The sequence below is a fragment of the Uranotaenia lowii genome, chromosome 2, assembly GCF_029784155.1.
Source record: "Uranotaenia lowii strain MFRU-FL chromosome 2, ASM2978415v1, whole genome shotgun sequence".
NCBI lineage: Eukaryota > Metazoa > Arthropoda > Insecta > Diptera > Culicidae > Uranotaenia > Uranotaenia lowii.
The window spans coordinates 436,954,338-437,078,759 of NC_073692.1; the positions used below are offsets into that span (position 1 = coordinate 436,954,338).

At 35.6% G+C, this 124,422-nt stretch overlaps 2 protein-coding genes and 1 non-coding gene across 6 annotated transcripts; 1 reads left to right on the plus strand and 2 right to left on the minus strand.

Annotated features, from left to right (window-relative positions):
• Positions 1-6,263: 6,263 nt before the first annotated feature.
• On the minus strand, positions 6,264-34,404 carry LOC129749366 (zinc finger protein 32-like). Of its 4 annotated transcripts, XM_055744328.1 has the most exons (6): positions 16,847-17,342; positions 12,265-16,627; positions 11,512-11,666; positions 10,718-11,448; positions 7,813-7,938; positions 6,264-6,587 (listed from the first exon to the last, which is right to left on the minus strand). In XM_055744328.1, the coding sequence occupies exons 3-6, from the start codon at positions 11,641-11,643 to the stop codon at positions 6,371-6,373; spliced, it is 1,206 nt and encodes a 401-aa protein (XP_055600303.1). In that variant the 5' UTR covers positions 11,644-11,666; positions 12,265-16,627; positions 16,847-17,342; the 3' UTR covers positions 6,264-6,370. The 4 variants fall into 4 exon arrangements, with proteins under 4 accessions (XP_055600303.1, XP_055600301.1, XP_055600302.1 ...); XM_055744326.1 differs by lacking the exons at positions 12,265-16,627; positions 16,847-17,342 and adding an exon at positions 34,218-34,404; XM_055744327.1 differs by having other exon boundaries at positions 12,265-17,342.
• Trnak-cuu (transfer RNA lysine (anticodon CUU)) lies at positions 14,112-14,184 on the plus strand. The gene has a single exon. It is a non-coding gene; the product is annotated as a tRNA-Lys (tRNA).
• An 11,251-nt stretch (positions 34,405-45,655) lies between the features above and the next one.
• Positions 45,656-121,680, minus strand: LOC129749367 (zinc finger protein 62-like). The gene is made up of 5 exons (XM_055744330.1): positions 121,549-121,680; positions 70,677-70,812; positions 69,836-70,608; positions 69,657-69,782; positions 45,656-47,035 (listed from the first exon to the last, which is right to left on the minus strand). Exons 2-5 carry the CDS (start codon positions 70,794-70,796, stop codon positions 46,855-46,857), a joined length of 1,200 nt encoding a protein of 399 aa, XP_055600305.1. The 5' UTR covers positions 70,797-70,812; positions 121,549-121,680; the 3' UTR covers positions 45,656-46,854.
• Positions 121,681-124,422: the final 2,742 nt, after the last annotated feature.

A 124,422-nucleotide genomic window follows, 5' to 3' on the forward strand; every position in this document is an offset into this window, starting at 1 on the left:
GGTCTATATTTGATCAAAAATCTGAAGTGCAATTGTAAAATTTCATTCACTTTTACCCACGTGATACGAATAAGGCAAATTCATAACTTTCGAAAGATTGAAAAAAAGTTTAAAACGAAATTATTATTTTAATTCTATATTCAACCTATTTATTTATTGTAAAGGAACAGTTTTTCCATAGAATGAGGAAAATTCTGCTATAATGTGATTGTTTTGTCATTCGAAAATTAGTGAAAATTACTTGATGATTGATATGGTTATGTTGCATTTTACATTCATTGTGTACGAGTCAGGGGGATGGCAATCTGGTTCTTCTTGCGAACACGAATCTTTTTTTTTCTATCCATCGGGAGAAACGTTTATGGTGTTTTCCTCTCAAAGCAATACAGAGTTGAAAAAGTCAAAATTTCAACCAATGAAGAAACAGAATGATTGTTGTGTTAGTGTGCAATCATTTATAATCACTCTAGAATTTGACATCTAGTCCAGATCCTTGACAGCAAAATGATAGGTTTGTTATGGGCCCACAAAATCGTGGGCCCGTAATTTTGATGGTTGTCAAAATCAATGACAAAGGATAGGGATGTCACCCCCTGCGTACGAGAGCCCTCAATAGCTTCGGTGAAAGAGGCAGTTGACCGAAAACACTGTCGGATATCAGTAAATTATCTTGAGCTGTTCAAAGTTCAAAAGGTTCAGACCTAATGAAGGACATACGAATTAACGTTCTATTCGTTTGCTTGGACTAAACATTTGAAAACAGATTCACTCTACATATAAATGAGCTAATAATTTCTTTTGTTTCAGTTATTGAATCAGGTAAAGAAGACATATTTTGCGCCCTTACGACATGTTAAGTAGCTTGATTTTCGATTTGACAGAACCAGAGAACCAGAAAAAACTGGCATACGCAATTGGTATGCGAAACATCAAGTTGCCAGGCGGTTGATATGTATGTACACTAGACTAGTTCACTTTTCGACTTTTTTCGCAGATCACAGCCGGACTCATATGGGTTGTTTCTCATGCATTTTCAAGTATTTCTGCCAAATTTGAGATCTATTGAACTAATCTCTGTTCTGCGCAATGAGTTGTAGTGAAAAAAGTCCATTTTTCTTTAAAATTTTCTTATGAGAGTTCTAGCAAGCCCCTGTTAATATAAAACAATAATTTTAAGATGCATGGTGGTTGATATTATTTGCATAGTAATGGATCTGTTTTAGATAATAGTTCAAAACAAACCGAAAATTTTTAAAAAATTAGAAAGTACCAACTTGTACAGAAATTTTACGTACAAGTTGAAGGTTTAAAATCTGCAGTAAATCCGAAAAAAATGTTTTTCGCAAAATCTTATCTTATTAAGATACCTCTGTTTATTACAATTAATTTGATGTTTAAAATGTAATTATCGCAACTTGATCAAAGCGCGCGCTTTTTTTAACTCCTGGCCCAGTCATAGTGTACTATATTGAATAAAATATCTTTGCTTATGCACAAGTTGGTGTGGAGAAAACGTGAATGAAAAATATTGTATCAATTCAAATTTGTTGCAAACATCTGTAAATAACTTGACTGCTATAAATCCAATTGGTATATTCATTACATCAAAAGAAAGGTAATAAAAAGGGCTAGCTTAGCAAAAAAAGCTTTTGTAAAAAATATTTTTTTCTGATTTACTGCAGATTTTTTACTTTCTACTTGGTGTCGGATTCGGTGATACCAAAAATCTTTAACACAACCGATAGCGTCTATAGTCTCGAGAATTCGTCAATAGACTCTAATCTACGCTGGTCGTTGCTCGTTTGATTTTTCCGTTAATTCTACTCTTTCACTCATACTTTCATATTCGACTCCAGTTCTTTTCCGTTAATCGTTTGCTTTCACTCATGGACTCATGCACGCTTAGGAAAGTATAGGCAATAATAAATAATAATAAAAATAGGCAATGAATACAATTTTCTAATTTAATTATTTAAGCTTGCTCATCTGTATCCTACACTTGGTAGTCAAATTTCTGTACAAGTTGATAGTTTACGATTTTTTAAATTTTTTCAGTTTGTTTTGAACGATTATCTAAAACAGATTCATAAATATGATAATAATATCAACCACCATGCATCTTAAAATTATCGTTTTATATTTACAGGGACTTGCTAGAACTCCCATAAAAAAAATTCAAGAAAAATGGACTTTTTTCACAAAAACTCATTAGTTCAATTGATCTCAAATTTGGCAGAAATACTTGAAAATGCATGAGAAACAATCCATATGAGTTCGGCTTTGATCTACGAAGAAAGCCGAAAAGTGAACTAGTCTAGTGTACATATGCCCAACCGACAAATGATTGAACGTTCTTATAGTTATATATTTTAAATTATACATGAAAGGATATGTAATGCAATAGCAAAGTTTCAAACTTACCTGTACGATGATGACGCATGCAACTCAACGATCGACACGAACACGAATCAAAAGACCAAACCTCAACAATGCCCAGGAGATCGTCTAGCCTAGCTGAGTTGAATTGGTCCACGATCTTCTCACACTACCAGCACAGTGTCCACCTCTGATGAGTACTTTAGTGCTCATAAGTAAACCCATCAGTTCGACTACATTTTACCGGATATTTTACCATTTTTATCAACTGTGTGACACTAAAACAATTATTTATACTAAAAAATATAACATAATAAAAAGAGAGAAATAAACGTTGGTCGGAGAAAAAAAAAGATAAGACAGAATCTAATATCTGTATGAATCGTTATGTTAATTTTGATTAGCTTATAGAAGAGGATTTAAATAAAGAACAATTATTCGATATTGAATTGTGTCACAAGCTGGCAACCAGAAAAAACAACAATAATTTGAAGTTATTCTCTTGAGTTATTTATCTAAAATGCATGGCGTCGTTACAGCTTATACTGAATCGTTATAGTTAATCCCTATAGTTTTAATTAGTATTTCGTTTTGATGCTACGTAAAAATTACGCAAACTAGTTGAATCTAACGACCCAAATGATAGAAGGTTATCAAGAAAACATGATTAATTACTCACAATGAAAATTGCCTCTCTGCGGCTGATAGGCATATACTTATGAACATATAAACAATCAAAAAGTTTGAAATATTCGGGTGTCTGGTTCGATTCTAATTACAGGTAGAACTCGGTTCCTCGTTCACTCCATTTTTTTTTCGGGCCGGAAAATCGAATCCAACGGATAATAGAGTTTTTACCTACGAAATTTTTTTGACTTTGCTGAATGTGAAAAAATGGGAATAAAATGCTATTTAAAAGTACACCTACAGCTGGGGGAGGAAGACTGAAATTCGCTGTATCGTTTTCTGTGTAGTTTTTTTACTGTTCGGTAAAAAGCCAGCAATTGTTGAAAGATTTTTTTTTTTTGACAGCAAAAAACAATTATCAACAACAACTTAACGCGAGTGAAATTTACTCATGCTGAGAACTTTAAAAAATATTTACATTATGCGGGGAAAGGGTGCGATACGAAAAACTAAATTTAGACATGAATCTCAGTGGAAAATGATTTCCTTTTAAGAGATCCATTTTATTTAACAAAACAACAAAAATCAAACAAGAAGCTATTAAACTAATGCTTTACAAAAGAAAAATTAAAAAAAGAATGTTTTACTACTAAATGTTTTACCACTAAATTAAAATTAACAAATTAAAAATAAAATTATTAACTAATACGCAAAAAAAAACTGGCAAGGTGATTTGTAATCGTTAAAAATTTAACTTGAGATGATCAGTTCCGTGTCGCGAGTCATGTAACTCAGTTGTTTAGGTACTAAATTCAAGTCTTCTATATTGCTGCAGATTCAAAAGTAAACATCGAAATTGAATATTGAATACACCAGCTAGATTATCCAATACCAGTCTGTCAACTCTGTAGTAAATATAAACTTTGAACTATATAAAAATGTTGTTCGGTCCATGGGATCTATTCAAAATCTAAAACTGTTATTTAAGCTATTATTAGAACAACCATTAATCAAACAGTTTTTATTTATCAGCTTCAAAAACTTCAACGAAATTTGTCTGATGGTGCAAGAATTTGCCAGAGCAAAATAAAACCTAATTAAATCATTGTCATCGAATGACATAAAGATGTTAATACGACTATAATCGAAACAAAAAAAGACCTCGTATGTCCAGTAATAACAAGGTCACGATCTACGGCGACGAGTTGAAGATAGTCGAAGAATTTATCTATCTCGGCTCACTGGTGACCGCAGACAATGATGCCAGCCGTGAGATCCGGCGGCGAGTTATCTGCGGAAGTCGTGCCTACTATGGACTCCACAAGCAACTGCGGTCGAGAAGACTTAGCCCTCGCACGAAGTGTAATCTGTATATGACGCTCATTAGACCGGTTGTTCTCTACGGGCACGAGACATGGGTATTGCTAGAGGAGGACCAGCTACACTCGCAGTATTCGAGCGACGAGTGTTAAAAACCATCCTTGACGACGTGCAGCAGAACGCAGTGTGGAGGCGAAGGATGAACCACAAGCTGACGCAACTCTATGTTGAACCCAGTATCCCAGTTGAACCCAGTAAGGTGATGAAGGCTGGACGGATACGCTGGGCAGGACATGTTGCGAGAATGCCGGACGACTGTCCTGCAAAACAGGTGTTCGCTACGAATCCTGTAGGAACAAGACGAGCAGGGGCGCAATGAGCGAGGTGGTTAGGTCAAGTGGAGCGTGATCTGGCGAATGAGGATTGTCCGAGAAATTAGAGAACGGTTGATATGGACCGAGTGAGCTTTAAGAATTATGTTCGTCAAGTTATGTCGTGAGACGGAACTCTATGAAAAAAGAGTTCTGGTGATGTATAAATTGTGCTTTAGTTTTTTATGAAGATTAATACTATAGCTCTAACAATATTGTGCTGACCATAATAAAGCTAAAATTGTAACTCGGGTAGGAAAATATGTATGAATATGCAATATACGATTGTAAAGGTGTCTACGAGACAAAACAGGTAATGAAGGACCAAATAAATCTACCGTAGAAAAAGAAAGGCATTAGTATAGCAGTCTTTTTTTTCGAACCATACTTACCCAAGTAACCATAAGCACTAAAACATAGCCTTAAGCAACACTATATTCCCATATATAACTTTGAATTAATGCTTATTTTTGCACTATATGCGTATATAATGCAGATTTAATGCTAAAAAAGCAAAATAGCGGGCTGAATAAATGCTATCACAACATAGCCTTTAATAAACATTATAAATGCTGAATTAGAGCACCATTAAAACGTCATTTTTCGCCAGCCGTATAAAAACATTAACAATGCATACTTAGAACACCTTTAAATTTTTTAATTGATTGATCATGATTGATGTGTGAATTCAAAAAATAAAATCATTATCTTCAACATCAATCAACCTGCTGAATGAAGGGTTCTATTAAAAGAGAAGTGATTAAATCACTTATAATTGAATAATGAATTACCTTTGATGAGTCTCGAACCGAGAGTCCCGCAGCAGCCTTTATCTTTCTTTACGCCTTTACCATTTCGACCACTCTTGATGCTGATAAAGTAGGTGAAAAAATACGGACTTCAAGTACTGTTCGGGTCACACCACTTTTTTTTATTGCTCCTATGCATTAATAATTCTGATTTAAACTAAACTAATTTAATTTAACTAAAAGCATTCTGAATGTTGATATAACGCTAACTTACATTAGAAATGTAGATACAATACTGATTAAGGGTTATGGCTTAATGCTTATGGTTACTTTGGTATAATACTAATCCGTATACATCCAAAAACCAAATTGCCCATTTTCCTTTGAAAAAAATTGTGCTTCTAAATTATGAATACTGAACATATGTGATAAACTTGGACTACATGTTCGAAATATACCATTTCCTAGAAACTATTGAACTTCGTCTATAAATCTTTTTGTTTTCATTTTCCCCTAATTTTATTCCTTTTTTCTCGGGGATTTTAAAACAAGTAGGTTTATTTATCTCGACTTAGAGCGTTTCATGTGTTCTTTTGCCGGTACCAACGTGTTTCGTATATTTCGCTATCTATTTTCTCCTGTTTAAAAAAAAAAGTGAAATAAATGTAAGCACAAAATTGTAATCAAACAAAACAAGTTTGGAACTAAATCCTAAAGGTATGAGTCGTTACAAATAAAGTAATTTAAAAAAAATGATAAAAGAAAACATCCTTGTAAATACCCAGTGAGACGAACACTTCAAAAATAAAAGAATTGCATGGAATGGATATGCGTAAGCATCTATTACAGGTTTTTATAAAACATATCGTTTATAACATCATTTGTTGTATTTGTATCATTCACGCATTAAGTTTACACTTGTCACAATCACATGTTCATATAATTTGTAAATGGATTCAATGGTAAAGGTGCCGCGGCAGCTCCTTCAACTTGTTGATTTTTTCTTTCCAATCTTTCTTGTTCATTTTGATGTGACTTTTTATGAATGACAACGTTATAGCTCTTGGCAAACGTTTTTCCACAAATGTCGCACTTGAACGGTTTCTCGCCTGTATGCGTTCGTACATGTAGTGTCAAATCGCCCCTGCAAGACAGATAACATCTTTTACTTATATATTCGTAACCATTCGTTCTGACGTATTAATAAGGGAGAATAAAGCTATTTTTATATAATAATTGGATTAGCCGAGTAGCCGTGAGCATTATATATGCATGCGACAGGTTAAATTTGCTCTTTTGAAGACGCTTTGGTATTGCATAAGCTTCATAAGTACTTAACACATTACGGACCGCGAAAAAATTGAATTCGAGAAACACCGAAATTCCGCACTCTATATCTCAGAAATCTTTGAAATAAATACCACGACTTAATGTTCAATTTTGTCCAAGATAGTTTCATAGACTATTTAAATATAGAACATGAGAGAATTTGAGTTTTGCTTCTAAGTGTAGCACACTTGCGACAAGCGAATAAACGAGTTATCTCGTATTTGATCCGTAATGTGTTGAAATGCTGTAGCATTATACATAACGCTATCGCATTTCTTAAACGTTAATTTATAATATTCATTTTTTCTGGCATAAGTAAGACATGAATTTTTCATAATAAATTTTAAGTGTATGTTTGAAGAATATGCCAATAGTACTGTTTGCCGCTAAAAGTATTGGCATAGCTCTTGTCTTTGGGAAAATGAACCTTAAAACGACCATGTTCGTCTGCTTGTTTCTTGTACTGAATTCAGTCAGAACAACTGTTTTTTTACACGCCAGATCTATTAGGGAGATCTACTGGATCTTTAGTCGATCCCAAGATGGATTTCAGTTGATTTGTCGTAAGTTAAGTGCGTTGACGTTGTTCAACTCCATGGATCGTAACACTTATTAGAGTTGAAAAAAGTCTTATTAACAGTATTATACGCAGCGCACTTAATTGTACTGTGCACTCATTTATGACTGCGATATTTATGCGAATTCGAACATTTGTGCGAACTGTCAAATCGGTGGAAAATCTGTCGGACTTCTACATACTAAGCACTTTTCTGCCAACCTTTGTACGGAACACTGCGACTGCAAAACATTACAACTTTCAATTAAAGAGATATAAACTTTTTTCAAAATTTGGATCCCCGTTGTACCTTACTGGTCGTTAATTGTAAAGTTAGATTTCTTATTTAGTGACGAAAAGCATACTGTGAACAAATTTAACATTTCTTTGGTCATGCTTATGGATTCTTGGCGTTTTTTATATTCCTACTTTTATTACTCTTCTGATATTAAACTTATCGTTCTTGAATGATAAAAATACTTACTTCACTTTGAACGTTCTGTCGCAGTATTCGCAAGCATGAGGACGAGCTTCAGAATGTCGCGTCTTATAGTGGTGCAATCGATGGCATGGGTGGCTGAATTTTACATCGCAAATTTTACAAGCGTACCTGCATAATATCATACAGTAGATGATAAAAGTTAGTTAAAAGTAAGAAAGTGTCATTTAGCTTCATTTGGCCAATGGATGTTTCATGAAATAATCTATAGGGGAGAGTGGGGATACTTGATCCCCTTTTCTTATTTTCACCATATCTTTTTGGAAAAAAATTAGCAACTCGCCGTCTTTGACATTTTCTGAAAGCATTAACTTCAAGTTTCTATGCTCCAAAAATTAGAACGATAATTGAACCCGTTGATGAACTAGAAGCATTTTCGTGGGAGTAAAAAAATTGCGATTTTTCTGAAGTTAGGGGAGACTTGATCCCCTATTGAAGGAGACTTGATCTTTTATTCAGGAAGCCCTAATCCTTGTATAAAAATCAAACAAAACCCCAAGATAGAATGTAAATTGACTATTTTGGTCATGTTTATTCCCACTTCACAATTTATAGCAGACATAAGAAGAAAATTCTATAACTTTGTCTCAATGCTAATAACATTGCATACTTTAAGGCGCTATTTTTTATAATTAAGAGAAAATAAATTATTTTTGCTCTATTCTTCAGACAATTGTTTGATAAATATTAGTTTTTGGATAAATATTAGTAATTTCGTAATCAGCAATCATAACGATCAATTCAGAAGAAGAATATGCCGTTTGGAAGGGGGATCAATTGTACCCAACTCCAGGGGATCAATTGTATCCATAATCAACATTTTAGAAAACTTTTCCTGAAAAAAGTTGAGAGTTTTCCATTACTTTGAAAATATGGCATTATGAAGTTTATTTTACGTTCGAACGATTGATACATTGGAACAAAAATTTTTTTCATAATTTTCCTATGTAAGGAACATTTTAAAGTGATGAAAAAAGATCTTCAAGTTACATTTTGTGAAATTTTTCAAACAAAGTTCAATTACTCAAACAATTATTTTGTTAAAATTTTTTAAACTACAAGCATTGTTATTTTGCTCATTTTGGCACATTTTTCTAGAACATTTGATCTTTGTAAGACATTCCAGTTTCGAGATATAGCTAAGGAATCAAGTATCCCCAGGGATCAAGTATCCTCATTCTCCCCTACTGACTGATCCTTTTTAGGTCCTTTAACACTAAACATACCGACACTTTACCTATTTATAACGCCGGGGGTCAAATGAATCCTAACCCTTTTTCCACTAAAACTCTCTTGTTTCTCAACCGATTTTATAATTTTGGAAAGCTTGTTGCGTGACCCAATTATGTTTCTTTGACAATATTCAGCTACAATCATTTATTTCAAAGTCGAAAAAAATGGTTTTTTTTTCGTTTCGTAAAGTAACAAATTTGTAACAATTAATGTATGGAAAAATTGGAAAAAAATTATTAAATTTTTATTTATTTTCTTGATGTACACACCATTTCCAACTATTTGAAATATTTTTTAAAGAAAAATAAAAAATCATGAAACGAAGGGTTAAACATGCTTCGAGAAAAGGCTGTAAGCCAGCTATTAAGTTTTTGAAAAAAGATTCACTTAGTGCCTAAGAGCAAGTTCACTGGTGTTGGGAAAAAGTGGTAGTAATTTTGACATTTTGAAAATTTTACCATGCAAACATGTTTTGAACATCTTTGGGAAAGTGCAAACGCAATACTTTTTCCAAACTAATTCATAGATGATTCAGTGTATCGGTCCTAAAATGAATTGAATACATATTCAGGTACGTTTTATCAATTTTTATTAATATATTAATATAGCAGTGTGGGTTGACAAGAGCAAATATTATTTTCACAACTTTTGGCTTGTACTGAAAATTTATCACAAATTTTCTGCTTTCACTTGATTATCTGTCTCAAACACTCACCTTTTAACGAAAATTCGGATTTGAATGCCCTTTTCTGTAGCCAAAATATGCAAAACAAAAACACACTGTTCATGTCTAGTACATACTTGAATTTGTGTGTGATCAAACAGTGCCGTGTTTTTAGTGAAAAATTTAAAGAAAGTTTAGGTTATCTGTGTCAGATTGTTTGTTTGGGTCTAAACAACAATTTCTAGAAGAAGAAATATTTTTTACTTTTTTTGTAACAGAGAAAAGTTGAACGTTTGCACTCTGTTGTGTTGTGAGCCTACTTGATTGGCCCCGGTGTACCTCACCACATTACCACATACTTGTTTCGAAATCTAAAACCTTTTAAAAAATTATTATAATGAAAAAGTACGTACATTTTTAAAATAAAAATAGACATGAAGAAAATTTGCGAAAAAACAACTATATAGGAGTTATAGTCATATGCAGTTCAAAAAATGTCATATGACCCCTCCGGTACGTTTAGATTTAAAAGCTACCGTGAAATTATTTTTCTGTGAAACTAAGTTCATACATGTGTTTTCGAATGCTTTTTTCATCATCGGAATTTAAAGGGACAAAAGTAGGGAAAAACAGCACAAAACGCACCAGTTAAACATAAACGCTGATCGTGGCCTAGAGGATAGCGTTCAAATCTTCTAAGCAAGAGTGTTTTTGTTGTTTGTTTGTTTTATTATAGAGGCTTGCTGGGTAGACATTGCTATCAATCGTTTTGAAATCAAATGGGGCGTTATAAATCGAATATTGGTGCACTTTTTTAACCTGAACAAGGACTAAGTTTGTTATAGTTATGCTTTCTTATTGTTTTGCACAGGTCTGGTTTTTGGGCTCATTTACGAAATGTATATGGCCCGTTTCCGAAATTTGATAATAAAATTTTTCCCAGACATCCATTGCCCTCTATATCATTGTTTCCTAGAAAGTGTTGCTACGTACCGTTTTTCTCCAGAATGTGTTGCTATTATATGCTGATGTAATGTATTTGGTCGCCAATACGATTTATCACATTGTTGGCATTCGTATTTTTGTGCACGTGTATGCACTGCATTAACATGATGTTTCAATTGCTTCTCGTGAGGAAAGGCTTTGTTACAGTAAGTGCATTCGAAAAGTTTTCGATTGGGGTCGTGTATTTCTCTATGCTTAGTAAACCAAGAATGCCGTACCATAACTCCGCATATATCGCATTGTCGTTTTGATTCATCTTTCTTGCACTTTGGACCAGGTAATGGTTTTCTGCCCCGCTTTTTATGAATTTTAACTTCCGTCTCTGGCAATTCTTTTTGCGGAGTTCCTTTCGGTTTCCGGCCCCGTTTTTTTGGAACTTTCAGCGGCGCTTCAAAGGAAAGTGTAGATCTTGTTTCTGGTTCTGAGTTAGAATTACATTCCGCAAGCACATCTTCAAACCCGATGTCCTCTGCACTGTCGGTTGATAGCGGTTCGGTTTTTGCTTCCGCGTATTCTAGTTCGGTCTCCACTTTGACTACTGGTATATAAAGCTGTTCTGGTTTGAGTTCCGTTTCTGCACATTCGGTAAACTCATTTGAATACAACTGATGAAATATAGTATCGTTATGAACGCAAGTTGTACGAAAATCAATGCATTGCTGCAAAACAGTTTGACAACTCGAGCACATATAGATACAGCAGTCCGTAATTGGGTTTACCTAAAATTAAAAGCAAGAACAAACATAAATGGATTATTGAGAGTAAATAAAGGTATTACTTACATTGATTCCAGTGATTTGTTTGATTTCTACAACATACTGCTGATTTTTATTAAGGATTATCATTTCCGGCACGATATAACGTGTCAAGCAAAGACGACAAACTCCAGATATTGGGCCCTTAGCACATTCCATTGATAAGGATGCGATTAATGTGGCTGTTTGAAACACGACAAAGCAAAAAAAAACTTTTTAGAGCTTTATTGTTCTAAACTAAATCATGCTTGTTTTAGCCTGAAATTAAACGTATTGACAAAATAAACTTAAATACATAAATTAGAAACTATCTATTCATAACTCCAAATTGATATTAATGAAATCTGGTAATTCAAATTGTATTTGTACACTCTAAAACATGTAGTTTCAATGTATAAAAGTAATGGTCCTTTTAAGTGAGAAGTGAGCAAATCACAATTATAGTTCTTGTTAACTTATCTAAGGTTATAAGAAAAGTAACAATGAACGAAACTTCAGCAATCGTATTGAACGTTTTGAACATACATGCATAATCATATCATTTCTCTGGGAAGATATTTCCGAACAATTACACATATTTGATATTCAATTATTTTTATTATATCCTTGAAATAACAAGCCACTATTTATTGAACTCAAATCTTAATGAAACAAAAATTGCGAGGAAATTTATAAATAACAACAGAAGAGTAACGATTAGTTCAATCAACATAAAATCAATTCATATATCATGGAGTCTATTATCGACTAATTTTTCGATGTTTCACGTGAACAAAATACCTTTAGACGATTATTCAAACACTTTTCACTTTAAAATATCGAGACCAGTACATGCAATAATGTAAATAAACAAGTGATTTAGAAAGATTTCATCACGCTTGTTTTTATTTGACCATTTGTGAATGCAACATAACCATTTTATTCCACACACAGCAAAAAATTTCTAAAAATACACGGGATCTAAAACACGAGTGATCTATTTTTTCTTGAGTGTAATTGAAAAAAGATGCAATTTTAAACTTTTTTCGATGTAATATTAGTCTTTTTTCCAAAATTTAATAGAAATAAACTGTTTTGATTCAATTTGGGAGTGTGCTACTTAAAGTGTCGAAGACATTTCATGTGAATGGGAAACAAAGTTTGGAGCTTCCAATAATGGCGATTTCGGGTCGAAAATTCACATTGAGTGATGCTAGGGTGTTGACGCCGGTTGTGGGGATGAGTTATAGGAAATAAATTTCAAAATTTGTTTGCAAAAGTCTGTGTAATCATTTTAAGGAGTATGAGACGGTTATAAAAACGCGATCGATTTCAAAGTGAAACTTGTGAAAATACTTAATGAAATTCACGAAAGTGTTCATTGATAGTCCCTTTCTTGCGGAATCTTCATTCATACATTGATGGTGTGAACATTGGATCCGAGACCGTGCCTAGAGCCTGATTTGTTATGTTGGCGAAATGATTGGATTTAGAAAAGTAGGCCGAGAGAAAAAAAAAACAAGACGTGAAGAGCTAAAGGGAGAATAAATAAGAATTTAGCTGGTGACTGGGAGAACAGAAAGGAGAAAGAATGGGGTAGGAGAAATTGTGTACAGCGGTTGATCGAAGTCCGATTCAATGAAGCGGTACGGTCAAGAATGATGATTTCGTGCGGGTAATGATAGTGAAGTGCTTACGACAATGAGAAGCAGATTCATATGGTCGAATAATGAAAATCAGGTGACTTCGTTCCTTACTTACTTTCACATAACTTTTGATTGCCCTTGTTAATTTTAATTTCATTATATGAATTTTAAAGTTTTAAGCTGTGTATGAATTTAATTAAATCGTAAAACAAGTCAAATGTGTTGATCCGTGTGTAGTATTTCATTTTCAGCTTCATTTTTATTCCCAGCTTCTGTGATTCAACTGTGTACTACATGTATTTGATTATCTTACTTTTTCAGGTTAAGCGGATTATTCAACAATTTTCATTATTTCAATAAATTACATTTCTATCGTTCTTTTACGTTATATATTTTAACATTTTAAGTATAATTTTCAGCAGTTACTGTAATTTGGATTCGCGTTGAGGATGTCACGCTTTACGTACTGGCTGATGTGCTCCCCCCGTGGTCGAAAAAAAAAACTTTGACAAGAATATCAAAAATAAAAATTTGTAACGGCCCGTAGTAGGCAAAGTGGGAATATCCGTAGTATCTCCAATGCATAATTTGACCATGTATCATGTCAGTCTTATTGGGAGTGGATCTTTGTGTGCTGAGAGGTGAAATTTCGGTAAAATGGAAATTCCACCCATAAGGACAGCAGAATAACTTATCGTTATTCTGACAGTCATCATGAGCTACCAAAGGTGGCTTTTCTATGGGAGGATGGAAAATGGAGTTTTCTTGGAGACCAAAAAGAAAACCTGGAGGTCTTAGCTTTTTGATCCTGGAGTTGTTCGGTCGGTTTTTGTAAAATAAGCTGCATTTTGGAGTAAATCGGAGTAAGGCGGTTATTATCCTACTGCCTTCAAGTATTTTCCCTCGTAAATTCGCCGTAGTAGTACGTGCCGCGCAAGTTGTGAATCGAGTCAACGACGATCTCGGGAGTTAACGGCCTATACGTTTTGGCATCCAAACCCAGCCCGGCTAGCTCAGTCGGTAGAGCATGAGACTCTTAATCTCAGGGTCGTGGGTTCGAGCCCCACGTTGGGCGCCAAATGTAGCGTCTCGATTTCCTTCGGAAGTCGAAGCTGAAACAAGACTAAGAGAATATTCTTGATATTCTGCAATCAAAATTGTGGGTTGGGAGTTTTAAGACCAAAAGTTTGAAGTGTTTAAGATATTTTCAGGATAATAAAGTGCTTGGATTGTTGCGGAAGTTTCACGGTGTTGTTAAAAGGTAACAAATTTCATTGGTGGTAAGTCATCTTCTTTTTTTTCTTTGAACTGTTTATTTCGAATCTGAATTTAGTTGCCTTACGATTCCACTAATACAGCTTAAATATGTCGATGGTGGTCACTGATTTATTTCCTGAACAATTCGATTACGAATGTTCAATAAGAAAAATTTCGAAATCGTTTAGTGATGGATTGAAAATAAAAATTTTAAATCAAACTATCTGCAAAGAACAGAGGGGGGATATCATTACTCCGAAAGCAGAGGTTGCTACTGATTTTGAGCAGGAGATCCGAATTTTGCATGAATATTTGGAAGAAATGATTCCTTCTCTGGCTGATGCTTTGATGTTTAAAGATTTTGTTAAAGTTAAACCCTATATTTCGCAACTTTACCATTTGCAGCAGCGCGCCTCTCGTATCTCATCAGATGATAATATTGTTGTAAGGGATAGGGAAACGATAGCTATCCAGATCAGTTGCCTTGCAGAGGACTTGCAACAAAACTTTCCCGATGAATTCGGTGCGAGTGCTTTAGACATCAGCGACGCAAATACAGTAACGGACGAAAAGTTAGACAGAACGGTTGGGGACTTAGAAAAACGCGTAAATCAAATCATGAATAAAATCAATGTTGAAGTTGCAATTGGAGACGGTGAGGAATTACCGCCTTACGATTCTGTTCTTAGAACACCGGGGTGTGATACAGGTGCAGTTCGTAAAACCCGTTTTTGTGCCAATTCTACAACTTACGATAGAACATGTGATAAACCAATACGAGATACTTTTCTTGATGATAGGTCGCGCAATAGTAATGCCACGCCTGCCGGAGGTGTGAATCGATCTTGTGAAATTGGTGAAGTCGATAGGAGCGAAATCGGTTCGCTCACTCAAAAATTGGAGCAATTAAGCAATTCTATCAATAACATTGAAAGTTTTCTGAATCGTGATGTTAACCGTTCATATCGCAATGATTTTTCGCAGCATAATAACTCCTTCTCGTCCCAAACCAGATCAAATGGTAAACCTGTTCACCAGTGGAAATTAACTTTTTCGGGTGAAGGAGGTCTAAGCGCAAACGATTTTCTTGATTCGGTTTCCATTTTGCAAAACGCGGAAAAAGTGTCGGATCAGGATATGTTGTCTTCGGTTTTCCATCTCCTTCAAGGATCTGCCTTAAGGTGGTACAGAGAAAAATATTATGGATTTGAATCATGGAGAGACTTCCAAAGAAAATTCAGGGAGCAATATTTACCCCCCCACTACGACGAATTGCTTCTTCAAGAAATTGATACTCGACTGCAAGGCGAAGACGAGTCTTTTGCATCATATAATTCGGCGATGGCCCTTATTCTGCGCCTCGAGTGACGTGACAATAGTAGAGTCACCCAAGTCACTCTATTCCAGCAGTCGGTTTAGGTGAGGAACGTCACTTCGGATGAACTTTGTGAGTTCTTACCCTATTCTCGTAGTCACCGTGGGTGAGAATCGTCGCATTCGGGTGACGATTTTAGGTGACAATTGTCGGTACCTTTTCAGGTGGCGACGAGAAAGGAATTCAATGAAAAATTTATGAAACAGGGAATAAATTGGCTCTAAAAGTTCAACAACATTAAAGTATGACCATTTTAAAAATAATTTTCACGAACAAATCTAGATTCGCTGAACTAATTCGGCAATCGATGAGGATTGTCGGTACTTTTTCAGATTGTGACGAAAAAGAAACTGAACAGAAAATTTATATACATGGGAATGAAAGGCTTTAAATAGTTAATTAAATGATAAAGAATAATAGTTTTGAAAAGATGGAAGCAAATATGTATTTTTTTTTATTTATTGATTTTTTGCAAAATGTGAAAACGTGAAAACACGAACACTTTGAAAATAAAATATTAGCAGTTAGTCCGTTTATTTTCACTGTTATTTTCCTCGAAACCTTTCCCGACATATGTAAAAAAAAATTACTTTTGTTGTTCCACCTCAACTGGTCCGCAAATCCAATGTTTTCCGGCTTATTTCCGTTCTTGGGTCATGGCGTTTTCGCATCGGAAAGTTTGGTTTGGTCGGTCGGTAGTTTGGGGATGTGGAGGGAAGTGATGCCTTCTAAGATACATACAACACAGGCCTCGATCAGTTTTTATAAAAAATCGGCTGAATGCTTTTTCGACGGAATACAACTTTCCTGTGGCGCAGCCTCGAAGATGGCGATGTCATGTTGTAAGTTCTTGTTCAGTTCTAAAATTGCGACCACTTTTCCAAATCTAAAAAATAACAATAAAATCAATTACTAAAGAATCAGTACGCCACAATCAACTAACTGTTCGGATCTGCAATTTCCGGCATGCCACGGTGGTAACCTCGGTTGGGGAAAATATATAAACCGGCACTATTCGGAGCCGTCGGCATCTGATTTTGGTTTTTTCGGCAATAATACTCATGCAGATCCGAACCCAGCTTTGATGAGCAAAATTTCTACTTACCTCGCACAAATCGTCCGTTTATTATCCTCAAGCAGCTTGCTGTGGCCGTACAATCCGATGATGGCCATTTTCGAACCAAAATTCTAACCCGTTACACAAAAACCGAATTCGGAAAATCCGAAGCGAGAGCAAATTCAAAACAGCACCAGCTAAATTCTACCATTTTGACAGGTGTGTTCATTTGACCACTCACTAAGAATGAACCTCTGTCACTTTACCCATATCGACTCCGGGAATAAGGTGACAAATCTCACGGTGACTACGAGGTGAGGTGACAATCATCACGTCACGCGCGGCGCAGAATAAGGGCCGATGTCTCTTTTGTTCCGGTGGATTTCGGTTCCATTCAGTGAAATGCAGCAATTATTCTACTTACGAAAAAACCTTAATCAATTTTACTTTGAAAAAGTTGTTACTCAAGATCCGAGGTCAGTTAAAGAGTTGGTCGACCTTTGCAGATAAATTGAGTCTGCAAAGTTCTTAATGGATAGGAGGAAGTTTGTCCGAAGAATGCCGTTTTCGTGCTTGCTTGAACCCTCGCTTTCAGCACCCAGTCGTGTGAGAGGGTTGAATGTAATTGATGAGCAAATTAAAGACAGTAGTGATGTGGGTGATGACCTAAATATTTATGAATTAAATTATTTGAAGCAGTCCAAGCACACGCCTCATAAAGTTGATAAAGCAACGTCTACTAACACCGGTGTCGAACAAAATTCAACTAAATTTAGAAATTGCTGGAACTGTGGCTCTACTGAGCACTTCCTGCAGCAGTGTCCCTTCCCTCGAGAAAGTCTGATCTGCTACAAGTGTGGACAAAAAGATACAACGGTGAGGAATTGTCCAAATAAAGATCAACATCGTCCCGATTCGGGAAACGAGCAAGCGAAATTGCAGTAACTGAGGAGCGCTGCAGTTTCGCGTGTGATTCAACCCCTCGACATTGCTGCGCGGAAGGTCATGCCCTTCCTGTAAGTTACGATCTTCAGTGTTCTTCTCCCAGTGCTTTTATATCAGAGTCGAAATTAATGCCATCGAATTCAGCTTGTAAAAGTACAGATTCAAATTCCGATTTGTTAAGCGAAGATTCTTGCAGTTCTGGTCCGGAATCCACTTTTGAGTTGCCCGATGCAGGAGTTTGTGTTATTTCGGTCGGGGTAGATGGAGATGAACGTCCCTATTTGTCAGTTAAAGTTTTTGGTAAACCATTTTATGGATTGCTGGATTCAGGTGCCAGTGTGACCATAGCAGGGTCCCATGAGGATTGGCGACTTAAGCAGCTTCAACTCCAGGAATTTCCCTCAAGTTTAGTGGTTGCGACAGCAGATGGTACTAAGCATCGCTCTTGTTCTTACTTGAATGTCCCTTTTGAAGTTGAAGGCGTTGTTAGAGTCCTCCCGGTCCACCTGGTTCCATCTATATCAAAGCCACTGATATTGGGCATCAATTTCTGGAACGCCTTCGGAATCAAGCCATGTTTCTGTGATACCCTCTCTGTGGAAGATCCCTTGCCTCACAAAATTAAACCAAAAGATTTGTCGACTACACAGCTGGAAATGTTAAAACAGGCCATCGAAATTTTTGCTTTCACTATTGAGGGTAAATTAGGACGTACCTCAGTAATTGAGCACGAGATAGACACCGGTGAGACCAAGCCCATAAAACAAAGGTATTATCCCGAGTTAGATAGAATGATCGGACTAGGAGTTGTCGAAGCTTCTACTAGTTCATGGAATAACCCGGTCGTTTGCGTGCCAAAGAAAAATGGGAAGGTTCGTCTTTGCCTTGACTCGCGGAAACTTAACGAAGTGACCAAGAAAGACGCGTATCCCCTGCCGTACATCGAGGATATTTTCAGCAAAATTGAAGGGACTAAATATCTGACAACTATTGATCTGAGTGATAGTTTCTGGCAAATTCCTCTAAAAGAGTCAGACCGTTGTAAGACTGCCTTTACCATCCCCGGTCGGGGTTTATTTCAATTTAAGGTTATGGCCTTTGGGTTGACCAACGCCCCCGCTTGTATGAGTCGCGCAGTTTCGAAAATTTTAGGCCATGATTTACAGCCAAGAGTATGGACCTTTTTGGATGACATTTTGATTGCAACAGAAACATTCGATGACCACATAAAGATGCTTGTAGAGGTCGGTAATCGACTGAAAGATTCAGGCATAACTGTGAACCAAGATAAATCCGCTTTTTGTGCTCCCAGTGTAAAATACCTCGGCTATGTTTTGGACGAAGAAGGAGTGCACACAGATCCTGATAAAGTGTCTACAGTCGTTAACTATCCCCATCCACGTTCTACGACAGAAGTCAGGCGATTCTTGGGCATGACAGGATACTATCGTCGATTTATTCCCCAGTACGCCACCATATGCACGCCGCTGACAAATTTGATTAAAAAAGGCCAAAAATTCTCATGGTCGTCTGAAGCGGATGACGCTTTTTCTCTTTTAAAGTCGGCTTTGGTATCGTCTGCAGTTTTGTCTATCCCGGATTACAGCAAGCCCTTTCGTATAGAATGCGATGCTAGTGGGTTTGCTATAGGTGCGGTTCTTTGCCAGGGTATCGGTGAAGAGGAAAAGGCGGTTGCATTTATGAGTAAAAAGTTAACAGGGGCTCAAAAAAATTATAGTGCTTCCGAAAAAGAATGCTTGGCGGTTATAAAAGCGATAGAGCACTTCCGCCACTATGTCGAGGGTTCACATTTTACTGTTTGTACCGACCACAAAGCTTTGACTTGTCTTAAAAATCTCAAGGATCCTTATGGAAGATTGGCTCGTTGGGCGCTACGTTTGGCCGCTTATGATTTTGATATCCAGTATCGGAAAGGTTCCCTCAATGTTGTCCCTGATGCCTTGTCGCGTATACCGGATCAACCGCGCGGTACTGATGAAAAACTAGCCGTGAATATTGTTGATATTGATAAAAACGATCCATGGTACGTAGATTTGAAAAAAAAAGTTCAGAATTCACCTAACGAGTTTCCTCAATATCGTGTACTTGACGGTCAGCTGCAACGTTACGAGCCTCTCAAGACACCTGATACTAGTCTTGCTTGGAAGATTGTCGTTCCGGAAACAAATAGATCGTTTCTTCTACGCCAGTTTCATGATACTACTACAGGTTGCCACCTAGGCATTCGAAAAACGGCTCAACGACTGTGGCAACATTATTACTGGCCAGGGCTCTCGCGTGATGTAAAAAAGTATGTTAAAAAGTGTGATGATTGCAAAAGTTCTAAACCTACCAACCGGAATGAAGTAGCTCCTATGGGCGCTCAGAAACCCTCAGATTACCCGTTCCAAGTGGTTTCGCTGGATTATATAACACATTTTCCACGCTCCAAAACAGGAAATTCGGTTTTACTCGTGGCTAGCGATTGGTTCACCAAATGGGTAATCGCCAAACCGTATCGTGCAGCAACCGCCGCGAACGTCGTGTCTTTTTTTCGTGAAGAGATATTATTCAAGTTTGGTACTCCGGAAATCACGATAACGGATAACGGTAAACAATTTATTTCACAATGTTTCCTCAATCTTTTAGCTCAGTATAAAATCAAACATTGGAAAAATTCATTTTATCACCCGCAGTTTAATCCTACAGAGCGCACAAATCAAATTATTGGAACCTCTATAAGAAGCCTGCTTCAATCTGACCAGCGAGAATGGGACAAATATTTACAAGAAATTGTTTGTGCCATAAACACCTCGACACATGAATCGACTAAGTTTACACCTTATTATTTAAACTTTGGCTGTGAAATGAGAACAGATAATTCTTTAAATAAATCAACAGATAATTCGGACCCCATCAAAGCATTAGAAAAATTGAATGAAATTAGAGAGATCGTTAAAACTAATATAGCTAAAGCCTACAATACAAATAAAAACCGATATGATCTCAGGGCTCGACCAACATCGTATGCTGAAGGTGACGTAGTTTGGCGTAAAAACTTTGCTTTATCGGATGCTGCTAAAGGATATTCATCAAAATTAGGCCCTTCGTTTATCAAATGTGTGGTAATTAAAAACTGGGGTCGAGCTCATATAAGCTCAAGGATCTAGACAGCCAGAAACTTGGAGTGTATAGTACCGAACATATGAAGCGTGATTGATTTGTGGTATTCATAATAGTTTTTTTCCTATTTAGCCTTGCAGAGTATTTTTCATTTTAAATGGTGCAGGGTAAATTTAAGAATTAGAAATAAGTTTAAATAGTTTTAGGAATAGTTTTTAGTTTCTTTTGAATATTTTTTTTTGCTGCAGATAAAATTTAAGTATTATTGGCTAGAATAAAGTAAGAAGAACAACGTAATCATAAAATCAAGTTTATTTTCTTAATCGCATTCTTAAATTTGTTACTGAACCCTTGAGCATCTCGCTGGAGACCTGAGTTTTTGAACGCTGACGGTCAGTAGCTTTTGAAGTGAAATTGAGTTGTAGCTTTCGGGCGATGATCAAATATGACCCCGAGTTGCATCATGGGTACGGGGGCATTCTGTTTCAGCCGATTGCTATTCGGAACGGGGCATGAAACAACACTCTTAGAAATCACAACCCGATTTAATTGCGGATTTGGTACCCGCGGGTTGCTTCTTGCACGAGGGAAGGGTTTTTTTTTTAGTAGAACAGTATAGCGCTTCTTAGTACTTGGTTTTCTGTCTCAGGTGTGGTTTTCCAACGATTTTTTTCAGAAAGTGGCAAGGCGCATACATTATAAAAACCTGGTTTTTATCTTGAATGAGGGGGTAGTGTAACGGCCCGTAGTAGGCAAAGTGGGAATATCCGTAGTATCTCCAATGCATAATTTGACCATGTATCATGTCAGTCTTATTGGGAGTGGATCTTTGTGTGCTGAGAGGTGAAATTTCGGTAAAATGGAAATTCCACCCATAAGGACAGCAGAATAACTTATCGTTATTCTGACAGTCATCATGAGCTACCAAAGGTGGCTTTTCTATGGGAGGATGGAAAATGGAGTTTTCTTGGAGACCAAAAAGAAAACCTGGAGGTCTTAGCTTTTTGATCCTGGAGTTGTTCGGTCGGTTTTTGTAAAATAAGCTGCATTTTGGAGTAAATCGGAGTAAGGCGGTTATTATCCTACTGCCTTCAAGTATTTTCCCTCGTAAATTCGCCGTAGTAGTACGTGCCGCGCAAGTTGTGAATCGAGTCAACGACGATCTCGGGAGTTAACGGCCTATACGTTTTGGCATCCAAACCCAGCCCGGGAAGTTCTCTGGCGGTAGCTTGTGTGCAGGTGCAAGGACGATTTTATCGGTAAGTTTGCCTTTTAGTTACCTTTGTGAACCTCTTTTTTAAGCATTGTGTTTGGTCATTTTATGCTGCGGAGAACTACGGATATTGTGCGGCGACTAAGTTCGTGAACCTACACAAACTTTCCTCATTTCGCCAACACCATTTTGGTTAGTTTTCTTTGGAAGCCCACCCCTGGGAAGAAAGTCCGGGTTTTAAGAGACTTCAGCACATCAACTTTTTTAGTTGTTGGCGCTTAAGTGCTGTTAAGTTGAGTTACGCAATTTTGCTAATAAAATTTTCACTTTCCTTTAGCACGAAGTGGGATTCAGTCCTGATTAGAATCAGTGGCTGTTGGTTTTTGAGAGTTTTGTCGTCTTGTTTCAGCTTCGACTTTGAAAAAAAAGTTAAGTGAAATTGAGAAAAGGGGGAGTTTTGTGATCCTATTTATATAAATTTTCTTGGAGAAGGTGTCAATAATTCGATACACAAAAGTTTAAAATGTAGGCAAATGAACAAGCAATTGAAAAAAAACAGGCTGTGTGAGGATAAACGGAGTTGGACCATGTGAAATGAAACAGTGGAATTGTTCCAGAAATACAGTGCAGAAGGGTGAGGGAACTATCCGACTAGTTTCTGAACTTCTAAAGATGAAGAAAATAAGTGGAATAGTGCTGTTGATAGTTGTGAAAATATACTGACCAGCGTTAGATGGTCATGCATCGATACAAGTTTACAGGTAGAACGGAGAGCGGCTTAAGGCGATCATAGGAAATCCTGGTGAGATTGTTTCTAAATATCATTTTAAAATTTATTTATAAAAAAAAAACATTTTATGTTTTATGCTTCAAACATTTGATATTTTGCGATAATTTGGATGAAGGCCAAAATAAAAGTGATTATAGCTATATTGTTTTTTTTTTCTCACAGCAACTGCTGACTTGGAAAATTTTATACAGGTACAGACGGCAGGTTTTTTTTTTACTGCTTTTCAGATTTCGTTTTCTTTTAGAATTTTTTACGTCTTAAGTTGATAGGACAGAATACATACGTTTCATTGCATGGACGGGCGGAAAACTACTAAACTAAACAAAATTTTAATGTTCTTTAACCTTGTACAAAAAAAATTGACGCTCTAGATACTTTGTTATTGAAACCTGAATCTCAATAAAATTATATGCATAATCGAACAGATTGATCACATGAAGCTTTTTTTTTAACATAGTCCTAACGTATTTCACTCACAATGCATTGTAAAAAATATCTTGGCCTTAATATTTTAACAATTCAAGTCCACATTGGGCTTTTCTAGATGCAATGGCAAATTTTGTTTGTTTTACATAAATAAAATATTTTTGGAACATCGATAAGGATCTTTATTTGCAAACAAACTGGGACGCCAATTTGAGTTCCCCCGATGTCAGTTCGAGCCGCTCATGCTTTTTTTTTTTTTTGTAAATTCTTTATTTGAAACGGCTCATACCTTTAGGCTTTAAGGAGCCAAACTCATTTTGTTTGATAACAATTGTGTGCTTATATCTAGTTCACTTTTTTAAGAAAAGATAGAAGATAGATAGGGAAATGTGAAAATAAAAAGAATTATAGACGAAGATCAATAGCTTTTAGGAAAAGATATATTTCGAACATGTAGTCCAAATCTATCACAGCCAGCACATCTCTCACTGGAACATAGGGTGGTTTTCCTCGGGCCCTTAGGGAGTCTATTAAATTCGTTCTAGCGACAAGATCAGGGCTGGTAGCGGTTTGACGATGAAATAGTAGGGACTTTAGTGACCAAAATTTGAAAAAAAGTGACCAAATAGTGACTTTGAGGACCGAAAAAAGTGACCAAATAGTGACTATGTAGAACGAAAAAATAACTTTGAAGTACAAAAAATGTGACCAGTCAGGCCCGTGCGATGGACCCTTCCGGGGGGGTTTTCAAAATTCAAATTCAGATAAAATTAATAACAATACCAAAAATAAACAATTGAAAAGGAAAGGGTTTTCTTACACCATTTGTCACTCATGTTCAACACAAAAACTAAAAAAATGACTGATAAACAAAATTTTGGAAACTTAGTACAATGAATGTTTCAAATTTTCGATAAGTCAAGAAAGTAAGAAATAAATTAGTTTCAAAAGAATTTCTTAGCAAATTTAAAATTAAAAAATATCTGAATTCTAAAATAAATGTCAAATCTTGTACAAAACTTAGCATGAATAGATGTTAGGAAAATGATAATAATTGTTAATTTTTATTCATCTAAATTTGGAATTCTTTTCCTCATTTTTAACTGGAAATTTAGTGAGAAATTCCGCTGGAATTTTTTAATTTGAACAAAAAATATTTAATCACGATTTAAAATGTAAATTACCGATTACTGAATAAGAAATGAATTTTGAACAGAATTTATTCAATGTTTGATGTTTTAATTAAATTTTATAAAAAGAAGAATATATTTATAATTATTTTAAAAGTGCCAGTTAAAGAAGCCAGACATAAAACCTTTAATGAAGTAAAATCCTCCATGTTTAACTACACTGACAAAGAAATGTTAGAAAATGAGTAATTATGTGAATGATAAAAACTGATAAAAAATTTAAAATAATGAGTTCAAAACTTTTGTTATTAATATTTAAAGCACAAATCAAAGTTGCTACTTAGAACAATTTTTCAAACTTTTTAGATAATTTTAAAAATTATGATTGATCCAAAAAACATGATTTCATATAAAAAATATTAATAAGAAGTGTTTAAATTTTCAATCGCAGGTTTTTATGCTTTTAATTACAAGCTCTGAGTATTTTGTTTCTTTTGATTAAAATATTGGGTCCTGAAAGAACAGAAGGTTGAAATTATGTTTTATTATTAAAAATTTGGAGTTAAAGGCTTATGGTTGAAGAACACGAAAATTCAGAATTTAAAAACAAGGAAACAATTGTTAAAAATATGTCTTAAAAATTTAAAAAGTTTGATTGAAAAAAATCCGGCAAGTTGATTAGAAAATTGAAAAAAAAAACGTACAATAAAATTCGGTAAATTAATTTGAAAATTGAAAAAACAATATGAAAATAAAAAATATTAGTTTTTAAAAACATTTCAGGAAGAGTTTTTTCAATAAACATGTTTCACCATAACCATTTTGGTGCTTATTTTTTTAATTATTGATTTGGTAAATAGTGTCCTCAAATAGAAATTTCGTCAAATTCGGCCGAACACATTTAGTTTTGGTGATAAAGAGTTTATTACTATTAAAATTGATAGATAACTGATTATGGAAAAATGTCATTACAAGTATTTTTGACATCACAGCAGAAAGTGTAAAAAAAACTTGATTCTATTTAAAGCTCATTAATTCATATAAAACTTTTATTTCTAAATAATATGTTTTTGATTTGAGTTTTTGTAAAAAGAAAGTGCAGAAACTTCTCTAAAGATTTTAAATTATTTTCAAAGTCATTTCAATAACAAGCCCACCGTACGAGGGAAGGTGTGCTCTGATATGTCTAACCTCACTCGAAAAGCGGCGCGTCGAACTGGTTTTATATACGACACATTGACCAACCGTATTGACTGTGCTTACATTCTACAACGTGTTAACAATTATGTACCAACGAGAACACTTCGACAACGTCAGTTTCTTTCAATTCCTCACCACCGTACTGCCTATGGCCAAAACCACCCTATTGACAAGTGTTGTGAACTTTTTAATTAAGTGTTTAATTTGTTTAATTTTAATATGTGCAAACGTCGTTTTAAAATAGGCTTAAGAAGAATTTCCTAGTTTTTAAGTCATCAGTCTGTACGGTAATTAAACCAAAGACGAAATAAATAATAATAAATATAAAAGCTGATAGAAATATTGCATACATATTTAGATTCGGGGAACCCAAATTAGTTGAAATTACCGTTTAAATTCATTGCACCTAAAAAAAATGTAATTTTTGTGGCCTTGTGTAAATTTTTACAACCCTTTTTTTAAGTATTTAGAAGAACAAAAAACACGAAATAAAATTGAGTCTGAAATTGTTTTTAAAGAATATTTCATATCATCATAACATTTGTTATGACATAAGAGATTTTTTTTCATAAAAAAATGGTTCGTTTCAATCTCAATCTTAGTTACACTTCTTAGAAAAAACCCATTCTAACTAAAGACGAGATAGGGTTTTTGTATATCAAGTTTTGAGTTCCAATACAAAAGGTTGATTGAACTAAAAACTAGAATCTACAATCAAAGTTAGTTTCAATTCACGAACGTCAAATAATGTCGTAGATCGAAATGTCTCAAGCCAAGGGTGATTCATGCCGAAGTTCCGCCGGAGGCGAAAAAAATTTCTGACTGACTGATCAAGTAATTTACCGTTACTACCGTCAATATTAACACGCGCAATTCAAATTACTCTTTCATTGGTTTATTATCGGTAAAAAAAAGTGACTTTTGGTGATAAAAGTGACCATTTTTCGGAAAATAGTGACTTTAGTGACCAAATGATGAAAAAAGTGACTTTTTAGTGACTGACCCAAAAAAAGTGACCAAGTCACTAAAAAGTGACTCGCTACCAGCCCTGCAAGATGGACCTCGCACGACCAAACAATATGCTCGATGTCATGGTAACCTTTCCCGCAACCACATAGATTGCTGCCAGCAATATCAAAACGATAGAGTACCGCGTCTAAGGAACAATGATTGGACATGAGACGGGAAAATATACGAATAAAATCCCGACTCAAGTTCAATCTATTGAACCATGGTTTAAGGCTTACCTTTGGGATAATCGAGTGGAACCACCGACCCTTGTCATCCTCGTCCCATTTGCGCTGCCAGTTGACAAGAGAGTTTCTTCGCACCAAATAGTAAAATTCGCTGAAGACGATTTCACGTTGATACGTGTCGCCTTCCATCGCTCCCACCTTTGCCAGAGAGTCTGCCTTCTCATTGCCCACTATCGAGCAATGAGAGGGAACCCAAACAAAGGTGATGGTAAAGCGACGTTTTGATAAAGCACTCAAATTATTTCGTATCTTCTCGAGGAAGTACGGCGAGTGCTTTCCCGGTTTTATAGAATGGATTGCTTCAACAGAGCTCAGACTATCCGTTACAATATAGAAGTGTCCATCTGGCCGTGATGCGATACTGTCCAAAGCCCAGTGAATAGCTGCTAACTCCGCTACATATACAGAGCATGGTGACTGAAGACTGTGAGAGGCGCTATATATTTCGTTGAACACTCCAAATCCTGTTGATTCCTCTATAAGTGATCCATCGGTAAAGTACATTTTATCAGCATCGACGTGTCTATATTTAGCTTCGAAAATTCTTGGAATCAGAAGAGGGCGATGCGAGACCGGGATTCCACGAATTTCCTGCTGCATAGACAAATCAAACTGGACAGAAGAACTGTCGTAGTCTGGGCTACAAACACGAGTTGGAGAATACGAAGAAGGGTTTACCTGCATTGACATGAGGACATAGTATATAGACATAAATCTAGTTCGAAGATTTTGCTCAAGTAACCTTTCAAAATTCACAATCACCAATGGGTTCATGACCTCACACCTGATGAGGAACCGAAGTGATAGTAGATTGTATCGATCTTTCAAAGGAAGTATTCCTGCCAAAACTTCAAGACTCATGTTGTGCGTTGTGGACATACAGCCCAAAGCGATGCGAAGACAACGGTATTGGATACGCTCGAGTTTGATGAGGTGAGTTTTGGCAGCCGACTGGAAACAAAAGCTACCATATTCCATCACTGAAAGAATTGTTGTTCGATACAATTTTAAAAAGATCTTCTGGATGGGCTCCCCACCAGGTGCCAGTGATTGATCGGAGAAAATTGATTCTTTGTTGGCATTTTCCTTTCAGATACTCAATATGGGCTCTCCAGGTACATTTGGAATTAAACCAAACCCCAAGATACTTAAAACACCTCGATTGAGTGATCGTCCTACCTAGGAGTTGAAGCTTAGGTTGAGCAGGTCTATGTTTCTTAGAGAAAACAACCATCTCCGTTTTCTGAGGGGAAAACTCAATCCCAAGCCCCAAAGCCCAGGAAGACAATCTGTCTAAAGTATCTTGTAAAGGTCTGTGCAGATGAGACTCGGAAGATCCTGTGACAGACACCACGCCGTCAGAGAGACAACTGTCGATGTCACTTACATAAAAGTTGTACAAAAGTGGACTCAAACATGAACCCTGTGGAAGGCCCATGTAGGAGATTCTTCTAACTGCAATATCTCCGTGAGCAAAGTTCAGATGTTTCTCACAAAGCAAGCTGTATAAGATGTTGTTCAATAGAGGAGGCAGACCCCGGGAGTGCAACTTGTCTGACAAAACCTCTATTGAGACTGCATCAAAAGCTCCCTTTATGTCTAGAAACACTGAAGCCATTTGCTCACGTTTTGCGTACGCCATTTGTATCTCTGAAGACAGCAAAGCAAGACAATCGTTTGTTCCTTTGCCCCTTCGAAACCCAAATTGAGTATCTGAAAGGAGACCATTTGTTTCCATCCATTTATCCAATCGGAACAAAATCATTTTCTCCATCAATTTCCGAATACAAGACAACATCGCTATTGGACGGTACGAGTTGGGGTCAGACGCTGGTTTTCCGGGCTTTTGGATAGCAATGACTCTCACTTGTCTCCACTCTTGGGGGACAATGTTGTGCTCCAAAAATTGATTAAATAAATTTAACAAGCGAAATTTTGCGGCATCCGGAAGGTTTTTCAACAAGTTAAACTTGATTTTATCAATTCCCGGAGCTGAATTGTTGCAAGAGAGGAGGGCAAGTGAGAATTCGACCATCGAAAAGCTGGAATCCAGATCGCATCTGTCTAGGGACACATTCCGAACAACTTTTCGGTTCGGTGTGGAATCGGGACAGACTTTTCGTGCAAAGTTGAATATCCATCTATGTGAATGTTCCTCGCTTTCATTTGTTGAAGATCGATTACGCATGTTTCGTGCTACTTTCCACAAGGTATTCAAGGACGTTTCTCGTGATAACCCTTCTACGAATGTACGCCAATGTGCTAGTTTTTTCCCTTTAATCAATTTTTTGAATTGATTTTCAAGGGACAGATATGCTTGGAAAAGATCGAGGGTTCCATGTTTTCTAAAATCTTTGAATGCTTTTGATTTGTCCTTATAAAGCTTGGAGCACTGGTTGTCCCACCATGGGTTAGGAGGTCTTCGACGTACAGATGAATTTGGGATGGGTTTCGTTTGAGCACAGACTGCGCTTTCATGTATCAAACAAGCTAGGAAGTTATACTCTTCCAAAGGAGGAAGAACATTCATAGAATTGATGGCTGTTGTAATCGTGTCCGCATATTTTTTCCAGTCGATGTGTCTTGTAAGGTCATATGCCATATTTGTTTGATTCGAAGTGCTGGCCCCATTGGTGATTGTAATTTTGATTGGTAAGTGGTCACTACCATTGGGATCAGAGATTACCTTCCACTGGCAATCCAATGATAGTGAATTTGAGCAGAGTGAGAGGTCAATTGCACTTGGTCTTGCAGGAGGTTTAGGTACTCGTGTTTTTTCACCCGTGTTCAAAATTGTTAAATTGAAAATGTCACAAATGTCATAAATAAGAGTAGAACGACTATCGTCAATTTGTTCTCCCCAGACAGTTCCATGTGAATTGAAGTCACCCAGGATCAACCTTGGCTCAGGAAGTACTGAGCACAGGTCCTCTAGGTGACTTCGATCCACTGCAACTCTATGAGGCCAGTACAAACTGACAACGCATAAGTCCTTACCTCTTATAGTTGTATGACATGCAACAGCTTCAATTCCTCCTGATAAAGGGAGGTGGATTCTAAAAAAGGAGTGGCGCTTATTGATCCCCAAAAGCACCCCTCCATAAGAATCGTTGCGATCCAGACGGATAATGTTAAAATCGTGGAAGGAGATGTTTGATTCGGAAGAAAGCCATGTTTCAGAAAGGGCAAAAATATCGCAACTAGTTTCATGAAGAAGAAATTTGAACGGATCCAGTTTAGGGATAATACTACGACAATTCCACTGTAACACAGTGATATCTCCGACCTCTCGGCGTAAATTAGCCATCGAGAGAGATAAACACTGAAATGAGGGGCCAAGTTTGCATCAATTGCTTTAAAAATGTCTTCACAATAGGAAGCATTGAGAGTACAATGCTTCTGATTGATTCTGATACGTTGAAGAACTTGAAAACTCCATCCAAGATATCCGACAACTTAAAAAGTCCCGTTTGGGAAGTTGATTCAGGTGAAACTACGTTGGGATTGAAGGTATTAGATGTTCCCGCTACTTCGGGTTTATTTTGAGGTGTAAAACACATTCGGAATCCAGGAGGAGATGGTTTTTCTTTCTGTACAGTTGGCGCTTTTTGTCTTTCGACGACTGGAGGGTTCAACGTGACTATTTTTTTGGGGATTCTGGTGTTCTTAGGAGCTGGTTTTGGACGTTTCCGGGAATTAGCAGTAAACACAACTGGAAGTTCTTCGTCGGCTGTGTCCGTGTCTACATTGTCAACTGGCAATACAGCAAAAATATTACTCGAATGAGTTTGGATCGGAGGCGCCGCGCCCTTTAAAATGGCGGCATAAGACCGGCTTGACCGTTCCTTTAAAGAGCGCTTTTGATTATCCCAGCGACTCTTAAATGCCTCACACGAAGAGATTTCATGGGGTGAGCCCCCACAATAGACACATTTCTGTTCTATTGCTGAGCACGCTCCATCCCCATGATTCTCCCCGCATTTGGGGCACCGCGGCTTGTTGCAGCAGTGCGACGCAGTGTGCCCCAACTTAATGAAATTTTTACAATCCATTGGGCGAGGCACAAAGAGTCGCACAGGTAATCTTAAAACTCCGTCAATCAAAACGTAGTGAGGGAGGGCGGTACCCGCAAAGGTCACACGGAATGAGGCCGAAGGGGAGTACTTTTTAACTCCATTCACGACGGTGGCAGTTTGGAGTTGGCGACAATCCAAGATATCGACCGAAGTCGAATCAAGGCTCCTAAACTTACCAACGCCGTTGGATTTAACGTACTCCGCCTGTAGGCTCATTTCAGTGATCACGCCCTCGATCTCTACGTTTCGAGACGGGATGTAGACGTGATATTCTAGGTTTATGAACTTGCTGGCCACAATCTCATTTGCGGCTTTCCAGTTAGCCACCACAACGCGCAGCTTGTTCGGACGCAATTTCGTAACACTGGTTACAGAGGGCCACCTCGCCAGATCTTTGGTGATCTGAACCACATTTAGATGTTTACCGTTCGCTTTGGGCCGGATGAAAACCACCCATGGCCCAGAGGAAGATGAGCCCTCTGTATATTGTCGGAGCCGGTTGACTCTCCTCTCAACAGGGGATGATGCAACATTGTCATCCATCCGAGAACGATTTGCATCTGAAGGACCGGCATCAACCGAATCCTCCAGATGCTCCTCATCTTCATAGGAGACATTTGCATCATCCCCAGTTGGAAGGTATAGTCCCCCGCCTTCGCTCATATTTCTCAACGGGAAAACGAATGTTCTCCGTGTTGAAAATATGAGCGAAGCTCAAAATGATCGAAATATATATATTTAAAGGGAAATAAGATAGAGGAAGTAAAAGTGAAAAAAGAATAAAAAAAAACTCACTATTTTTTGCACTTATTAGAGTGGTATTTTTTTCCAGTGTATATGGACTGCTCCAACCACGTGGTCCTCCGTTGATTCTCCAAAACAACGTCAGCCGAAGAACCCAACAAGACGAGCGCAGGCCCTTCCTCTTTGGTTCAAGATGGTTGCCACTTCTCGACTCGGTCTCGGGCGAGAACGACCAGTTTGATGATGATGAAGGTAATGATGAAACTCTTAGTTCGCCGAACAATGACGGCGGACCTCGTGGTGATCGATCAGCAAGGCAGAAAAAACCGCTTTATTCACCAACAATTGATGATTGTACCCCTTCTGTGAGCTGGGGTTAATCAATGTCGCCGCACAAAACACCAACCGTCCTGACGGCACGAATCCCCGGATTTTTGGACGAGATCTCTTACACTTTGAGTCGCGAAGATCGGGAAACTTGAAAACGCGACTTTATGGCTCGAGTGATGCGAGACGAATGAGCCGCTCATGCTTGTGGTGGGATATTTTTTTTTTAATTTTTCATGATAAAATAAGGTGATTTATTCGTTTTCCAGCTATCGACTTGGACATCGCCTGAAAAATTCACCTCAGCATCGGATTCTTTTATTTTCAGATATTCATGGAATTTACAGTTTCAGTTATTAGTATCTCTTTCCTCGAATCTCACTGTTTACTATTTATTTATATTGCAATTAACGTCTGAATTCCATGTAATTTAATTGTTTATTTGCTACAGCTTGTACATCGCCAACATAATGTAAACATTAATGATAACAATTTTTTTGTTCATTTATTTTAACAATACAATTCGCTTGAATTATTATTAGTAGGACGTGGTCATGTTAACTGTTCTTAGTTTTTTGTACTTAAAATGAATCTATCATTTTCGATATTTTGTTTCAAATATTTTGCTTCGCTATTTTTTAATACTTCAAAAATTGTTTATTTTAGATCAGATGGAAATAAATATGGCTATAAAACTGATTAAGGTCGGTTACAGATAAAGGTAAGCTTAGTGTGTCTTGAGGTAAGTTGGGTATAAAGGTGAGGATATTCTGTTGTATAACTATTTCATTTATTGATTATATGATATAAGAACGTTCAATGAGTTGCCAGCTGGGCAGGTATCTACACGCATGCGGAATACCTGTCGAAGATTCATAGCACTGAGAATGTTATGAATTTTATACGGTTGCGAAACTGTTTGCTCGTTCTACAAATAAGACATACACATACACGAAATTCATTCATAACATGACAGTTCACACGAAGCCATGGTGTCGGGTATGTGCTAATTTGCATTGAAGATTAGCCGAACTTATAATCTAAAGAATGCAATTTAGCGCATACGTTGGCGAAACTGCGGTGAATCCGTGCACCCATGGTGGATTATCTACATACATACATACATACATACATACATAAACTGTTTTGATTCAATTTTACATTGCATCCTGCAAAAATCAACCGATCAATGAAATTTATATCACAGTGTAAAATTATATGTTTCATTAAAAATTGAATGCAAATATTTCAATTGTGGATTAGTAAACTAAACAAGTCGGAAAATTATTCGGAAACGAGTCATCCAAAGGCGGAGCACTTTAAGAGTCTTTTAAAGTATTAAGTTTATTAGACATGAAATGAAGAATGTGGTTGAAACTGATTAGTTTTCTCTCCATTACAACAAGGTCATATTTTTCGCAGCGGCTGATATCCGGCCAGTGATTATCCGGATAAACTTTTGTCAGAACAATTCAAGTGTGCAGGTGATGCTGACCGAAAAATTATGATTTCCGGAACACGGAGAAAAATCTATAGATTTATCAGTTAAATTACACGTCTACACTTACAAAACATTCCACACATTAGTGTGTGAAATTTCACACATTATGGAAATAAGTAGACCAACACATTAAATGTGTAAAGGTACTGCTGCACATTACTGTGACACACCGCTTAAGGAAACGAAATGTGAGCGTTTCACACATTATGCAAAAAGCGATGAAAACGAGAAAATGTGTGAAATGTACATTAGATTCACGGACAAAATGTGTGAAATTAAGCAATATGAGCTCAGGGAGGTCGCAATTTCAATTTATGATTCAAAACTAAATGGAATATTCGAAAGACATGCTTTTAAAAGTATTTTTATTTGCTTTACGCTAAACTTAAGGATATGCTGCACATCTGCGTGGAGGAGAGTAATTTTTGAAGTCCATGATTTATTCCTCCGAGCGGCTGTTGTCAGCTGTCTCCAGAATCTGATAAAGTTTAATATGGATTACTGTTTATATGATGAACAAAATGTCGGGAACTTACCATAATTAACTCTAACAATGCAGTCGTCATAAACTTTCATCAACTGTTTTGTCACCTTGATGGTTTCCAAACTGCCGGATGGCCTCTTTCACACACTTTCTCCTTATCCGGCTAGTAGATATGTGATAAATTCAGAATACTATGTAACTTACGTGATATGATCTTGTTCATCGCTGTTTACTATTCCACCTTCCGGATAGGCCCTCGGGGCTCAAAATGCACCCACACATCTCTATATTTATCTGAAAACATTAAAAAAAATATGAAAAGAAAATCAACTGAAAAAATAAATCATATTTACCTTTCCGCTTCGTGTTGGTTAATTTCTTCCACGAGAAATAACTACTGGCTTTTTTTTCCTCTAAGCCAGACAATTTATTATCTTGTTCATGCGAAATTCAAGGTCTAGTCAAGCTTCAGTGATGTTGAAAAATAACTATCAGATATTATAATGTAGACTAGGAAAATATAGCCAAATCTTCTAGCTGTTAAATTATTTTTGCGATATGCGGTTAAGAAATCCTCTACAGCAAAATCAACTTTACATAAACGCTAGTTTGTTTTTCGTTATCGATGTTGATTAAGCAATATTATGGGTTCAACCAAAAATATGTGATATAGATGAGCCAACCATACGAATTTTGATAACAACCTATCGAGTTTTTTATCCATGAACCATTCGAGGATGTTGATCACGCTGATCCGAAAAACATCCCCGTGCTGGCAATCATCGGATGCAACAACAATTCCAGCCTGACGCTTTCCGAATAGTTTTTTTATGTTCAGTTTTGGAAATAAATGTGAATTAAAAATGATACAGGCGGCGTATTCATTCAAGACAAAAGCAAAAACCGGAATATTTAGCAAAAATATAAATATTTACGATAAGAAATTTTAAAATTTCCATCCCTGTGTATTTTTACACGACAGCTTTTGTGATCCGATCTCGTGCATTGATTTCGAGCTAAATTTACACGCCTCAAAAATTACATCTTCGAAAAAAATACATCGTGATAGAATTTTACATCAAAATCGATGTTCCGTTTTCGTGCATCAATTTCGATCTAAATTTACACGAATTTCTATTCTTGCTGTGTAATGTCAGCTGGGTTGCCAGGTGCCCAGATTTGTCTGTAAAACAAAGACTTTTGACCGATTGTCCAGACATTGCTCAGACACAGATTTTGCCTGATTTTTGCTGAGAGTACACACTTAATCTTTCCTCCTGTGGTCGGGACAATTTCTTCCTGTATTTTCAACCGCTGAAATCATAGGACAAAAAAACAGCTCAGGAAAACAACTGCCAAATTCACCTGCAGGTTCGAAACGGAGTTTCCCTGTAATTTTTTTGGGGTTTTTGCAGTATGCCTGTAGGTTCGATTCGACTTCAATCTGAGATTATCATGGAATTCAGAAATTTATTACATAGAAAATTACAAAAATACTGTTTTCCAAATTGCAAACATTTATTTATTCTTCATTTCACTATGCTATACTACACCACTCATTTAATTAAACTTAAATCGATGGTCGATGGCTGATCGGATATTTCAACACCTACCAGTGGATCCATCGGAACGACAACACTCGCAATTTCCTGGTGTTGTTCCAATCTGTCCGGTTTCTGGAAAAAGCGGCGAAATGTAAATATTCCACACAATTAAAAATCTATTTCGATAAAAATAACTTACTCCAGCATGCTGTTATTCCATTAATTTCCGCTGTATCGCTTGCTTGTTGCCGGTTTATAACAATAACAGCCACAAACTGAGCTATCAGTTGAACGATGTTCAAAAGCGGCGAGGATCCTGCTCCGAGTTTCTCAGGAAGCTGCTGCAGAACAAACTGCCGCGCGATTTGAAGCAAATTTTGCTGTTTCAGGAGACCGATTACAGTTGCCAGCGGGAAAATCGATTCAGCAGTTCAATTTTCTAAAACAAACTCATGACAGTTACATCTTACAGGAGATAGCTGAATATGTTTGAATTCCTGAGCATGCGAAAACGAGTTAATTTTAGGAGTAAAGGAGTGCTACAAGATTCGGATTGCTATTTCCCTGTAACCCAGGAAAACATGTTGTTTTTTGACATTTAAAGTGTCTCTCGAGCGGTTTTCCTCTAGTTCACAGGGTAATGATCCCGAGCGGAATAATTGCAATCTTATGCCGTATTTGTTTTTACCCTGGTGGCGCACTAGTGATGTCAAAGCGTTTTTTTATATGAAGATGACAGCAGTTAGGCACAACTAGTGCGCCACCAGATAAAAACAAATACGGTATTAGTGTGTATTTTCGATTTCGATCTAGCTGGCATTTTGTTTAATGTCAGTCGTTAACAACACTATGAACAGCTCTGATTGCAAAGTTCTTCGAAATAACAGGTTACCTCATTCGCCATATTGGTTGGCAGATTTCCAGAATGATGACGTATAGTTGTTATGAAAAATAGCGAGCATTGTATTGAATTTTACAGTTTTTCCACAAAAAATATTTTTGTTGCCAGTAACTTGTACGCCACTGTTCTCAAATGCATAAATTCGACTTCCCAGATTTATGAGCTTCTTAAAAAAATACGATTTGGTTTGTGGTTCTGCATAAAATGCGAATTAACCTCGGAAATATCTAAATTTTGGTGGAAATTGTAATTACTGGAAACTATTTCCAAACATATTGTAAGCTTAAAAATCGAAAATATTGCAAGAGGACACGTCTACACGCAGAGGAAACTTGGATTTTGATACAAAACAAAACTGACTTTGATTCAAAACATTCAGTTTTTTTAATCAAACTCCTGTTTTCTTTGAATCAATGAATTATTGTTTTTATTTAAATGAATAATTTTTGAAAGAAAGAATTAATTTTTTGAACTGAATAATTTGGGACTTTAATTTTAAACACATTCTTTGATTCAAAAGAAATTTGTTCAATTGCACATTTCGTTTAAAACAAAGTAAATTTTCTTTCAACCAAAGAAAATTGTTTTCAACAGAAAGGAATAATTTCTTTAAATTGAAATTTTAAACTTAGAAGATATTTTGGATTGAGCAAGAACCGAATTTCGAATAAAGTTTATCCGGTTGTGTTGAAAATCAAAACTAGTGAATCAGAGATAGCTTAGGAGGATTCAGGATGAAGAATGGTAAGTGTGTGTAAATCCATTAAACAAAAATTGAATGTTTAAGATTTTATATAAACTCTTGCATTGTTACAAGACCACGGCGAATTCCGCCCCAAATCCAGGCGGTCTGTTTTTCCGGCCCGATCTTCAGCGGTAATCATCAGTTGGATGACCACTAAAGCTAGCAATCGGAGCCTGTTCCAGAAGTCTATTGAGCGGCCCAAGAAGAATGCCCTCAGGCCAAAATTAGGACCGGATGATTCAATTATAGTGAACCACTGTTAGTGTTAATTTTGTGAATAAAAATGAATTCAAAATGTAAATTCTTTATTTTTATTATTCGGAATTCCTAATAGGAACTTCGGGACAACAGAAAATATTTCTTCCAATTGGAATAAAAGGAAAATGGTTCAATGAACCAATCCTTTTAAATTTAAATCTAAATTACATTGTAGCAAACGAGAACAATTTTGCATCAAATGGAACTGTTTTTTGTTTCAAAGCATTAAAATTTTGATTCAAAGTTTTTTCAAGAGAAAAATTCTTTGAAACAAAGGAAAATGCCTTGGAATCAAAGGAATTTTTATTTATCCCAAAATCAAAGGAAAAAATCCTTTGTTTTTGCGGCACTTTCCTTTGAAATAAAAAATCTTTTCGCTGCGTGTAATAGTCCTAATAAATCAATTAACACGCAAATTTCGAGTTAATTATGAGTAAAATATTTAATTGATAAATCATCTTCTCTCGTAACTATTTTCTTATTATTCTTTATTATTATTAATCAATTAACACGCAAATTTCGAGTTAATTATTAGTAAAATATTTAATTGATAAATCATCTTCTCTCGTAACTATTTTCTTATTCGAGTTTTGGAATTATTCTAAGCTCTTTATTCAATATATTTCATACTGAAAAAAAATTGTTTCAACACTAACTTTAGTTCCTTAACACTAAACGTACCGGAGGCGGTCAAATGACGGTTTTTGAACTTTGAATGATGATTACACCTTATATAGTGGAGATGAGGGCATAACGAGCACCCGAGGCATAATGAGAACTACGCTTTTCTACGAAAGTGCGTATTTTCTTAAATAAATTTTCATGAGGATTTGTTTCGTACTTCCTATAGTATTAATTTTTCACAAAAAAAGGAATCTCCTTATCATCTTTACAGAGATATTTAAAAAAAACTAGCTTGGTTCTCAAGTTACGAAAATATTATAATTTTTGAGCACCACGAAATAAGCTCTTATGATCTTAAAATAACCTTGATCTATAATGTACGCACTGCAACATGATGTACACATTGTTTCTCAATTTTTACCATCAAAAAATTTTTTATTTTTCACTTTTATCAATTTTAAAACACGTTTTTACTTAAATTTGTTGACTAGGGGCATATAAAGCACCATATTATCGAGGCATAATGAGCATTTTCTGCCGTAGAATCTAGCAGCGAATAAAAATTGATTTATAGCGCCACACCTTGACTAGTTTTCATCCGACAATTTAGCCTATTGGTAAGGTGTCGGAGAGGTAATCAAAAGACTAGAGTTAGATTTCTGTTCGAGGTGATTTTCTTCCATTCACAATTCATGATCAATTTTTTTATTGTTACATTATACGGCTAGTAGCATCATCCTCCGAACAAAGCACTTAATGTATGAGCGTGCGTGAATTGTTTGTATACTACAAACACCTGACTTCATCGAATTGAATTCGCTGCTAGAATCCCCGGCAAAAACGTACATCTTGCTCTGATTAATGGTGCTCATACTGCCTCAGGGGGGGTTCTCATTATACCTCCACAGTGGCTGGTTTTCAGCTTTTGGCAAAATTTTTTAAAATGCATTTTTTAACGTTTTCATCTAGTTTTTCACGTTTCAGCCCGTTAGGGAATAGGCTTTTCAAGTGTCTGAACACGAAACAATAATGTAACCTCCATATTATAGCTATTTTCTATGGTTAAATAACCGTTTTCCTTAAGGTGGCCATTATGCCCCCATCTCCCCTAATTTATTTTTTCGCAAATTTAACGACAGGACTATTTTTATTTTCAAAATGCAAGTATTTTTGCGTTTTTAAATTTTTTCTAAGTGTTGTGGTTTTCGAATAACGCATGTGGTATACCTATTCATACCGCGAGCGGTCAAATGACGGTTTACACTGTTTCCGTATGTGCAACATATAGCTTCTAACTTCAGCTTTCTCATGCATTAAGTGAAATTTTTTTCGAGCACTGATCAACAGATTTATAGCAATTTTCCTGAAGCGTGTTTTTTCAAAAAAAAAAAATCTTGGACTTTACATAACTTTAAAATAATTGATTGTAGCTGAACATTGTCCGAGAAACATATTCACATTATAGGCTTTTCAAAACTATAAATTTTAAAAAAAATCGGTTGAGAAACAAGAAAGTTTTAGCGAAAACAGTGTAAACCGTCATTTAACCGCTCGCGGTATGAATAGGTATATACAAAGTGTCGGTATGTTTAGTGTTAACAATAATTACTGAACGAGTTCGGTTTCAACTTCCGATCAAATAAGACGTGCTTTGTGGTTAGAGCGTTGGTCCAAATTTTTTTTTACTTTCATTCGACTTCGGTTCGGGAAGCTTTTGTTATAGTTACGATCAAAAGAAATCGTTTTTCGAGAGGTGTGACAAATGGCGGACGACCCCGGAGGGGGACCATCATCTACAATGTTTGGTTCCCGATTTTCTATTCTTCACGACGATGAAATTACTTACAAACAGACTGAAAAAAGAAATAAGCGATTCGCCAAACGAGAGACCAAGAGGGAGGACCCGTACATCAAGATTGCTAAAATGGAAAATCGGATCGATAATGGCCCCAGATACCTTGTTCTCACAAGGAAAGATCCTGATTGTACGATGAGTGATGTATCGCCGTTTTTCATCAAGAAAGCTTTTGACGCCATAACTCCTAACGTTAGTATTAGCAGACTTCGCGACGGTAAGTTGCTACTAAAAACCGTTGATAGAAGCCAGGCAGCGAAGCTGATAAAGCAAACTAGTTTGGGTGGAATTATGAAGATTGAAATCCGAGAACACGAAACCTTGAATAGAACGAAAGGAACGATCAACTGCTATGATCTCAAATTCTTGAAAGATGAAGAAATTTTAGAGGGTTTAAAAGATGAACATGTGATTGAAATAAAGCGTATCCAAAGAAAAAATAACAAGGATAAACTTGAGGACATGTCCGTATTCATCCTCACGTTCGACCTCGGTTTCTTACCATCATCTATTCACGTTGGATTTCACTCATGCCGGATTCAACAATACATCCCAAATCCGATGAGGTGTACAAAATGTATGGCTTTTGGACACAAGAAGACTGAATGCCGAGGAAACCATATATGCGGTAATTGCGCCGAGCTTTATCACGACGTAGAACAATGCGAAAGACCGGCCAAATGCGTCAATTGCCGAGGATCGCACAGTGCTTTTAGTCGACAATGCCCCGTGTTTCTAGACGAACTAGGAATACAGAAAATCAAAGTAACCGATCGTGTAAGCATTCGTGAAGCCCGACATCGAAGACGACTCCCAGCTCCAGCGGTGTATGTACCACGTTTTGCTGGAACCTACGCTCAAGTTACCCGTAATTTGGCACAACAAGACGCACCTCATCAGATGAGTACAACGGAGATCTCAATGACGCAAGCAATATTAACGACGCAAGCACCATCATCGATGCAAGTACCACCATCGACGCTAGCATCATCATCGACGCAAGCACCATCATCGACGCAAGTAGCTTTTTCGACGCAAGCACTATCTTCGACGCAAGAAACATCATCGACATCATCAATCATCTCACGCAGTCAAGATTCAGAAGTTAATTACGGGACGACAGAAAAAACGACGGCTACGGAAAGATCGGCGACGGCAGCGTCGCAATCGGTGTCAGCTTCGTTGGCACTCACACTCATTTCGAGTAACTCAGCTGGTGAAGCTGAAAATTATACGAACGACAACAAACACGATAAGTATAGTGAAAGAAATAACAGCAAAAATGAAAACATTAATAATGAAAGTACTATGGACTCTACGTCCGACCATGATTTGGATTATACGATGCCAAGTAGTTTATCAGAGTTAGGACAGATAGTCAGAAAATCGATATTGATTAACGAAGACATTAGTGACTCAGATATATAGTTTTTGAACGATCTTTGATTATTGAATATCAACGGTTGCCTATCCTATAGCTACCCAGATGGTCTCTCATCTGAGTGGCAATGAGAGTATGCAACAATTGGTATTCTATTCTGACATAATTTTGATTTTCAACTCTAGTAGACCTTGATACAGTAGATAATTTTTCGTTTCAATATTTTTTTCTTCTTCTTTATGGATAATTGAATCATACAATGGAACATGAACGGATTTTACAGCAAATTTGGAGAGTTGAAGAAACTAATTTCACAATTCAATCCTTATATTCTTTGCATTCAAGAAACTCATTTCACTCAAACAAAACAGCCATCACTTAAAGGATTTAAAGTTTATCATGTAAATGACAATTTACATAGGCGCGCTTCCGGAGGCGTGGCTGTAATTGTTCGAGAAGATTTCCATTCAGTTGAACTCGACTTAAACACGAATTTCCAAGCGGTAGCAGCAACGATTTTCTATCCACAAGAAATTACTATATGCAACATTTATCTCCCTCCTGACATGAATCTTAACCAAAACGATTAACGTGATTTATTGCGTCAGTTACCAACTCCATACCTAGTTTTCACCGATGTTAATGCTCGAAACTCAGCTTGGGGCAATCAATATGATGATGTTAGGGGTAAACTTATTGAAGATCTCATTCACGAACTGAACCTGAGTTTATTTAATGATGGAACTTACACACATTTTTCTCAAGCACATAACTCGTTTTCGGCAATAGACCTCACTTTTGGATCAGTCTGTCTCTCGACTCAATTTTCATGGAAAGTACATTCGGATCTATGCTCGAGTGATCATTTCCCGATTCTAATGCAACCCTTATCTCGTTGTCTTCAAATCACACGTAGACCCCGATGGATAACATCTGCTGCGTACTGACCTGAATTTCAGAACCTTATGATAGAAAAGTTAAAATTTGATAATGAAAATTTAAGCGTACTTGATAAAATGACTCGTTTTACCTCTGATATTGTTGACTCAGCTAAAGACACTATTCCCAAAACATCACCTTCCTTGAAAAAATTAAAGCCACCTTGGTGGACCAAGGAGATTTCCACAGCAATTAAAGCCAGGAGGAAAGCGTTTGAAAAATTTAATAATTTTGCTTCTGATGAAAATTTAACTGCATACAAAATTGCTAAAGCAAAAACTCGCCGCCTTATACGGTTTTCACAGAAAAAAAGTTGGCAAGATTTTATCCCGTCGATAACTTTTTCAACAACTCCAAAACAGGTCTGGACCAAAATCCAAAAAATTTCTGGAAAGTTTTCTCCCCAGTTCATTACATCTTTAAAACTCAATAATCAAATTATTACTGATAGGTACTAAAGCTATTGCCGAAGAACTAGCAAAAACATTTTCGTTTAATTCAAGCTCTGAAAACTATTCTAGTGTTTTTCGTAACCATAAAATGATATGTGAAGCAAATAAAGCACTATGTTTTGATAATGTTGATCAAGATTCATTAAACCAACCTTTCACTATGATAGAACTAGAACATGCATTAAAAAAATGTAACGGTTCCTCACCAGGAGTAGACGAGATACAATATGATATGATAAAAAATCTTCCAATAATCGCATTAAAAAAGCTTTTAGATCTATATAACCAAATTTGGTCACAGCGAAAGTTTCCTGAAAATTGGCGTGATTCGATTATAGTGCCTATTAAAAAACCCAACAAAAATCCTTTAGATCCTGTTCATTACAGTCCAATTTCATTAACTTCATGTCTATGCAAGGTAATCGAAAGAATGATAAATAGGCGACTAATTTGGTATCTAGAATCTCAAAATTTTTTTGATACTTCTCAATCAGGATTTAGGAAATACAGGAATACTCTAGATAACCTATCGTTCTTAGAATCATTTGTTAAACATGCGTTTATTAATAAAGAACACTCCGTCTGCATATTTTTCGACTTAGAAAAAGCTTATGACATGACGTGGAGGCATAATATTCTTCAAACACTTCATAAAGCGGGTATTCATGGAAACATGCTTAGTTTTATCCAAAACTTTTTAACCGATAGAACCTTCAAAGTGAGTTTAGGTAATATATTCTCAAGCTCTCATACACAAGATAATGGTGTACCGCAAGGGTCGGTATTAAGTGTTACCTTGTTCTTAGTAGCAATAAACTCGATCAAAACTTGTTTTAAAGATTCTGTTATACATCTAGGGTCCGCGGATGACTTTGTTGCAGTGATGAAAGGCAAGTCCATGATAGAAATTCAACAAAAATTACAAAAAGTATTGAACTGCTTAGAAACTTGGAGCAACATGACTGGTTTCCGATTCTCAGCCTCTAAAACTAAAGCTATCCACTTCTGCAATAAACGCAGCTGTGCTGATCCCCTCTTGTACATGTCGAATCAAAGAATTGAATTTGTTGAAAACGATAAGTTCTTGGGAATGATATTTGATGGAAAATTAAGATGGGAGAAACACATAACTCAATTAAAATCCAAGATTCAAGGATCCATTAAATTGTTGAGAACTCTATCAAACACTAATTGGGGATCAGATCGTAAAACTTTATATTATCCAAACTAGATTACGGTTCTGTTGTATACAGTGGGGCAACAAAATCCCGACTCAAAAAGTTAGACTCAATAAACCATCTGGGTGTAAGATTGTCCACAGGAGCTTTCCAGACAAGCCCAATACCAAGTCTTCTTGCAGAATCGGGTATAAAGCCTTTGCATTATCGTAGAGAAATGTTAACTATTACATACGGAATCCGGAGTTTATCACTAGAAAAACATCCTATTCATTGGTTGATGAAACGAATCCCTGAGACAAGGTCCAACAGAAAACCTGAGTCCTTTTGCCTACGTTTTCTTAAATTAGTACAAGAATACAGCTTAGATGTTTCAAATATTTTTATAAGGAAGTTCCATCGGTTTGCACCATGGCACAACCAACAAATGAAGTTTGATCTTTATATGAGCACATTGAAAAAGAACTCTACGCCTCCATCAGTGTTCAGACAAGTCTTTAAATATGAAATGAATAAATACATAGGCAATCATGTTATCTATACTGATGGTTCTAAAAATAGCCATTCAACAGGATACGCAGTACATAGTGATGAAATATCTTTAAAACACAAAATTTCCAAAATTTCCTCAATATTCACTGCTGAATTATTAGCAATCCAGGATGCAGTTAAATTTGCATTGGGAAACTTACACAATTCGAATGTTATTGTTTCAGATTCTATGAGTGCGTTACTAGCAATTAAAGATATTTTCTCAGATAATCCCATTATTCAAAATATTCATCAATTAATTACTACAATTAGGGAAAATCAACAAAATATTGTTTTCTTTTGGGTTCCATCGCATATAGGAATAGTAGGCAACGAAACCGCAGATCGTTTGGCCAAGGAGTCATTGATGGAGGTTGAAATGATGAAAGTTGCAACTACTAATGATTTGATCGCGAACTCAAAAAAGCAAGTATTTGACAATTGGAACAATGACTGGACGAACATACTCGAAAACAAACTAAGACGATTAAAACCGACTGTATCTGAATGGACATCTTCTTATCGAAAATCCAGAAAAGAATCAGTAATAATAACCCGCTTGCGAATAGGTCACACTAGGCTTACGCATACTTTTTTATTCGAAAAAATATTGGCTCCGTTTTGTGAACTTTGTCAAACCCAACTTACAGTAAATCACTTCATGTTTCAATGTAGCAAATACGAAAATTTAAGAAACAAATATAATATAGATGAAAACTCTTAGGGAAACGATTATAGGCAGTTAGATTCAGTTATAAAATATTTGAAAGACGCATCACTTTTCACAAAAATATGAAATTTACGTCTCGGTGGTCGAGTGGTTAGCGTGGTAAGATGTTAATCGCTGGTCCACTGATGGCATGGGTTCGATTCCTATCTCGGTACTGGGTGTTTAAATGTTAATCTTAAGTTGTCCACGTCATTTAATTCAGTCTGTAAAGCCTAAATCGGCTAAGACGGTGTATGTCTTTAATGATTTATAAGAAGTAGTCTATTAAATTTTAGTTTATAACAATGATGATCATGTAAACTTAGTTTTAGAGATATATCTTATTTTAAATTCAGGTATCAGGTATCGATAGGTAAGAGAGATTAGGTAAACCAAGATGCTGATAGCCAAATGTTTTGTGCTGAGCATCATAATTTGTAATAGATAAATAATAAAATAATAATTACTGAACTTTTTTATGCAAATGACGAAAAACGTTGATTTTTTTTTCCTATGGAATGTATGAAGAATCTTATAACAACTACGTCATCATGCCCGGCGTGGTACCCTATAATTCAAATACTCTGCTTTGATTGTGACATTATATTCAATTTTCATGAGATTTTTTGTAAAAATATAAATTGATTCCATCCATATTTTTTTTCAGTGGACAGCATAGCTGTTTCGTTTCCTTTATCACCTATTTCTAAAATATAAGACAACTGCAAAAGATTCTGATTACGAAATATAACTGTGATGTCAAGACACCCTAGATAAAAAATGTCATCGCACTCCCCTACTAAGGTATTTGTCATATATTGGCAGTTCTTCAAACTATGTGCTTTTTTATTAATTTGATCATTGGGATTTTAACATCTATGGGATCATTCATTCTTCAAAACTGTGTGCCCATAAAAAACATATTTGTAAATCAAATATAGTTAAGAAGAAAAACGATAAGTAAGAACTCTGTTGTGTTGTGAGCCTACTTGGTTGAATGATTCAACTGAATCAAAGCAATCGAAAGCTTCCTTTTAATTCAACCACGGTAAATGAAAAGTTCATATACCGGTATTTCGATAGCAACTTACTGTGTGGGGCACGAATGGATGTATGGATGTATCGACACATCCTCTCAGAGCAGGCTTGAGCATCTCCCCTCAGTCACGACGAAACGGCCCATCGGGCAGTCACAACCGAACATAGCTCGGTGGGTGATCTCTAGCGAGAAGCGGAGTTGAACACTTACTACATTCTTCAGTGAGCGTTTTCGATTGGCCGGTATATGAACTTTTCATCTACCGTGGTTGAATTAAAAGGAATCTTTCGATTGCTTTGATTCATGCACATAAGTAAGAACTCCTAGATTCTTATAGCGTATTCTTTTAGTACTAGATTTCCTTTAGGTCATCACCAGTGTTGCACGACTGCTGTTATCGTGTTCGTTTATCTATTCAGTTTGGCACCAGTAATGCATCAGATTTGAATTGAAAGTGACGGGGGTAACCTGAAGATTCTGTAAGTATTGCGAATGAGCGTGTGAGTGAATGAGGAAGTTATACACTGACGATTATTTTCTTCGTTTTTGGCTGACGGATTGCGGCACTGATCGCGGGGAGAAAACGAATACGATATTAGATTCAAACTAAATCATATATGTTTTAAATGTCATCGCTGCCTCTAAACAAAACGCTTTATTTAATTTATTTGAAAAAAATATTTCTTTAAATTTGAGATACTTTCCCTTGATTTGAAACTGAAGCGGTAGCTGAACGTTGGAGCTCATTTTGATGTGACTTTTTGTGGATTACAACATTATAGCTTTTCGCAAAAGCTTTTCCGCAAATATCACATTTGAAGGGTTTTTCGCCTGTATGCGTTCTGATATGAAGCGTCAGTTCACTCCTAAAATAAGTTGTAAATACATTATTATATCACCTATCTTCCAATTTATTTCGTGGTATGCCTTTGCATGGTGACCCAGTTCGCATTCAGGACATTGCTTTATCCCAAACAATGCGAAAAAATATTTCTATGCGCACAATTTTTTCACACTTACGATTAGCCGAAATCTACATAAATATGTTTGTTTACGATACATTCGGGAACTACAGTGAGATCGTTTGAGATAGGAAAAAGTTCCTAGCCCTCCTCCTAGCACTCCTACCCCTCACTCGAAGGGGCAGGGATCACCACACAAAAGAAACATGTTTGCATATCTCGAGAACTAATCAAGTGAATGAAACTATAATTGGAATGGGAAAATATTTGGGCACAAGAAATTTTCCCATGAATATTTCAGACCTCTCACCTCTTCCAGAGAGTATCTCCCATTTTTTTTTTTTGTATAACTAGAGAATTTCCGCTATTCACAAGAGTGTCCCATGTGCATTTTCATCATTCCATCATTTTTTCAGATTATCTCGAAAATCGTTAGTTAGTTCTTCAATATAGGCTCAAAAGTGCCATAACTTTATTTCCAACATATATTAGAAAAAATACCAAGTCATGTTTGTCCCAAGTCATGAAATATACCCTCAAAAGTGTCTCATATGTCTATTGTTATAGAATAAAGTAAAAAATCTCTTCTCAAAACGTTAGTTTAACCTTCTAAAGCCGTTCGCAAAATATCCGTTTCGGGGAAGTTTGAGTTGTAGTTTGATGGCGTACTCCTGACTTGAAATTTTACCCGATTTTGATCACATTATATTCATTGTGTAAGTAATAATCCTTATTACTCAACAATTCAAAATAAAGTCGATATGTATATCCAGGTTATCAGAAACTGGTTCATAGGGTAAAAAGTCCGAAAAATCAATTTTATTTTTTAAATACTCATAACTTCTGTCAGCTTTTCTGTATTTAAGTGTTTTATTGATGTTTGAAATCGTCAAGAATATTTGACAAGGTACAGATATATTGGGGTCCAATGAAAGTTTTGACCGCTATCTCTGATCATCCGGTAGAAAAAAAATCTTACTTTTTATAAACGACATCCAATATTTACTTTGCTTAGCTGTACTTCATTTCCCAATAATCCGATTTTCAAAACTTAAAAGATGAGCTTTGGAGGGTTAAAAATATTGTACGAAAAAATAAGCATTCATTGAAATAACAAAAGTTAGACAGCAAAAATGCTGTCCTGCATTCTTTTTGCGCCTTTACACAATCTATGAACTAAAATACGTGTTGCTGGTAGCACACGCTTAAGTCTTATTGAAATGATTTGTCTCATTTTCTATTTGTAGCTAACAGGCTTTGTTGTTTCTCTTGCAGCATTTAAATATTTATTTTTTGTTCGTAGTCTATCTGAAAAAGATCTCCGATTAAAAAACTTCCAAAAATATGAATTTATGGGATTTTTTTTTATCTTTTTCATTTCAGTTAGTTCAGAAGTTTGGCATAACTAGAAAACTAATCAAACAAATCATATGTGTGAGTGAGATGGAGATAAAATTTCCCCTATTTTTTGACAATTGCTTATGGGTGCCTCTTTAGAAGTGAGTGAATAACTTGAATATTTAGACTATGTAGACCGTTTGCTTTGTTTTGAAGTAGAAGGCGTAGTGTATAACCGCGGGCGTAGCGTCATTTCATGGTATTAAATCTTTTAGGTCCTTTGCTCAAATTACGTTTTAAACCTAATGGAAACCTATAAATTAAAAACAGTTTTGTGATAGGTAGAGCTTATATTGCGCTATTTAAATCCACTCAAAACGGATTTTGTTTACTCTGGTTTTTAAACTCTTTTTAAAAATGAAACTGAAATGAATGAATATGAATAGAACGAAATTTGAAATGAAATAGTTCTCGTTTCCAACTATGTTCCTATAATTATCCCAACCACCGAGTTTTAATTCACGGGACGTTTTTTATCATTTAATTAATCAGATATAGCCAACACACATAAGATTATTTCAAATTAGTTATCATGACCATAAAAAGCATCATCATAGCCTCTAAGGTGGCTTTCAGTTCACTTAAGCGCAACGCATTTTTGCCATTTCCACTCATTTACAACATAGAATCTTTCTAATAAAATCATAAAAAAATAAAAAATAAAATCTGATTTTCATTGGATAGGTAATTTATCATTTTTCGCATCTCCTACAATAAATAACTCATTTTTTCAAATTGGCGTTCCGTTCAGTATGATCAAATCCCGACCATGAATACTACGAATCCCTTTTTCCAAATCAAGGGTATTTTTGATTACTTCTTCTGTTTCCTGAAGCTTGACCTTCAAAATAATTCAAAAGTTTCTACTTAGTCGAGTTTGTGACATATTTACCAGATTTTCCTCCTTCGGCCCAAAAACATCATATTTGACTTTTTATTACTTTGCTACAGTTTTTACCACAGTTATAAAATTTCTGCGAAACAAAAAATCCCAACCGATTCCACCGTGTCATAAAACTTTATTATGTTGCCTTGTTTGGTTATTAAAAATAGATTTGTTTATGTCAATTTTACTGGACTAAACTAAGTAAAACTAAGGAATTCCAAATTGTCTTTTCCATTTTTTGTTATTATATAGGTACGAATAGGTACTTGAGATGAACATTCATAATCGGAGATTTTATGGAACGGTCAATCGATTCACGGAAACTAAGACAAGGAATAACCGAATTGGAACTTTGGCAACAACTTTTAGACTGAAAACACGGACTAGAATTGAAACTTGGAATGTTTTGACCCTTGCCCAGCCAGGTAAGCTCAACTTGCTAGAAAGATAGCCGCCTTAAGCTTAAGCTAGATATATTGGGACTGAGCGAAGTCCGTTGGCCTAACACTGGATTGGAGAACACAAGACACAATCCGTGCAAGTACTGCTCTACTCTGGCATAGGAGGAGAACACGCTACTCGAGAACGAAGAGTTGGTTTCCTGTTGAGCCAGTAGGCCCATGCGGCCCACATATGATGGGAACCGATAAACGAAAGAATAATCGTAGCCAGATTCAGAACACGGGTTAGAAACCTTACAATGGTCTAGTGTTATACGCCAACTGACGTTGCCGATTAGCAGGAGAGAGAGCAGTTTTACAGTCAATTGAACAGCGTGGTTGAGAAAATTCCGAAGGGTGACATTCAAATCCATTGGCGACTTCAACGCAAAGATTGTCTCCGATAATCAGGACTTTGAACGCATCATGGGTCTAGGACAGATGAGCAAAAACGGAGAGCTGTTTGTAGAATTTTGTGGCAACAACAACATGGTGATCGTTGGATCGCTTTTCTCCCATCGACCAACAAATAAGGTCACTTGGGTTTCCTGAGATGGCCGAACAGAAAATCAAATTGACCGCATCTGCATCAGCCGAAAATGGAGAAGGAGCCTTCCTGATGTCCGCAACAAACGAAGCGTAGACATTGCATTTAACCATCACCTCGTCCTCGGTGAGATACGACTGAGGGTGGTGCGTGTCCGCACTGGCGAGAGGAGAAAGTCGGATGTCGTCCGCCGGCTGAAGAGTCCAGAGGAGAAAACAGCATAAATTGAACAGGCAATAGTTCTACTGGAGGACGACTAAGGAAATTCGGTTTCAGCAAGGGCATTTTTAGATTCGGGATCTAAGTGCAACATAATATCCTCACATTTCTCTCAACTACTTCGGTTTAAATCAGTGGAATAGGTCAATTCCCTACGAGTACCAAGGAAAAGGTTCGTTCTATGGTTCGCTCAAAAAAGTCATTGCTGAGAATTTGGCGATTCCTTTAGACGATGACATTGATTTTGAACGTGATCGAACGGTCAAAACACTTGGCTTAGTGTGGGAAAATCTGATGAGCTGCGGTTGAATTTCGAAATATCCCCAATCATTCCCGAAGAGCTTATCAAACGGAAAATACTATCCAAGATTTTCGATCCGTTAGGATTACTAGGACCGGTGGTAACGAGAGCCAAAATATTTATCCAGCTGATTTGGGAGCAGAAAAATAAAAATGGCAACCCTCTAGGATGGGACCCTTAACAGACTGGTGGGAAGAATTTTATTCTCTTCTCCCAAATTTAAAAGACCTCCGATTCCCCGCTTCGTTGGTTTAGCTTCTCCGAATCAGAAACAGCTCCATTGTTTCTAGGATGCCTCCGAAAAGGCATATAGTGCCTGCATGTATTTGGTTTCCAAGGACCCCACAGGAAAAAACCCAAGTATCATTTGTTTCATCCAAATCAAGAGTTTCACCCTTAAAACGACAAACTATTCCCCGATTGGAACTCTGTGGAGCTTTGTTAGCAGCAGAACTGTACGTGAAGGTTTTGGAATCTATGGAAGTCCCCCTTGCAACATATTTTTGGACAGATTTTAGAAACGTTCTACAGTGGTTTGCACAAACCCCTAGCACTTGGACCACATTCGTGGAAAAACTTGTTGCTTCATTATCCAAATCGATTAGCCCGAGGGCTCAACGCTGAGCAAATTGTCACCAATCAAATATGTTGGACTGGCCCATCATTGTTAGCACAGGACTTCGAACAATGGCCTAATTCAATGGATCAACCTTGTGAAGAAAATGTTCACGAAGAAGAACGAAAACAGGTGGTAGGTGTAGTTGTTGAAAACGAAAGCACCTTCAACGATTGGTATTTTGGTCACTTTAAATGCTACTTTAAACTTCTTCGTATTACCGTTCTTTGTCGCCGTTATCTTTACAATTTGGGAAAACCTGCTGAAGAGAGGATAAAAACAACTAGGATCAAATTTTTCGAACTCATCGATGCCGAAAAACAACTCGTTCGTTTGGTTCAAAAAGAAGTTTTCTCATCTGAACTGAAAGACTTCGTTCCTCGATCATCGAGACTGCGCTGGCTGGTTCCAATGGTTCGCGATGATTGTATACTATGCACTCTAATCAGCACTAGGAGTGTCAATTTGACACTCCAAGCTAAAATCGTCACAACTCTTTTTATATCTAACCGATAACAATGAAACTTATATCACTAAAAATCTTGTAATGTCAGTGAAATATGTTTAGATCATTTTATATAGCTAAAGCTTCTAGTTTTCTCGTAATTCAGCATGAAAGAAAAAAAATCCGAAAAAACATGCCTCGGGAAAACTGCTGTAGTTCATATATTAGACGTCCAAAAAAATATTTGCCTTATGCATATGAAAGCTGAAGTTAATGTCTACATCATGAAACCAAGAAATATTTTTTTAATTCTTTTTAATGAAATGGTCACAAAAAGTTCAAAAAAGTGGTCTGAAAAACCTACTTTTCATTAGATTGCTAGTAAACACTGCACAGTGGTCCAGAACAAACATTGATCGTGACAAAATTAATTACGCAGAAAATATACATTTTAGACATATGATGTCTTCTGCAAAGTTGTTCACAATTATGAGGGCCGTATTTTGGAAGAATAATTTATTAGGGCGTGTCATCCTCTTGGGAATTCGTAATGCTAATTTATTTCAAGAGCTACACGCAGAAAAATAGCAATTAGTTTCAAAGGAAAGTGCCGCAAAAACAAAGGATTTTTTCCTTTGAATTTGGGACAAATAAAAATTCCTTTGATTCAAATGCATTTCCTTTTGTTTCGAAGAAATGCTTTCCTTTGAATCAAAACTTTTTCTTTGTTTCAAATAACAAAATGCTTTTGATTCAAAAAACTTTTCGTTTAATTTTAAGATTTTTTGCTTTATTTCAACGGCATTTGGATTTTAATTTAAAAGCATTTGTTCTTGAATTCTATTTCTTGTTCCTAAAAAATTCTAGTACTACATATGGATTTTCGTCCTATTGAAAATAAAAAGAAATCAATTATGGTTTCAAACATTTTATTTCTCTGTAAGTTCATGTTCACATAATCGATTTTCTCCAGGATTAGAGTTTTGAACCGGTACATCTGTAAATAAAGAGGAGAACAAAATGTAAACATGATTTTTTTTACATAGCGCACATAATACAAATTTATGACAAAAATGCTTCTCTTGTTATGAAGCTCACCAAAAACTATATTTAGCTGGAAAGTACTTACTGAAAGATGTTTGTTGGCGGATAGTTCCATTCGAACAGAGTTTCGGCGCCAGATGTCTCCATGGACCGGATCCGAAGCATTTAGTTGCAAGAATGATTGCCCTGAAAAAGTTTGTTAGGTTGACGGTTTATTTGAGAACAAATTGATTTTGAAAGACCTACCTAGGAGTTCACTATCGTTTGTCCTTTTAAAGCTCTCGAGACTTTCCTACGCCGTATCTCGTGATTCCGGTGCTGTCTGGCTGTTGCGCGGCAGTAAGATTCCGCAAAAAATAAACAGGACTGATTGTCGGAAAAACTTCTCGCCAACCCGTTCACCAAACAGAAGATAATGAATATGTGTCGACTGTTTGACGAAAAAATACTTTGATTCAAAAGAAAATTCATCTAAATCAATGAATTTCCACATTGATTCAGAGTCAAATAAAAAATTCTTTGATTTCAAATTAAATATTTTGATTCAAAAATTTGGAACATTGGTTTAATGGAAAAAAAGTTCGGTTCAATATAAAATTTACTTGAATCAAGGAAATTGGATTTTGTTTCAATGTACACAAGGTTTTTGAATCAAAGATGTATTTTTTTTTATCTCAATGTTACTACTTTTCGCTGCGTGTAGATAGAGCAAAAATATGTTCTACAATGTTGTAGATTTAAACTTTCTAACAAACTTTGCTGAACACATAAAAGTCGTCCGACGAAACGTTGTCAATTTAAAATTTTTTTTAGATTCACATATTAGAACGTGTCGAAAAAAACAGTTTTTTGACCATAACTTTTTCTAGTGAAGTTATACAGTATTAAAGTATTCTAAACAATTGATCAACATAACAATGCGCACGTTTTTCTTTAAGATTATAGGGAGCTGTTGTTTCATTTGAAAAAGTTAGGAGCACAAATGTGTTCAAATTTGACCATTTTTGAGCTGCAATATCTCTGATGTGTGCAAACTTAAAAATCTTAAATCTATAGCAAAATGTAGCTTGAAATATGAGTATTCAGTGCTGAAAAAATTGGAGATAGGTTTTTCTTTAAATTCGAGATTTATAATTTTGAAAATCGTAATTTCTCATGATTTTTTATGGAATTTTATTCAATTTTAATCCTTTTTTTTATCAGAAACACAACCAGTACCAATACACAAGCCAACCGTTATTCGTGGTATTGTTTTGAATTGTTCAGCTTCTTATTTAACAATGATCTTAAACATTTTATTATTATTTCTATACATAGGGGAGATGAGGGCATAACGAGCACCCAGGGCATAATGAGCACTTCTTTTTTCTACATAAGTACGTATTTTCTTAAACAAATTTTCATAAGGATTTGTTTCGTACTACCCATAGTATTAATTTTTCACCAAAAAAGAAATATCCTTCTCATCTTTACAGAAATACATATTAAATAATAACCAGCTAGGTTCTCAAGTGACGAAAATATTATAATTTTTGAGCACCACCAAATAAGCTTTTATGACCTTTAAATCATCTTGATCTGAAATGTACGCACTGCAACATGATCTACACATTGTTCCTCAATTTTCAACATCATAAAATTTTTGATTTTTCACTTTAATCAATTTTAAAACGCTTTTTTTCTTTAATTTGTTCACTAGAGGCGAACAGAGCACTTTCAATGAAGGCATAATGAGCATTTTCTGCCGGGGATTCTAGCAGCGAATTCAACTCGATGAAGTCAACTGAATAATAGAGCTACAGCTTGGCTTGTTTCGTCTGTCGATTTGGCCTATTGGTAAGGTGTCGGAGAGGTAATCAGTAGACTCGAGTTCGATTCCTGCGAGGGGATTTTTTTTTTTTGCACATACCATTCATGATTGATTTTTTTTATTGTTACATTATACGGCTAATAGCATCAAAGCATCATCCGTCAAACAAAACACCAGAAACATAATGTATGAGCATGTGTTAATTCTTTGAATTCTACAAACAGACCTAGATTATTTTGTTATTGCTTTGTTTGATGAATCTACGCCTCACCGTTTAGTGCAATCATGATCATGAATGATAATGAAAAAAAAATTACCTCCACCAGGAATCGAACTTGAGCCTACTGATTACCTCTCCGACATCTAACCAATAGGCCAAATCGTCAGACGATACAAGTTAAGCTGTAGCTTTATTACTCAGTTGACTTCATCGAGTCGAATTTGCTGCTAGAATTCCCGGCAGAAAACGCTCATTATGCCTTCATTAATGGTGCTCATACTGCCTCGGGGGGTTTCTCATTATGCCTCTACAGTGACTGGTTTTCAGCTTACGGCAAAAATTTTTAAAATGCAGTTTTAAACGTTTTCATCTAGTTTTTCAAGTTTCATCCAATTAGGCAATAGACTATTTGAGTGTCTGAACACGAAACAATGATGTAATTCACATATTACAGCTGTTCTCTATGGTTAAATAAGCGTTTTCCTTAAGGTGGCCATTATGCCCCCATCTCCCCTATTTGGAAAAAAATTAACGAAATTCAATTGCTCTAAGAAAATTCAACTTTCTTTAACAAATTTTCCGCAGCTTTAGGCAGTGGTGGATTTTTTTGACTCTCGGAACGCGATTGGTCAATGAAATAAGCGGATCAGAAGTACTTTTGAAGACATCCCAACCAGTGCTGCAAATAATCAGTGTCAGCTTTCAATTTTCAATTGAATTTACTGCAGTGTACGCTCAGTTCATTTCCATCTGCATTCATCTGATACTGAACAGAAAGCTCAATCCCGAAAGCACTCTGCATATTCATTCACGAATCGGTAACATCGGTGCTTAGTATACATTCAGGCTCTTTGCAGGTTCATGAGATTATCCAATATTCATTTTCAGTATCAAGCAAACATTGCTGAAAGTGAAAAAAGCTCAATTCGATTATCATTAAGTTTAGTTGAATGGTGACAAAGCTTGTTCGATGCGCTAGACTTGCGGGAATTGAATCATTACTGCTGAGATGTCTATTTTTTAAGGATTTTGATTTAAAAAACGTGTTTTCCAAGAACGCTGGCGAGGGAGCGTGTGGGACGAATATGGGGGACACAACTATGACAAAATTACGACAAAAGTAACAAAATTATGACTCAAATATGATAAAAATTTGGCAATAATATGACAAAACATGACAAATGTGGTAAAAGTATGACAAAAAAAAATACTAAAATCTGAAAAATAAGACTTAAATTTAATGAAGAGATTAATCACCGTGATTTTTTGTTTGTTACTTTGATTTATCGGCCTAGCGGTGAAAAGTGATGTCCTTTTTAGTAGGGACATCTAAAGATTATGAAATTTTTATATAGATGGATAGGAGGTTAGAAGAAATGAAAGATGGTGAAAATGAGCGGGTAGAATTTGTCTAGAAGCATTACCATCACATATAAAAAAAAAAAAAAAAAAAAAAAAAAAAAAAAAGAAAAAAAAAAAAAACTTTGGCCAAAAAGAAATAAAACACGACATCATAGCATCGGTGGTAGGTCACTATCAGACTATCGACCGTACCGTTTCGCATGCAAACCCCGCATGTAACGAAATGCGAAGATAACAAACTGAGAAGACTAAACATCGATAGATGCGTTTCTGAGTTAAAGGGAGCTTATCTGAGCGATCACATATCATCTTTTTGTTCGTCCGCACTGCAAGTTTTCCCTTGTGGGGCGGACCACGCTTAGCCTACTAATGTGTGGTGGTAGATGCAACTCTATCTGTATCTACCGCTTCATAGTAGTAGGCTCGTGAGGAACAAAAATTTGATATGTGATGGTAATGCTTCTAGACAAATTCTACCCGCTCATTTTCACCATCTTTCATTTCTTCTAACCTCCTATCCATCTATATAAAAATTTCATAATCTTTAGATGTCCCTACTAAAAAGGACATCACTTTTCACCGCTAGGCCGATAAATCAAAGTAACATAAGACTTAAATTTTACAATACATTAAAAAAATCAAATATAAAAATTTCATAATCTTTAGATGTCCCTACTAAAAAGGACATCACTTTTCACCGCTAGGCCGATAAATCAAAGTAACATAAGACTTAAATTTTACAATACATTAAAAAAATCAACACAACTCTGTCGAAAATATGACAAATGTGATAAAAATATGACAATTTTTTTACAAAAATGACAAAATTTTGCAAAAAACATAACAACTGTGGTAATAAACTTACAAAAATGTGAAAACTATAACAAAAATATGACGAAATATTTGCTAATACAGACCCCGTTCGATTTTGGCAACACGCCCGTAAATTTTATGTTGCCAAAATCGAATGTTGCCAAAATCGAACGGTTTTTTTCTCATCATGTTTTTCAGTTATTTTTACAAAATAACTATTATTATTATCAAAAACGTTGTTTCTAGTTAATTTCTGACCATTTGTATTCCTTTTTTTATTTTGTTTATCATGTTTTTGTTGCATTTTGCACTTTTCTTGTTTTGTTTATAATGTTTGTTTTCATTTGTCATATTTGCTTTTTTGTCATTCTTCATCATTTTTTAGTTGTTTTTTGTCATATTCAGTGTTGAGTTTGAATTTGTTTTTTAACTTTTTCAATTTTTCATCTTTTTGTCATTTTTGAGTACTTTATAAATTTTTTAAAATTTTTTGGTTTTAATTGTTGTATTTTATCACCATTTCAGAACATAAAAACGTATTTGTGGTGTTTGTCCTAATTAAATGGGTCCTGTTATAACGAAAACTAAAAGGTAATGTTGTTTCTAAAAACCGTTCGATTTTGGCACATGTGCCAAAATCGGATGTTGCCAAAATCGAATGTTGCCAAAATCGAATGTTGCCAAAAACGAACGGGGTCTGTATAAAACAATAAAATGACAATATCATGACATAAAATTGTGATAAAAATAAAACAAATTTATGGCATAAATATGACAAATATGACCAATTTATGATTTAAATATTTGAAAAATTTCAAAATGAAGGGACAAAAATGTCGTCAAACTATGTAAAATTATGACAAAGTGATAAAAATATTACAAATGCCATATCTTTCAGATTGTTGTCATTTTTTACCAAATTTATCATAAGTTTGCCATGTTCTTTTTGTTTTTCATTTAAATGTTAATTTTTGGTAATAACTTTGTCATATTTTTCAGAGTAATGTCATAATTTTGTCTAATTTTTAATACATTTGTCATATTTTTGACTAAAGTTTATCGAATTTTTGTCATTTTTTTTTTTTTGTTAAATCAATGTCATATTTCTGTCTTTATTTTGACATATTTTTGTCATAATTGTCAGATTTTTGTATTTTTTTGTTATTGTATTGTCAAAATTGTGCTATATTTTTGTAATATTTCTGTCATGTTTTTTCCATGTTTATTGTCATGATTTTTGTCATGTTTTTGTTATATTTTGTCACTTTAAAGTGAATTCTTTGTCATATTCAGGCCATAATTTTGCTATATTTGTTAGATTGCTGTAATTTTATTGTCAAATTTTTGTCATATCTGTCAGATTTTGTTAATACTAAATATTTTCATAATTTTGTCATGTTTTCACCATATTTATTACATTTTGTCATAATTTTGCCATTTTTTTGACCACAATTGCAATTTTTTTCATATTTGTCAGATATTCGCCATGTCGCCAAAAAGAAATTTATATTCATCTCTTTTCCCGTCCTCTCTGAATAATCGTATAGGTCTTAGCGAATTTCAAACCGTGTTTTCTTTTCGAATCCCATTTCACAATTTTCGAAAATGGCTAAAACAAATGCCAACTGAAATTATCAGCAACTTTAGCTGACACTGACTGAATGCTAAAGCTGCATTCACTGATCGAAAGCAGTGAGTGACAGAAACGCCTAAGCGAAAGACGCTTTCGTAGCAGTCGAGTGAAACAAGTTAGTTCGGGTTTACGAGTGAGCTTTCAACTGACTGATAGACATACTCGCAAAGCTTGCCGTGAGCACGAAGATGACCGAGCCGATCAGGAGCTATTATATTTGTTGACTTTTCTGTTCAGTTCATTTCAGTTCAAGCTTTTTACACTGATAGAAAATCACAGTCAATATCATTTGTGCTTTCAGAAAATTTGCAGCACTGATCCCAACAAACATTTTTGCTGATTAAAAACGCCAATTCTTTGATCGTATGCTGTGTTAATGTGCTGATTGCTGTTTCAGCTTTCTGACTGAAGAAAGAAATACTTCAGCGCTGTTTCAGCGTGTAAGGAAGCTTTATTTCAGCCAATAGAAAGTAGGGGAAATTGGTTGAAGAATAACTCGTTCAGCCTTTGTCCAACTATTTTTGACATTATTCAAATTTGACAGCCGTCAGCTGTACAAGGGTAGCTCCGAAAGCGCCTTTCAGCAATACAAAATTTTCTGTTATTCATGTCATGATAGCGAATGGATCAACATAATTTTTTTTTAATCGTCTAATGGTTCGAAATTTCAAATGGCCTAGCCGGGAAATTTATATTTTATTCTCGACGCAATTTCAATTTCTTCATACGAAATTGACCTTGATTGAGTAATATTTCGGTCGCTTAAGAGCGACACTTTTTTTATCCTTCGCAGAATGCATGGTTGGTTCTGCTTTCTGCGGCATGAGACCAACAAGTCGTAGGTTCAAAGTTCGAGACAAGTTCAAATGAAAAATAAAAAATAACACGGGAGGGGAAAAATAGCTGGCAAACATCGGACATACATCGGTCAACATTATTTTGGTTTTTTTTTTGTTGATCCTTCAATTGACGTTTCATGTCATCTTCGCTGATTAATTTCTCCAAATCTCGATGTTTAAGGGATGAACAGCAGCTCCTCCCTGAATTTTGGTTGCCTTCTTTCAGCGAGATAGCTAATTTAAAATTAGAACTAAATAATGTTTCAGCGGTTGTTAAGCAAAAAATGTTTGTTGGGATCTTCGATGTTTGCAACCCTACTGAATTTACGTGCATGATGAACGTCTCTGAAACGTCTTATCGATATGTTCCTTGTTTCCTGAGCTCCTTTACTACACATTCCTATGGGCAGTATAGCATATTTTATCATTGCTGCTCCATGAGTCAAAAGCTTGTGAACTGTAGGCGATAGAGGATACCAACCGTACATCTCAGCGTATTGCTTCCGCGTTTCTTCGGCGTATGCTTGATACGCTTCAGCATCAATTTCAGCCTTACGTTTCACAACTAACAAAAGAGTCTTAATTCGTTGCAGCAGATTCTGGTTGATTCCAGATTCCAGTTAAATGTCAGTATTAGAATAAAATTTGTAATGATATTTTTACAAAAGCTCTACCATCGCTCAAAAAGTTTTTACTAGCAATCTAATGAAAAGTAGGTTTTTCAGACCCGCTTTTGAACTTTTTGTGACCATTTCATTAAAAAAATTTAAAAAATATTTCTTGGTTTCATGATGTAGACATTAACTTCAGCTTTCATATGCATAAGGCAAATATTTTTTTGGACGTGTAATATATGAATTACAGCAGTTTTCCTGAGGCAGGTTTTTCCGGTTTTTTTATGCTGAATAACGAGAAAACTAGAAGCTTTAGCTATAGAGTAAAGTGGGGCAAGAGTACGCAGGCGGAAAGAGTACGCACTAGGCTTTTACAGTAAACGACAACACTGAAACTAGCAACACTGTACCGGTTTGACAGGTCATCGAGTCAGCTGATCATATGTGTTTTTGTTTGTGGTTTGGTTCGCGCACGTCGGAGAAATGAGATAAGTTTTAGTTTTTCCAATTTTTATGTAATTTTATGCGTATTTGGAAACATTATTACGCTTCGTGGAAATTCGCTAATCAAATCTGCATACGTGACAAAGGACACATAATTAATATAGATTAAATCTGTGGAACACTCATGCCAAGATAGGATCGGAATATTTAGCACTATTAGCTTTTTTCACAAATGGTTTTAGGGGGCAAGAGTACGCACGTTTAGTGGGGCAAGAGTACGCGTTTTTTTCCTTCGTCTTTTTGATAGCATTTGGAAAGCTAACCCAAAGAATAATCATGTTTTCAATAATCAGGACGTACAAAGGGAAAACCAGCCGGAAGATTTGCTCTCCGGAGATGCTGGAAAACGCCAGGCAGCGGTTGAAGGAAGGAGAATCGAAGCGCCGGATTGCTGAAAGCCTCGGGACTTCGGAATCAACCTTGCGTAATCGCCTTGAGAAGGTAATCAACAGAAGATATTTTTGTATTGAATTGTGAATAACAATCATTTTTCTCGACCAAGGATTCGGTGCTGAAAGCCATGGACAATTCACTTCAGTTTTTACCCCTCAGCAGTCAGAGGATCTCGTAAATCACTGCAGAGCGCTTCACAGTGCTTTTTACGGTCTGACTTTCAGTGATTTGCGTCACTTCGCCTTTGCCTTTGCTGAAGCGAACAGCGTTACCCATAAAAACACTGTTTAATTTTAACTATTGTTTATGAAATAAAGGTTTTGTTTTGTTTAATAAACGATTATAATGATACAAGACCTCACTTACACCGGACCAGAATGGAATACAATGAGCTTATTATATGCGTACTCTTGCCCCACCTCATGCGTACTCTTGCCCCACTGGTGGGGTAAGAGTACGCTTTGGTAATTTTTGAAAAATATGATTTTTTATCAATGTTTACAAACATAATCAAAACTTTTTGCGTCATACAATCAAGGTTAAGAGCCTTACTTTAATTTGGTTTAATTACTATAATCGATACTTTGTTCTTTGAAGAGATACAATAAGTACACAACTAAGTGTCAAAATGACACTCTAAGTTGGAAAAGGGAGTTTTTTTGTCCAGGCTTCCAGGGTTCGTCCATAAATAAAGTAAAGATGCAATATTAAAGAACTTTTGAATTCATTTAGGGTACCCGAAGAAATTTTTGTTTTTTGAAGCTTCTGAAAAAAGTTACAAGCCTTTAAACTTGTAATAGTGTCAAAATGACACTCTAATGCGGATGAGGTCTTTTTGATTTACTGTGTTTACGACAGGTTATTGGCCTGTAGCATAATTGAAGAAACCAGCAAGTTTATTCAAAGTCAAAAGCAGAAATGGATGCAAATTGTTTCAGTCTTCAAAAACTCAACAATAATAATTATGAGAGCTGGCGATTAATGATAGAACTACTACTGATTCGCGAGGACTGATGGGGATTCGTTACTCCTGGTGTCAAGCCGGACGATGAACCTACCGCTATTTGGAATGCAGGAGACGCAAAATCCAGGGCAACGATCGGTTTACTGATAGAAGACAATCAACATTCGTTGATTCGCACTTCGAAAACGGCTCGGGAAGCGTGGGCTGCGCTTCAAAATCATCATCAAAAAATGAGCCTGACATCGAATGTTTCTCTTCCTCAACGACTGTGTGACAAGCGTTTCTCGGATGGTGAAGATATGTCCGACCATATTTTCGCTATTGAAATTTTTTATAGCTGATCTGGAAAACGCTGGACAGAATCTGGAAGAAAATCTTCGAGTGGCGATGATCCTTAAGAGCTTGCCTTCTCCATTCGATACTCTAACCACAGCTTTCGAGAGTCGATCTGATGACGAGCTAACGCTGGAATTAGTAAAGCAGAAACTGTTGGATGAAGTCGCAAAGAAAAATCCTACTGAGTTCGATTCAGCGAGTTGCAAGTTCATCAGTTATAACTGATTGACTTCACTCAAATCTGATTCATTTAAAAATGTATAAACTTCACATCTCCAAAACGAGAGGTGATAAACAAAATATAGTTGAAGATTCGAGTTCAGCGCACTAAAATCTACTAAATCAATAATTATTTTGGTTAGACGTTTTTAGTAAAAAAATTTTTTTTCAAATGTTGAAAACTAATCTTTTTTATCTTCATATTATATTTTAGTTTATGAAGAGTTTAATCACCGTGATTTTGTTTGTTAATTTAATTTATCGCCTTATCGGTGAAAATTAAAAGAATATAACTAATAACATTTCAACATTATGGAAATTCTTGGCAAATAGAGAATTAGAAGAAATGTATGGATATTGAAAATGAGATATTAGATTTTTATAAGAAGCATTTTAATCACATGACATCAATTCTTTCCTCATGGATCAAAAAAATAAACAACTTAATAAATATGGTTAGTAATTAACATAATTATCAATTATTCTGCCCTGATCTGATGTTTTATTCGCCCCGTAACCAAAATTTGCATGCTTCCCATTCCAACCAACACGATGAAAACGTGTCTTCAGGTCCAGACACCCTCAGTGAAGACTACTGAAATCCAGCTTTTTCAGGGGGGTCGGCATGTTGAATACCGAAACCCCTCGTCGCTACAAAACTCGTTGGTAGCCAGATGCTGTGAGTCGTCGCGACGCCGAACTGTCGATCATTACTCAACAATACGTGGAAACAATGGGTGGGAAATATTTCGCCCCCAAAAACGATCACGACCTGATCTATTGTTGGCGGCCGAGCCCCAGCCGAAGTTTGGAGCCCGCCTTTTTGGATCCCGAGCAGCAGTCTGGGTCAACCATCCGGAGATATCTCGTGTCTGTCCATCTCGTAGTTTAAGTTTAAAAACGCAAGTAATTTAAAATTAGTTATAGTACCGTCAACTGGGGCAACATGCAATAATTTTCAACTTCAATGGCTTCTAAAAAACTTAAGTCCACAGTTAATCCTACCTTTTCTGCATCAAAAGTTTCAAGGATGATGGGACATCAAATTGGCGTATTTAGAAAAATTATTGGTTTCTTTAGTTATTTTTAATTTTCTAAAAACATGCGATTTTCACCTTCCTTAGAAAATTAGCTAGCTTGCAACAGACTTTGTTTTTAATGAAAAAATTTATGAACACGCATGAAAATTTATAGTTTTAAACATATTTGCGATGCATTAAAGACCATTATGAATGAAAACACCAATTGCAGTAATTTTTTGGTCTTTAAAAACTAATTTTCACATTTTTTCTTAAACTAAGGATGCTGCATACATTTAAAGGTTAAATAATACTACGAAAAATTCTACAAGCTGAAATCATAAAAATAAATGTTTGGATGAATGAAATTTCAATGTTAACAAACGCGTGATGGAAAACATTCAGATTCCAGCACATGGAAACGAGATTTACAAGGTGTTTCTTTGATTTGCATTTTGTTGCATTTTACCCCAGACACCTAACTGAATTATGAAAATATTAAAAAATTGGGTGATAATTCGAAAAATATTTTTACACCAACAGTGTTGGTATAGCATGAGGAAACCAGTAAAAAGTTTGTACATAATATTATCAACCCAATCCTTCATACTGAGTAAAAATTTTTACTGCATCGAAAAATGTTAAAATTTATACATTTATTGCTCGATTTTTCAAATTTCATATAAAAATAAAATATTTTAAAAAACTAGATTAAGATGCGAGAAATTATGTCATCATCATTTTGTAATCATTAAAAGATAACTTTATTACTTATTACAATACATTAAATTAAAAATTGATTCTGTGTGGTGTTATATAAATGCTGTATCCCACCAAAGTTGCCGAAATCACAGAAAAATCTATAATTTCAAAGAATTTGAAGCAAATTTTGGTCACAGAACACAAAATTTTGAAAAATTTACAGATTTCACAGAATTTTTGAATTTTGAACGGATTTCAAAGATTATATTTTTTTTGCCATATATAAAATTCAGATTTTTAACTATTAATTAAAAATGTATGATAAGATTGTTAATATTAATTGTCTTTACCTAACTTAAATGTAAAAAAGACTCAATTTATCATGAATTTTCAATGAAATTAAAGGAAAAAGTATCACAGAAAACCATCACAGAATTTTTGGGTTAAATCACGGAAAGTCAGAATTTTTTTCTCATAAACACAGATTTTTATCGGCAACCTTGCATCCAACCCCGCTGTTGCGTGATGCCCCGTTTGACGGTATATAAAAAGTTAAAAAACCAATAAATAGTGCATGTTTTGCTTCCCCTTAAGACGGTGTTTTCATTTATTCCGCGAAATCCGGTAATTTTAAAATCGAAAATAAGAAGGTGCACAAGAGAAAAATTTGGCTAAGTCTATATTTAACCGGTAATTGACCCCGCGCCCGATAGTTCGGTAAATGTTAATTTAAATTGCGATTCCGGACCTTCGCCGTTCCTGAACCTCCCAACACCAATCAACACGTTTATCGAGCGAAAACATTCCATGTCCTACGTTAACGACAGATTTCATACCGAGTAAAAAAACATTAGTTTATCCTAGAGTCCATTGGACCAATTTTTTTTTTTTTTTTTTTTTTTTTTTTTTTTTTTTTTTTTTTTTTTTTTTTTTTTTTTTTTTTGATGGGTTTATAAGCTACCTGGCTGACCCGGAAAGGAAAAACAGAACGGGGGACAGAAGAGGAAACTTTACACGAGAGTAGCATAGCTTAGAACAGGATAGCGGCAACAGAGCCCGAGAGTTCTGAAGCACCAGAGAAAAGAAGCGTTAAGAAAGTGCTCGACGGACTGGGACAGATGGGCCCTACATGAACTTCGAGTTAACCCAACCTCCAATTCAACCGAGCAGTAACAGTATGATAACATACGCCAAAGTCTCGATATCATTGTCAGAAGGGTTCACTATCTTACCGTAGTTGAGTTTTCCCTACCTGTCACCTAACCTTACTCGTTTCAATAAATTTGAATTTTTGATTGTTTTTACTCGAGATTAACATAGATTAAAAAATAAAATATTTCCAAATATGTCAATGTTAAGAGATTCAGAACAAATGCGTGGAAACTCGTTAATTATACAAAAAAAAAACTAGAATGACAAGAAACAGAACTAAAATCTGAATCTGAAGCGTAATAATTCTACAGAACACAAAAAGGTGTTATACAGAGTTTTGACAAATTAAAAAAAAAATCAATATGTTTGTTATAACACTTATCCACAGTACATACAATGCATAATCTGTTAATTGTAATGTTTTCACTAAGGAATATTGTCATTTTTCTGCAAAAGGGAGGGCAAGTGTTACGATTTTCATTCATATCATGAACATGGTTCTTCAAAAATGGACACATCTGAACCTACAGAATTTAAACTAATTAAAACTGTCCAGCACTTCTTCTATTTTGAATCTTAATATGAAACCACGTTCATACACACCGCCGCGCTGCCTTTGTGAGGTTGATTTTTGTTGATATTCTTTTCAGTAAGATTTAAAAAAATATATATAGGGGAGAGTGGGGTATCGTGGGCCATGGGGAAACGTAGGCCACTTTTAATATCTCAGATGTGTGTTGAGATAAAAATCTCAAACCAACTGTCATCGTCGTCGCTTTGCGTGAGCATATATTTCTATATATTGTTGACTAAAATACGCATCATCTGTTTCTTTTATTTATCAAGCTAAAAAAAATAAGAAAAATTTACTTACATAATTAAAAAAACACCCGCTAATTTCATCGATGGGGAACCTAAAGTTCATAACAAAAATATGCTCATACGCTTATGATCTTAGTTTTGTCATGATCTTTCACGTGGAAAAGGAATTTTTGATGAAACACCAATAAGTCAAGCAAACGCAACCAATTTGCAAATCATAGCTTGTGGGGAATCGTGGGCCACACATCTTGAATCACCTATATTTTTATGTTTTTATATACATTCAGAACTTAAAATACGTTTTTCCTATCTGTAAAGTTTTCTTATGCCAAATGAAGAGGTATGAAAAATATTTTGTCCATCCTATATAAGAAATTTTGCAAAAACGTTCGCGAGCCAGGTTTTGGAATCTATGCGATTATACGCAGCCTCCTTTTTATTTCATCATCTGAAATTGCTTTAAAATAACGGAATGAATTGAGAAATCACAGTTTTGGATCAACTCATAAACTTTAAATGTTATTTGGTCATTTTGGATTTGGTGGCCCACGATTCCCCACCATTTTTCAAAATCCAAAAAATATTGCTTTTTTCAAACAGTCAGAATTTGGAGAAAATAACTTATTAAAAATTTAAAAAAATACCTTATGATACCTTGAAAATGTAGAAAACCATACTATTTTTTATTTTCATTTTATCTTTTATAATAAAGAAGTTATGGAACAACGAAAAAAAGTGGCCCATGATTCCCCACTCTCCCATAATAATAATACCTGGAACGAAGCTTTTTAACGTCTCTTACCATATGCTTCGCTTAAAGCCTGTTTTAGAAATTTTGTTTTAAGAGAACTTCTTTGAAAATAAAGGACCTGAAATATAAAACTTTATTTAAAAAAAAATGTATGAAAAACTATATCAGGTCAAACAATCAATTCTGATCGGACCATATTGAACACTGGTAAGACGTTTGTTTAAAGCCGTGGAGCCAACACGTAGGTTCCGTTTCACTGGTGTTCATCAGTGATCCGTTCGTGTTCGCAAGATCTGATGTGATAGTTCCAGTATTCGACACTTTAAAATCTTGTGCGAGTAGGTCCACCCATTTATATCACGACTTCTTTCTTGTTTGAATTTGAAATATAAATTAACGACAGACAAATCTACTACAGAAAAAAAAACCCCTATTACAACGAACAATTAACAAGAAAGCAGTTCAAACAGCATTCTCATCCAATGAGCCTCTAGATCTTGTAAAATGCTTGATTTAAGAATAAGCCTCCGAAATTCATAAACCGCAAATGCACACTTACTAGAGCATTGGGGAGACGAATGCCATTATATATCTATTCTATTTCTATCTACCATATCAGTACCTAATTGTTAACGTTCTCATTCAGCTAATTATGGTATCTTCTATTAAATCATCCACCTATCCAGTATCCTAAATAGACTATCCTAAAAGATTGATTACAGTTGTCTATCTTTCACATTACTATCTGTTCTAACCTAACTTGCGCTTGGTGGTAAAAAAGTGGAAATATCTACTTTAAAAGTTCTAACTGTGATATTTCCACTGCGCAACGCTCTTTTTGTCCGATGGAAGGGAGGGCAAGTGTTTCAACTCCCATTCACCTTATCAACATGGATCATTAAAGAAAAAATATACATCATTATAGTTTTTAAACCACCTTTAAATTAGGTTTCTATGATCTCATATCGAATTCGCCCATGATTCCCCACTCTCCCATAATAATAATACCTGGAACGAAGCTTTTTAACGTCTCTTACCATATGCTTCGCTTAAAGCCTGTTTTAGAAATTTTGTTTTAAGAGAACTTCTTTGAAAATAAAGGACCTGAAATATAAAACTTTATTAAAAAAAAATGTATGAAAAACTATATCAGGTCAAACAATCAATTCTGATCGGACCATATTGAACACTGGTAAGACGTTTGTTTAAAGCCGTGGAGCCAACACGTAGGTTCCGTTTCACTGGTGTTCATCAGTGATCCGTTCGTGTTCGCAAGATCTGATGTGATAGTTCCAGTATTCGACACTTTAAAATCTTGTGCGAGTAGGTCCACCCATTTATATCACGACTTCTTTCTTGTTTGAATTTGAAATATAAATTAACGACAGACAAATCTACTACAGAAAAAAAACCCCTATTACAACGAACAATTAACAAGAAAGCAGTTCAAACAGCATTCTCATCCAATGAGCCTCTAGATCTTGTAAAATGCTTGATTTAAGAATAAGCCTCCGAAATTCATAAACCGCAAATGCACACTTACTAGAGCATTGGGGAGACGAATGCCATTATATATCTATTCTATTTCTATCTACCATATCAGTACCTAATTGTTAACGTTCTCATTCAGCTAATTATGGTATCTTCTATTAAATCATCCACCTATCCAGTATCCTAAATAGACTATCCTAAAAGATTGATTACAGTTGTCTATCTTTCACATTACTATCTGTTCTAACCTAACTTGCGCTTGGTGGTAAAAAAGTGGAAATATCTACTTTAAAAGTTCTAACTGTGATATTTCCACTGCGCAACGCTCTTTTTGTCCGATGGAAGGGAGGGCAAGTGTTTCAACTCCCATTCACCTTATCAACATGGATCATTAAAGAAAAAATATACATCATTATAGTTTTTAAACCACCTTTGAATTAGGTTTCTATGATCTCATATCGAATAAGGTTATGTGCTACCGCCCTGTCAGGTTCATGTTAGTTTTTGAGCTTGTTTCCAAACCGTGAACTTCCATAAACACAAGAAAGCACAACATCGCCGTGACCCAATAGAGCCTAGGGTACGGAGTTTATCCTAGAGTCCATTGGACCAAATTCTACAAATTCAGTAACTTTGAGTTACCCAAAGTGTGAATAATGTTGCAGAACAAAGTTTGTTTATTAAGTTAATAACATTTGGGTTATGCTTTTATGTGAGCATACTCGTGGAAAGTGAAAAACACGAGAATTCTCGTCCGCAATGTGTAATACAAAAAAAAAAAGTTGTACATATTGCTGACAATTTTTTTTTCTGGGATTTTCATCCATGATTCATCCCTAATTCCTGACAATGCTGACTGTTCTGGTAATCTAAATTTTGAAAATTCTGGGTTTGGTGGGTCGCCAAATGACATACCACGAAATTATTTGTACATTTAAAAAAATACATTTTCGTGCATTTTCATATTGATCTTGAAAATTCATACCTTATTTTAAACGTTTTATCGCAGTATGTACATCCATGAGGACGTGCAAAAGAATGATGATTTATAAAATGACGATCCCTTCCAGAAGAGTGCGCAAATTTTTCTCCACATACACTGCATTGATACCTAAAAAAACGAAAAATAAATAGAAATATTAAATAATAATATAAAAAATATACTTTTTTCCTCCACTGTGCTCAGCATTGGTGTGCTGCCATAACGAACCAGCGTTATAATAAAATTTATCACATTTATCACACTGATATTTTTTTTCCCGCGTGTGTTTAGAATTGATGTGATATTTCAATCTCTTTGCGTTAGAAAATATTTTTGAACAGAACGAACACTCGTGAGTCCATAGGCTCGGATCGTGAGTTTGTCGATGATCGGTCAAGTTTGCTTGTACTAGGAACAATCCGCATACATCACATTGCATTTTCTTACTTTCTTGCTTGGCGCGTTTACTATCGCTTGAAGACTGCTCCAGTTCGTTCTGCATTTTAGGTTTTCGTCCTCGCTTTTTGGGATTTTTTGTCGATGTTATTACCTTCAATGTTTTTCTTTTCTTAGGCTTTTCCGGCATACTTTCACTTGAATCGTGATCTATAAAATCAGCGTTATTGAATACCGACTCTTCTTGGAATGAACTGGAACGGAATTCTGGCGATTTTTGCTGCGTTGCTATTTTCAAATTTTCTTCTGGAAAATTTTCCTCCGATATTAAGCCGCAATGTGAGTCATTATATGATTTTTCTTGTTTTATTTCTGGTTTTTTGCTCGACAATTGCACGGATTTTTTATCAAAATCCGAGGATTTGAAAACATCCCCTGAGCACAGTTTATAAAAGTAGTTATCATTTTGAATACAATTTGAACGGAATTCAATACATTTTTCTAGTGTTTCTAGACATGTTGAGCACATGTGAATCAGCCGGTCATCAATAGGTGTAACCTAAAAAAATTTTATTTATAGCCTAAATTAACAATTAAAAACTTAACAACTAAAAATATCTTACGCACATTTACACTTGTTATCTGCAGAATTGACTCGATAAATTTGGTGTGGTGGTTCAAAACAATCATTTCACCTTCTTCAGATTGCACCAAACATAAACGACATAAAATATAGTTGAGGTCCATTGCTTCTTCAGCACACCTGAAAAAACATTAAGAGGCAGGGTTAGGTGAGGTAACTATGAGCTCAGATAATTTAGAACAAACACCGTTATGGTCATGGCAGGTCTTAAAAGCACTGACGTTCAATTTCAATTCCTTCTAGTTTGTATTGAAAAAAGTTGAAGCATCGGTCGATGTTTACATTTTTCAATATCGCATGCTTTGAAACGACGATCATTCTAAGTTTATTTTATATTGGTGTACAAAGAATCTAAGTATAAACCATGGTACAGTGTTAAGTTTTCACTTCGATGGTTCAGGTTCATATCTTCAAGGATGCAAATTTTTTAAGTTAGTACAAAACTCCGCCGCCTAACGCCACAAGCAAACAGTTTCGTGGGAAGCTATCAGGCCGGCTTCATTCCATGTGGTTTATCTATAGGTGGGGACAACTAAAAACTTTAGTATTAGTTCGTTGTATCCATACAGTTGTTTATGAACGATTGTGACGTAACGCGACGCCATCACGGAGTCAAGTGTGAAGCGCCCAAATGTAGCCATGGAGACTTATAAGGAGGAATGTTTGGGACGCAAATAAACTTGTTTATTATTTAGAACGAAAACCGTCGCCCCGTGCTGTGCGCAGGGTTCAACACGCAGGAGTGCGTCGAATGAGAAAGAGCAAATAAAACGCAGCTCTTTCGTTCTCGATTCACGGGCACATTTGATTGCTCGAAATTCTCTCGAGAAATTTGCGACAAAAACGCAGATTGCAAATTTTTGAGCAGAGCGAATTCGCGCGCGCCTATTCGAGAGCGCGAGCGGTTCGGAAACTGCGTTTGCGTTTTTCTGCCGCGTGCGTGTAGGAACACCGAGCATCTATCGAGAGGACACGGCGGCTCACCGGACGGCGCGCGCGGCTCTCTTTAGCACACGGAGTGTTCGCCGTGTTTTCGTTATTAAGGGCCTGCGGAATAATGTGTGCGAATAATTTAATCAATAGATATGGTAAAACAGATAGAAGCAAGCAATAGCCTTGGGAGGAGGGTTAAAAAAATCCATGTTAGAAGTTAAAAAATACATACTAGTAATAGTAACTAGCACTAGTAACTATGAAAAATTTACTATGCAGTAGTGAAATTTCGCAAAAAACGCCTAATCAAAGAGCCTTACACAAGGATTGTTAAAATGCATGTTAAAAATATTCTAGCCACTAGTAATAGTTACCAGCACTAGTAACTATAAAAAAAATTACCATGCAATAGTAAAATTTCGCGAAAAACGCCAAATGAAAGATCTTTACACAAGGATTGTTAAAATGAATGTTAAAAATATTCTTGCCACTAGTAATAGTTACCAGCACTAGTAACTATGAAAAATTTACCATGCAATAGTAAAATTTCGCGAAAAACGTCAAATGAAAGATTTTTACACAAGGATTGTTAGAATGAATGTTAAAAATATTCTAACCACTCGTAATAGTTACCAGCACTAGTAACTATGAAAAATTTACCATGCAATAGTAAAATTTCGCGAAAAACGTCAAATGAAAGATCTTTACACAAGGATTGTTAAAATGCATGTTAAAAATATTCTAGCCACTAGTAATAGTTACCAGCACTAGTAACTATGAAAAATTTACCATGAAATAGTAAAATTTCGCAAAAAACGCCAAATGAAAGATCTTTACACAAGGATTGTTAAAATGAATGTTAAAAATATTCTAACCACTAGTAATAGTTACCAGCACTAGTAACTATGAAAAATTTACCTTGAAAAAGTAAAATTTCGCGAAAATCGCCAAATTAAAGAGCCTTACACAAGGATTGTTAAAATGCATGTTAAAAATATTCTAGCCACTAGTAATAGTTACCAGCACTAGTAACTATAAAAAAAATTACCATGCAATAGTAAAATTTCGCGAAAAACGCCAAATGAAAGATCTTTACACAAGGATTGTTAAAATGAATGTTAAAAATATTCTTGCCACTAGTAATAGTTACCAGCACTAGTAACTATGAAAAATTTACCATGCAATAGTAAAATTTCGCGAAAAACGCCAAATCAAAGAGCCTAACATAGGGATTGTTAAAATGCATGTTAAAAATACTCTAGCCACTAGTAAAAGTTACCAGCACTAGTAACTATGAAAAATTTACCATGCAATAGTAAAATTTCGCGAAAAACGTCAAATGAAAGATCTTTACACAAGGATTGTTAGAATGAATGTTAAAAATATTCTAACCACTCGTAATAGTTACCAGCACTAGTAACTATGAAAAATTTACCATGCAATAGTAAAATTTCGCAAAAAACGCCAAATGAAAGATCTTTACACAAGGATTGTTAGAATGAATGTTAAAAATATTCTAACCACTAGTAATAGTTACCAGCACTAGTAACTATGAAAAATTTACCATGCGATAGTAAAATTTCGCGAAAAACGCCAAATGAAAGATCTTTACACAAGGATTGTTAGAATGAATGTTAAAAATATTCTAACCACTAGTAATAGTTACCAGCACTAGTAACTATGAAAAATTTACCATGAAATAGTAAAACTTCGCAAAAAACGCCAAATGAAAGATCTTTACACAAGGATTGTTAGAATGAATGTTAAAAATATTCTAACCACTAGTAATAGTTACCAGCACTAGTAACTATGAAAAATTTACCATGCAATAGTAAAATTTCGCGAAAATCGCCAAATGAAAGATCTTTACACAAGGATTGTTAAAATGCATGTTAAAAATATTCTAGCCACTAGTAATAGTTACCAGCACTAGTAACTATAAAAAAAATTACCATGCAATAGTAAAATTTCGCGAAAAACGCCAAATGAAAGATCTTTACACAAGGATTGTTAAAATGAATGTTAAAAATATTCTTGCCACTAGTAATAGTTACCAGCACTAGTAACTATGAAAAATTTACCATGCAATAGTAAAATTTCGCGAAAAACGCCAAATCAAAGAGCCTAACATAAGGATTGTTAAAATGCATGTTAAAAATATTCTAGCCACTAGTAATAGTTACCAGCACTAGTAACTATGAAAAATTTACCATGCAATAGTAAAATTTCGCGAAAAACGCCAAATGAAAGATCTTTACACAAGGATTGTTAAAATGAATGTTAAAAATATTCTAACCACTAGTAATAGTTACCAGCACTAGTAACTATGAAAAATTTACCATGCAATAGTAAAATTTCGCGAAAAACGCCAAATCAAAGAGCCTAACATAAGGATTGTTAAAATGCACGTTAAAAATATTCTAGCCACTAGTAATAGTTACCAGCACTAGTAACTATGAAAAATTTACCATGCAATAGTAAAATTTCGCGAAAAACGCCAAATCAAAGAGCCTAACATAGGGATTGTTAAAATGCATGTTAAAAATACTCTAGCCACTAGTAAAAGTTACCAGCACTAGTAACTATGAAAAATTTACCATGCAATAGTAAAATTTCGCGAAAAACGTCAAATGAAAGATCTTTACACAAGGATTGTTAGAATGAATGTTAAAAATATTCTAACCACTCGTAATAGTTACCAGCACTAGTAACTATGAAAAATTTACCATGCAATAGTAAAATTTCGCAAAAAACGCCAAATGAAAGATCTTTACACAAGGATTGTTAGAATGAATGTTAAAAATATTCTAACCACTAGTAATAGTTACCAGCACTAGTAACTATGAAAAATTTACCATGCGATAGTAAAATTTCGCGAAAAACGCCAAATCAAAGAGCCTAACATAAGGATTGTTAAAATGCACGTTAAAAATATTCTAGCCACTAGTAATAGTTACCAGCACTAGTAACTATAAAAAAAATTACCATGCAATAGTAAAATTTCGCGAAAAACGCCAAATGAAAGATCTTTACACAAGGATTGTTAGAATGAATGTTAAAAATATTCTAACCACTAGTAATAGTTACCAGCACTAGTAACTATGAAAAATTTACCATGAAATAGTAAAACTTCGCAAAAAACGCCAAATGAAAGATCTTTACACAAGGATTGTTAGAATGAATGTTAAAAATATTCTAACCACTAGTAATAGTTACCAGCACTAGTAACTATGAAAAATTTACCATGCAATAGTAAAATTTCGCGAAAAACGCCAAATCAAAGAGCCTAACATAAGGATTGTTAAAATGCATGTTAAAAATATTCTAGCCACTAGTAATAGTTACCAGCACTAGTAACTATGAAAAATTTACCATGCAATAGTAAAATTTCGCGAAAAACGCCAAATCAAAGAGCTTTACACAAGGATTGTTAAAATGAATGTTAAAAATATTCTAGCCACTAATAATAGTTACCAGCACTAGTAACTATGAAAAATTTACCATGCAATAGTAAAATTTCGCGAAAAACGCCAAATCAAAGAGCCTTACACAAGTTAAGAAAATCTTTTCTTTCTTAACAAATTTGTGTTTCAAAATAACGATCCAAGTATCAAAAAAAATTTTGTTTGCTATTCTTCGCTACAACAGGGTTCAACAGCACTTTCAGAGTTCTAAGCGCTTGAAGTCGGACTCTAACGAGAGCTTGGAAAAACGGTTACGTCGGTTTGCACTGGAGCCATCTATACCGTTGGACGTGGACATTATCAAATGGTGGAAGCAAAACTATAAGCTTGATGTGGAATTAAATAATTTGGCAATGACAGCCCTGCAGCTGCCGTGTACGCAGGTGTCTGCGGAGAGGGCTTTCAATAGCTTGGGCCAAATATTGACCAAATTCCGTGTCAACTTGTCTCCGGAAATATTAGAAAAAATTCTATTATTAAAAAATAACTATGACATCATCGAAGATCCGACATTTGTTCCGGAATTCTAAATAAACGAAAAAGCTCACACATATGTAGAACTGATAAAAATCTGTTTTCATTGAAAATTTGTTGACACTAACATGTAAACTGAGTTGAGTGATGTGTGCATGCATTCTGTGACCATAGATGTATGTGTTTTCTAGTCGCTAGAATATTTCGACATTCATTTGAACAATCTTTAGAACCTATGATTTTGCGTTTTTCTAGAAAAATAATTATAACATGGAAAATTTATAATTGTTACTAGTGCTGGTAACTATTACCAGTGACGGCAATATATTTTACATTCATTTTAACAATTCGTGTGTAAAACTCTTTGATTTGACGTTTTTCGCGAAATTTTGCATTTGCATGGTAAATTTACATAGTAACTAGTGCTGGTAACTACAGTATTGTTCCGATTTTGTCAGCTCCCGATTTTGTCTACCCCCGATTTTGTCTATCCCCGATTTTGTCAGCATTTTATCCCGATTTTGTCAGCCTTTAAATTTAGTTGAAATTTTCTGCTTTTAACTAAAATTCCAAGTCATTGAACACTGTATGTTTTTGTTGGGGTTGTCCTACGGGGGACCCACGTAGAGGACCACCCATTAACCACTTAGTATTTTAGGGACCATTCAAATATTACGTAACGCTTTCAGTGGGGGAGGGAGTTTAGCAGTTTGTTACGCTTTGTGGATTTTGCTTAGAAATTTTGAGACGATTGTGTTACGTAGGTAGGAGGGGGGTTTGAAAATGCTCGAAAAATGCGTTACGTAATATTTGAACGGCCCCTCAAGGGTTGGTATTTTAAGGGTTGGGGGTGATTGAAGGTTCATAAGAGTTTTCATTGATGACGAATGGAAGGAGGTTGAAACTTGATCACATTTTGATCACATGGTTTATCACATCACCCTTAGGGATCATCCATAAACCACATAGACTTCAGGGAGGAAGGGGGGGAGGGGGGTGGTTGGCCAAAGTCTACGCTCCATACAAATTTTCTAAATTTTTTATGGACAAAAGTATACGGTTTTTCAAATAGCATGTACACAATCCATTGTATAAAAGGTGTTTGTAAACAATCACTTAGGGTTGAGTTCTGGAACAGGTCCTCCATTTTGCTATTAGCAAGACCTTTCATTTGACGCCTCAAGAACTCAAATCGGTCAAGCGGTCATCGAGAAACGTGTGTGACATTATTTTGTAACATACATACACACATACGCACACACATACACACATACATACACACATACAGACATGTTCCGTTCTCGGTGAACTGAGTCGAATGGTATGTGACACTTGGCCGTCCGGGCCTCGGATCGAAAGTTGGTTTTTCAAAAGACATGTATTCCCTTCTTTGTAAGAAGGGTAAAAAATAAAGAAAAGGGGTCAATGTCACCCCTTATCATGGTATTGACATAAAATATCGAAATAACAAGTAAACGGACAATTATCCAATTAAAATTGAAATTATTTTCAAGAAAAATTTTTTCCCGATTTTGTCAGGAACCCTGTTTTGTCAGCCCTAAATTCAAGATGGGGCTGACAAAATCGGAACAATACTGTATTACTAGTGGCTAGAATATTTTTAACATTCATTTTAACAATCCTTGTGTAAAGCTCTTTGATTTGGCGTTTTTCGCGAAATTTTACTATTGCATGGTAAATTTTTCATAGTTACTAGTGCTGGTAACTATTACTAGTGGCTAAAACATTTTTAACATTCATTTTAACAATCCTTGTGTAAAGCTCTTTCATTTGGCGTTTTTCGCGAAATTTTACTATTGCATGGTAAATTTTTCATAGTTACTAGTGCTGGTAACTATTACTAGTGGCTAAAACATTTTTAACATTCATTTTAACAATCCTTGTGTAAAGCTCTTTCATTTGGCGTTTTTCGCGAAATTTTACTATTGCATGGTAAATTTTTCATAGTTACTAGTGCTGGTAACTATTACTAGTGGCTAAAACATTTTTAACATTCATTTTAACAATCCTTGTGTAAAGCTCTTTCATTTGGCGTTTTTCGCGAAATTTTACTATTGCATGGTAAATTTTTCATAGTTACTAGTGCTGGTAACTATTACTAGTGGCTAAAACATTTTTAACATTCATTTTAACAATCCTTGTGTAAAGCTCTTTCATTTGGCGTTTTTCGCGAAATTTTACTATTGCATGGTAATTTTTCATAGTTACTAGTGCTGGTAACTATTACTAGTGGCTAAAACATTTTTAACATTCATTTTAACAATCCTTGTGTAAAGCTCTTTCATTCGGCGTTTTTCGCGAAATTTTACTATTGCATGGTAAATTTTTCATAGTTACTAGTGCTGGTAACTATTACTAGTGGCTAAAACATTTTTAACATTCATTTTAACAATCCTTGTGTAAAGCTCTTTCATTTGGCGTTTTTCGCGAAATTTTACTATTGCATGGTAAATTTTTCATAGTTACTAGTGCTGGTAACTATTACTAGTGGCTAAAACATTTTTAACATTCATTTTAACAATCCTTGTGTAAAGCTCTTTCATTTGGCGTTTTTCGCGAAATTTTACTATTGCATGGTAAATTTTTCATAGTTACTAGTGCTGGTAACTATTACTAGTGGCTAAAACATTTTTAACATTCATTTTAACAATCCTTGTGTAAAGCTCTTTCATTTGGCGTTTTTCGCGAAATTTTACTATTGCATGGTAAATTTTTCATAGTTACTAGTGCTGGTAACTATTACTAGTGGCTAAAACATTTTTAACATTCATTTTAACAATCCTTGTGTAAAGCTCTTTCATTCGGCGTTTTTCGCGAAATTTTACTATTGCATGGTAAATTTTTCATAGTTACTAGTGCTGGTAACTATTACTAGTGGCTAAAACATTTTTAACATTCATTTTAACAATCCTTGTGTAAAGCTCTTTCATTCGGCGTTTTTCGCGAAATTTTACTATTGCATGGTAAATTTTTCATAGTTACTAGTGCTGGTAACTATTACTAGTGGCTAAAACATTTTTAACATTCATTTTAACAATCCTTGTGTAAAGCTCTTTCATTTGGCGTTTTTCGCGAAATTTTACTATTGCATGGTAAATTTTTCATAGTTACTAGTGCTGGTAACTATTACTAGTGGCTAAAACATTTTTAACATTCATTTTAACAATCCTTGTGTAAAGCTCTTTCATTCGGCGTTTTTCGCGAAATTTTACTATTGCATGGTAAATTTTTCATAGTTACTAGTGCTGGTAACTATTACTAGTGGCTAAAACATTTTTAACATTCATTTTAACAATCCTTGTGTAAAGCTCTTTCATTTGGCGTTTTTCGCGAAATTTTACTATTGCATGGTAAATTTTTCATAGTTACTAGTGCTGGTAACTATTACTAGTGGCTAAAACATTTTTAACATTCATTTTAACAATCCTTGTGTAAAGCTCTTTCATTCGGCGTTTTTCGCGAAATTTTACTATTGCATGGTAAATTTTTCATAGTTACTAGTGCTGGTAACTATTACTAGTGGCTAAAACATTTTTAACATTCATTTTAACAATCCTTGTGTAAAGCTCTTTCATTTGGCGTTTTTCGCGAAATTTTACTATTGCATGGTAAATTTTTCATAGTTACTAGTGCTGGTAACTATTACTAGTGGCTAAAACATTTTTAACATTCATTTTAACAATCCTTGTGTAAAGCTCTTTCATTTGGCGTTTTTCGCGAAATTTTACTATTGCATGGTAAATTTTTCATAGTTACTAGTGCTGGTAACTATTACTAGTGGCTAAAACATTTTTAACATTCATTTTAACAATCCTTGTGTAAAGCTTTTTCATTTGGCGTTTTTCGCGAAATTTTACTATTGCATGGTAAATTTTTCATAGTTACTAGTGCTGGTAACTATTACTAGTGGCTAAAACATTTTTAACATTCATTTTAACAATCCTTGTGTAAAGCTCTTTCATTTGGCGTTTTTCGCGAAATTTTACTATTGCATGGTAAATTTTTCATAGTTACTAGTGCTGGTAACTATTACTAGTGGCTAAAACATTTTTAACATTCATTTTAACAATCCTTGTGTAAAGCTCTTTCATTTGGCGTTTTTCGCGAAATTTTACTATTGCATGGTAAATTTTTCATAGTTACTAGTGCTGGTAACTATTACTAGTGGCTAAAACATTTTTAACATTCATTTTAACAATCCTTGTGTAAAGCTCTTTCATTTGGCGTTTTTCGCGAAATTTTACTATTGCATGGTAAATTTTTCATAGTTACTAGTGCTGGTAACTATTACTAGTGGCTAAAACATTTTTAACATTCATTTTAACAATCCTTGTGTAAAGCTCTTTCATTCGGCGTTTTTCGCGAAATTTTACTATTGCATGGTAAATTTTTCATAGTTACTAGTGCTGGTAACTATTACTAGTGGCTAAAACATTTTTAACATTCATTTTAACAATCCTTGTGTAAAGCTCTTTCATTTGGCGTTTTTCGCGAAATTTTACTATTGCATGGTAAATTTTTCATAGTTACTAGTGCTGGTAACTATTACTAGTGGCTAAAACATTTTTAACATTCATTTTAACAATCCTTGTGTAAAGCTCTTTCATTTGGCGTTTTTCGCGAAATTTTACTATTGCATGGTAAATTTTTCATAGTTACTAGTGCTGGTAACTATTACTAGTGGCTAAAACATTTTTAACATTCATTTTAACAATCCTTGTGTAAAGCTCTTTCATTTGGCGTTTTTCGCGAAATTTTACTATTGCATGGTAAATTTTTCATAGTTACTAGTGCTGGTAACTATTACTAGTGGCTAAAACATTTTTAACATTCATTTTAACAATCCTTGTGTAAAGCTCTTTCATTCGGCGTTTTTCGCGAAATTTTACTATTGCATGGTAAATTTTTCATAGTTACTAGTGCTGGTAACTATTACTAGTGGCTAAAACATTTTTAACATTCATTTTAACAATCCTTGTGTAAAGCTCTTTCATTTGGCGTTTTTCGCGAAATTTTACTATTGCATGGTAAATTTTTCATAGTTACTAGTGCTGGTAACTATTACTAGTGGCTAAAACATTTTTAACATTCATTTTAACAATCCTTGTGTAAAGCTCTTTCATTTGGCGTTTTTCGCGAAATTTTACTATTGCATGGTAAATTTTTCATAGTTACTAGTGCTGGTAACTATTACTAGTGGCTAAAACATTTTTAACATTCATTTTAACAATCCTTGTGTAAAGCTCTTTCATTCGGCGTTTTTCGCGAAATTTTACTATTGCATGGTAAATTTTTCATAGTTACTAGTGCTGGTAACTATTACTAGTGGCTAAAACATTTTTAACATTCATTTTAACAATCCTTGTGTAAAGCTCTTTCATTTGGCGTTTTTCGCGAAATTTTACTATTGCATGGTAAATTTTTCATAGTTACTAGTGCTGGTAACTATTACTAGTGGCTAAAACATTTTTAACATTCATTTTAACAATCCTTGTGTAAAGCTCTTTCATTCGGCGTTTTTCGCGAAATTTTACTATTGCATGGTAAATTTTTCATAGTTACTAGTGCTGGTAACTATTACTAGTGGCTAAAACATTTTTAACATTCATTTTAACAATCCTTGTGTAAAGCTCTTTCATTTGGCGTTTTTCGCGAAATTTTACTATTGCATGGTAAATTTTTCATAGTTACTAGTGCTGGTAACTATTACTAGTGGCTAAAACATTTTTAACATTCATTTTAACAATCCTTGTGTAAAGCTCTTTCATTTGGCGTTTTTCGCGAAATTTTACTATTGCATGGTAAATTTTTCATAGTTACTAGTGCTGGTAACTATTACTAGTGGCTAAAACATTTTTAACATTCATTTTAACAATCCTTGTGTAAAGCTCTTTCATTTGGCGTTTTTCGCGAAATTTTACTATTGCATGGTAAATTTTTCATAGTTACTAGTGCTGGTAACTATTACTAGTGGCTAAAACATTTTTAACATTCATTTTAACAATCCTTGTGTAAAGCTCTTTCATTTGGCGTTTTTCGCGAAATTTTACTATTGCATGGTAAATTTTTCATAGTTACTAGTGCTGGTAACTATTACTAGTGGCTAAAACATTTTTAACATTCATTTTAACAATCCTTGTGTAAAGCTCTTTCATTTGGCGTTTTTCGCGAAATTTTACTATTGCATGGTAAATTTTTCATAGTTACTAGTGCTGGTAACTATTACTAGTGGCTAAAACATTTTTAACATTCATTTTAACAATCCTTGTGTAAAGCTCTTTCATTTGGCGTTTTTCGCGAAATTTTACTATTGCATGGTAAATTTTTCATAGTTACTAGTGCTGGTAACTATTACTAGTGGCTAAAACATTTTTAACATTCATTTTAACAATCCTTGTGTAAAGCTCTTTCATTTGGCGTTTTTCGCGAAATTTTACTATTGCATGGTAAATTTTTCATAGTTACTAGTGCTGGTAACTATTACTAGTGGCTAAAACATTTTTAACATTCATTTTAACAATCCTTGTGTAAAGCTTTTTCATTTGGCGTTTTTCGCGAAATTTTACTATTGCATGGTAAATTTTTCATAGTTACTAGTGCTGGTAACTATTACTAATGGGTAACGTTAACTTCCTACATCAATTTTTATAACCCTCCGCCAAATCCCATTGCGCGCTTACATATATTTTAACTATCCTGTTGATAAAATCATACACACAGATTTCTCAATCGGCACTGCAATCAGAAACACGAACGAAACACAAGGCCCTCACTCGAGCCCGTGCGCGCCGCCCGGTGACGAAAAGAGGGCCGCCTCGGACCATTCGGAGAGCCGCCGCGCGCTGCATTTTGGGCCGCTGCGTGCTGTTCTTTGAGCCAAAAGAGAGGCCTCACCCGCCGCTCGATTAGGACGCGCGAGAGCTAGCCGTGCCTGTTTGACTCGGCCGCTCGCGCAGATTTCGGATAGTGCATCTCGTCGACGAGAACGAGGGGAAAAGATTGAGCGAGCGTGTTTTTGTTTCGAGCGAGAGCGCGTCAACGGCCAGAACGCAAACGAAGAAGTGTTTCGCTCGAGAGGAATGGTTTGCGTGTGCCGCGCGCGTCTGAAAGAGTGCGTTTTGTTGAACCCTGGCTGTGCGTCAGGAAAAAAAGCGTAAATGAATGGGTGCTTTGATTGTGATTTATGAAATTGCATGGAACATTGTATGCCGTCGGTGAATGGCGACTTCAACGTCGAGACGCTCATGAACGATTGTGACGTAGCAATCAAAACATTGAAAAAACTGATTCTCACACTCGTGCAACGGTACTCTTGTCCGCACCTATAGATAAACCACATAGGTGTTTTATACGTATGTATAAATCTGAAATAAGAAGCAGCGTTGATTTCAGTGATGATAGTTTCGAAGTTTTTTTTTCGAATGTTTTGTATCTTTAATATCTTTAATCGTTAATAAAATATGTGAATCATTGAATTTTTTTTTCATTTTTTCTGTTTTGAAAGAAAATCAAATAGTTTTTACAAAGATATTGATATTAATATATTTGACTAAAATAATTTTATTTCTTTGTTATATTGTTAACAAAATGCAATAAACAATTTCTGCTACGACATTTTAAGTCGTTATTCAGAGTCAAAGAAAAATTAAGCTTTAAAAATAGAAGAAATTTAGCCGTTTTCTGGCTTTTGTAACTTTACTTTTCCAATATTTTCCGCATTAAATTCAAGTTCATATAAGTTAATATAAGTGAATTTTTGCTATCGAAACTATTTTCAGTAGAAGCAAAATTACAAATCGATCCTGGAGTAGTTATTAGACCGTTGCAAAAATGACTTTTCGCTTCCATATGTTTTTTCGATGCCTTTTGGGTTACCAAGCATCAGTGTCAAATTTGAGATGATCTAGCTGATTTTTGAGTAGGCGCAACGGGTTTCAATTTTGTATGGAAATATGTATATTCTTTGTGATAAATTTTGATTTTGTGAAAGAAAATACCAAGAACACATGGCTTACGATGTTTTACATACACAGAAAAAAAAATGTAATGTTACATTGCACGGAATATTGAGTTTTTGGAATCTAAAACAAAAATTGCTTGGAAAGACATGTAAAAAACATAAACAAATATTCACAGTTTAGAAAACCCATGTAACATTACGTGTAAGAGCATGGGTAGAAAAGAATCGGGTGTTTTCATGTAATTATAAAGCTTGTTCATGTAAATCTCCGTTCACATTCTGTTTCATTGTGTAATGTAAATCTACACAGCTAAACAAATGTGTTGCTACATCACACGTGAATTTACATTTTTCTGCATCTTTTCAGAATTTCCAGAAAAATCATGTAATATTCCAAGATTCATACCGGACATATGGTGAAACAAATATCATCACACATAATAACAAGTAAATTTATATGCATAATTTATTTCGCATAATCCGATTTCACAGTTTATTGCATGTCCATTCACTTGTAAGTCATAAACAGTAAATGCATCATTCGACATTTCGTCCATTTGTAATTGAATCAAGTGGTGAAAAAGTTTCCTTAGTGATTGTGGATAGAAAAGTTGTTAAAAAGTGCACTGTGTACCTTCTATTTTAAAGATATGTAATGGAATGGTAAATGCGTGTTTAGTCTAGGGGAAATAAGACAATTTTTCCACTGCCATCGGCCCTAATTCGGCGCAGTCCCAAACTCAGCGCATTTTTGTTCATCGTTTTCGTTCGCAATCCTTCAGTTCCGACTGTGCAGACTAGTCCAACGTTCGGAAGCAGTTCCGGCGGACCAAAATACCGCCCCCAGCCAGGGGAACTACGTGCGGCTTTACTCGACCCATTCGCTCGCCCGTACTCGCTCGACTGACAGTGAGTTGAGTAAAGCTGCGCGTAGTTCCCCCAGCTGGGGCGGCTCTGTAGCCCGCCAGAACTGCTTCCGTACGTTGGAATAGTCTGCACACCAAAGAAACAGGTTAGTTTTGGAAAGATCCGGTAATTACCTACACCAAAAATATGAAAGTGAAATATGAAAAAAGTGAAAGAAAGTGTCACAAAAGATTCACGACTGTAAATTGTGTAAATTCATTGTAAGGTAAACATTTCAAAAATCCTTAACTGTACAGAACTATGATCGTTCACGGTGTTTATTAAGATTATGAATGTCAGTCAGTTCATCAGCATTAGTATGAATTATAAAAAGGAATTGTTTGGAAACGTTAGAGGAGCTCAATCCAAGCTGATTTGTACAGTGAGCAGAATATTAAAAAAAGGTAATGAATATTTTTGTTCACAGATAGAAATATCTACCTACTTTTTTTGAGAATTTCGGAACCTGTTGTTGTGAGGAAAACCAAATTTTGGCTCGATAACTCGCTACTATCAGTAGAAACTGATAGAAGCTAGTTGTTATTATAAAATTAAAAGGAATTCATACCTGTATCATGATTTCTGTTTTGGTTTTTCTTCTTCAGTTCTGCATCGTTTTTTATCCTGTGTTAGATTATATTTACATATTTTAATTTATAAACACTGTAAATAACCGATTCAAAACTCACCACTCTTTAATGTGCGACCTGAACAATTCATTCTCCATGGTTTTGCGAAAACCGCAATATTTAAAAAAAAACTCGTAAAAACATTTTCGTTCAAAAAAATTAAAACAAATTGAAAAATTGAAATGAATTTTAAAAAGGACGAATGCGTTACAGGTTGTAGTTGGGTTGGGTCGTAGGGTTGAAGTCAAATGTAGGGAGAGGTCAGGATAGCTAGATAGTAGGTATAACACCACGTTGCCTGTATACGTATTAGTATGTAAACCAAAACATATATAAATAAATAAAAACATATGGAATATTCTCAGAAATGTATGTAAGATATCAAAAATAAGAGTGTCTTGATAAAAACAGCTTTTTCAAAATATAGTAAAAGTTATACGAAGTTCATAAAAGCATTTTGATGTATTGAGCGCTTATGCGGATTGAGCATTTTGTGCATGTGCGTTAAAATTGTGCGACAAATCATACGCTCAATTATACAACTGAAATTGAAAAAACTGTTTTCCGAAAATCCAATTTTCTTTATTATTAGATTAAAAAAAAACTGTCGCGTGGTTGGAATATTGAAAGCTTTTGAATATGATTCGACAAATCGTCACATAAGTTATTTCAAAGAATGCTACTTAAATATTTAAACAATAAGAAATTTTCATCTAACATATTTTTTGTGATCCGTTCATTCTGTTTGTTCTCTAATTTTTTTTAAATTTGAGTGGAACATGGGCTATCAATTTTTATAAATATTTGAGAGTCCCAAGTCACTCAGATTATTTTATAAAGCACCTTCAAGTGCAATAAAACTTGAATTGTTATTTGGGATTGGAATGTTTCCCCTTACTATTATATAGAAATCCATAGGCATTTTTATTAGTTTGATGGAAATTTGAAATTTTTTCATGCCTGGCTGGACACAAGAAACAGTAACTGAATGCGTAGCCATTCATTTTCTAGGCTTCTCGATCATAAACAGTTGTATGGCAGACCTACACGGAAAATAATAAAAAGGTAAAATTTACCGAGTTAGCAAAGGTGAACGCTCGTGAAAGCCAAAAAGGTAACTTCTACCTCTTCGAGGTGAAACTCACCTCACAGTGAGGTAAAATTTACCTGAATCGAGGTTGGAAAAAAGGTACAATTCACCGAGAAAAAAGGTGAATCCAAAAAAGGTAAATCTTACCTCGTAGCGAGGTGAAGTTGACCTGAATTGAGCTCGATTAAAAAGTATAATTCACCTAGAAAAAAAGGTAAATCCAAATAAGGTAAAACTTACCTCGTAGCGAGGTGTAATTGACCTGGATTGAGCTAAACAAAACGGTACAATTCTTCTAAAAAAAATTAACTATTCACCGAACCCGTTCATTGAGGTTAAACTGTTTTGTCATTCTAGGAACAAGTTTTGCTTTGTGCCTAATATGTGAAAATCGGAATAGAATGGTAAGTGTTTTTAAATATCATTTAGTTGTGCTGGTTCTCGTCATAATACTATTGATTTTGTTTCAGATCGGCCCATAGAGCTTTGAGGTGTATTCCACGTCATCCTCCAGCCGGAAAAGCCGAACCTGACCGGATTAGTCGAACGGAGGAGGCCATGAATGTACGCAACGCAGGTGGATTCAGCGGCCATAGCGGCTCAGAAGAACGCGAAGCCGAATTACCAGTCCCTATTTATCCCCAATAAATATCATTTTTGAAAGAATTTTGTATTTTTTTAATTCTTATTGAATAAAACAATCAAACCAACTAGCATTTACCTTTTAAATCAGTAAATGGGAAAACGGTATTATTTACTATTTTGCTAGGTGAATGCGAAAAAGGTAAAATTTACCTTTTTGCTAGGTAAATTGAAAAAAGGTAAAATTTACCTTTTTGCTAGGTGAATGAAAAAAAGGTAAAATTTACCTCGAAAGTGGGGTGGAAAAAATTCACCTCGCAAAAAGGTAAATTTTACCTTTTTTTTATTTTCCGTGTAGTTCTTCTATATAATTTGCTTCTGACCTACTTTTTGTGCAAGGTTTTTAGAAACCAGGAATGCCAGGTGGTTTTGTCAAAAATCAGGTACCATGGACAAAAAAATTCATAATTTTTCAAATAAAGGCGAAATAAAGGTAGTGTAGACGCCCAATAAATGCAACAGAGGGAGAAAAATATTACCTGGCCTGCAGTTTATATGAAAAAACACCATTCAAAAATCACGTGAACCTAAGATTTTTATCGATAAAACTATATTTTTACAGACATATTCGATATTCTGATGATTTTGCTATAAATTCAATAGCAGTTTATATATATTTAAAAAAAATAATCATGGCAATTCAGTACATTTTAAGACCGTCTCTCGAAAATCAGGACAAACCCTGATTTATCAGGACACCTGGCAACTCTGCTAGAAACACTTTTTGCTAACCGTTTCTAACCACCTTGATTTTTCTATTTTTCGGCTCTGCCAGAGATGCCAAGAGATTTCGCGAAGATAAATTGAAGGATGTCAACGAAAGTTTATTAAACCTTTTATAATATTGTTATAAAAACTTATCTATAATTATTTTCTTTATTCACTGCTTATAAAAAAAATGCTTATTTATCATAAATTAAAACCAAAATAATAATTGGACCCACTTTGAATTTTTGAAGCATGATTCAGGGATGCCAGGTGTTGAGGAGAAAAAATCTGGGCAATTTTGAAAAAAAGTCTGTGTGTGTCTGTGCATAGGGAAGATCACAAATTCGGTACTAAACAAGAAATTTGACAATGCGTGTGAGCGGGAGGGGGGGGGGGGGGGGGGGCGCTAGGTTATCCTGTGGCATTCGGGTTATTTTCTAGTAGAGAATTATATAACAAAACTGTTTCGTACCACTTACCATGCCGATCTTATTTTAAAAAATAATTGTTTAATGAATGATTGGTCAAATACCAATGAATACAAGCGAGATTTCAGTCTAATCTGGCATTTAAGGATCAAATCCTATGCATGAATATTGATTTCATTACTTAATTTTGAAAGTCTGTAAAATCTGGGCACTCTCAGTAAAAATCTGGGCAAAATCTGTGTCTGACCAATATCTGGACGAAGGGTCAAAAGTCTTGGTTTTACAGACAAATCTGGGCACCTGGCAACCCAGAGCATGAAATAAACACATTTTCAGATTTGAGAACACCATGCAAATTGGGAAATCAGTAAAGCTGGCAATCAGCAGAAAGGTGCGCTGAGATCTGAGATCTGGACACGATCAATCACCGTTCTTAATTTTTGGTTGCGTTTACTCAACTATTATTGGTTTACAAATGGTCGCAAACTCAATTAAAGGTATCCCGCATACTCAAATATTATATCACAAATAGTCGATACGATACATCTACGGTCCCAAAAAAAGTGATTGTATTTGTTAACGTAGCTATAACTTTAAACTTTACTTCGACAACGGTAAGAACATAAAATGGACGTTCATGTGAATAAGTAATGGTATCATGGAAAGGTGAAAGAATGGTTTAACGATTTACTTCAATTTTATCAATAATTGTTAAACTTTTCTCGAACCATAACACTTAGGTCGAATTCACAGTGAGCGCGAAGCGAAGTGCGAAGCGAATTTCTAATTCGCGCGAAAAACCGCTTCTCATTGAAACACGTTGAAAAAAACATCGACCGGCCACAGTGCAAGCGAATTTTCTTGCGAAGAGCCGGGCTCGATCGCGCGAATTCATCCAGTTCATCCGGACATACACTGAAAATATTCTCTGGGATATTTTTTATCGCAAATGATAGTTATCAAAAAATCTTTTTCAAAAGTTTATTTATTTAATTATCATTGCCGTTTCTGTGTTGGTTATGAAAAATGCACGGTTTTTTAGCGTGGATTTTCACAAATAACGCGGTGTCAGTCTTTTTCAATTGAAACAAAATCTAACTGGCAATAAACGACCGGTGCCACAATATGTGTATATGGTAAAGGGGCTGAACGGATAGAAGTTAGAATTCGTTGTCCGACGCCATCTTGAAATCCAATATGTCCCCTTCCATTCAACTTTAAAATGCTGGAAGTGACTGAAAAGCACACGAAACTCCCACATCTGGGTATTGGATGAAAGGGCTCAATAAGTAGAAGTCGAATTTGGCTGTTCGACGCCATCTTGAAATCAAAGATGGCGGTTTCCGCTTAATTCAAAGGGCAGTAAATAACTGAAAATCGTATGAACCATCCACAATATAGGTAATTAGTAAAAGGGCTCAAAAAGTAGATGAAAAATTATTGACAAAAATTTTGAGAAAACTGCAGAAAAGCACTGGAAGAAATTAACAAAAATATGACAATGTGTTGAAAAATAAAGTAATAATGACAAAAATATAACAAAACTGCGTGGCAAAAATATAAATAACTATTACTAAAATTTGACAAATGACAAAAATTTGAAAGAACTATGACAAAAATATGACAAACAAAATAATGACAAATGACAAAACTTTGAATAAAACACGACAAATGTGCTGAAAATTATACCGAAAAATATGACAAATATTACAAAATTAGACAAAAATATGAGAAAAAATTCACATAAATGGCAAAACTATGACAAATGTGAAAAAAATATGACAAAATTATAATCAAAATTTGACAATAAAATGACCTGACAGAACTAATATATGGATAAATATTTGACAACTAATTTACAAAAATGACAGAGTAATAAATAAATTTACAATAAAATCACAAAACTGACACATATATAAAACTATAAAAAAAAATATTTCAAAGGTGGTAAAAATATGGCAAAAATTTGACATTAAAATGAAAAAAATAAGACAAATGGACTAGAATATGACGAAGTTCTGAAAAAAATTTGACAAAAGTCTGACAAAATTATGAAGAATGAAATAAAAAGATAACAAAATACTTTTAAATACATGTAAAAAAATACAAAATGATGACAAATACATAATACAAATAAATATATTTGTCATATTTATATTTCATTTGTCATATTTTCCATAATGTTGTCAAATATTTGTCAAAGTTTTTATTTCGTGTTTTGTTATCATTGTAATTTTTTTTGTTATTTAGTTTAGTCAATTTTAATTAATTTTGTCAGATTTTTTTTAATATTTTGGTCATGGCTTTGCCATTTTAATGTCACATTTACCAAAATTTTGGTATATTTTTCTAATATTTTTATCACCTTTGCCACATTTTTCTCAAAGTTTTGTCAGCGTTTTGTTGTCATAATATTGTAAAATATCTTTTCATAATTTTGTTATATTTTTGTCATAATTTTGGTAGATTTGTTTTGATGCGATTTTCAGTAATTTGAAATATTTTAAAGTTGAGCGGAAGCCGCCGAATTGGATTTTAAGATGGCGTTTCATAGCGTCAGACTGCAAAATTCGACTTCTACTAATTGATTCCTTTCACCTAATACCACAAATAATGGGTGTTTTATGCGATTTCAGCAGTGTTTTTTGCCATTTTCGCCATCTTGGTTTTTCGGAATTAACGCGGTTTTTTGCGCGGCACGTATTCCCCGTTCACAGTTTTTATTCTGCAAATAAATTTGCAAAGATTTTTTCACGTGTGAACAATTTTTGCAAAACACAAAAGGTTTTTTCAGTGTTGAACCGCTTCGCAATTCGCGTGCACTGTGGCCGGCCTTCAAAAACGAACTTGCGAAATTCATCCGGTGAATGAATATTTCGCTTCGCAGTTCGCTTCGCGCTCACTGTGTTCGTACCCTTAGCGTTCATGTCAAATGTCAAACTCACGTCAAAAATTATCGAAACGCAGATCATAGATGCCAGATGGTTTGAAAAACGAAAACTCAGCACGGATTTTTAAAATATCTTAAAACAATATTTATCGAATCAATCATATGAACAAAAAATAAACGCATCATTGTACATAGAAAAAAAACTTACATTACATTAAGATAATTGGGCCGATAATCAGCATTTATAGTTGATGGCGATAAAATGTTAGATACAAAGATATACATTTTTAAGCTTTTCATTAAGATACCAACAGGAGCTTCTGTATTCTATCCTGGATTTGAATCAAGCTGTCTACAATGAGCTTTGAATTGAGTTTTACATATAAAAAATTCTTTTTTGTTACTTAATAATCATTCCACATTTATAAATATATATATTTTAACCCTTTTATTGAACAAAGACTTATCGGTTTTGATCTTTTTTGCATTAATTAATTATCTCATGATGCAATAAAAAGATAAAATAAACTGAACTAAACACTTTGCTGGTTGAAGTCAAGGAATATCACTTACTTCCGTTCAATTTTTTGAATGATATCATTTAACTGTAGTGTCTTTGAAATTTTTCTGTTTCTAAAACTTATCGGCTTAGATTAATAACTCTTTTTTCCGTACAAAAATGGCAACATTCCATTCTTAAAAAATCATAATATAACTCCTTTTTTTATTTTCATTTTTTATTTTATATTTCTAAAATCAGTGTAGTTGGCATCACTGCTGAAAACATCAACATAACGACGACAACCGCAAGAGAAATTTTCGTTTTTCGCGATCAAAGTAGAACTCCCGGATCGGCAGCTGCAATCAAGAAAACGGACACCAGCGATGTTCAAACAGGTAAATTTCAGTAACAAAAATATTAATCTGAGAATGAGAAAGGTTTTTTCTTTATTTCAGCAACATATTCGCTGGAGGAGAGAAGGCACGCTGGGAGAAGCCATCCTTCTGGATCCAGCAGCTACGCCAACGTTCGGGTGGACACGGACACGGATACGGTTGGTGTGTCGGAAATGAGACCTGCACTAGTGGAGGAGCTAAGCAGCAAGAAATTCAAACCCACAGTCGAAAGGGACTTGGTACCCGCCGCTCCAGGAAAATTCCAGCTCCATTCAACCATTCGCACACCCGGTGTTGTTTGATGGGTTGATCGAGTTAATGGTAATTATGTTTATTATTAGTTCATATGTTATAAAAGTGATTAAAGTGTATAATAAAAATGAATATAAAATCTAAAAATCGTTTTTGGAATATTTACACAAAAAGAAAACTTTCTTTTGTAAGTGCATGTGTGGGTGCTCCATTCCCGTACGATTCAGAATACGATACGGATAACGTTGGAAGAACGTTATATCGGATCGTTATACAACTTTTACTGTAAATGTTCAGTTACACTAGAACTTTAAGAATAACTGTAACTAAAACAGTTTGATGTTCGGAATACGTTTTCTATGAGCGGTTTTCGTATGTTATCTCAACTGTTTGTAGAACAGTTCTTCTATATGAGTGTTTTAACAGTTTTAAACAGTAACATAACTTAACGCCATATTCAACAGACCGTCGTTTTGGAATTCAAGATAAGTGCAATGTTTTTTATGGTTTCAGATATCATTTTCTAAACGTTTTTTTACGCTATTTCTTAACGTTTTATAACTACTACAGGAACCGTCATGTTACAATATTTTCGTATTCGGGTCACTTACCAATCTTTCCGTTTTGTTTTGAATGAATTTTTAGTAATGAATTGGAAAGAGAAGCATCACCGTTCGTTTTAAGTATACTTTCAAATATTAATTTCGTTGAAAAGATAAACGTGACTAAAATTGCAAAAAATTCGATGATAACATAACATATTTTAAATCAAATTGATTGCTTTCATCAAACAGGAGGTCGAACTTCTCAAGTTTGGATATTCGTAATTTTCAGTGATGTTTACTTTTTCGATGGATTGTTTATACAAAATTTTGTTGAGTTCAGTGCCAAGATATTTTGTTATCATTTAAAAAATATTTTAAATTGGTTGGTTTTGTTACCAATTCTTACCAGAGAAAATAGTAAAAAGAAGAAAAAAGTAGGTATTTTTATAGAAATTTTGATTTTCGAGTATGATTTTTTTAAACAATGAAGCGGAAGCGGAATGACCGGCTATACATCAAATTTTATTTTCAGATTTATGCTTCATAGGACATCAGTAACCCGGATTCTGAGAAGATATTGGTTCACATTGCCGCTTTATTAAACAAGGGTTTGAAAAAAAAATGCACAACGATGATTATCGAAGAGGGAAATGAGGTAAGTGTCATCGATCGAGACTAAGTAGATCAGTAAAGAATTGTAATCGTATTTATAGAGAACCTCAAGATCTGTCAAGATGTGTTTGTCTTTTATTCAACATTAAAAGTTTGTTTTTAATCACCGTATCACATTATACTTATTTCCTAGTGTTCCCTACTAAATTCACTCACAGATTTGAAATTATGTTCAATTTATAATTAAATTCATTTTATAGATGCAACAAATTGTGGACGATTCTCTAGATATCGAACTGACCGCCGGAGAACAACTCACAGAAACGATGCTGAAACCACAGTAAGATAACAATTATTTCATCAAGACGCTCACGTTTCAGTATTGTGTTTTTTTTTTCTTTTAGACTGCCTGTGGAATCGAATGATGAGGACACCACATCACCTTCAGTTTTAGAAGAAGTTATTCTAAACTGTTTGTTTATAGCCAGCTTTCCGATTGAGCTCGGAGGTGTTATTTTAAGATCCGGATATGATGCAAATCGTCAAGCTATCATGAATTTTTCATGTTGCAGAAGAAAACGGCTTTTGCAGAAAGAAATGTTTTCTGCGAAACGAAGTTTTTTAGGCTTAGTGATGCTGCTGGCTGCATCAGGCCGCGGTTACCAATAATTGAATTTGGTCGGGAGTTTGCTTGCGTTCTCGTTTCGGTGTTCAATAGTTTGATGAAAGCAGTTTTCATGAATGCATGGATTTTAATATGTAGATTGATATAAAGAAAAAGATTCTCTTGGCCACAGGTTAATGGAGAAATCAGTATTAGGCTCAAGTTGTTGTGTTTTGTGTTTGAGTGAGAGTTTTGCACCTTTTTTGCTTTCGTGAAGGCATTTTATGGTTAATAAAGCTCTTTAAATTGACAAATACTAATGTTTTTTAAATTAATGAGAATTCTAATTCCCCCAAACATTTTGTTGTACATGTAAAGCTACTGTAAACAATATTGTTGGACTCAAACGAAAATTTACATGCGATGACAAGGGTAGAAAGTTATTGGGTTTTTGCGTGTGGTACTACTGCTGATTTGAAGGTAATTTACATGAAATGAACTGTTTCATCACTCGTAAATACCCGACTCCCTTCTACCCATGTTATTGCATGTAAATCTACGTGTATTTTTGTGGAGTTTGTGACATCTTTGTGGGGTTCGACATGTAAATCTACTATAAATAATAACATTGGACCCGAATGAAAAATTACATGTTATAACATGGGTAGTAGGAAGGCCAGTTTTTAGTGTGACAATACTGCTTATGGAAAGAAAATTTACAAGGATTCAAATGTATTATCACACGTAAGTGCCCGATTCCCTTCTACCCATGCTATAACACGTAAATCTACGCGGATTTTTCTAAGTGTGTACAAACATACGTCAAAAATGAATGAAATCGTCTTCTGGATGATAATGAACCTCATTTTCTACTTGGCACCATTTTTTATCACGCTCATCAATTTTGACGAAACTTGGACTGGTATTACACATTTTTACATCTTTGTTTCAATTTTCAAGAATTTTTCAATGAAAATTGTTAAAGATACAGCCAATTTAGTGAATCAATTCAAAATTTCCCTTTTTTTACGGGAATAGCTGTACCTTTGTTTCCCATCATTATGAAGTCTTCAAATCTTGTAGAGCGTTAGTTGGATAGTTGAACAAGATTGTGTGTAATTTTCATTAAAAAATATCAACCGAGAGAGAAATGACAGCTAGTCAAAGTTGGAAGTGGGTGCACAGCTGCACGCGATTTCTTCTTTTTTGAACGCAACTTTATATGGCTAACTCTTCCGCTCACTGAGCCTTTCAAAAAGTTTATCTCGATTTGTGCAAAAAAAACAAGTTCAAAAATAAGAAAAATACCTAAATATGGGTACGATGAAGAATAAAGCCGTTCATAAACCTGTTTGCAATTTAATGTACGTTGTTGTATATTGCCTCGGACTAGTTTAGAAAAAAATTGAAATGTTCACATTAGCTCCACTATAATATCCTATATTTAAGCATAAAATTAATTCAATTATGTAAAGAAATTGATTTGCTGAGTAATTAAAGTAAAAAATTAATGGTATTATTGAACCTAATTGTTTTTAGTAAAGAACCCACACTAAACAGTAGGCTTTCATTCCAAGAACGAGTTACTGAGAAAAATGTAAATTTCATGATAAACACAAAAAACATGCTTCACAAAAAGTTTAATAACTTCTTTATTAGCAAGTATTAGCAACTACTTTTTATTTTACCATAAAGCTGAAACTTAGTTCTTCATTTTAATATGTAACTCGACGCGGAATTTTGCTGAAAAACTATACTTTAAGATGTTTGAAAATGGTGAAAATCTGTGATTTTTTATGTCAAACTATTTTTGCTATAACTAGGACTATATATTTTGTAAATTTAATATTTTAAAAATGCATAAAAATTGATAAAATTCCCAAAAAATTAATGTATTTGGTTAACGGTTATCTTGAACAGATTATTTTCTACAGAGCGAGAAAGATCTCTCTTTTTATTCCCTCATTTTTTAAACAAAATTTACCCTACCTTCCCCTACTAAGTAACTTGCTCAAAAAATCGATTTTTTCAAAATATTTGATAGATTTGAGCTCGGCTATTTATCTCGTTTCCAAAAATATAAATATGAAAATTTTTATCAAGAAATGAAAAATGAGGTTTTGTCACAACTTTCATAGGTTCTGCCCCACAGTGCGACGATGGATGGAACGCAGTGCTGTGTGCGGATTTCGGATGAATTGTCGAGTTCATTTGAATCACGCAGGAGCAGGGGTATGGCATCCCTATCCTTTGTCATTGTTTTTGACAACCATCAAAATTACGGGCCCACGATTTTGTGGGCCTATAACAAACCTGACTTTTTGCTGTCAAGGAACCGGACAAAATGTCAAATACTAGAGAATTACACGCAAACTGTCAAAAACTTACCGAGTAAGTTATTTTTACGCAACCGGGAGTTGAAGAAAAAAGTCGTAGCAAGCATGATGTCGTTCATTAAACTTGGTCATGACCATGGTTGGTCCGCACTTCTCAAATCAGACAGTGCGAAGTGTAAATCGCACCGTTATCTTCTACGATTTGTAGAGCACCACACTTCCTTCCGAAATGCTCTACACTCGTTTCCGAGTACAACCGAAGCCAAGTGCCGAGCAAGACCGGTCCCACAATAGCAACGCTACTGTGTGAGAAGGAGAAATCCCGAAACACACAACTGAAGTACAATTTTTTCCTTCTTTTCCTACCACAGTAGGCAAACAAACAGCACGAAACGATATTGCTTCATCTTCTTCCCTTTCTTGTTGGGAACGAACCAAACCTACTGAGTTGCTTTAGCGCTGCTCTCCTACACTTAATGTGATGATATTTTTCTCTTGCTCTCACCCTGGCGAAGCCTTCTCTGCTCCTAGATTGGGGGTGCGCCTGGCGTCCTAACAAAGCAGGGCAAGTGTTTCAGAACGAAAAGTTCACTGAGTTGCACTTTTCAAGCCGCTCGGGGAGAAATGGACAACCATGGTCATGACATTGGAAGCATATGTCGCTGACCAAAAACCAGTATCGCATGACATAGACATGCAAAGCAGTATCAAAGTCAGCTGACATTGGCCGTCTGACATTGATAATTTGCAGCTCTGAACATGAGCCTTGGGGTAGACCCATGTAACTAATTAGTTCAACGTTGGTTTCTCCATGACTAAAAGGCATGATTTTTCCAGACAACAGGTTAAATAAAAAAATATTCAATATGGGTGAAAGTCCGCAAGAGTTAAGATTACTAGATAGCACTTCTATGGACACAGAATCGAATGCCCCTTTGATGTCCAGAAATACTGCCCCCATCTGCTCTTTTTGGGCAAACGCTAATTGAATGTCTGATGGTGATGAAAGTAATGCTAGACAGTCGTTCGTACTCTTTCCTCTACGGCAGGGGTTTTCAGATCGTGCTCCGCGGAGCACTTGGTGCTCCGCGAAGCTTTTGAAAGTGCTCCGCGACGTACGCAACGAAAATCATAAACCAACTTTGAAAAACTCCGATATTTTTATATCCTTTCATTTTTATCGGAACATGAGAAAAAAAATTCACAGGGCATAAAATACGAACGAATAAATTTTGTCTATTTTGTTTTTACTGGCGGCTGAATCCCTGCAGGGATGTTGGCAAACAATGGTGGATTGTCAAAGTGCATTTCTTTGATCGAACAACGTTGTGTTGCAGGACTGAGTGTGCAAAACACTCAATGAAAAGGCTGTTCTTGCGCCGTACTTGGCGAGCTACCGATTGGTAAAGCTGGAAAAGCGCATACTATTGCTGAAAATTTAATCAAACCTTGTATCCAAGAAGTCGTCCGTATCATGGTTATCATAGCTATGGCATCGTATTCAAAGCTTCAGGAAAGATTCCTATCCAAAAAGTCGTTGGAGGAGTATTGGTGTCAACTAAAAAATAAATTTTAAATTTTGTCCGATAGAGCAAAACTTATTTTTCTGCCGTTTTCCTAAACTTATCTATGTGAGTCTGGGTTTCCCACATATATCTCAATAAAGACAAAATACCGATCCCGACTAAACGCGGAACGAGACGTCAGGCTACAACAGACACAAATTTAACCAAATTTGTTACAGCTTGAAAAATCCAAGAAAGCGTATTTGTTCTATTGAAATCATTAATTTTTGATGACACATATTTTGTTAATAAAAACAAGACTATTCAAAGAGTAGCCATTCATTACTGATTTTGTTGACTACGATGACAAGGCACATCTTATTTGAACGATAAATACTATCAAGATTTCAAAACTTGGGCTTTTCGTTCTTTCAAAAATGTAGGTGCTCCGCCAAAACTATTGGTTTTAAAAAGTGCTCCGCCGAGCAAATGATCTGAAAACCCCTGCTCTACGGAATCCAAATTGTGTACTTGACAAGAGATTGTTTGATTCAACCCCCCGAATAGAAAAAACACTGTGAAGAAACCATGAATTTCATTTTCACGCAACCACGAATTTTATAGTTGACACTATAGTACATGAAATCATGAATGTACTGTTAAATTCATATTTTCTCACAATGAAATTTATGGTATTGGCAAAATTTACCATGAAAAAAGGGGGTTGTTAAGCAACTTAACAATGAAAAAATCAACTTTTTTCCATACATTTTGAAACACAAAATGATGAAGTTGATTGTCTTTACAACTTCCACTTTTTTCGACGAAACAGTAAAATTCATTGTTTTCCCTTGAATTTCAATCGTCCAACGATCATGGTCTTTAAGGTTAATTCATAATTTATAATAATTTCGGGACCGTGAAATTTCATAGTTTAAATTATTGTTTTCAGTGTTTTTTTTTCTTTTAATTTATATTTCCTATTGAAATAAAGAAAACTTTTCGGTTTGTTTGCTTAATTTTTTTATTCAAATTTTTAGTAGGTATCTTTTGCTAAAAAGTTTAGGCACTTTTTGAAAGCTATATGGAAACTTTCGAACCATTTACACTTTAACCACTGAACATACTTTAACACTGGCGACTCATGAGCAGGCTTGGCAAATATCAACGTCATGAGGCGTGAAGCTGTGACTGTGAAGCCTCTTGGTCCGTCAAACTCAATTGACTGTTCCTTAACGACCAGTCACTTCGTTTGCCAGTCATTCATTCCCCATTCATTTGAAGCTAAAATAATAACCTAGCCAAGCAATCGCATTCAAGCGACCGACGACAAAAAAGAAACGCATTTATTATTATTGTTGCTCCTGCCAGCAAGCCGAAGACGACCGAAGAGGAACAAGAAAAGCATTTATTATTATTGTTGCTCCTGCCAGCAAGCTCGTTTTCAGTCTTTTATTGCTATTGTTGCTCTCTGCCAGCAAGTCGTTCAATTAGTTGTACCTGCCGTCAGCAGCCGATCGAAGTGTGAAGAGATTTGCCAGTCACTCTCAGGAGAAATTTTGACCATGTGTAGGAGCTTCGCCAGTCGATGATGGAGAAATGTTGATTGTTGTCGTGCTTTGTCCGTCATGCGAGTAGTGAGGCTCCGTCAATTGAGAACAGTGCCAGTCATTTGATGAAACAAAACTAATCGGGTCAAGCGTGACGGGCGAAATTTACCATCACTGCTCATGAGCCTTCTTACACAAACATTTCCGGCTAGATTTCTGCTTACCAGTCCACCAGACTACCAATCCGTGCGATACGGGTTTGCGTCGGACGTGACATGTCCACGTCAACCATTGTATGTGGGCCTGACCTAAAGCTGGAGCTGGGGAACTTTGCCGTTTTCCTCGCAGCTTCTGGAATGTAAGAAATATCAATCATCCTACCAATTATTGAATATAATAATACAAGTAGGTCCTCACCATCATCACAACAAATTGAAGGCATCGCCTTCCTATCCGAACTTTTTCGGATTAGCTGATTCCGGCCGCGAATATCACAAAAAAATTGCCGAAAAAGGGTTTTTTTTATATTAGCGCCAAAAATTTTCTTCACACGGAAAAGTGTTAAAGTGCAAAAGAGCAAAAATATGATCAATTTTCGTTTGGTTTGGATTTTGATTTTACCTTGAAATACATTGTAACAATAAAAATCACAAGAAAAGAACTGTGCAACCATGCTTCTGATAGAAATGTCAACTATGAAATATTTTGAATTAACGATATACTTAACGGTTATTTTCTAAATTATGGTACTTTCGAGATTTATGTCGGTTGATAAATATTTAGATAATACGATAAAGTTTATTGTTAAATTGAAAATGAATGTTTCGTCATATTAATACCATGGTCTTGGCTATTCGGGCCATTTATCCAGCCGAAAGAGAATCATTTTTTCGAGCAATTTCCGGAGACACGAGAGCATTGCGATCGGCCTATACGAATTGTAACCAGAAACTGGTTTCCCCGATTTTTGGATGGCGATAACTTTCACCTGTCTCCATTCATGCGGCACAATGTTCAGCTCTAAACACTTATTGAATAAATTCAACAAGCGTTTCTTTGCGGTATCTGGCAGATTTTTCACCAAGTTGAATTTGATTCTGTCCAGTCCAGGAGCTGAATTGTTACATGCCCAGAGCGCAAGTGAAAGTTCAACCATCGAGAATTGATCCTCCGTTTCGAAACTATTCTCTGTATCCCGATAGTTTTTCTGAGTTGGTACTGCGTCCGGACAGACCTTTTTCGCGAACTGTGTCAGCCAACGACTCGAGCTTTCCTCACTTTCGTTCGAAGTTGTGTAATTTCGCATGTTTCGAGCTGTTTTCCAAAGCGTGTGCAGAGACGTTTCTCGAGATGACCCATCCACGAATCGCCGCCAGTACCCACGTTTCTTACCCCTGATCAAGTTCTTGAACTTGCGTTCCAAGGCCAAGTAATGTTGGAATTTCTCTGGCAATCCGGTTCTGCGAAACTCGACAAACGCCTTGCACTTTTCTCCTCGCGCACGTAAGCAGTCTCCATCCCACCATGGAGTGGGAGGCCGTTTCTGTATCGTCGAATTGTCATTCCGTCTGACCTGTGCCCCGATTGCACAGTCCACAATTGTCCCGGACATAAAGCTGCCTCCGGAGGCAGTTCTTCCGTTGAGTCGATGGCTTCAATGACACCAAATGCATACTTTTTCCAATCTATATTCTTTGTGAGGTCATAAGGAATATTGATCTCTTCGGGTGGACTACGACCACTGGTGATAGAAATATTGATAGGCAAATGATCGCTTCCCTGAGGGTCTTGGATTACCTTCCACGTACAATCCAAGCTCAGAGAGGAAGAAGCTAAAGAAAGTTCTAAAATACTATGCTGTGATTGGGATCCATTGATTAGAGTCACTTCCCCATTGTTTGAGACAGTCATGTTGAAGTTGTCGCACAGCTCATAAATAAGGGTTTAAGATATATAGAAAAAAATTCTTCAGGAGGAAAAGGACAAAAAAAAGCGAAGCAATTTTTTTTCGATTTTTTCAACCCATCATTTTTTGACATCTTCTCATGGGCGTGGTTCGAAATGTGGAGGCAGGCTTCATATCGGCCGATTTACAGGCCAAAAGTGGCATTTGAATTTCCCTTGAGTACAACACACGGCTAAAGCATGGATCACCCAAAATCTGGACGCATTAAAAAGGGTCTATCTCGGAACTTTGTAAACGAAATAAAAATGTTTTGTACTCAAAATGTAGGGTTTTTATTGGACTTTGAAGTAAAAATAATTTAAAAAAATATTCCGATGTTTTTTTTGATGAAATTTCGAACTTTTCGTCGAGTGCCACTCATCATAGTTTGCCTGACCTCAGCGGCCATTTTGTTCCACAATCTCTTCATCTCTGTTGCATCCCGAGTCGTCCTGTCATTCTTCTTCATCTTCTACTTGAAAATTGTCCAAAATTTTCCAATAGGGCGGAATTGAAGGCATTTGGGTGGGTAGATGTCCTTTTCGACCAAATCCACCTGTTGGCCCAATACCACTGTAGTGCCTCTTTGCTGTAGTGGCAGCTTGCCAAATCTGGCGAAAATTTTACTGGTCCATTGTGAGATCTAATGTACGGAAAAAACGTTTTTCAGGCACTCCTCCTTGTACATTTCGGAGTCCATGGTCTTGTTTTTCACAAAAACAAACCGGGGTTTATAGTTCACAGCTGCATATACTTTGCCAGATCAAACACTTTCTTGCTAACTTATCCATCAAACGAATTTGAACTTGGCAGGGACATCACCCACACCAGTGGCTTTGTACAATTTTTGGCCAGGAAGCCGCCCAAAACCCATCTTCACGTACGTTTCGACATCTATGAGGATGCATCCGTCGTACTACGTTAGAACCTTGTTGTATATCTTCCGGGCCCATTCTTTTTCGTCTACATTCTTCTTTAATATCCGGTTTGGTTGCTTACTGGCCCGATAAGATCCTATTCCTTCGCGCAGACGAATCCTTCAGACGATGCAGTGGGCATTGAATTCCTTGGCGATGTTATAGTCCGACTGCACTGGGTTTGCCTTGATCGTTCTCAACACCTTTAAATGCAGTTTCTGATCCTTAGTTCCACTATGACGCTTGATAGGAATCTTCCGATCGATAGTATGCATCTCACAGAAACGCTTAAGAACGCTGCACAGGTTGATTTGGCCATTTTTAACGATTTCGCGATTTTTGAACCCGACCCCGTCGGGTTTTTGACCTGGGTGTCCAAAATTAATTTTCGTCTCGCAGCTTCCATCGCGTGTAACTTTTTTGAAACAGAACGAATCATAATGAAATTGGGATTTGGAATCACAAAAAGTGATTGTATTGATGGTGTTTTTTAAGTGTGAATGCGAAATTTGCCTGCCAGGCAATGGCTTCAATTTTATACTTCCTTTAGTGTCAGTTGTCTTGGAATAAAATATGGCAAATGTGAAAATCGCCTAGTGAAAATTAAAAGTGCAATAAAAGTATGGACCGGCATCATTTAGTTTTCCATCCCTCGACGTGTTCAGGCATGAAAATCAACCGGCTTGCTGCGATTGATCGCGATGAATTTGGGTTTCAATTAACAAGAAGATGTAAACGGCATGGCAAAGAAGAAAGAGCAGAGCATTGATTGATAATGCGTGGGCGAGCGTGGGCCATTCCAAACTGAAAAATTTAATGAATGATGATGTGTTACCTTGGTTTATCGTTTGAGTATATAGTCTGGATTGTGTGCTACATGGGAGTTTGTTACCGAAAATAAATTAATAATGGGTGGGTGATTTAGAAATCCAGTTGCGACGATAGGAGAAATTACCAGTTCATTTCCCCAGAAGCAGAGTCGGCGCTTGCGGAAAGGAAACCGGTGAGGAAATTCCATGTTGCTTTTTAACTATCTCTCTTTTACCCCGCAGTAATGTTAATCAGGTTATTCCCGCACTAAAAAAGAGATACATGTATACTTTCCCACAGGTGCAAGTGGGATCCAGACACCATAGATAAGATCCTGTATGAAATTTATTTCTCCTTTCTCTTTCCTTTAATCACTTGATGGTGGCTTGTAATTTTCGCTAATAGGAAAATTCATTCAATTCAAGTAGGCGATGATTGTGCTCCATTCGGGTCCGCATGTTATTCGGTTGACCGAAGACATGTCTCAATTCTATTCAAAAAATGACAGACCAGTGGCACAACTACGGTACGGTAAAAGCAAGTGAACCCGTTCGCTCTATTTTCCCTCATATGTGGGATACATGAAATGAAATAATTCAAGACCTGGCCTATAATTGTTTAACTAGTTTAACGATCAATTCAAGTCCACACTATGCTTTTCTAGATGCAGCGGCGAATTAGTTTGTTTTACATACAATATTTTAGGAACATCGATAAGGATCTTCATTTGTCAAATAACTGGGACGCAAATTTGAGTCCCCCCGATGTGAGTTCGAGCCGCTCATGGTTTCGTATGGCTTGTTGTTGGAATTTGTTTTTCATGATGAAATATGGTGATTTATTAAATTTTCAGCTATCGACTTGGACATCGAATAAAATATGCACCTTAGCACCAGATTCTTTTATTTTCAGATATTTATGGAATGTACAGTTGCAGTTATTAGTATACTTAAAATTGTGCAGATCCTCTTTTCTCGAATCTCACTGTACTATTTATTTATATCGCAATTAACGTCTGAGTAATTGTTTATTTCCTATAGATTGTACATCGCCAACATAATGTAAACATTTAATATAATTTTTTTTTATTCGTTTATTTTAACAATACAACTTCCTTGAATTGTTATTAGTAGGACGTGGTCTTGTTTACTGTTCTTAGTTTTTTGTACTTAAAATGAATCTATCATTGTCGATATTTTGTATAAAATATTTTGCATCGCAATTTTTTAATACCTACTTCAAAAATTGTTTATTTTAGATCAGATGGAAATAAATATGGTTATGATACTGAATAAAGTCGGTTACAGCTAAAGGTAAGCTTAGTGTGTCTTGAGGTAAGTTGGGTTTAAAGGTAAGGCTATTCTGTTGTATAACTATTTCATTTATTGATTATATTATATAAGAACGTTCAATCAGTTGCCAGCTGGGCAGGTATCTACACGCATGCGGAATACCTGTCGTAGATTCATAACACTGAGAATGTTATGAATTTTATACGGTTGCGAAACTGTTTGTTCGTTCTACAAATAAGACATACACATACACGAAATACATTCATTACATTACAGTTCACACGAAGCCATGGTGTCGGGTATGTGGTGATTTGCATAGAAGATTGGCCGTACTTATAATCTGAAGAATGCAATTTTGCGCATACGTTGGCGAAACTGCGGTGAATCCGTGCACCCATGGTGGATTATCTACATACATACAAATACATACAGAACGAATCATAATGAAATTATCAGCACTGATAGAGTCAACATTTCCAAACAAAGCACTGTCAAAATATTCCAGATCCGACAACTAGGAGCTCTATGATATAATAAACAGTGCGTCCAGATTTTGATGCTTTATTTGGGCTGATCCAGATGCTTTATTTGGGCTCTGTAAGGTTTTTTTCTATAGCCGACTATAGGGTCGAATAAGTGCCATTTTTTACGGCTTAATGTAGGCTTGCCAGATACTTTTAGAAAAAAGCGGGACACAGCCGAAAAAGCGGGACATTTGAGAAATTCCTAAAAAAATTAATTTTTATAGCCGAACTTATTCGTAAACCATCAGCCAAAGTTGTTCAATGAAAGTATACTAAACTTTTGTTACGCGGACTGATTTTGCTCAGTTTTTCTGGCATGACTTCTATTATCACGGTTTTTTGCCTTAATCACGTTTATTTTCCACGGTTCTCGCGAACTAACACGTTATTCGGAAGGAAATATTTCCTTCATGTAATTGGCGGATTTGATACCGCATATAAAACCTTTATGTAATAACAAATATACTTTTCAAATTTGATTTAAAAATTTGAAAACTCACGAAAACCTCGATCATTACATTCTTTGGACTATTGAGTTTAAAAAGGTGGTGCACTGCAAAAAATCCACATATTGGGGATATGTGTTAGCCATATAGATTTTTGCAATGTGACTCCCATTTGAAAATAACGTGTCCCCACATATAGAAAACAAAATTATGACTTTTATATGCGTCACATAAAGGTTATAAAATCCCACACATAAATATTATTAACTCACATTGCACTCAAACATCTGCCTACATCTAGGCGTTTACTTGCATGCCGACTCGAAGGCGTTTTATTTCGTTCGAACTAGTTTTTCGGAGGGAAATTAAAAAAAAATTGAGATGTTAGCTATCGAAACATTTATTGTCAATAAAAAAAATATAAATATGCTAAGCCTAATACGTACATGAATCTGGAACGTTTATTCCTGGTCGACCCGTTTGTTCAACATATCGACGGTTTGGTTCGTCACCAGACTCCTGATTCTGCAAAAATAAAAACCATTTTCAAGGATGCTAAAAAATCATCAGAATGATCAATTTACCTTCAATATTATCCAGCTGACATCCTTGCCTCCTATAGCAGAAGTCAAGGGCCATCTTCCTGTGGGGAAGAACAAAAAAGATCAATGATCGATGCTTAATTTAAATACAATAATACTTACCAAACTAAAATGTTTAATTGTCGCTTAAACGGCAAACACCAACTTTTTCTTCGGGGTGGCCATTTTGAACACATGGAAATTTTCAAAGACGAAAATCATAGAATGTATGTGTCAATATCATAGAAATTCATATTTCGAACATTAAATTTATGTGTGGCATATGATGTTTATATGAAGTATATGAAATATAAGCGTAGAGCTATTTTGAAGACGTATGTGGAAAGGAAACATACAACGTAAGTGTGGATTTTTTGCAGTATGTATGAAATAAGACAATTTAAAAAGATTATGGCGAAAAATTAAGATTGTTCGATCTCGAATGTATTGGTCACCCTGGAATGAATAACGCCTAAAAGTAGACAAGCTATGTTTCATCATATTTCAATGCTATAATGTTGCCACTCCGTTAATATCATCTTGTATTGTTTAAAATCGCGGGAAAAGTTGTTATTTTGAATTCGCATCAAATAAAAAGTCTTTTTAAGTGTTAACCGTTCTTCAAACAAGTTGGTTTTTATCCCACATCCGAATGGTCTGACACAACATTTGGTGCCTTGACCAGGATGGGAAAGCTTTCGCCAGGAGTTCATAGTTCCTGTTGCAGCGTTAAGTCATCCCATCAAGTCATTCTGGGCCCCAACCTACAACCTCAACCCTAGACGAATACCGAATGTACCGTTCCTGACAGTAGCCCGCCTTGATTGCCAAATTTCAACCCTAGCCATAATTCGAATCATCCTGCCCTGTGTGTGCCACCCTAAGCTGAACCGATTGGTAATGGAAACGTATCCGACCATTGGCCACTGTTATGACCCAGTAACTGCTCAACCTGTGACCCAAGGCCAATCCTGTGACCCGAGTAAATTTTTCCCATTCCCGATCAGCAATTCGACCCAGATGGGAAGTACTGGTTGGTCCAATGCCAGCCATCTGGGTACTTGCCGTACTGTCTGCCAGACAGTACTAGCTTCCAATAGTACTCACCTGATACTTTGGAAGTGACCACGCCAATTGCCAAGAAAAAAAAAAAGCGGGACATTCAACAAAAAAAACGGGACATGTCCCGCTATTGCGGGACGGATGGCAACCCTAGCTTAATGTTTACTTGGGCAGTACTCAGAGAGAGTAGAAATGTCCTAAATGTTGCAATTTGTGAAGCAGTTGTGGAATGTTGATCATTACCACTTCAAATGCAAAGAATTCTCTCTTGATTTCAATCCCTTGTTTAATCTCCAATAATGTCTAAGACGAGATTCAGTTTTTTTATACAGTTTGTCGATAGCAGCGGTAGGAAGCGGATAACTTAATTCACCTTTCTTTCCCAGGTTCCGTTGCAGGTAAGTGTAAATTTCTTCGGGATGCGGTCACAGGTAAGTATTAACTTTTTCTTTCAGGTTCACTTTCAGACAACACGGTAAGTTTGAGTTCATAACACTTTATTAACTTTTGTAACAGTAAAAATAGTCCACTTTTATTTACTTCAACTTATTAATTATTCACTTCAAATTAGCTTAAATTCTAAAATAAACTTTTTTCGCAGATAGCAATAAACTTTTAGGAAATTCCAATGTAAACAAAATTAGCTGTGGTTGTTCTCGCTGGCCAATCAGAATAGAGAGCACGCGGCTGTCAGAGTCTTCCTTTTATGTTCTCTTTGGCGGGAGTGCAGCAAGCTTTACACTGGGGGAGGAAGACTGAAAAAAAACAAAAAAATCTTTCAAACGTCAAATTTCTCTCATCAATCTACCGACCAGTGCGAAGGTTCAAAATCTTACTTGCTTATTTAGTGAATTTCAATACCACTTTTTTGATGCTGAAAAACACTTGTTTTGCATGAAACAATGATTTAATTAGGTTTTGTTTTGCTCTGGCAAATTCTTGCATGAGCAGGCGTATTGAGTCGCTAAAATTTCGTTGAAGTTTGTGAAGCTGATAAATGAAAATTGTTTGATTAATGGTTGTTCTAAAAATAGCTTAAATAACAGATTTAGATTTTGGATAGTTTCCATTGACCGAACAAAATTTTTATATAGTTTAAAGTTTACGATTACAAATCTTTTCAACAATAGCTGGCTTTACAGCTTTACAACGATACAGAAAACGATACAGCGAATTTCAGTCTTCCTCCCCCAGGCTTTACAGAAATGGTCGAAATTTGCGTTTTTCCCTTTCCGCTCGAAGCTCGATTGTTGACGGACGAGGGGTACGGTAAATTGCTGCTATGTTGATTTCAGAATAAGATGGCGCGCTTTGTCAAGTTTTTCTTCGTACCGAACACAGTTTTTCAACTGCAATTTCCAAAAGTTGTTGAATTCGATTATCAACCAAATCTACCCCAAGTAACACACAAATTTCAGATTGGTTTTATAATTTTCATACCCTAGTTTATATGCGATGTATAATATCTTATAATGGTTTTAAACGCATTTCATGAAAACCTTTTTACAACTAGTCTCCAGGATACTACACGCGTATAATATTTCCAACTTATATAACCATATTAAACTTTTCAAATTTGATTTTTATTTGGCACTTCGAGCACAGAGAACAGACATACAAGCTAGCCCACGAAAGTTGTGTAAAAATCCCAACACCCTTTTTGAACCAATTTTTGTCTTTTGGCTGGGCCACCAGATGTCTCCAAACACACAAAAGCGAACTGTCAAAACAAAGCTGACTAAGTTTCAGTCATTTTTCTATAGGTCGTATGTGCTGATTAGCATGCTTCAAGAAAATCGCTGTTGAAGTTTCGTTCGAAACTTGATGAACGAACGTTCATCATGTTGCATGAAAAAAATAATCATAAAAGTTAGATATTATCTTTTTCCTTCAAATTTGTTAGAAAAACATAGTTTTGAACAGCTGGATGCTAAAGTGATATGTGAAAGTAACCCGCTTTGAGATGCCTAGAATCAATACTGCTGGGTAAGGCCGATGACATAGTGAGAGCGATGCGATGCGAATTGACAAACGGGGCCAATGCGAACTCGAGCGGCGGAACAAATTGACATCTGCTTCGCCGCGTTGAGTATGTCAGGTTTAAGCGATTCGCATACATTTTCTTCAAATGTGGTTCGCCGCATTGAATCGCATTCGCCGGTTCCCATCGCATCGCACTCACTATGTCATCGGCCTAAGACTGATCGTCAAGAATGTTCTTGTATTTGACTGGACATAGGTGATGCATTTTCTTACATAAATTAGTGTTCAAGAAGTGCAAAATTTTCAACTGAAGCTGTTAGTTATCTTAACTGTCATAGTAGTGCAAAAATAAAGAAAGTGAAATTTCGCCCAGTTAAAAGTAACTCTGATTTCATTTATTCAGCAATACATTGAAGCCGTCCATTTTACTGAGACATTGGATTCATTTTCTGTGAGCTCATATACGATTACGCCTTTTTGAAAACTGGGCACTTGGAAGTTGATTTGTAACTTTTGAACGGCGCAACAGATGGCACTGTTTGTAGTCAATTTCTAACGTATTTTTTGGGTGATAGCATTTGAAATTTTACACACTTTTTTGACGATTTTTTGTTCGAGCTTGTACGTCTGTTCTCTGTGCTTCGAGTATTCTATAAAACATTCATATACTTGAAAAGATCAACGATTTGATATTATCCTAGAAAACCAACCTTTGAAACTTTTTTAATATATAAAAGCCCTTTCAAGCCGATTTGTAGTATTTGTGTTCCTATACGATCATTACAAGTCGCTTAGGTTTTAAAACAGGAAAATAAATAACTTGTGGCGTCTATAAGCCGTTTATAAAGAACAAAAACTTCTATAAACTAAATGGGTTTTATAAAAGTAAGTCGTCACGTAATCGATCAAAATATCAACAATAGAAAGTTTTCGATGGAAAATCCATATTTGTGCATCTTTTTGGAGCAACAAAGAAGGAAATTCAGCTTTGCAATCATCAGGAACGGCTTGCTGCATAATTTATTACCTTATGAAATGCGTTGTGTTGGGAATCTCAAGTGAAAGTGAAACTATTTTGTTTGTTCTGTACCGCAGAAAATTTTTAATTTTTGACAATCGGAAAATGAGCCGCAAAAGTGAAATGTGTGATGTGAGAAAAATAAATGTAACATTGTGACAAAATTATCAAGTCATAGATGATGTAAAAAAAAAATCATTCAATTTATTATCCGTTCCTTCTTCCGCCTACATGATTCCAATAAGAAAGGTTTTATAAGGTCAACGGAATGTTCCTTTAAGAATAATATTTTCCAAATTCTAAGTCCCCTTCCAACCTTTTTGTATTTATAAGATCTTTCAAAATGCTCCAAAGAAACTTTTCAAGCCTATAGCAGGTTTGTAGGAAAGATTACAAGAATGCTATATAACTTTGTCAGTTTATAGAATGCCGTTCAAGGTTCCTTTTAGAATTCCACATACTTTTATAAATCCTAAAAGTTATTTAAAAGTGTATTCGTCCAATAAACTATTTTCAGAAAACAAAATCGTTTTTCAAGCGTTTATTAAGGACTCTTATAATTTTCATATTTCGGCGCCATTAGTAAGACAAATAATGGTGAATTTATAAATGATAATGTTGTAGTAAGCGGTGATAACCGATGACAATTATGTTAAAAAATAAAATTTGTTATTCTATTCCTAACCATCAAACTAACAAGTCGTTCTTATTACAAAAGGTTATGGACCCATGTTACGTTTAGAAGAATTTGTCCTCAAGATATGACTTCTCACGGAATTTCAAACCTTCCGGGCATAGAGCGACTTCAAGGCAGAGAGAACTGGGCAACATTGAAATTTGCCGTACAAACCTACCTCGAACTTGAAGAACTCTGGGATGCCGTTAAACCGAAGGGGAAACCGGATGGGTCTGATGTAGCAGTTGATCCAGTCAAGAACCGCAAAGCTCGGGCAAAGATTATTCTCTTGCTCGATCCGATAAATTACGTCCACGTCCAGAATGCTACAACGGCCAAAGAAGTGTGGGCGAATTTGGAAAAAGCGTTCGATGACACCGGATTGGCACGGCGTATTGGTTTACTCCGGAAACTAATCAAGACGGATTTTGCGAGCTGCTCATCAATACCGGAATATGTCAACACAATTATATCGACAGCCCATCAGCTAAATGGAATCAATTTTGCCATTTCTGAAGAATGGGTTGGTGCGCTGCTGTTATGTGGTCTACCCGAGGAATACAGGCCGATGATTATGGCCTTGGAGAATTCCGGCGTTGCAATCACAGGAGACGCCATTAAAACAAAACTGTTGCAGGAAATCCAAGTACCAACAGCGGATGTAGCGTTACTGGCAAAATGCAAAAAAGGACATAACGGCAGACAGCAGAAGTTCACGCAGAGAAAACTTGGATTTTGAAACAAAACAAAACTGACTTTAATTCAAAAAAATCATTTTTTCGATTCAATCTCCTGTTTTCTTTGAACCAATGAATTTTGGTTTTGTTTCAAATAAATAATTTTTGAAAGAAAGAATTAATTTTTTGAATCGAATAATTTTATACTTTGATTTTAAACAAATTCTTTGATTCAAAAGACATTTGTTCAATTGCATATTTATTTGGAAACAAAGTAAATTTTCTTTCAACCAAAGAAAAATGTATTCAATACAAAGGAATAATTTCTTAAAATAAAAACTTCAAACTTAGAAGATTTTTGCATTGAGTAAGATGAATTTAAAACGAAAAATCGGTTTGGCTGGTCGTGTGAAAATGTGGATCAGCTTAGTTAGGAGGATTCAGGATAAAGTATGGTAAGTTTATGTTAATTAAAGATAGAATATTGAACATTTTCAATAAGTGCTTGAAATTTTACAGGACCACGGCCGATAGATGGTTTTCCAAGTCCCTGGATGCCTCAACCGAGGTGACACCGCTCCAATCCAGCGATCAGGTCCACGAAAATTTAAACCGGATGATTCGATTAAAGTAAACCAGTGTGTGACCCAGTGTTTCATTTATTTGTGAACTAGCTGACCCGGTGTGCTTTGCTACACCTTTCAAAATCAAATGATATTTTCAAAAATAACTCAAATTTTTATTGTTTTTTTTTGGCATTATTTTAAATCATGCAAATTATAACATAACCGCAACCACTATAAATAAAATGAGAGCTGCAGCTGGGGTTTCAAATTGCAACACAAAGATAACTTAAACTAATACATATTCTGAATCTTGCTCTATAAATTTGTGTCAATGATCTGATTATTTAAATCTGTCTGAAGGGTCTCAAATTAATGGTACGCAAACAATCTAGCTTATATACCTAATATGGTTTTTTTAACTTGATACGTTCTGGATTAATGCTAAAAACTGATAAGAGAGCCCCCTCCCCTGTCCTTCCTTTCACCCCCTGCTGAATGGAGGTCGTGATCTTTAATAATCATACCCATTTTTTTCGTTCCCAAAAATCTTCTTAAATAAAATATAGTTCCATTGGTTGATAAGTTATTAAGCCTTACAACAAAATGTATATGGAACCTCCTCCTTTCTTCCCCTCTCTACACTGTAAAGCGTAAAGTTCTATAACAATCGTAGAAACATATCTCGTAATCAAGTACCTTTCCATGCCATATTTGTCTCCATTTGTTGGCTTCGTTAGCATAAATTGAGAACTTATGTTAACAAAATTATATTGGGCTCACCTTCCTCCTCCTATGTACCTACTCACTGAAAGGAGGATGATGTGTCAGATAACCATAGAATCATACCAAAATGATTTTCCATGTTAAGTTTTGTCCATTTTGTTGTTAAAAAAAATGCTAAATGTAAGCTTCCTCTTCCCTTCCTATATACCCAATTCCATCATCCTACTGCAAGAAAGGAATTGTTTCACATAGAAAAAGTATTTTTCGTACTCATATACACTGCCGGCCAAAAGTTTGGGATCACCCACTAAAAAACATGCAAATTTTGATCGTTCATATCTCAGCCGTCTTAGGACATATTGCAAATCTTCTGATCTCATTTGAAAGATAATGAGCAATAGCTATCTCGGAGGTGTTTTGCCCAAATATAATGTTTTAGTTTTGAACTTAAAACTTAACCTAAAGTTATAACATTTTCAAAAAACCGCACTCAATATTCAAAGCCGATCATCTCGGGATAGGGTGGACCAAGTCTCAAAATTTGAGTGGCATTAGAATTCCTGTTCTTTACTTCTCAAAACACAATCAAAAAATTTTGAGAAAAAATTCAAGAATGTATTTTTAATTAATAAAATAGACACTTGAGTTATCGTCCAAAAGTTTGGGATCACCTCTTTGTATGGTGAGTTTGGGATCATTCTTATAAAAACATGCAAATTTATTTTATTCATATCTTTCTCATCTAACATCGTATTGCAGATCTGAAGGGTTCATTTGGAAGCTTAGGAATTGTTGTTTTTTAATAAATTCATTCAAAAATTATATTTTGAAGTGATAACCATAAAAAAATCACCTGAAATTGATTGTTTTTTTGAAAGTTCCCAGATTTTTTTTTATAGTTCTCACCTTAAAATATTATTTTTGAATGAATTTATTAAAAAACAACAATTCCTAAGCTTCCAAATGAACCCTTCAGATCTGCAATACAATGTTAGATGAGAAAGATATGAATAAAATAAATTTGCATGTTTTTATAAGAATGATCCCAAACTCACCATACAAAGAGGTGATCCCAAACTTTTGGACGATAACTCAAGTGTCTATTTTATTAATTAAAAATACATTCTTGAATTTTTTCTTGAAATTTTTTGATTGTGTTTTGAGAAGTAAAGAACAGGAATTCTAATGCCAATCAAATTTTGAGGTTTGGTCCACCCTATCCCGAGATGATCGGCTTTGAATATTGAGTGCGGTTTTTTGAAAATGTTATAACTTTAGGTTAAGTTTTAAGTTCAAAACTAAAACATTATATTTGGGCAAAATACCTCCGAGATAGCTATTGCTCATTATCTTTCAAATGAGATCAGAAGATTTGCAATATGTCCTAAGACGGCTGAGATATGAACGTTCAAAATTTGCATGTTTTTTAGTGGGTGATCCCAAACTTTTGGCCGGCAGTGTACATTTTGATGCCAAATTTGGTTTCATTAGCTCGATTCATTCTCGAGCTATGCAAAAAAAATTGAATGGAAGCCCCCCTTTCCCCCTTTATATCTTTCCACTGAAAAAAAGTGAGGCTTCAATTTATGATAGAAACATTTCTCGTATTCAAATACCCTCAATTTGCTCGATCAACTCTCCAGTTATACTGAAAATTTTAAGGGAGACCTCTCCTCCCCCTTTTCATCCACCTCTTTGAAGGAGCGAGGGATACCAAATATTCATAGAAGCATTTCTCGTACCCAAATATCGTTCCATGCCGAATTTGGTTCCATTTGCTGTTGTAGTTCTTGAGAGATGCAGTAAAAATTGTATGAAACTCCCCTCCCTCTTTCCTCGCTGTAAAAAGGAAGAGGTCTTAAACAAACATTATAACATGTCACGTTCCCAAATACCTCCTCATTCCAAATTTGGTTCCATTAGCTTAGTAAGTTTTTGAGTTATGTTAAAAATTATAAAAGAAGCCCCCTCCCCCCTTTATATCTCCCTACTGAAAAGAGGGATGGGTCTCAAAAAATCATAGAAATATTTTTCGTATCCAAATATTCTCCCATGCCAAATTTGGTTCCATTAGCTTTATTAGTTTTTGAGTTATGTAAAAAAATATGAAAGAGGCCCCCTCCCCCTTTCTACTGGAAAGAGGGAGGGGTCTCAAATAATCATTGAAATATTTTTCGTATCCAAATACCCTCCCGCGCCAAATTTGATTCCAATATCTTGATTAGTTTTCGAGTTATATGAAAAATTGTAAAGTAGCCCCCCTCCCCCCTTCATATCACCCCACTGAGAGGAGGGAGGGGTACCTAATATTCATAGAAATATTCCTCGTTACCAAATACCACCTCATGCCGAATTTGATACCATTTGCTTGATGGGTTTTCGAGTAATACAAAAAAAATGACTATTGTTTGGGAGGCCCCTCCCTCCCTTCCTGATAAAGGGAGGGGTCTCAAACCATAATAGGAACCTTCCCCTGCCTCACATACCCCCACCTGCCAAGTTTCACGCAAATCGGTTAAGTAGTTTCCGAGTCTATAGGGAACAGACAGACAGACAGACAGACAGACAGACAGACAGACAGACAGACAGACAGAAATTCATTTTTATATATATAGATAAAAATAAATTTTAAATTTGGAATCCTTTCTTTTTATTAATTGAAATTTCTAATAGGAATTTCAAAACAAACAGAAAATAATGCTTCCGATTGGAATAAATTGAAAATGGTTCAATGAATAAATGCTTTTAAATCTAAATTAAATTACCTTGTGGCTAAAGAAAGCAACTTTGAATCAAAAGAAACTGTTTTTTGTTTCAAAGTATCAATATTTTGAATCAAAGATTTTTCAAAAGAAAAATTCTTTGAAACAAACGAAAATGCATTTGAAATTAAAAATTTTTTATTTATCCCAAAATCAAAGGAAATTTTGCTTTGTTTTCGTTGCACTTTCCTTTGAATTAAAAAATCTTTTCGCTGCGTGTTGACAAATTCATCATCAAGAGGACCAAAATGCAGGAAGTGTGGCCAACATGGTCATATCGCCAAGGAATGCAGAAGCAACAAGTAGGCTGAAGCATTTTGCACTGTATTGTCGACATTCACATCCTCAAGCGACAGTGACAGCGAATGGTTTTTTGATTCGGGTGCAACAGTTCATATGACCCGAAACAAAAATTTACTCAAAAACATCAAGCCCGCCTCAGGATCGGTTACAGCAGCGAATAAGGCAACGATGCAGATCGAAGGCTCTGGTACTGCTTTGTTGCAACCTCGATGTCAAGAAGATGCTATTCCCGTCAACGATGTGCAGTATATCCCGCAGTTAACGGTAAACCTTCTTTCGATCAACAAGATTGTCAGCAAGGGCTACACGGTGGTTTTCAACGATGCTGGTAGTAAGGTTTTGAACCGCGACGGTCAGGTTGCAGCTACTGGAACGCGCGCCAATGAACTTTTCAAGTTGGAACAACATGAAAAAACGTTCAGTGCTCTAGTGTCCACCACCACATCAAGCTTGGACATATGGCATCGTCGCATGGGACATCTACACAAAACTGCAGTTGAGAAACTATCCGATGGCTTGGCAATAGGTGTTAACTTGTCCAACAAGAACTGGTGCGATTGTGCAGTCTGCGCAATGGGAAAACATAGCAGACCCCAATTTCCAAACCAAGGTTCAAGAGCAGGCGATCTTCTTGAAGTCGTTCATTCAGATGTCTGTGGTCCTATGGAAGTAACGTCCATAGGAGGCAGCAGATACTACGTTACTTTCGTGGATGACAAATCACGCCGAATATCCATCTATTTTCTTCGAACGAAATCCCAAGACGAGGTACTCAAGGCTTTCAAAACTTTCCATTCGATGTCCGAGAGGCAAACTGGAAAGAAACTGAAGATTCTTAGAACGGACAACGGTCGTGTTCGGACGAGGAAATAAAAAACCGCTTTTGAAGCAACTTCGATTGTAGCAGTAGCAGCTCAAACTAAAAACATGGAATTTATTAGTTAGAGGAAAGTTTAAATAAATTCACAACTTACAACAAATGGTTTTCTTCCTTGGATTTTGCCGAACAATTTGGCTCACTTGGCCTTCTACTACACGGAAAAAAATTGCATGGGATTTTCTAATACAGAGTCATGATAATTTTACTATATCCATCATTTAGTATTTTCGACCATGATTTAGTATTTTTTACCAAAAATCTGGACGATAATACTACGACATAGTATTTTTACTATGCTTACTTTGACAGCTCATAGTAATTTCCTCGTGGCTTAATTACCATGCGCATGATATTCGAATATTACACAATTCGTGTTCTTGAAATTACTATGCCCATGGTAATGTTGAAACACCGTCATTTGTGTTGTCCAAAATACTATGCTCATTATAATTCATAGAACTTTGTGCTTCGGTCGAGTGTTTTTTTTTCGGGTCAGCCGGTCGGGATTTCGGAAAGTGAACAAAATTGCGCGGGTACGTCGTAAGGTGGATTGGAATCAGTCTATTTGTCGGATCGGGAAACGCATTCCCTCAGGTGAGTAAATTTTAAATTAAATTTTTTTGTTACTTCTGATTTACTGCTTATGGAATATGCTAACAGATTTTTTTCTATTTTCTTGAATCAAATGTTTTTTCCTATCTTTCTTTTAATGTTTAGCTGTTCCATTCGTTGCAACCCGAATTCCCCGGCCGTGGGGATCTCCCTCCCAACCAGCCGCTGAAGATTAACGGAAGGATAGCAATTTCCGGGCCCACTTTCTGGATCATTGGTCTCAAGATGACTGCCAACATCCATATCGATTCCAGCGTAAGTACAACAATTAGTAAATTTAATCTGCTCATTAAGTGATTTTTTTTAATTTTTTTCAGCGCCTAACAATGAATCATCGAAGTTACTATGGGGCCTTTGTATCGTGCTGTGATAGTTGTTACGAAAAAATAAAAATGTAATTTGTTTGAAAATAAATTATTTCCAGATCACGAAAAAATAGCAAAGAGTGTTATTCCAATCGCGCTGCAATATAGTTATACCATGACGCATGGTAATTTTGTTGTCGAATCAAGCAACATGTACTTATTTATATCATAACACGTACTAGTTTTATAGAGTTGTTTTTGACATTTCTTACGCACACTTGCTGAGCGTGTACAGATGAGACGGGACAATTAACCTCAAAAACTCACGGTACAAAAAACGGGCAGCCGGCCGACGCACATGGTCGTTTTTGAGGTTGATTGTCCCAAAACTTAAAAGTGTTGGTGAAACAACCAGCATAATATCACGAACACTACCAGCGGCAAATAGGACTATTATGAAACATTTCAATTTTACCATGCATGATGTAAAAAATACTCATGATTTCATTGACAATTTTACTATGCACGTAGTTGAAAATATTATGCGCATCCAAAATCAACACAAAGTAAAATTACTATGCGCATGGTAATATCAAGAACAAAACATTATTGACTCAAAAATATGGTTGCGTGTTGTTCATTTAAACCACGGATTTAGTAATTTTACTATGTTTTTCTTTTGAGTGTAGGCTCGCCTAAATATATTATGTGTATAGCACCAAACCGAATAGCGACAGTAGGACTAGCGACGCTTTTTTACTAGCGGGATTCCTGTCATTCGCAAGTTTGTTTTTCTTTTTTCAGTCCAGTAGGCGATTTCAATGTAGTACTCGAACATTGTTTATGTTATTTTCCTTAGGCCATCAATCGCATGCTTCAAGTCTCCTAGGAAACTTGCTATGCGTCGTTATTATTTTCAACGTCGCGACGGATGCGACGTGTCGCTAGTAGGCAAAGCTGCTACACTCAAAAGAAAAACATAGTAAAATTACTAAATCCGTGGTTTAAATGAACAACACGCAACCATATTTTTGAGTCAATAATGTTTTGTTCTTGATATTACCATGCGCATAGTAATTTTACTTTGTGTTGATTTTGGATGCGCATAATATTTTCAACTACGTGCATAGTAAAATTGTCAATGAAATCATGAGTATTTTTTACATCATGCATGGTAAAATTGAAATGTTTCATAATAAAACTAGTACGTGTTATGATATAAATAAGTACATGTTGCTTGATTCGACAACAAAATTACCATGCGTCATGGTATAACTATATTGCAGCGCGATTGGAATAACACTCTTTGCTATTTTTTCGTGATCTGGAAATAATTTATTTTCAAACAAATTACATTTTTATTTTTTCGTAACAACTATCACAGCACGATACAAAGGCCCCATAGTAACTTCGATGATTCATTGTTAGGCGCTGAAAAAAATTAAAAAAAATCACTTAATGAGCAGATTAAATTTACTAATTGTTGTACTTACGCTGGAATCGATATGGATGTTGGCAGTCATCTTGAGACCAATGATCCAGAAAGTGGGCCCGGAAATTGCTATCCTTCCGTTAATCTTCAGCGGCTGGTTGGGAGGGAGATCCCCACGGCCGGGGAATTCGGGTTGCAACGAATGGAACAGCTAAACATTAAAAGAAAGATAGGAAAAAACATTTGATTCAAGAAAATAGAAAAAAATCTGTTAGCATATTCCATAAGCAGTAAATCAGAAGTAACAAAAAAATTTAATTTAAAATTTACTCACCTGAGGGAATGCGTTTCCCGATCCGACAAATAGACTGATTCCAATCCACCTTACGACGTACCCGCGCAATTTTGTTCACTTTCCGAAATCCCGACCGGCTGACCCGAAAAAAAAACACTCGACCGAAGCACAAAGTTCTATGAATTATAATGAGCATAGTATTTTGGACAACACAAATGACGGTGTTTCAACATTACCATGGGCATAGTAATTTCAAGAACACGAATTGTGTAATATCCGAATATCATGCGCATGGTAATTAAGCCACGAGGAAATTACTATGAGCTGTCAAAGTAAGCATAGTAAAAATACTATGTCGTAGTATTATCGTCCAGATTTTTGGTAAAAAATACTAAATCATGGTCGAAAATACTAAATGATGGATATAGTAAAATTATCATGACTCTGTATTAGAAAATCCCATGCAATTTTTTTCCGTGTATGATTATTAGCGCTCATATTTTGGATTTTTTCTGCATGCATAATATAAAGTTCTTTATAAAGAAAAGGTGATCTGACAAAGGTTATATTTTATATTGACTTACGGTTTAGATCGACTTCCGAATCTATAAAATCACGGGTTTTATAAGGTTTCTTCCTTAGCTTTCTGCCAAACAATGTGGCACAGTTTGCCTTCTGCTAGGCTCGCCTAAATGCAATGTCGATTATTAAAAAATGGTACAGATAACAACAAGTCGTTTTACTTACGATGCAGTAGTGAAATTAATACTGATTCTCACACGAAAACCTAACTTATTCGCGACAAATTAATGCTAATTTTAGATTAGCGCTTCGGGGTCATAGTACTTTGAAATATAACAGGTAGGCCATTGCGCTTAACCTCATTTGGCAGCTCCGTATATGTACACGGCATTCCTACTACAAACAAAAATAGTTATGAATATTACTATGATTTTCTATGGAATAGAAATCAAAATCGTTAATTTTGTCTTTATTAGCCATTTGTTTCTTCTAAAAAGTGCTTGAAATCAAAGATTGATTTTCAAAGGTGTCATATGAAACGGTAACGGTCAATACAGAGTGACAGTTATCCGACGCTTTACACTGCGGTTCACTTCACACATATGTATGTACTTCTTGTACGTATTAACTGAAGATTTAGAGAACCATCCGTTGAAGTCCTCATTACGTACTGTTCTGTTCTGTTGTGAATGGGAAGAGCATTGGCGATTCTAAATCAAACTGCTTGATATGCGGAGCCATTTGGTTGTTTAAGATAGAATCAATCATAATTTCAAACGTGCTGGTCAGAGCATGAAAAATAAAACGTATTTATGTGTGTACAATAGGTTTTTTTTTTTTTCAAACTTGTTGTAATAATTTTTTTTTCTTCTGAGAGAAAGGGAGATGTGTGGCGCACGAATGGATGTATGGGTATATCATACATTCTCTCTGAGATGGCTTGAGAATCTGCCTCAGTAAAGACGCTACTGTCAGCTAAGTGAGGCTGACCGTCATCCACTGGCCTAGAATATCTTGGTGGGTGATCTCTATTGGATAACCAGCTTGCACACTCATGTATGACAGGTCTGCGCTTTTTCCATGGATCAGTCGCCTGAATATGACATCAGTCTTAGTCAAAAAATAGGGGAAATTTTATCTCCATTTCACTCACACATGTGAGACATACAGTACAAAGCAAAGGGTGTATAAAAAAATTTAGACGAAATTCATACTCCAGCTAGGTTGTTTAAACAATTGCGAGCTATTTTTCTATGAAATTACCCTCGTAATGGTTCCCCCATCGGTAGCAAGGTCCAGCCTATGTCTGTGTGGCTTGGCCTTCAAATTTCTTCTAGGGCTTCCACGGCCGATGGTTCGTCGAGGGAAGTCGTCCAACCTTCAGAGACCTACTAATGGTTGGCAATCCACTCCGCTTGCTATAGTCTTCAGATTAACCCCAGATCCATTCCCTCTGAAATATATGATTATTTATACAATGAAACACATCTCACCTATCGGCAACTTATGGGATTCGAACCCAAAAGTTATTCTTGCCGATATCGGGAATCGAATCCAGTACGCGTGGGCTACCAGACTCGCGCCAGCCTATCCACTAGTGACTAGACCACATCAGCGCTCATTTCCATATAATTACCCTCGTATCGATAAACATATTTAGAATGATCCTACGCACCATTTTGACCATATAGACTTGGAAGATTCCTCGTGAATATTAATTAACGATTTAAAAAACCCTAGGTTGTTCAAGAAAGGCTCTTCTAGCCTTGTTTTTCATCAGGTTTACATGGAATGGGACTGACTTGCTATGAGCGGCAGTGTAGCAAGGTCTAGCAGCAAAGCACACCGGGTTAGCGAGTTTAATAATAAAACTTCATTCTACAAATTGAAAGAGGAGGCGAGTTGGGCAAATTTCTCTAGCCATCAAAACCCAAAAAAAAACTCAGAAAAACTAAATTTCCAGTGTCTAGTCCAGTGGATCCTGAGATAAAGAATGCCGAATTATAGTGTTTTTCTTGGCTAAGATTTCTTCGTGGTCCTTAATGTTTTAGGTTAGGTTACTTTTAACATTTTACTTACTTGTTCAGCTTTCTAGCAGTTTACTATTCAGTTTTTACTTATTTGTTAATCTCTATGTACTATTAAGATTTCACTTGTTTAGCATATGAAATATAAACAAAACTTGAAATATAAACAAACTTAAAATGTTACTCGCTTATTTTGAAATACCCAGAGCCCGGCTCAATTATACTCAGACATAGCCTTTTGTATGGCTGAGCTTGATCTAAAACTACTCAGTTTTCCCGAGAATCTGCTACGCAGACTTAGGTTAGGCAAACAGAAATTCGCTGCAGCATTTTTGCAGCTTTTTTTTACTTTTCGACAGAAAAAAGAGCACTTTTTGAAAAGATTTGTAATCGTTTATGATAAAAATTCGTGCCAGAACCAAACAAAATCAATAAAGCTATATTTTTTATAGATGAGGCATGCTCCAGTTTGCAAACTATTTCAATCGCGTTTTTCGCGTTTGCACGTTTTCCCACATGGGACAATCTTGCTTAGAACGACAGTACATGTCGTGTCCAATTTAGGTTGCAATTGTCGCTATACAATCGAATTCGCTGAGTGCCAGTTATCGTGTCGTCTGAGTAGTCGGCACTCGGGAAAACTGAGTCGTTTTAGATCCGGCTGCGTCATACCTCGTCAATCGTCTACAAAAGGCGATGTACACACTCATTTGGCGCAACACCTTAAACTTGTAAAATTGACCCATTATTAAGAACAGCCGAGATCTGTCAAAAAAAGTGTCGTTTCATCGAGTCAATTTTACACATTATTTAGAAAAGCTGGCTTACTAAATAAAGGGTAGTCTTCTAACTTGTCATTCTATCCGATAGTGATGGTATATATGGTTTGCATTGTGGATTAAGCAATAAGTTTAAAAGTTGTGTTTGAGTTAAAAAGTGAGTTGTTGAAATGGAATCGCTAAAACCTATATTTTATAACACCAGCTGTTACTCGCGCCAACTAAATCAGCAAACCCCTCGTTCCTGTGTCATGAATCTCGCAGCTCGCGACTACGTCAAAGCGTTGTCATTATCACACCGAGAAGAACCAACGAAAGAAGAGGAAGATTCGAAGAGTGTTTGCCGTGCAACCGCGTGAAAATTGTAGTGTTCGCAAAACTATTTTCTTGGGTATTTTTCTCTTTCGAGGTAGTTTGAGTAGTTTAACTTAAAGCTGGATAAATCTAATTAGAATTCTTCCTAGTTTAGGTGGCATAAAAGCCCTTTAGTTACTCGACGTAACACCTTCCGCTCATATCAGCTTACAGCGCATCAGCGCACAATATTAAGTATGCACTTTGCAAATCTTATTAAGCATTGGTAATAATCAGTTTTCCCTTATCAGTTATCATCCTACTATCCTTATCAATTACTATCCATCGTTTGTACCATATTTCGAGCCATTTATCGAAGAAATTCAAGGTGAGCTGTTCAAAATAAGATTTAACTATCATTACCTAACCTAGAATGTAACACCATAGGTACCAAACCGATCACTCTCAGTTCAGCAGAGTATAAACAAGCCGTAGAATACCTGTGCAAGGCAGGAGATCACTATAAGTAAGTTAAATTTAGATCTTCCAAAATTCTTAAAACTAATGAATTGTGTTTATAGGAATTTTGTAATAAAATACTCTTTTGGATTTATTAACAAAAAAAAAAAAAAAAAAAAAAAAAAAAAAAAAAAAAAAAAAAAAAAAAAAAAAAAAAAAATACTCTTTAGAATTCTACCTATTGTTCTTTACGGACCAACCAAAATAGTAAACACTTACGCGTTCTTTGATGACGGGTCTGATTTAACACTCATGGAAGATGAATTAGCAAATGAGCTTGGATTGAGTGGCCCCCGTCAGACATTGTGCCTTAAGTGGACTAGCGGTACTCGACGAATGGAGCATGAGTCTCGCCAAATCAACTTGGAAATATCGGGCATAGAAAGCACATCCAAAAAATATCGACTCACAAACGTGCGAACGGTACAGCGTCTACAGATCCGGCCACAAACGCTTAACATGCAGCACTTGCAAAGCAAATTCAAACACTTACAAGATGTCCCGGTTAAGTCGTATGATAATGTGAGCCCTAGACTAATCATCGGACTGGAACACGCCAAACTTGGAAATCCACTTAAAAGTCTGGAAGGAAAACTGAGGGATCCTATAGCGTCTAAGACACGGCTAGGGTGGACAGTATATGGTAACTGTACTGATGATTCGCTATTGACTCACCACCTATATCACCATTCATGCCTCGCATGTTCATGCAACAGTTCGCTAGATATCGACCTTCACACGGCGTTGAAGGAGTTTTTTTCGCTTGAGAGCCTGGGAATATGCAAACCGGAAAAATCGCTTTTGTCGAATGAAGACCAACAGGCCCTCACGTTACTTGCCGATAACACAAAACGCAAAAATGGACGTTACGAGACTGTTTTACTGTGGAAATACAGCAAGGTACGGGTTCCTGACAGCAAAACAATGGCTCTCAATCGCTGGAAATGCTTAGAGAAAAGATTGATTAAGGATCCAGAACTGTTCAGCACTATGCAGCGCACGATAAACGATTATCTCAGAAAAGGATATGCACGAGAATTAACTGCGGATGAATTAATCGTAAAGCACGAAAGGACCTGGTATCTTCCTGTGTTCCCGGTCACCAACCCTAACAAGCCTGGCAAAACAAGATTGGTGTGGGATGCCGCAGCCACAGCGCACGGGATATCGTTAAATTCATTACTGCTCAAGGGACCTGACCAGCTGGCCTCGCTTTTCGCGGTTCTTGTAAAATTTCGTGAATTCAAAATCGGCATCTCCGGAGATATCCGCGAGATGTATCATCAGATACTGATTCGCGAGTCAGATCAGCACTGCCAACGTTTCTTTTGGAG

Bases quoted from the DNA above. Each gene is read 5' to 3' on its own strand.
- LOC129749366 (XM_055744326.1), bottom strand. The intron at 11,449-11,511 runs GTAAGTAATACC...TTTTAATTTTAG, and splicing joins AACAAATCACTGGAATCAAT to GTAAACCCAATTACGGACTG. The intron at 7,939-10,717 runs GTACGTAGCAAC...GATATTATGCAG, and splicing joins ACACATTCTGGAGAAAAACG to GTACGCTTGTAAAATTTGCG.
- LOC129749367 (XM_055744330.1), bottom strand. From the start codon at position 70,796: ATGGACCTCAACTATATTTTATGTCGTTTATGTTTGGTGCAATCTGAA. The intron at 70,609-70,676 runs GTGCGTAAGATA...AAATTTTTTTAG, and splicing joins TGCAGATAACAAGTGTAAAT to GTTACACCTATTGATGACCG. The intron at 69,783-69,835 runs GTATATTTTTTA...TCGTTTTTTTAG, and splicing joins GAGCACAGTGGAGGAAAAAA to GTATCAATGCAGTGTATGTG.